This window comes from Nycticebus coucang, chromosome 2, assembly GCF_027406575.1.
Source record: "Nycticebus coucang isolate mNycCou1 chromosome 2, mNycCou1.pri, whole genome shotgun sequence".
NCBI lineage: Eukaryota > Metazoa > Chordata > Mammalia > Primates > Lorisidae > Nycticebus > Nycticebus coucang.
In genome coordinates, this window is record NC_069781.1 from 26203177 (window position 1) to 26304194 (window position 101018).

General features: G+C 43.7%; 2 protein-coding genes and 1 pseudogene across 6 annotated transcripts; 1 reads left to right on the forward strand and 2 right to left on the reverse strand.

Moving 5' to 3' along the window:
- Positions 1-9823: 9823 nt before the first annotated feature.
- PTGR1 (prostaglandin reductase 1) lies at positions 9824-40306 on the forward strand. 2 transcript variants are annotated; one of them, XM_053565910.1, is made up of 10 exons: positions 9824-9965; positions 12004-12119; positions 13398-13443; positions 15503-15559; positions 21907-22074; positions 23349-23466; positions 26350-26505; positions 30595-30703; positions 34704-34822; positions 40038-40306. In XM_053565910.1, the coding sequence occupies exons 2-10, from the start codon at positions 12014-12016 to the stop codon at positions 40146-40148; spliced, it is 990 nt and encodes a 329-aa protein (XP_053421885.1). In that variant the 5' UTR covers positions 9824-9965; positions 12004-12013; the 3' UTR covers positions 40149-40306. The 2 variants fall into 2 exon arrangements, with proteins under 2 accessions (XP_053421885.1, XP_053421888.1); XM_053565913.1 differs by lacking the exon at positions 9824-9965 and adding an exon at positions 10273-10408.
- Positions 38442-86103, reverse strand: ZNF483 (zinc finger protein 483). Of its 3 annotated transcripts, none has more exons than XM_053565909.1 (6): positions 86008-86103; positions 82442-82979; positions 78021-78109; positions 75181-75307; positions 74698-74793; positions 38442-38769 (listed from the first exon to the last, which is right to left on the reverse strand). In XM_053565909.1, the coding sequence occupies exons 2-6, from the start codon at positions 82824-82826 to the stop codon at positions 38762-38764; spliced, it is 705 nt and encodes a 234-aa protein (XP_053421884.1). In that variant the 5' UTR covers positions 82827-82979; positions 86008-86103; the 3' UTR covers positions 38442-38761. The 3 variants fall into 3 exon arrangements, with proteins under 3 accessions (XP_053421884.1, XP_053421881.1, XP_053421882.1); XM_053565906.1 differs by lacking the exon at positions 38442-38769 and adding an exon at positions 65505-67502; XM_053565907.1 differs by lacking the exons at positions 38442-38769; positions 86008-86103 and adding exons at positions 65505-67502; positions 85526-85557.
- Positions 86104-96763: 10660 nt separating this feature from the next.
- Positions 96764-97182, reverse strand: LOC128571806 (NHP2-like protein 1; annotated as a pseudogene). The gene has a single exon (XR_008375982.1). The product of XR_008375982.1 is annotated as an NHP2-like protein 1 (transcript).
- Between the last annotated feature and the right edge of the window lie 3836 nt (positions 97183-101018).

Here is a 101018-nt window from a genome sequence, read left to right on the forward strand (position 1 = left end):
CAGTTATATCACTATTATCTTAATTAGCATTGCAGTGTCAACAACCACTTCTGCTATTCAGAGACTTTAGCTTTGGAACATTTAGGCTTCGTTCTCTAAGAACTGGGATATAAATCCTGACCCTGCGTGGCTCGGTGCCTTTTGAAGGCCAGAGGGAAGCATGGGTGACTCATCTGCAGTCTTCATTCAGTAAAATCTCATGTACATTTGAAGTGGGAACCACAAGGCTGTGCTTTTAGAGACTTACAAAATACTGTGTTTTATATCTTAGGATTTCCCCCCCTAAAGTATCATGGAAGATACTATGGTTTGTGACTTTCTTGCTAACTGAAGAAGCCAAGGATTTGGGGTATGGGGCAGTACGTGAGGCAGAGTGGGGTGTACCCCACCCCAACCTATTCTTATACTGCAATTGCATTTACACCAAAACGTCCTTCAGGGTTCTTTGTGGTAAGTTTTGCAATGCATGATAAGGAGCATAGTTGCAAATTACTGTTTTCTGGTGACCTACATTGAGTTGAGCCCCCCAAACTTGAAATTGTAAACATTTGGCATTCAATAAAGGCCACCTCATCACCCCCCCCAAAAAAAAAAAACTAGCCGGGCATTGCGGCGGGCACCTGTAGTCCCAGCTACTCGGGAGGCTGAGGCAAGAGAATTGCTTAAGCCCAGGAGTTGGAGGTTGCTGTGAGCTGTATGAGGCCACGGCACTCTACCGAGGGCCATAGAGTGAGACTCTGTCTCTACAAAAAAAAAAGAAAACCTAACTCAAAAACTCAGCATGGCCCTTGAACTTCATATTTACAAATCTGCCCATCTCACTGCTAGTTCAGGGCTCTGCTAGGGAGACTCAGTCAGTTTATGACATCAGAACACCACCAATTTCATTGCCATTGCCGTCTTTAATTTTGCCAGGCTTGTATGATTATAATCTCTCTTCTGCCTTCTCAGTATATGCCTCCTTTTTTCTCTTTTTTGCGAGTTAAATATGTTTCTTCCCTATCCTGAAATCCATCCACTTGAAGAATGGCAGAGGGAGATTGGGGGATGGGGGAATGTCTACGTATACCAGCTCCATTTTTTTTTTTTTCAAAGGGACAGCCCTGTATTGTTCAACCCTCTCAGTCACGTGTCTGAAGAAACTTATTTTGCAACTCTTCCGTTCGGCATCTTCCTGTTTGGTTGGTTCCAGGACACCAGAAACCGTGCCAGTTCCCAAATTGTCCAGCAGAGGGTGCTACCCACCCCAGCACCGTCCATCGCAGATGTTTGATGGATGTGTTCCACAATTTATATACTGGTTTCAATTTTCTCTAGCTTTTTTTTTTTTTTTTTCAGAATTCGTCAATGAAGCACTTTTTAAAACCAAGCTCCTAAAAAGAGAAAATAAACCTATATGATTGGTTGCATAGACACAAAGGGAAAGCTAAAAACAGCTCCAGTGCGGTTCCCCTGAACTCATTCACCTGTCAGACTTCCTATCAGAATGGAGGTGAAAGGGATTTTTGATCCTGTAGTCCCAGCTACTCAAGAGGCTGAGGAGAAGGATGGCCTGGACCCAGGAGTGTGAGGTTGCTGTGCGCTAGGTTACCGCCATGGCACTGTAGTCTGGGTAACAGCATGAGATTTTGTGTCAAAAGAAAAGAAAAGAGATAACATAACAAAAAGAGTTGAAAGCAAGAGCTCAAAGAAATATTTACACATCCATGTTCATTGCAGAATTATTCACAATAGCCAGGTGGTAGAAGCAACTCAAATGTTCATGGACAAGTAAATAGATAAAGAAAATCTGGTATGTATCTCTAGGACATTATGCTAAGTGAAAAAAGACAGTCACAAAAGGACTAATCCTGAGTGGTTCTACTCATGTGAGGCACCTAAAATTGTCAAACTCCGGAACAGAAAGTAGAATGGTGGTTGCCTAGATCTAGCGGGAGATGGAAGTAAAGTTCAATGGGTAGAATTTCAGCCATGTTGGGCAACGCCTGTGGCTCAAGCGAGTAGGGCACCGGCCCCATATGCCAGAGATGGCGAGTTCAAACCCAGCCCTGGCCAAACTGCAAAAAAAAAAAAAAAAAAGAATTTTAGCCATGCAAGACCAAGAAGTTCTAGAGATCTGTTTCCCAACAGTGTGAATAAAGTTAAACTACTGAACTGTATCCTTAAAAATGGCTAACGTGGTCAATTTTCTATTATGTTCTTGCCACAATTTTTTAAAAATGCAAAAACCATTTTTACTTTGAAGATTGTATAAAACTAGGCTGCACTTAGCCAGTTTGCCAACTCCTGATCTAATCTACAGTCAGTCTTCAAATTTGATGTCGTTTGAAGTTATCCTCGTCCATCTCAATCTAATTCAGGTTCCTCTGGTTGTTGTGTCTCTTTAACAGTTTTTCAGTCTTCCTTTGACTTTGATAACCTTGACACCTTTTTTTTCTTTTTTGCAGTTTTTGGCCGTAGCTGCGTTTAAACCTGCCACCTCCGGCATATGGGGCCAGCACTACTCCTTTGAGCCACAGGCGCTCCCTGACCTGTTGTGCGAGGGATGGTGGAGTGACTGGCATCACAGGTGTAAACCCCTCTCCTGAAATGGTATGAAAGCAAGAAATGGCTACAAGTCCATGATGGCAAGTAGCGATATTCTTTATTTCCAGCCAGCTTAAATAGCCAGCTAGTCACGTACACACTGTTGATCTACAATCACATAATAGCTTTACAAAACATATGGTAAAATCCAATTAACCTTTTCTTGGTGTCTGATGATAAACTGATATACGTTTTTCTTTTTCTTTTTTTTTTTTTGTGTGGTTTTTGGCTGGGGCTGGGTTTGAACCCACCACCTCCAGCATATGGGACTGGCACCCTACTCCTTGAGCCACAGGCGCCGCCCTGATATACATTTTTCTAACCCCAAACAACTATCAGATGAGTTATACGTTAGCTGCTTTGCTCGTAAGCTGTTAAGTCACAAGACCACAATAAAGAAATAAAGTCAATTGTTCCTTAAAATCTCTGGAAGCTCGGGCGGCGCCTGTGGCTCAGTGAGTAGGGCGCCGGCCCCATATGCCAAGGGTGGCGGGTTCAAATCCAGCCCCGGCCAAACTGCAACAAAAAAAAAAAAAAGCCGGGCGTTGTGGCCAGCGCCTGTAGTCCCAGCTGCTCGGGAGGCTGAGGCAAGAGAATTGCATAAGCCCAAGAGTTAGAGGTTGCTGTGAGCTGTGTGACGCCACGGCACTCTACTCAAGGGCGGTACACTGAGACTCTGTCTCTACAAAAAAAAAAGAAAAGAAAATCTCTGGAAACTCAAAAAAAAGCCAAGTTTCTTTAGGGTGGTGCCTGTGGCTCAGTGAGTAGGGTGCCGGCCCCATATACCAGAGGAGGCAGATTCTCATAACGACTTGAGGGGCAGAAACTTGGTATCTTGCTTAAACATAGTCCGGAGGCCGTTCAGCTTATTGATTACAAGACTTGCATGCATCAGCCTCTGAGCTGTATCTCTGGGGATGGAGTTTTTTGCTCCAATGTCCCCAGGCTTAACAGCCACATAGTTGTGTCACCGAGGTTGGGCTTCCACCTCCAAGCCTCAGGCTTATCAACTCTGTTGCAGCCTAGGTCTGCAACGAAAACCTTGGCCAGCGAGAATTTGAAACTGCTTTTCTCAGGCCACTTGGGCACAGAGCATATAGGCTTTTAGCCTATACTGACCTTGACACTTTCGAAGATTATTAACTGATTATTTTGCAAAAGGCCTCTCAATTTGAGTATGTCTGCTCTTTCCTTAAGATTAAATCAGGGTTATATAATTCTGCCAGGGTATTACAAAATTGATGTTGGATCCTTCTGAAAATATATCAGAAAGCACAAGATAGTATCTGTTTGTCTCATCATTGGCGATATTGACTTTGACCAATTGTCTGCTAGATTTTTCCACTGTAAAAGTGACCTTTTCCCTGTTAGTAAATAATTTGTGAAGAGGTACTTTTAGACAGGTAAATACCCTATTCCTCATTAAACTTTCACCCATTTATTTTAGCTTCTGTAATTCTTGCCTGAATCAATTATTATTAGTTTCAAAATGATGGTATTCTAATTCCATCTGACTTCATTGGCTAGCATTCTACTATAAGGAAGAGCTTTTCCTTTCTTTCTTTTTTTTTTGAGACAGGATCTCACTATGTCACCCTTGGTAGAGTGCCATGGTGTCACAGCTCATAGCAACCTCCAACTCCTGGGCTTAAGTGATTCTCTTGTCTCAGCTTCCCAAGTAGCGGGGACTACAGATACCTTCCACAAAGCCCGGCTACTTTTTTTTTTTTGGTTGTAGTTGTCATTGTTGTTTGGCAGGCCAGGGGCCGGGCTCCAATCTACCAGCTCCAGTGTATGCGGCTGGTGCCCTAGCCACTGAGTTATAGGCGCCAAGCCAGGAAGATTTTTTTTTTTTTTTGAGCTGTCCCCAGGCTACCTCAAGCTGTCGCCCTGGGTAGAGTGCCATGGCATAACAGCTCACAGCAACCTCCAACTCCTGGGCTCAAGCGATTCTCCTGCCTCCACTTCCCAAGTAGCTGGGACTACAGGCGCCCACCACAATGCCCGGCTATTTTTAGGTTGCAGCCATCATTGTTTGGAGGGCCCAGGCTGGATTTGAACCCGCCAGCTCAGGTGTATGTGGCCAGCACCTTAGCTGCTGGAGCCATAGGTGCTGAGCTGAAGATCTTTTTCTTACCTTAGCATTATGAACTCATGGTAACTTATTTTATGGGGGGGGGGGGTAAAACCTGCTAATCCATTAACATATTAATTGGTATTATTAATTGTAGGTGCTAATATGTTATTTTATTATTTGTTTTGAAGTTCAGATTGTCTTAGATTTGGCCTATGAAATGTCCTTTAAATATTGTCCCCTACCCTTATCTGTTCCCATCACATTCTGCACACTTTTTTACTTACTGGTACAAAAAGATGTTTCAGAGGCCAGGCTCGGTGGTTCACGTCTGTAATCCTAGCACTCTGGGAGTCCAAGGCCAGTATATTGCCTGAGCTCAGGAGCTGGAGACCAGCCTGAGCAAGAGAGAGACCCCCATCTCTACTACCAGGTGTTGTGGTGGGCGCCTATAGTCACAGCTACTTGGGAGGCTGAGGCAAAAGAATCACTTGAGCCCAGGAGTTAGAGGTTGCTGTGACTTATGACACCAGGGTACTCTACTGAGGGTGACAAAGCAATACTCTGTCTCAAAATAATGATGATGATGATGACGCTGAAAGTATTTTACAGAAATCCCATAAGTTTAACCTTCCCTGAGTTTGTTCTTATGTATAAGAGGAATCTACCTCACCTGTATTGGGAAGTAGAATGGAACATGAAAAGCACAGGACTTTGAAGAGGACTAACTCTGATTCTAAACCCTGCCCTGCTACTAGCTGTGCAATCTTGTCTAAGTTATTTTACCTCTTGGAGGTTTGGTTTCCTGAGGCTCTGAGGAAGATAATAATACTATGCACATCCCTGGATCATCACAAAGACTAGAAATACTAGATACCATGGGCTACTCCCGGGCAAGGCCCTTGGTGCACTTCCAGCCACATCATATGGGAAGAGGCATCAGCAATCTCTCTCCAAATGTAGGGTCCTGCATGTACTATGTATTAAGGGATTCTTGTAATTATGACATAACATTAATATTCAGCTCTATAATTATTTTGTAAGCATTATTTTACCAGACCAATGAACTGGAAGTTGTAGAGGAGAAAGAAGAAAACAAGTATATCTGTCTGTTAAGTCCAGGGCCACAGGAAAATATCCATGATTAATTCCCAAAAAATATCTAATAATGGCTTCTGCTTTTTTTTTTTTTATAGGGGCAACCCTTTTCTTTATTTTTTTTATTTATTTATTTATTTATTTTTGGCCGGGGCTGGGTTTGAACCCGCCACCTCCGGCATATGGGACCGGCGCCCTACCCGCTGAGCCACAGGCACCACCCCTTTTCTTTATTTTTTTTCCAGGAATATTTCACTGAAAAAGTACAGATGACTAATTGAACATTTTGGCTATTTTTTTTTTTTGGCTTTGAAATGCAGAAACAATTTTTATTTAAGATCTGAAATAAGATTCCTAAAATGTCAACTTCTCCAAATAACCATGGCTACACAATAATGCATTGTCTCTATCATGTTTGAGCATGCATTAGACTCAAATCCAAGAACCATGAAACAAATCACCATTCCGTCAATATTTTGAGCAAAGATAGAATGCCTAAGGAACAACATAGATGGACTTGAAAAGGATGGCCTGTTTTACTTCAAGCACCATAAAAAAAAAATATTAAGAGCACAAACTCACGGGGTTTGGGGTACATACATCAAGTTGAACCTTTGGCACTAGGAATCAGGCGGTTTTTTCACATAGCATTAACACATATTATAAAACTGTGTAGTGTCAAAGGGATAGAACCACCAGCATTCAAGCAATGCTGTCAACTAGGCAATAACATGTTCTACTGAAGTTTGGTCTTTGTCTAATTACTGCACACACTGGTAGCAACTTTGAAACAAGAAAAGGAGCTTCGCTCCTTTTATTTTTGGCTTCCGCTTTTTACACTGTATGCCATCTGAATTATTTGACAAGAAGAATGCTTTATTACTTATGTGAGTTCATCGAGTTAAGTGCATTGTTCCCTCAGGTCACTAGATCAGAGGTCACTGAAACCTAAGATCAGGGGACTGAAGAGATTGAAGTTTTGCCTTGGAACAAAGTAAAGAAAAATCTTTTTCCTTGATGTTTTATTCCATATTCTAACAATTTATAGGTGATTACATAACAGCCATGACTTAGCCTAATCACTATGACTTGGCTGAATTTAGTATTCAGACCTTCTGAGTCATGATGATTGAGAAAGATCTCCTTTGACCTGGTGTGGCCAAATATCCTTACCTTCAGTTTAATGTCAAGTGAGTAAGCATTTGAGGCATTTTGTATTCCTGGCACTTTTATTTCCATGATTTTTGCTTACTTTGTGAAGACTTTTTAGTAAACCTAAAATTTTATTAGCTCTTTCAATATGCAAAAGAAATAGAATGAGACGTGTAATGCAATACCATTTGTATAAAACAAAAGTACACGCCCACAGTGCACATTATGTAAGCACACGTTTAAAAAAAACTACATGTGCATTAAACACACCACAATTGCTCCCTAGAGTGGGAGGCAAAGTAGAGAATGGGATTTTACTAAAGGCAAATAAATTAATGATAGACAGAGAGAGAGTGTGGCAGACTAGTGAGGAGGATAAGGTGCCACAAACTCTGGTGAGTATGAAGAACTCAAGTCTCTGCCCTTGAGGTTCCCAAATCAAATATTAACATGAAGAACAGTGTTTATGCATTGTGGTTTTAGAATCCACCCAAGTTGCTTTATGTGCATGATACCCAGTGCTTCTGATTGCTGTGCAGTACCCCGTAGTGTGCATCTACCACTGGCTGAGCAGACTTCATTTCCTAGATACAATATAGCATTAAGTAGTATCTTTCTTTTTTTTTTGCAGTTTTTGGCCAGGGCTGGGTTTGAACCCGCCACCTCCGGCATATGGGGCTGGCGCCCTACTCCTTTGAGCCACAGGTGCTGCGCCCTTAAGTAGTGTCTTTCTAAGATTCATGAGTTAATGTCCCAACTCCCAGACCTCAGAAAGTAACTTAATTTGGAGATAGGGCCTTTAAAAAGGTAATTAAGGTTGGGCGGCGCCTGTGGCTCAACGGGTAGGGTGCCGGTCCCATATGCCGGAGGTGGTGGGTTCAAGCCCAGCCCCGGCCAAAAATAAAAAAAAAAAAAAAAGGTAATTAAGGTCATATGAGTAGGCCCTAACCCAAGTGACAGTACAGAAGGTATAACTTCCAAAGAAGTGATTTAGTGAAATGAGGCTGTTGAGTGGAGCTCCGAGCCAGCATGTCCGGTTTCCTTATGTGAAGAGAGAGACAGCAGGAATGTACACACAGAGAAAGAGCCACATAAGGACCCAGCAACAAGATGGTCACCATCAAACCAAGGAGAGAGGCCTCAGGAGAAACCAAACTTGCTGACACCTAGATCTTAGACTTCAAGCCTCCAAAACTATGAAAAAATGAATTTCTGTCATTTAAGCTACCCAGTCTGTGGTATGTATATTTTGTCATAGAAAACGAATACTCACTCCTAGAGACAGCCAGATTTCCTTCTACTCTTTTATTGAAGATCTTTTGAAGTAAAAAAAAAAACACTCTTTACTGTGAAACTAACAATACTACTATACACCTAACATCTGATTATTACTGTGCAGTTAACAACTGATTAGTACTTAATGCTATATCGTATGTAGGAAACTAAAAAGTCTGTCCCTTGGAGTTCTTTTCTTTCTTTCTTTCTTTTTTTTTTTGTCATCCTTGGAAAAGTGCCTGGCGTCACAGCTCACTGAAAGCTTAAACTTTTGGGCTCAAGCGACTCTCTTGTCTCAGCCTCCAGAGTAGCTGGGACTACAGGCCTGGGCTACAACCCTGGCTACTTTTAGAAGCAGGGTCTTGCTCTGTGAGCTCAGGCTGGTCTCCACCCTGTGAGCTCAGGCAATCCACCCCCTTCCCCCCCCAGAGTACTAGGATTACAGGTATGAGCACCCGTGCCTGGCCTCGTCTCTTGGAGTTCTAAACTTTTCACTCAGTGCCTTGTTGATTGAACGCCTGGCAAAGGGCAAAAGGGAATCCTAAACCCAGGCATCAGCTCAGAAGACTTTGATTAACCAGAGATTGGTTTAGAGACAGGCCCATCAGTGAGAGGTGGAGGACTTTTGCTAGGAATTCTGGAGATGGATTTTTTTTTGTTTGTTTTTCTCTCCTGTAGAGTAGCAGAGCTACTGCAGCCATTCAGTCACAATGAGGAAAGCAAGCTTTAGGATTATGCTGATGCCATGGAAAGCAGTGAGTAAGCAGGAAATCTTGAAATTTCAACTCAGACTAACGTTGAAGCCAGGCTTTCTGGACTTTCCAGTTACATAAGCCAATAAATCTCCTTTATTTTAGCCATGAGTCTTCTGTTATTTGCAAGAAAAAAAATCCTAAAGATACAGGTAATCACAAGATTACAGATGTGAAAAAAGTCAGGTAACGCTAGTTAAAGAGGGAGATACTGGAGGAAATTACCAGGAAGTTTTAAAGTTCTTTAAACTTTTTTTTTGTGACAGTCTCACTATGTCTCAGTTGGTAGAGTGCCGTAGAGTCACAGCTCACAGCAACCTCAAACTGTTGGCCTCAAGTGATTCTCTTGCCTCAGCTTCCCAAGTACAGGCGCTCAACACAACACGGGGCTATTTTTAGAGATGGGAGATCTCGCTCTGGCTCTGGCTCAGGCTGGTCTTGAACTCCTGAGCTCAGGCAATCCACCCGCCTCGTCCTCCCAGAGTGCTAGGATTACAGGCCATCGCGCCATCGCGCCCGGCCTTAAACATTTTTCCGTTGCTTCCTTAATTTATATGACATGACCGACAAAGATTGGGCCAGAGGTTGGGAGTATATAATTGAATTAGACCCAGTGTGGGGTGCCCGGAACTTATTTTAGGCCAGTGGAGAAGTCAAAAGATAGTTACTGCAAACTAGCGTTTATTGAATAAATATTTACCAAGCGCTTGTACTGGTGTTAAGTACTTGATATTTATTAACTCATTATATTCTTTAAAAGATACTGACTTTTCACAATTTCTGGAGGCTAAGCACTGTTCTTACGCCCATCTTGCAGATAGGGTGAACTGAGGCGGGGAGAACGTAAGTAAACTCTCTGAACTCTACTGCAGGCGCAGGCTTGGAACTTGAGCAATCGAGAACACGTGACTTGTGTTTGCACAGCCGCAGCCTCAGACCTCAGTGCTGGGAAGCCTCAGTGCTAGCTCCTACCCGGGAGAGTCTGGGAAGGATTCACAGAGGAGTGACTCCCGCACTGGCCCAAGAAGGTGAGCGGGAGCTCCCGGGGCAGCGCGGGCACCGCGGGGAAGGCCCGCACGGGGGCGCTGCGGGGAGCCGGCGACGGGAGCCGGCGCTGCGGGCCACCCGGGGGCCTTTGGCCCCTGCGGGGCTGCGCGGCGGAGGCTGCGGCCAGTCCCCCGCTTCTGGGGCAGCTTCCCGCCTGGTTCCCAATTCTAGGACGGCAGGGCTCCGATGGCGGCTTTTATGATCGGGAAAGTGACACACGCGCACACACACTCACATGCACTCACACACGTACATGCACGTACATGCACGCATTCTTCCAACTCTGATTCCGCCCCCACCCGGTGACCCGCCCTGGGACTGCCTCCCCCTGTCCGCGAGCGGCCCCGCCCCGCCCGCTCCCCTGTAAATGCGGCTCCCGGCGCTGCGCCGGCTGTCTGGCTCTCGGCACTGGCGGACTCCTCCTGTAAGTGGTCATCCTACTTCCCTTTCCTTCTCCCGGATCGCAGACAGGTGCTGGAGGGAAGTGCAAAGCCAGGTTGCATTTCCGGGACACCCCACAGCCGCCTGCACTGGAGAAGGGGCTGGGGCGGAACCGGTGGGACTGCAGACCGGGGCGAGGGTGGCAGGAGGACCCCGACCTAAAATCCGCGAGCCTTGCCTGCACCCCGCCGGCCTCAGGGCCAGACACTTCCCAGGGGTGGTCTCCGAACTTGTGGCCAGTTCAGAATTACCAGGCCGTTTGAGGAAGAGGGACGATTTAAAACGCAACTCTGGGTGGCACCTGTGGCTCAAAAGAGTAGGGTGCCGGCCCCATATACCGGAGGTGGCAGGTTTAAACCCGGCCCCGGCCACAAACTGCAAAAAAGAAAAAGAAAGCGGAATTCGTAGACGTTGGGAGCAGAATGGTGCTCACCAGAGGCTGGGGTGGGGGGTGGGGGCTGGGGAAGGGAATGGGAGCGGTTGGTCAAAGGGCACAAACTCTCAGGCAAGAGGAATAAATTTTCAGATCTATTGCGTAACACAGTGACTACAATCAATAATGCATATTTCAAAATAGTTAAGAGTAAATTTCAAATGTCTTACCATAAAAATAATAGGCAAACGAGGCGAGGGCTACTTTCATGAGCGCGATTTAACCATTCCGCATTGCATACATTACACGGAAACATCACCTAGTACCCCACAAATGCATACAGTTATGATCTATTAAAAATAATAACTGTTAAAAAAAATTAAGCCAGGCTGCGGATCCCACCACCCCAACAGCTTCCCCTAGCCCTGGGTAAGTGTCCCCTCGGGGCTGCGAGTGCCCCCTCCCCGGTACCGGTGGTGAGACCAGGTGGAATCGCCAGCCACTGCGGCTCCACTCGCCGGGAAGGAGCGACCCCCACGTGGTGCCGAGGAGCGCAGTCCAAGCCTGACGTCCTGACCAGAGGGTCCAGGGCAGCCTTCATCTTCTATCGGTTTGGGGGATGGCAAATTTAAACACAAATCCTGGGGCCCAAGAAAGAGCACACCAGAATATGGGGCCGGGTAGCGGTGCCCCCACACCCGTGGTTTTCAGGTTTTCCTGCCAGTTTGCCTTGGAACGCGGGGTGTATTCATTTGAAGGAAGTGCATGGACTTGTCTTAGGTTCTTTGTGTTTGTTGATTTTTCTTAGGATTAGGTTCTTGTGAGGGGAGAAACTGGACATGTTTGCACACCTCATTTGTTCAGTGCTCTAGAGAAACTCGAGCCAGGTGGTAGTTGGGAAGAATTTCTGTGTCCATTTTCATTTTTACTTGCCTGGGAGGTCTCTAAATTTCAGTTTCTTCATCGGGAAATTGACAATGATAATAATGACTATTTTATAGAAAAGTTATGAGGATAAAGTGAAGAATATATATGAAGCACTTAGCACAGTGTCAGAAACAGTAAATACTAAATGAGTGTGGTTGATGTTAATGTGATAATGAGAATTACTGTGGTTGTGCACTCTGGGCTCAGTACCAATGGCTAGGGAACTGTAGGAATCCCGTCACTTCACTGTAGTTGACTATACATTTACTATGTTATAGGAGCTTCAGGATGGTTCATGCTAAAAGATGGACCCTGAAGAAGCACTTTAAAGGCAACCCTACTAAGGATGACTTTGAGTTAAAGACAGTTGAGCTCCCACCCTTAAAAGATGGAGGTAAGTCACATGTGAAAGATTTCAGAGTGGGAAGGGTCTGTGTCAGTTACCCTTTGCTGCATAACAAACTACCCCCAATTTAGTGACTTCAAACAACTATCTTTATTAGTTCATAACTTTTTGGGTTGGCAGTTTGGACTGAGGTAAGCTGGGTGGTTCTTAGGTCTAAGATAGGCTAAATGGTTAATTTGGGATGGCCTCACTTACAGGAGTGGGTAGCAGGCTTTCTGCTGGGGTGCATACCTCAATTCTCCCCTCTGCAACATTTCTAGCAGGCTAGTTTGAGCTCTGTTCTCAGAGCAATCCCAAAGATCTAGAGCTGCAGAAGTTAGCAAGCTCCTTTTTAAGCCTTTACTGTATGTTTGCTAATATCCCACTATCAAAGCAAGTCACTAGGCAAGCCCAGATTCACCAGGGTGTGTCCAATGATGACCAGGCAAGCACCGCCTGGTAACTGTGCACAGCACAGACTATAAGGGTGTTTATAAGGGTGGGTATGCTTTTGAGACAAAGGGATGTGGTCAAGTATGATGACAAAGTTATCAATCCCATTTAGTTGTAGTAGCCACAATTCAGATTCAAAGTTCCAGAGAATGTGTGCTTAAGAGTTACTCCAGCAGGGCGGCGCCTGTGGCTCAGTGAGTAGGGCGCCGGCCCCATATGCCGAGGGTGGCGGGTTCAAACCCAGCCCCGGCCAAACTGCAACAACAAAAAAAAAAAAAAAAAAAAAAAAATAGCTGGGCGTTGTGGCGGGCGCCTGTAGTCCCAGCTACTCGGGAGGCTGAGGCAAGAGAATCGCGTAAGCCCAAGAGTTAGAGGTTGCTGTGAGCCGTGTGACGCCACGGCACTCTACTCGAGTGCTGTACAGTGAGACTCTGTCTCTACAAAAAAAAAAAAAAGAGTTACTCCAGCAAAATACATCTTATTTAATATTGATAGTAAGTGGGGCGGAGCAGAGCAACATAATGGTTACAAATTCTATGTGAGCAGAGCAACATAATGGTTACAGATGTGGCCTAAACCTAAATAAAATGGAAATAATATTTGTTGAGAACATCCAGGGAAATGTAAAGCATGGAGTACTGAATAAATCACATTATTATTATTATTAACTGGGCTGGGTCAAATGTGAGAACACTTCCTGTCACTTCAGTAGAAAGCACAGGTGAAAAGACAATGCTGAAGCAGAAATATTATCTGTGACTATTTAGAAGGCCCCAAACAGCAAAGGTATTAGGCCTTGAATTTCTAATGCCTATTGGATGCTTTATTTTGTAGAGGTCCTGCTCGAAGCTTTGTTCCTTACCGTGGATCCTTACATGAGGTATTACTTTTGTCCTACAAATTCTTATGTTGTATATTGAGTGTTATTTGGAAGTAGTTCCCTTTTAAAAATATCCAAATGATTCAAAACAGTCCCATTTTCCCTGTTTCTCCCTGAGTGGTATCTGTCTTGTGATTCATTGGTGCTCTTAGACCTTTTGTTTTTTGTTTTATTTTATTTTATTGAGACAGAGTCTCACTATGTCGCCCTGGGTAGAGTGCCGTGGTGTCACAGCTCAAGCAACCTCAAACTCTTGGGCTTAAGCAGTTCCCTTGCCTTCAGCCTCCAGAGTAGCTGGGACTACAGGCACCCACCACAACACCTGGCTATTTTTTGTTGCAGTTGTCATTGCAACTTGTCCCTGCCAGGTCTGAACCCGCCAACTTTGGTGTATGTGGCTGGTGCCTTAACCACTGTGCTATGAGCGCCAAGCCTCTTAGACCATTTTATATGCAAAGGTCTAAGAAGCTTGGTGAGGGATCACCTTGGTCCTCTTATTTTACAACCATCTCCCATCCATTCTGAACAATTTGCCTTCCATTGTTCATCAGAATTGCTTCCAGAAAAATATAAAATAAAAGAGAAAAGAAGCCAAACTCGAATTTGTCCATTTTCCTGCTAGAAAGGAATTTGGATAGAGCCAAAAGCTAAGGCTAAAATCAGCTTTTCTTGCCTTCCATTTACCTGTATTCTTTTATTTAGGTAATCTGTAATTGACTAAATCTTTAAACTCTGCAAACAACTCAGGGAGAGGAGGCTCCTCATGGGCCATTAAGTCCTAGGTAAATTTTTTGCCTTGGTAAATATATATAGCCATCATCCTTTTAAATATTTTTTCATAGCTGATTGATAAAGATTTAAATCTAAAGTGAAAAATTCTTGGGTGGGGCGGTGCCTGTGGCTCAAGGAGTAGGGCGCCGGTCCCATATGCCAGAGGTGGCGGGTTCAAACCCAGCCCCAGCCAAAAAAAAAAACAAAAACACACACACACACACACACAAAAAAAATTCTTGGGTGGTGCCTGTGGCTCAGTGAGTAGGGTGCCAGCCCCATATACTGAGGGTGGTGGGTTCAAACCCAGCCCAGGCCAAACTGCAAGAAAAAAATAGCCAGGCATTGTGGCGGGCGCCTGTAGTACCAGCTACTCAGGAGGCTGAGGCAAGAGAATTGGCTAAGCCCAGGAGCTGGAGGTTGCTGTGAGCTGTGACCCCATAGCACTCTACCGAGGGTGACAAAGTGAGACTCTGTCTCTAATAAATAAATAAAGTGAAAAATTCAATTTAAAAAAATGTTAATTAGCATCCTTTTCTATGTGGCAAATGTTTTGAGTAACAAGTACCCAGTGGTGCCTGGGTTATGTTTTAAAAGTCATTGGGGCGGTGCCTGTGGCTCAAAGGAGTAGGGCACCGGCCCCATGTGCCAGGGGTGGTGTGTTCAAACCCAGCCCTGGCCAAAAACTGTAAAAATAAATAAATAAATAAAATAAAAAATAAAGCACTAACTTAAAAAAAATAAAAGTCATTGGTAGAAACTCATAGTTAATTGAATGTTTATTCATAAAAAAAGGATATATATATATATTTTTTTTTTTTTGAGACAGAGTCTTACTATGTTGCCCTCAGTAGAGTGCTGTGGTGTCACAGCTCACAGCAACCTCAACTCTTGGGCTCAAGTGATTCTCTTGCCTCAGCCTCCCAAGTAGCTGGGACTATAGACGCCTACCACAATGCCTGGCTACTTTTTTGTTGCAATTGTCATTGTTGTCTAGCAGGCCTGGGCAGGGTTTGAACCCGCCTGCCTCAGTGTATGTGGCCAGCACCCTACCCATTGAGTTACAGTTGCCAAGCCATAAAAAAAACAATCTTATCAGACTGATTCCCTGGGGTCACAGAGCAGAACTACCTCCTACCTCTTTCCTCCTCCATCTCACCCAGTTGCACTGCCCTCATGTAACTGGGTTCACTGATACACGGCCCAGCAGGTTGCCATTTGGCTTGAATCTCAAACCAGTTTTTTCCCAGATGCTATTATGTACTAAGAATGGACTTTTTTTTTCCAGACTTGCATCCAAAAAATTAAATGAGGGTGATACGATGATGGGGCAGCAAGTGGCCAGGTAATTATTTCCATTTATCCCAATGCTTGGAAAATGTCTCCTCTTTGCCTCCTGCTGAGCACTCCCTCTGTCCATTGCTCTTACAATTTCTCCAGCCTGTGTGGTTCACTCAGTGTTTGATCTTGGGAAATCTTGCCCCCTCCCTAATTGGAGAGAAGGAAAGACGAGAACTTGTTATCATTTCAGCCTCTCTTTGCCATCCTTGCTTTTAATCACTTAAAAAAATGGATTCATTTAGTTCATGGTTATTATACAAATTCAAGTAAAACAAAAATTTTTAACTTGAAAACTGAAAGTTCCCCCATCACCTGAACCTTAAAGACAACTGCTGTTAATGTATTATTTCAAATATTATTCAATACACACACTTTATTTTATTTTTTTTTTGTAGAGACAGAGTCTCACTGTACCGCCCGAGGGTAGAGTGCCGTGGCCTCACACAGCTCACAGCAACCTCTAACTCTTGGGCTTACGTGATTCTCTCGCCTCAGCCTCCCGAGCAGCTGAGACTACAGGCGCCCGCCACAACGCCCGGCTATTTTTTTGTTGCAGTTTGGCCGGGGCTGGGCTTGAACCCATCATCCTCCGTATATGGGGCCGGCGCCCTACTCACTGAGCCACAGGCGCCACCCAATACACACACTTTAAAATGTATATTTACATAGGCTTACATGGCCTTCAGTAAATTGCTTTTTTTCCCACTTAATGTGTTATGGATATCTGGTGGGGTCCAGGGACAGGGGTCTGCTAAGACCTGTGGATCTGGTGCGACCGGCTGGAGAAATACAAAGTTAGGAACGACGATAAAGAGACAGGAGACACAGAGTAGAATTTTCAAAGGTGGGAGCTCAGGGGACCACCACCTGTTTGTGGGCTCCGGTGAGTGGCCCCAGCCTTTGTTCCACTCAGCTTTTATTATTGAAACCTGCTTGCCCAGGTGGTAAGCTGAGGGAGGGAACAAAGAAGCCAGCAGTTTCTCTGAGTGAGCTATCAGCTCCTATTGTTATTATTATTAACTTTAAGGATTTGAGCAGTTTTGGAGCATCTGAAACTTGAGTCTTGGGGGAATCCTGCCTGGAGTCACACACACAGATTCCTAGGGAGGAGTTAAGCTCCGCTAGTTCACTGTGGAGTCAGACATCACTGGTGTTAATCTTGAGGAATCGGTGGGAGAGAGGCTTTTTTCGCCCTCTCATCATCACCACAGAGGATTTTCCTCTGCGATAAGGGATGCAAGCCCTTTTGCCCATATCTCAGGGCTGGAGCTGTTCCCTTGGTCTCTGCCCCAGCCAAATGCACATCTCCACAACGGGTATCTGCTTTGTCTGTTTAATGGGCAGGAAACGACTTAGAAGGTGTATCTATTCCAGGTCTTGTCATAATCTCTTTTATGACTATTTTACTTCCTCAGAGTGTTCACAGACTCAGCAGGGTATTTGTATAAGCTGTATCCCCGGTAGGCCAGAATTTCAGGAAAGGCTAGAAACTTGTTCAGATAAGAAATAAGGCAGTGGCTAGCTTAAAGGTAAACGAGCTGACTTTTCTTTATTCTGACTCCTTCAGCTTACTTTTTAATTTTCCCTTTTTGGGGGGATGCCCTGCCCTGCCAAGAATGGGATCTTTGGCCCCCATTCTTCCTGCAGATATCTTTTGTTGATACTATATAAATATGCTACCTACCTTTTAATAGTATAAATTATTTCATTGTATTCTTCCATTTAACTAATCTACTACTGAGAACAAGTGTTTCTAATTTTTTTTCTTTTTTTAGACAGAATCTCACTCTCTCACCCTGAGTAGAATACCATGGTATCGTTGTAGCTCACAGTAACCTTACTCTTGGACTTGAGCAATCCTTTTTCCTCAGTCTCCTGAATAACTGAGACTATAGGCACCTGCCATAAAACCCAGCTAGTTTTTCTATTTTTAGTAGAGATGGTATCTTGCTCCTGCTTAGGTTGATTTCAAACTCCTGAGCTCAAGCAATTCACCTGTGCTGGCCTCCTAGAATGCTAGGATTACAGGAGTGAGCCACCATGCTTGGCCTGTTTCCGATTTTTTCTACCGCAAGTAATTCTTCAAGGGACATGTATGTATCTATACATATGTGTCTCTATATTCTTTACCCACTTGGGTGAGTATTGCTTTATGTTAAATTTTCAGAAGTACAAATTTTAGGTTAAAGCAGATGCATTTAATTTGAAAAGATATTGACAAATTGATCTTCAAAAAGATTCTATGAAATAAAGAAAATTAGCTGGGCATGTTGGCATGTAACTATAATCCTCGCTACTCAATAGGCTGAGGTAGGAGGTTTGAGGCTACAGTGAGGGCTATGATTGTGCCACGGCACACTCCATGTGGGTGACAGAGCAAGACTCTGTCATTAAAAAAAAGAAAAAGATTGTGTTCAGGTGCAGTGGCTCATACCTATAATCCTAGCACTCTGGGAGGCAGAGCCTCTTAGGAGTTTGAGACCAGCCTGAGCAAGAATGAGACTCCATCTCTACTAAAAATTAGAAAAGATTAGCTAAGCCTGTTGGTGGTCACCTATAGTCCCAGCTACTTGAGAAGCTGAGGCACGAGGATTGCTTGAACTTAAGAGTTAAGGTTGCCATGAGTGATGATGATGCCTTGGCACTCAACCCCAGGGCAACAGAGTAAGATTCTATCTCAAAAAACACACAAAAAAACAGATTGTATGAGTATTCACTGCCTCCTATAGCATTAAAGAACCTGTTTTCCTTATACCTATGCCCTTTGTTTGCTGTCACTGTTGGCAATCTGAGATGACTCTATTGATACTTTATGGTTAGTTTAATTTCTGGGTTTTTTTCTTTCTTTTTTTTTTTTTTTGAGACAAAGTCTTCCTTTGTCACTCTGAGTAGAGTGCAGTGGCATCATCATAGCTTGCTACAACCTCAAACTCATGGGCTCAAGCAATCCTCCTGCCTCAGTCTTCTGAATAGCTACAGGCACACACAACCACACGTGGCTAATTTTTTCTATTTTTGGTAGAGACAGGGTCTCAGGTTTGCTGAGCCTGGTCTCAAACTACTGACTTGAAGGGATCCCCCTGCCTGGGTATTCCGGAGTGCTAGGCCTACAGACATGAGCCACGAGCACCCAGCCAAGTTGCATTTCTTTCATTCATTATTAGTGATGTTGACCTTTTTCATAAGTTTTCAATTTTATTCTGTGAATTATCTGTTTATGTCCTTTCCCCTTTTCTCTTAGCTCTTTTCATCTGTTATATTGACTTATAAAAGCTTCTTGTATTTTTAAAATATTAATGTTACAAATATTTGGGGGTTTTTTTGTTTGTTTGTTTGTTTTTCAGTTTATGGCCAGGGCCGGGTTTGAACCCGCCACCTCTGGCATATGGGGCTGGCGCCCTAGTCTTTGAGCCACCGTTGCCGCCCCAATATTTGGGTTTTTGTTTTTTTTTCTCTTTCTCCTATGGCCAATCACAGTTTAAATTTTTCCTGTGATAAAATTATAAATAGTTATAATTATAGCTTTTAGGTTTCATCTTATGCCAAGAAAGGCCTTTTCCCTTCCAAACTTACCGTATCTTGCCATATCTTTTCACATTTTCTTCAGGATTTTATAGTTTAATTTTTCATATTTAAATTTTTGAATCATTTAGTTTTTTATATTGGAATTAGAAAAGAAATGTTTATGTCTAAATAGACAGCCAGTTATTATAAAATACCATTTGTTGAAATCTTGTGTGGATTTTTATTGGAATTTCAAGGATCTTATAGATTCATTTAGAGCGGTGGTTCTCAACCTTCCTAATGCCACAGCCCTTTAATACAGTTCCTGTGGATCGCGACCCACAGGTTGAGAACCTCTAATTTAGAGTAAACTTAGGTTTTTACAGTCTTTCTATCCAAGGACAAGGTATGCCTCTCCCTGTGTCCATTTTATCTTATCTCCTATTAACAGTTTTCTTCACATAGGTCTTACATATTTCTTGCTAATGATCAGAGAAATATACATGTGAATTATCTGTGTTTTCTGGATTGGCAAGTTATTTTTAAAAATAAAACACCCAGTGGTGGAGCTGATGTAATGATACACTCAAACATTGATAGTGGAATCAGAATTTGGCACAGTCGTCTAGAAAAAAGTTGGCAATATGCAGAAGTGAAGGTACAAATGTTTTGATTTAGTAATTCCACTTACAGGAATATTATCTAGGGAAATAATACATTCATATTTATGAATATTAATAAAAACATAATTTATACTAATGGAAAAATACTGGAAATAATCTAATAAGGGGGGAATAATTATTTTCCTTACAGATTTTTTTCTTTTTGTAGAGACAGAGTCTCACTTTATAGCCCTCGGTAGAGTGCCGTGGCCTCACACAGCTCACAGCATCCTCCAACTCCTGGGCTTAAGTGATTCTCTTGCCTCAGCCTCCCAAGTAGCTGGGACTACAGGCGCCCGCCACAACGCCCAGCTATTTTTTGGTTGCAGTTTGGCCGGGGCCGGGTTTGAACCCGCTACCCTCGGTATATGGGGCCGGCGCCCTACCGACCGAGCCACAGGCGCCGCCCTTCGTTACAGTTTTTGAAGGATTCTTATTAACATGGAAAAAAAAAAGTATAAATTATAGAGACTAGTATAATGTTTAGAGAAAAATAAGGTTACAAAACATATATAATTACTTCAATTGTACAAATACATATGACATACATTTTAAAATATATCATTGATTGCCATAAAATATACCAAAATATTAGCAGTTGTCTTTGTATTGTGGGATTAAAACTGATATTTTAGGCTGCGCACAGTGGCTCACACCTGTAATCCTAGCACTTTGGGAGGCTGAAGCGGGTGGATTGTTTGTGCTCACGGGTTTGAGATGGGCCTGAGCAAGAGTGAGACTCATCTCTATTAAAAATGAAAAACTGACACAAGAAGTTCGCTTGAGCCCAAGAGGTTGAGGTTGCTGTGAGCTGTGATGCCATGGCACTCTACCAAGGGCAACAAAGTGAGACTCTTTCTCAAAAAAAAAAAAAAAAAACCCTGATATTTTGTGTGTTTTAAGTTTTCTAGAGTCAATATGTGTTATTTAACTGTATGATCTGGAGGAAGACAGGAAAGAAGGCAAGAGTGAGAGGAGATGAAGGAAAGGGAATCCGTAAGTGAGACAGAAAGGGGGCAGCCATCAGGGAGTAGTACCTGGAAACCAATGTGTGTGGGGGGAGTTTTGTGTTGAATAGAGTAGAAGGGTGAAATCAGACAATGATTAAAGAGTCATTGTCTGGGTACCTGAAGTCAATTTGTACCGAAGTAGCATGTGGAATTGCTGCAGTTCCATTTTCAATTTCATGACATTTCCCTTGGGCAAGAATGCACTAAGTCATCTCCAAGTTTGAAACCTTCAGCAAACAATGGCAAGAGCCACCAGAAACAAACACCTGATTTTCCTGATAAATATAGTGATGCCCTATTAGCTCGTGGAGCCACTTTCTGCATTGCTGTATGGACATGCAGTGACACAAATTGGAATAGAATGGAACCTGTCCCCTGTTGGCAGAGTCACCCCAAAGGAATGGAGAGATCAGTAACCATCCCAGGTTGTGTAATACTGAATTGTTTCAGAACCAACTCATAACTGATGCCAAGTAAAAGCACTGTGTAACTATTAAAATATGGCATTATGGAAGTAATAAAGTACATTTGAAACCTTAACAAGAAAAGAATCTCCACAAGATTTTGCAGTCAGGAGGTTGCTGTAACCTTAGTGGAGCAGAGGGAGTGGAAGGCAGGTTGCAGTGGTTATCAAGGGAGGTTTGACTGTAAAACAGGAAGAGAAAAGGAGGAGGGAGGGAGAGGGTGGGACTAGGAGACGGCAGAGTGAGCTTACTTCTGTGTTGAGTGGAAGGGACAGTAGAGAGGAAAATGTTGAAGATGAAGAATCCAGGAGGACTACAGACAAAAAGGCTGGTATCCAGGGTACCTTGAGCCAGGGGAGGGAGGCCTCTTGCTTAAAATGAAGAGACAGGGGGGCGGTGCCTGTGGCTCAACAGAGTAAGGCGCCAGCCCCATATGCTGAAGGTGGCAGGTTCAAACCCAGCCCCGGCCAAAAACTACAAAAAAAAAAGAGAGAGAGAGAGAAAAAAAAATGAAGCGACAGGGACAGATGCTGAGTCAGTTGGGAGAGTTCTTCCCTGACGGCCTCTATGCCAATGGCTAAGAAGTAAGATGACGAGGTGTGGCAGGAGGTCAGTCACGGAATATCAGCCTCAGTGCCCTTTTGTCAACAGTATCTCAACTCCCTTGAGAGGAAAGAGGCATCACATGCCCTAATGTGCTTTATCTTTCAGAGTTGTGGAAAGTAAAAACTCAACCTTACCAAAAGGAACTATCGTAGTGGCTTTTTTAGGCTGGACATCGCACTCCATTTCTGATGGGAAGGATCTGGAAAAGCTGCTGAAAGAATGGCCAGATACAGTACCACTGTCTTTGGGTCTGGGGACAGTTGGCATGACAGGGTGAGTTTCATGGGTATATTTCATTTATTTGAATGCCTGAAACTCTAGTGTTCCAAAATGGTTTATATCAGATCTTGATCAACAAGAAGAGATTTGAGGCATTATAGGCACAGGGGCTGATCAGAGAAGCTAGTAGGAGTAAGAAGGGAAGAACCCAAGTGGCCACCAGTAGATGGCCAGGTAAACAAAATGTGGTACTTATATTATACAACGGAGGAATATTCAGCCTTTACAAAGAAGGAAATCCTGTCATTTGCAACAACAGGGATGAACTTGGAGGACATTATGTTAAGTGAAACAAATACTATGTACATTTACTTATATGTGGAATCTGAAAAAGTTAAAGAACTAGAGAGTAGAATGATCATTGTGTGGCTGGGAGGCTGAGGTGTTGGGAAGATGTTGGTCAAAGGATACAAAATTTCGGTAGACAAGACAATAACTTCAAGAGATCTGGCTTGGCGCTTGTAGCTCAGCGGCTAGGGCTCCAGCCACATATATTGGAGCTGGCGGGTTTAAACCCAGCCCAGACCTGCCAAACAACAATAACAATTACAACAACAACAACAACAAAAAATAGCCGGGCGTTGTGGTGGGCACCTGTAGTCCCAGCTACTGGGAAGCTGAGGCAAGAGAATCGCTTAAGCCAAAGAGTTTGAGGTTGCTGTGAGCTGTGATGCCACAGCACTCAACCCAGGGTGACAGCTTGAGATTCTGTCTCTCTCTCACACACACATACAAATGCTAGGTGTGGCTGTTTTCCTGGCCTCATGCCTATAATCCTAGCACTCTGGGAGGTTGAGAAGGGAGGATCCCTTGAGCTCAGGAGTTCAAGACAGGCTTGAGCAAGAGCAAGACCCCATCTCTAAAAATAGCTGGGCATTGTGGTGGGCGCCTATAGTCCCAGTTACTGCAGAGGCTGAGGCAAGAGGAGTGCTTGAGCCCAAGAGTTTGAGGTTGCTGTGAGTTGTGATGCCACAGCCTTTACTAAGGGTGACAAAGTGAGACTCTGTCTCAAAAAAAAAAGAGCGAGATCTTGTCTCTACTAAAAAAAAAAAAATTTGAAAAATTAGCCAAGAGTTGTGGCAGGCACCTGTAGTCCCAGCTACTTGGGAGCCTGAGGTAGGAGGATCAGAGTGAGATTCTGTTTGTTTTTCTCATCTTTTACCTGGACCCAGGGCTCTGGGCTACTGAGAGGGCATTGAGGTATACATAAATGAGTTACAGGGGACAGAAACAAATCTATTCACCTATCCTTAATTTTCTTCCCTTAGCCTAACTGCCTACTTTGGCCTACTGGACATCTGTGGTGTGAAGGGTGGAGAAACAGTGGTGGTTAACGCAGCAGCAGGAGCAGTGGGTTCTGTTGTTGGGCAGATAGCGAAGCTCAAGGTAAGTATCTTCCTCCAGTAACAACCCACAGTGTGCGTTGGGAGCACAACAGGGAAACCTCCAGATTTTCTTTGGTTTTAGGGAGCATACGGTCTAGTGGATCTTGCTCAGAAGTTGGAGATCAAGAAATGGGGGAGCCAGGCGTGGTGGCTCATGCCTGTATTCCTAGCACTCTGGGAGGCCAATGTAGCGGATTACTTGAGCTCACGAGTTCAAGACCAGCCTGAGCAAAAGTGAGACCCCATCTCTACTAAAAATAGAAAAACTGAGGCAAAAGGATCTCTTGAGCCTGAGTTGGAGATTGCTGTGAGCTATGATGCCACAGCACTCTACCCAGGACAGCTTGAGACTGGTGGGTTCTTACCTGGCTCAGGCCTACTAAACAGCAATGACAACAACAACAAAAAAATAGCCAGGCGTTGTGGTGGGTGCCTGTAGTTCCAGGCTAAGGCAAGGGAATCACTTGAGCCCAAGAATTTGAGGTTGCTGTAAGCTATGATGTCATTGCACTCTACCAAGGGCAACATAGTGAGACTCTGTCTCAGAAAGAAAAAAGAATTCAAAGGACCTTATTCCTTTACTTCAGAACTTTACAAAATTGCTCCATATTTTCAGTTTCTCTCTTTTTTAACTTTATTCAAATTAACATGAGGGTACAATATTGAGGTTACATTGTTCTCATTTCCATTTGTAGAAGAGCCCCTCACCCAGGGGGCATGTTATACACCCTCATTCAGTTTCTTTTTAGTGTTGCAGATGAGATGTTCAAAGTCAATCAGATTCTCTTTCCTTTGTACATAACTAGATTTTTCTTTTAGGTGCTTGTAAATATTTATTGTTATTCTTTGAATTTGGAAATATCACCAGAAAATGTCATATGTGTCTTTGTTTGCTTAATCCTGCCTGGAACTTAATTAGCCAGTATAATCTGAAGACCAGGCCAGGCGCAGTGTCTCACACCTGTTATCCTAGCACTCTGGGAGGCCGAGACAGGTGGATTGCTTGAGCTCTGTCTCACAAAAAAAAAAAAAAAGAAATCCACTGTGGAGGCTCTTAAAATAATTCAGACAAAAGTTTTAATATAGTGACAGTGGAGATTGGAAGTCAGAGACAGCTTTTAAAGATATTTGGTTTGGCTCAGTGCCTGTGGCTCAAGTGGCTAAGGCACCGGCCACATACACCTGAGCTGGTGGGTTCGAATCCGGCCCGGGCCCGCCAAACAACAATGATGGCTGCAACCAAAAAATGGCTGGGCGTTGTGGCGGGCGCCTGTAATCCCAGCTACTTGGGAGGCAGAGGCAGGAGAATCACTTGAGCCCAGGAGTTGGAGGTTGCTGTGAGCTGTGATGCCACGGCACTCTACCCAGAGCGACAGCTTGAGGCTCTGTCTCAAGAAAAAAAAAAAAGATATTTGGTTTAAAAAAAAACAACAATAAAACATGGTGATCAGATGTGGATAGTAAGGCAAAGGAAGGCATTTCCTTTAAGCCATGTGTTTCAGGTTGAGATAATTAAATGGTATCATTCACTACAATAGAGAACAGAAAAGAAAGGAACAAGAAGGAAAAAAGTATATTCCTGGCTCGGCGCCCATAGCACAGTGGTTACAGTACCAGCCACATACACCAAGGGTGGCAGGTTCGAACCCGGCCCAAGCCAGCTAACCAACAATGACAACTGCAACAAAAAATAGCTGGGCGTTGTGGTGGGCACCTGTAGTCCCAGCTATTTGGGAGGCTGAGGCAAGAGAATCACTTAAGCCCAAGAGTTTGAGGTTGCTGTGAGCTGTGACGCCATAGCATTCTAATGAGGGTGACATAGTAAGGCTGTCTCAAAACAAAAAAAGTATATTCCCTCTTGATCACACTAATTATGAGGGACCTATGGGCTATCCAAGGGAAGACATTCTTACAGGCTTTTGGAAATACTGATTTGGAACTCAGGAGAGGGGCCTGGGCTAGAATTAATAGAAAAGGCAGTCAGTCATCTGCATGAAGGAGGCATTGAGATTGTAAGAGTAACTGAGACCATCCCATGGGAGTACACAGGTTTAGTGGTTCTCAATCTTCCCATGGGAGTACACAGGGTTAGCAGTGGTTCTCAACCTTCCTATGCTGTGGCCCTTTAATACAGTTCCTGTGGGTTGAGAACCGCTGTGTTAGAGGGAAAGGACCAAGGATGTAGCTCTTGTGAAATAGTTTTTTTCTGGAATCCTGAAGAAATATAAAAAGTATGTGACTGTCACTGTACAGAGATAAACATATGAGCCCCTTTTGGGTCTTTCCCAGTTTAAAATGCACAGTGGCTCATATCTTTACCTTCATGATACATTTACAGAACATAAAAGCTTTCTGAAGAGCTACTTTCTCTGTACCAATATAATCTCTCATCTCATCCTGCAAGTGCTTTTCAGAATGCTCTCCAGTTCCTCTGTGACTGGGCTGCATTTATTCCTATGCTTTTGACCAAATCAAAGGATAGGGGGCAGGCACCATGAGAGCTGCCCTTGATATGGGAGTCACAGAGCTGAGGCAGAATACTAGTCTCAAGAAGCACTGCACCAAGAGATAGAATCCTTGGAAGGAAGAGAAGCCAGAAATAAAGAACCAAGGAAGTCAAATGAATAAGGTGTTAAGTCAGCATGTTGAAACGAACTGCAAACCAGACAGAGAGAAGGGATCCAAGCAAGATGAGGTTGAGTTGTAGGCTGGTAGGAGACCAATTTCACCTTTGGGTTCTGATGGCCCATTATGGGATATTTCTCACCTATGTGGCTCAGCAACTTGGAGGGTGTTCTTGGGGAATTTAATCATAATAGAGTAGGAAAGTGGTGTTGATCCACATTTGTGACTTATTAATGGTTTCTATTTTCTCCCCATTTAGGGCTGCAAAGTTGTTGGAGCAGCAGGGTCTGATGAGAAGGTTGCCTACCTTAAAAAACTTGGATTTGATGTTGCCTTTAACTATAAGACAGTAGCATCTTTGGCAGAAACCTTGAAAAAAGCCTCTCCTGATGGTTATGATTGTTATTTTGATAATGTAAGTACTAACTGGACTCACTATGTGATTTATTAATGAAGTGCTATGTAAGGGAATGTACTTCTATAGTTTCTATGTAGAATATATGTACTTAGGCTTTTAAAAACACTTTATTGAGGGTGACGCCTGTGGCTCAAAGGAGTAGGGCACTGGCCCCATATGCTGGAGGTGGTGGGTTCAAACCCAGCCCTGGTCAGAAACTGCAAAAAAAAAAACCCACTTTATTGAGATACAATTCACATGCCATATAATTTACTCATTCAAGTGTAGAGTTCAATAGTTTTTAGTTTATTCACAAAATCATACAACTATCATCACAAAAGGCCAGGCATGGTGGCTCACACCTGTAATCCTAGCACTCTGCAAGGCTGAGGTGGGTGGATTGCTTGAGCTCATGAGTTCCAGACCAGACTGAGCCAGAACAAGACCCTGTCTCTACTAAAAATGGAAAAACTGAGGCAAGAGGATTGCTGGAGCCCAAGAGTTGGAGGTTGCTGTGAGCTATGATGTGACAGCTCTCTACACAGGGCAACAGCTTGAAACTCTCTCTCAAAAAAAAAAAAAAGGTTTTAGAATATTTTTGTCTCCCCCTCAAAAAGACACACTACACATTAGCAGTCACCTTCCATTTCCCCCCACAAAGTGTCTTTTGTGACTGGCTTCTTTCACTTGGCAAAATGTTTTTAAGGTTCAGCCGTGCTGTAGCATTTATCAGTACTTCCTTCCTTTTTTATAGCTGGATAAAATTCCATTGTATGGATGTGCTACGTTTTATTTATCCATTTATCAACTAGAGGGCATTTGAGTTCTTTATGCTTCGGGGGAATTGTGTATAAGGTTGCTGTGAACATTCCCACGCAAGCTTTTATGTGGACATGTTTTCATTTCTCTTGGATATATTCCTAGGAGTAGAACTGCTGGATCATGTGGTAACTTCACGTTTAACATTATAGAGTACTGCCAAACTGTTTTGCAAAGGGGCTGCAATATCTTTCATTCCAACCAGCAGTATATTAGGGTTCTCACCTACAAAGTTGCTCCAAAACTTTTGAGAGAGACTGTTGATGATCCGTTATTTCACTGTCAAGAAAAATAGTGGACGTAGTCCTTTCTGATTAACCCCTGCAAGTTTCCACTCGCTCGGTTTATCAGTGTTGCTGAGAAGGCTTCATTTGTTTCCTTCCCTGTGGATTTTACATTTCCTGAACTTTCACAGTGACCCCTCTTTGTCTTTTTGATTACAGCCATCCTAGTGGGTTTGAAGTGATGTTTCATTGTGATTTCAACTTGCATTTCCCTTTAGCTAATGATGCTAAGGATCTTTTATGTACTTATTGGCCATTGTATATTTTCCTTGGAGAAATGCCTTTTCATTGTACATTTTTCCATTGGGTTATTTGTGGGGTTGTGAGAGTTCTTTTTTATTTATTTATTTATTTATTTATTTATTTTTGTAGAGACAGAGTCTCACTTTATGGCCCTCGGTAGAGTGCCGTGGCCTCACACAGCTCACAGCAACCTCCAACTCCTGGGCTTAAGCGATTCTCTTGCCTCAGCCTCCCGACTAGCTGGAACTACAGGCGCCCGCCACAACGCCCGGCTATTTTTTGGTTGCAGTTTGGCCGGGGCCGGGTTTGAACCCGCAACCCTTGGTATATGGGGCCAGCGCCCTACTCACTGAGTCACAGGTGCCACCGGAGAGTTCTTTATATATTCTGGAAACAAAGTCCCTTATTAGATTCTGTCAATTTTCATTATTTGCAGTAGTTGTATTCTACAAAGTCACCACCAGTGCTGAACCATATATATACATATGTACATATATATACATATCTCGCATAGACTGTAATCTTAAATCTAAAAACAGCTCATCCTAATATATTCTATTTTATTTTAGAAAAGAGAAAAGGAAGTTCAGAAATGTTGCCCCTACCCAGTGTTGGAATTTCTTTCTTTCTTTCTTTTTTTTTTTTTTTTTTGGCCGGGGCTGGGTTTGAACCCGCCATCTCCGGCATATGGGACCGGCGCCCTACCCGCTGAGCCACAGGCGCTGCCCTTTTTTTTTTTTTTTTGTAGAGACAAAGTCTGACTTTATGGCCCTCGGTAGAGTGCTGTGGCCTCACACAGCTCACAGCAACCTCCAACTCCTGGGCTTAAGCCATTCTCTTGCCTCAGCCTCCCGAGTAGCTGGGACTACAGGCGCCCGCCACAACACCCGGCTATTTTTTGGTTGCAGTTTGGCCGAGGCCGGCGCCCTACCGACTGAGCCACAGGCGCCGCCCCCCAGTGTTGGAATTTCATACCCTTTGCAAATCTCCCCAGAACCAGAGCTTCTTGAATTACACGGCACTGCCCCCTACTGTCTCCATCCTCTGGTCATCTCTGTATGAGATTTGAAACAGGAAGGCCGAACATCGCCTTGTTGGGCCTCAGCGGGGAATGCTTGTGTCTTTTTCATTGGTCTGTGCATGTCTGCAAGTGACCAAGGAAAATTCTGTAATTATTGGTTTTGAGGTTACAAATAAGTTTTAGCAAGTGTAGTCCAAATCACAAATGTGAAATCCACTGAGAAACGACTATATAAGGTTTGCAAATATTCTCTCTCTCTCTCTCTTTTTTTTTTTTTTGCAGTTTTTTGGCCAGGGCAGAGCTTGAACCCACTACCCCCAGTATATAGGGCTAGTGCCCTACTCCTTGAGCCACAGGCATCGCCCCAAATATTTTCTCTTATTCTGTGAGTGTCTTTCACTTTCTTTATGGACTCCTTTGAAGCACAAAAGTTTTAGATTTTTTCTTTTGTTGCTTGAGCTTTTGTAGTCATGTCTAAGAAGGCTTCGCCTAACTCAGGACCAAGAAGATCTACTCTTGTGTTTTTTTCTAAGAGTTTTATAGTTTTAGTTCTAATATTCAGGTCTTTGATGCATTTTAAGTAAATTTTTGTATATGGTATAAGGAAGTGGTCCAATTCCATTCTTTTCCATGTGAATATCCAGTTTGTTCTATGCCATTTGTTAAAAATACTATTTTTCCCTATTGAATTGTTTTGGTACTTGTATAGAAAATGAACTGATGATAAATATAAGAGTTCATTTTTGGACTCTCAGTTAAGTTCCGTTGATCTGTATTTGTAGTGTCACACTGTTAATTTAGCGTTGTGGTAAGTTTTAAAATCAGAAAGTATGAATCCTCTAACTTTGTTCTTCATATACCTTTTGAGTATTTTTTTCTTTTTCTTTTTCTTTTTTTTTTTTTTTTTGAGACAGAGCCTTCAAGCTGTCGCCCTGGGGAGAGTGTCAGGGCGTCACAGCTCACAGCAACCTCCAATTCCTGGGCTCAAGTGAGTCTCCTGCCTCCACCTCCCAAGTAGCTGGGACTACAGGTGCCCGCTACAATGCCTGGCTATTTTCTGGTTGCAACTGTCATTGTTGTTTGGTGGCCTGGGCTGGATTCCAACCCACCAGCTCAGGTGTATGTGGCTGGCGCCTTAGCTGCTTGAGCCACAGATACCGAGCCAAGTATTTTTTTTTTTTTTTTTGAGACAGAGTCTCACTATGTCACCCTGGGTAGAGTACCGTGGCGTCACAGCTCAAAGCAACCTCAAACTCTTGGGCTTAAGCGATTTCTCTTATCTCAGCCTCCTGAGTAGATAGGACTACAGATGTCCACCACAATACCCGGCTATTTTTTGTTGTTGTTGTAGTTGTCATTGTTATTTCTGCTGTCCTGGGCTGGGTTCAAACCTGCTAGCCTCCATGTATGTGGCCGGCATCCTACCAACTGAGCTACCGGCACTACCCCTTTTGAATATTTTTCTATACTTTTAAATTATAAGACAATGAGATTATTAGGCCAATCAGAACACTCCAATATATAACAGTAAAAATATAAGGTACGCTCTTAGCATCAAATGGAAATAAATGCCTATTTCTAGTGTCTTTCTCTAAATGAAATTTTCTGTACTTTTATGCTAATTCAATCAGTTTTGTTGCTGCTAAAACAAGTATTATGAAATAATGATTGTGACTTAATGATTCTCCTGAATCTTCTCATGTTTTGATTATTTTTGTTTTTGTTTTCCTGTCTATTTAGGTAGGCGGAGAGTTTTCAAACATTGTTATCCCCCAGATGAAAAAATTTGGAAGAATTGCTATATGTGGAGCCATTTCTACATATAACAGTACTGGCCAACTTCCACCAGGTAATAAGCTCAGGCATGTGGTCACAGATGTACAAAGGCTAGATGTGGAGAAGATTCACAGATATGGTAGGCCAGTGACTACCAAAATGTTAGATTAATACTGTGTGTGGAAACTAAAAAAAAAAATTTTTTTTTCATATATTCTTGATGAAATATAACAAATTAGTATTTATTAAGATTAAAAATATATAAGGCCAGACACAGTGGATCATGCAGACACAGTGGATCATGCCTAAAATCCCAGGACTTTGGAGGCCAGTGCACGAGGATCCCTTGAGGTTAGGAGTTCAAGACAAAACTTGGGCAACATAGTGAGACCCCATCACTTCATTGCTACCAAAAAAGCTAAAAATTAGACAGACTTGGTAGCACATAGTAGTCCCAGCTACTGCAGAGGCTGAGGTGGGAAGATCACTTGAGCCCAGGAGTATGAGGCTGCAGTGGACGATCATTATGTCATTGTCCTCCAGCCTGGGTGACAGAATGAGACCTTCTGTCTACAAGTAAATAAATAGGCTTGGCGCCTGTAGCTCAGCATCTAGGGCGCCAGCCACATACACTGGAGCTGGTGGGTTTGAATCCTGCCCGGGCCTGCTAAGCAGCAATGACAACTACAATCCAGAAATAGCCGGGCGTTGTGGCGGGTGCCTGTAGTCCCAGCTACTTGGGGGGCTGAGGCAAGAGAATCGCTTAAGCCCAGGAGTTGGAGTTTGCTGTGAGCTGTGATGCCACGACACTCTACCCAGGATGACAGCTTGAGGCTCTGTCTCAAAAAAAAAAAACACTTTTCATTTTTCACCTGTTATTTTCTGCAAAGGTAAAAACACAGCCATGACTTGATTTAGCAACAGAATATCTTAGTCTGACTGGTAAACATTAAGGATCTTCAGGATATTAGGAATATTTTTAGAGGTGTGGGGACTGGTAGAGGGTGACTTGATGTGGGTAAATGGAAGGGCAGATTGCTGTGTCCTTCAAATAGCCTTGAGCAGTGTGCTTCCTAGAGCTGCAGGGCACCGTGGCCCTACCAGGCTGACAATTACCACTGACCTCTCCCACCTCCACACTGACAGAAGTCCAAAAGCAGTATCAACTGAGAACTATGTTCATTAAGTCCCAATCCTAGGCCAGGCACAGTGGCTCATGCCTGTAATCCTAGCACTCTGGGAGGCTGAGACCTGTGATTGCTTGGGTCCAGGAGTTCAAGACCAGGCTGAGCAAGAGTGATACCTGTCTCTCCTAAAAATAGAAAAACTAGCCAGGTGTAATGGCAGGTGCGTGTAGTCTTAGCTACTCAGGAGGCTGAGGCAGGAGGATTGCTCAAGCCCAAAAGTTTGAGGTTGCTGTGAGCTATGATGATATTTTAAATAAAAATGTAAGTCCCAGGCCAGGCTCGATGGCTCACACCTATAATCCTAGCACTATGGGAGGCCAAGGCGGGTAGATTGCTTGAGTTCACAAGTTCGAGACCAGCCTGAACAAAAGCAAGGCTCTGTCTCTACTAAAAATAGAATAACTGGGCGGCGCCTGTGGCTCAGTGAGTAGGGTGCCGGCCCCATATGCCGAGGGTGGCGGGTTCAAACCCGGCCCCGGCCAAACTGCAACAAAAAAATAGCCGGGCGCTGTGGCGGGCACCTGTAGTCCCAGCTACTTGGGAGGCTGAGGCAAGAGAATCGCTTAAGCCCAGGAGCTGGAGGTTGCTGTGAGCTGTGTGATGCCACGGCACTCTACCAAGGGGCATAAAGTGAGACTCTGTCTCTACAAAAAAAAAAAAAATAGAATAACTGAGGCAACAGGATCACTTGAGCCTGAGTTGGAGGTTGCTGTGAGCTACGATGCCATGGCACTCTACCCAGGGCTACAGCTTGAGATGCTTCTCAAAAAAAAAAAAAAAAAAATATATATATATATATATGTAAATAGGTAGATACATACATATGTAAATATATGTGTATACATATTTACATACATTTATATGTATACATACATATATATGTATATATATAAATCCCAATCCCGTGAAATATTTTGTACGGGCCTCTTATTTTGTGGATGGGAGAAAAGCAGCGGAGAGGGCTAGGGACTCTTTAAATCCTGGTAGTGACAGACTCAAAACACAGACCACTCTGTGAACTAATACAGAGTCCCTTTCTGTTATAAGGATCCTATATTCCTAGATTACAGATTTACCCCTGGTCCATAAAAAGGAGAAAGAATAAAAAGGAATACTCCAGACTATAATCAGGATCTAGGCAACCGTAAATCAATTGGTTATTCAATCTATGATGAGCTTGACTAATGGGAATGAAACCTCATGTCCCCACCCTAGTTAACACCACTGTGACTGCACCAATACAGGGGGGCTGCCTAGAGAGGAAGAACTACTTGTTGATTCCCTCTTGGGCTGTGAAGAATCACATAACTCTTCTCTTCACCAAAAAGGAAACTCCAGATTTCTTGGTAATCTTATTGTGAAGACCTTATTCCTCCCATATTTTTCTAATCAATTTCTCAATCATGAGAAATCATCTGCCTGCCAATTCAGCAAAGCTCCACAATGCATTTTCTTAACCACAGTCCAATTAGGCATAGCCAAGTATTTTGGATACCGTAACTTGATCTAGTCTTTTTAGCAATTAGCAATTCTTGGGAAGTTCAGCTGCTTTGATAGGTCTTTGAGATGTCAGCTACACTTGTCCATTACATTTTAATAAGATGGGATTCTGCCTTGCTGCAGGTCCACAGAAATTCTAACATCATTTAGTTCAGAGGCAAGTTATTACTTCCACCAGCTTTAATGCCACAATTGATTTTTAGCTCTGCACAAAGAAATCAACATTCCCACCAAGATAGAGAGGCCCCAGAATAGCATTTCACCTTCTTTTAAAATAAGGATATGAAGGTTCTAATCCTTAACTCAAAAAGAAATATGGTTAAGTGGGACTTGCTGGAGCACTCTTTCTGCGAGATAAAACTAGCATTTAGATGTCTCACTTGTCTTAGCATCAGTTTCTTTTGGTTCAGGACAAAGGTCCATTCTTCTGACTGCTAATGTTACTTTCTTCAAAGTAGTGAGTGGGAACTTTAGGCTAAGCGATGCCAGTTACCAAGGATGATGAAGACAGAATCTATCACTCGTCTTGGCTCTTCTGGCCTTCATATATCTCAGGCACCTTCACCTTAGTGCTAGGATTACAGGCAAGAGCCGCTGTACCCAGCCTTCTTCCTTCTTTTCTCTCTGTTTCCATCATCACTTTAAGAAAAAAAAAGTTTTTGTTTTCTTTTAGAAATAGAGTTTTTCTGTGTTACCCAAGCTAGCCTCAAACTTTTGGGCTCAAATAGTCTGCTCGCCAGGCACAGTGGCTCACACCTATAATCCCAACATGAGGGAGGCTGAGGTGGATGGATTGCCTGAGCTCACAGGTTCAAGACCAGCCTGAGCCAGAGCGAGACCTCATCTCTAAAAATAGCTGAGCATTGTGGCAGGCACCTGTAGTCCCAGCTACTTGGGAGGCTGAGGCAAGAAAATCAATTAAGCCCAGGAGTTCGAGGTTGCTGTGAAACAGCAGTCCTCTGACCTCAGCCTCACAAGTAGCTGGGATTACAGGCCCAAGACACTGGATCCATCCCACATATTTTTTTTCTAACTCTATAACCTTCCTGTGTCCTTCTTTCCCTAACAAGGACTCTTGCAGTTATGTTGCATTATGTTTATAATACAGAATAATCTCCCCATCACAAGGTTCTTAATATTTGCAAAGTCCTTTTTGGCACATAGGGTCACACAGTTCCCACTTCTGGAGTTTTGTATGTGGACATCTTCAGCATGTTATTCTGCCTTCCACGCGGTGCGTGTGGATTAGTCCCACAGACCAGAAAGCAGTGGGGGAAACAGAAAGGGCAACAGCAAGAGAACGGCGGCAGTCACCTGTGCTGCTTGTGTGTTTACCGTGGCCACCTACCTAGACCCTGTCACCCTAACCTGTTCTTTTCTTCATAGGCCCAGCCCCAGAGGTTGTTATCTACCAAGAACTCCGCATGGAGGGGTTCCTTGTCACCCGTTGGCAAAAAGATGTCCGCCAAAAAGCTCTGAAGGAGTTGCTGCAATGGGTCTTGGAGGTACGAGCTGCCCCTCCAGTTGTACAGTAGATCCCGTTCCCTTTTGCCTCTCGACACTGTCACTCCATCAATTCTTCCCTCTCTCGGCTGCATCATCAGTATCGACCTGCCTGTTGGGTCCTTACATTCAGAATATCAACATTCTTATTTTTCCTATCTTAAGAAGGAAAACAATACAAACCAACCCTCTCTAGACTTCATTTCCATGCAAATATAAGTCCATTTCATTTTTCTGATTTTTATGGCAAAATCAAAGAAGGATTATCTATACTTGCTGTCTGCAGTCTCTCTCTTTCCATTCTTCCTTGAACCTTCACATCGGGCTTTTGCACTGCTGCCATGCCACCAGACTGCTTTTGTCAAGGTTACAGATGTCCCTCACATTGTGAAATCCTGTGGTTGATTCTTAACCTTGCTTGGCTATGGGAAACATTTACAGAGTAAGCACTCTCCCTCCTTAGTACCCTTTCTTCCTCGGGCTCCCATTAGCTTTTGCTTCCCCTTACTGATGGGTCCTCCTCAGACTCTTCCTAGCTTCTTTTCTCCAAATTAATAATAGAGTGCACCTCAGCTGGGCTCAGCGGCTCACGCCTGTAATCCAAGCACTCTGGGAGGCCGAGGCAAGTGATTGCCTAAGCTCAGGAGTTCGAGACCAGCTAAAGGTAGAATGAGACCCTGTCTCTAAAAATAGCCGGTGTTGTGGCCGGTGCCTGTAGTCCCAGCTACTCAGGAGGCTGAGGCAAGAGAATCACTTGAGCCCAAGAGTCTGAAGTTACTGTGAGCTATGATGCCACAGCTCTGTACTGGGGGCAACAAAGTGAGACTCTGTCTCAAAAAAATAAAATGAAATAAAATAAATTTAAAAAAAAGGTGCCCCAGGATATGGTCACTAGGGCTGTCCTTCTCTACCCCCACTCTGTCTATTCCTTAGTAAGCGCATCGAATACCATCAATACACTAACGCTCCCAGCCTGGATATCTCCTCTGAACTCCAGGCTGGTGTAACCAGCTGCTCAACAGCTGCCTCTGGAGGCTTAATATACTGAAAAGTAAATATGTTGTAATCTTTCCTGCCACACCTACTCCATATTCAGAGTTCAACATCTCATTTAGGGCAATTTGCTCTTTTAGTTTCTCAGTCTCAAAACCCTGGAGTCATCTTTGATTTCTTTCCTTCTTTTAGACCCATGTCTAATCTGTCAAGAAATTTAAGTGGTTCAACCTTCAAAATGTATACAGAATCTGACCACTTCTCCCACCTCCTCTGTGGCCACCCTGGTCTAGGCCACTGTCCTGCCTGGCCTGGATGTTGGTAGTAGACCCTTCTGGCTCCCCACCTGCATGCCCCCACAAGTGAACTTTTAAAGCATAAATCAAACCATGTCGGCCAGGTGTGGTGGCTCACGCCTGTAATAACAGCACTCTGGGAGGCCCAGGCGGGTGGATTGCCTGAGCTCACAGGTTCAAGACCAGCCTGAGCAAGAGCGAGACCCCATCTCTAAAAATAGCTGGGTAGGCATGGTGCCTGTAGCTTAGTGGCTAAGGGTACCAACCACATACACAGGAGCTGGCGGGTTCAAATCCAGCCTGGGCCTGCCAAACAACAGTGACAACAAGAACAACAACAACAAAAATAGCCAGGCATTGTGACAGGCGCCTGTATGTAGTCCCAGCTACTCAGGAGGTTGAGGCAAGAGAATCACTTTAAGCCCAAGAGTTTGAGGTTGCTGTGAGCTGTGATGCCACGGCAGTCTACCCTGGGCAACATAGTGAGACTCTGTCTCAAATAAATAATAAAATAAAATAAATAAAAATAGCCAGGTGATGTGGTGGGCACCTGTAGTCCCAGTTACTTGGAAAGCTGAGGTAAGAGGTTGCTTGAGCCCAAGAGTCTGAGGTTGCTGTGAGCTATGATGCTACAGCACTCTACTGAGGGCAACAAAGTGAGACTGTCTCAAAATAAATAAATAAATAAAAATAAAGATAAAAAACTAAGGGCGGCGCCTGTGGCTCAGTCGGTAAGGCGCTGGCCCCATATACCGAGGGTGGCGGGTTCAAACCCGGCCCCGGCTGAACTGCAACCAAAAAATAGCCGGGCGTTGTGGCGGGTGCCTGTGGTCCCAGCTACTCAGGAGGCTGAGGCAAGAGAATCGCTTAAGCCCAGGAGTTGGAGGTTGCTGTGAGCTGTGTGATGCCATGGCACTCTACAGAGGGCTATAAAGTGAAACTCTGTCTCTACAAAAAAAGGAAAAAAAAAAAGTTAAAAGATAAAAAACTAAATCAAACCATCTCATCCTCATGCCCCAATCCCTGCAGAGCTCCCTCTTTTACTTGGAATAAATCAGCATGTCTGTGTACATCCTGGCCCCGGACACCTCTCTGACCTCATTTCTCAGTGTCACCCCCTGGTTTACACAGCCCGGTCCTCCCTCTGCCACTCTACCCCGCTGTAATTGCTCACTTCATTCTCTCACCTCCTTCAAGTCTTTGCTAAAAAAGTGCCTTCTGGACAAGGCAACTTTTAAGATGGCATTATTGGAAGTTCTAATCCCCCTTCATTCCTGACCCTTCTTACTCTACTTTTATCCATAGCAGTTGATTATATTTTAAAATAATATACACTATAATTCAGTTATTCATTTATATTTATTGCCTGTCTCCCTCCCCTGAGAACGTAACCTCCATGAGGACAGCAGTGTTCATGCGTTTTGTATTCTGGTATACCTGCAGCCCCCAGCATAGTGTCAGATAGATAAATTTGCTGAAGGAGTGAATGTTAGAGGGGCACATCAAGGTCCCAGGTCAGAAAGAGCCTTGTTAGATTCAGAGGAAGAAGCCAATCCCTTGGTCCTGTGCTGTGATCATTTTCCCATCTTACACCATGGGGAGTTATAGTTAATCAAAATCAGAATAATCAAGGGGCATTATTTTAGTTTCAGATGGGAAAAAATACTGTGCTTTCTAATTCCCAGCCAATGGTCACTTCTCAATTCAAAGAAATAGATTGCTCCTCTGGCAGCCACTAGAGCTTGGCCTTTTTCCCACTCTGATACATGGCATGCTGGACTGGCCTGTCTCCAGGGAGTTGGGAAGAGCTGCGTTATTTTTTAAGTTCCCAGCGTATAGCCTCCTTGTCCTTGTTAGTGAAATCCAATCTAGCCCTTCCACCCTTACAGCTGACAAGAAACCTTGAGCTGATATCCCTAATGCTTCGCTTTAACAAAGTGAAGCTGGGGCGGCGCCTGTGGCTCGGTGAGTAGGGCGCCGGCCCCACATGCCGAGGGTGGTGGGTTCAAACCCAGCCCCGGTCAAACTGCAACAACAACAACAACAAAAAAAAAATAGCCGGGCGTTGTGGCGGGCGACTGTAGTCCCAGCTACTAGGGAGGCTGAGGCAAGAGAATCGCGGAAGCCCAGGAGTTAGAGGTTGCTGTGAGCCGTGTGACGCCACAGCACTCTACCCGAGGGCGGTACAGTGAGACTCTGTCTCTACAAAAAAAAAAAAAAAAAGTGAAGCTGATAATAGTTTTAAGTAACTAGTGAGTTGACCTAATTTCCTTCTCATTGTTTTTTATTTTTAATCTCATTCCCTAGTTTTTTAAATACATTTTTTCTAAAATAAAAAGTGTATTAGTATTAATTTACGGGAAAAATGGGGAGATAGCACAGAGACCTCACATATATCCTGTATCCTACACCCTAGTTTCCCCTATTATTAACATTTCACATTAGTATTTGTTATCACTTTACTGGGCTGCCAAAATAAAATACAACAGCCTAGGTGGCTTCAACAATGAAATTTATTTCTCACAGTTCTAGAGGCTTGAAGTCCAGGATCACGGAGTCAGCAAGCTTTCTTTTGAGATCTCTTTTTGACTTGTAGATGGCTTCCCTCCTCTGGCATCTCCACCTGGGCTTCTCTCTGCCTGGGACTGTGTCCTAACCTTCTGTTGAGAACACCAGGGATTGAATTAGGGCCTGCCTCTATGACCTCATTTTACTTTATTTTCATATGTCTTTAACAGGCCCTGTTTCCAAATACAGTCATTCTGAGGATGTCCTGGAGATTAGAACTTAAACTTATGAATGGGGAGAGAGGCATAATTCAGTCCATAACAGTATTCATTCTCTATTTTTATTTTATTTATTTATTTTTTTTGAGACAGGGCAGTCCAACTTATGTCGCCCTCTGTACAGCGTCCTCGCGTCACAGCTCACAGCAACCTCAAACTCTTGGGCTTAAGCGATTCTCTTGCCTCAGCCTCCCAAGTAGCTGGGACTATAGGTACCTGCCACAACACCCAGCTATTTTATTTTGTTGTTGCGGTTGTCACTGTTGTTTTTTTAGCTGACCTTGGCTGGTTTCGAGCCTGCCAGCCTCAGTGCATATGGCCAGCACTGTAATCACTGTGCTACGGGCGCTGAGCCATCATTCTCTATTTTTAACCTTTAAACTGGATTCTAGCTTTCCACCCTATCCAGATTTTTTGCCTCTTCAAGAGCAAGAATGAGTTGGGGCTTCAAGCCAAGAGTTCAAATCTCAGCTCCTCTACTTTCTAATTGAGTGACTTCAAGCAAATAATCTTTTCCATAAATCCATAAAGGGTATTAAACCATCACTAGGATACATTCGGGGAAATGTGGTATCAGGTAACACAGGTCTCTACATAAGACCCCTTAAAATTTTGAAAATGTAAATTAGTCTGACTTAGTAAACTATGCCTTATAGTAGAAAGTGAAATGAGAAAACTTTTGGATAACATGAACCCTTCCCTCCCAAATGTTAAACACATATTTAAGAGCCTTGGCTTGAAGGGGAGACATTATTAGACTGTCACGGTATTCACTTGTCCTGAATAGGACCCACCTTTTCAGGGGCCAGATAGAGGTAATGAAGGTAGCTCTTTTCAGAGATCATTACATTATTAAACTTTACTACACAACTTACTTAGGAATAGATTAATCACTGCCTTGTGACATTTCTCACTGTGATCTAACACCTATCGATAAATTCTTCTTGTATGCACTTTGTGATCTGTTACATGTACTGTGTACATGGATCTTGTCCCCACATCGAGTTCAAGTTCACAGAGGACAGGGCCTCCATTGCTATTTTCAAGGTTCCCATGATGTACTGGATAAATGTATAGTTAGGGTAAGAAGACTGTATCTTTGAGAATGAACTTAACTTATTAAATCTGTTGTTTTGATACAGGGTAAAATCCAGTACCATGAATATGTCACTGAAGGATTTGAAAACATGCCGGATGCATTTATGGGAATGCTGAAAGGAGATAATTTGGGGAAAACAATAGTGAAAGCTTGAAAAATAAAAAAGACACGTGGAATCTAGAGATTATTTGGATGATTACTTGATGTGTTTTTCAACATTTAGCAAAAATGTATACTGCCTTAATTATCTAAGAAAGAGTAACTGTAATGAGTCTGACCAACCTAAATAAAATACATTTGAGTGGTATGTAATTAGTGACAGAGAATAATTTTGTAAGAACAATAACCAGTCACCTCACTGCCCACTACAGCTCCTTCTGGATTATGGTAGAAAATAATGGCTTTGGAGGCTGAAAGTTTACTGCCTCTGGGACCTTGGACTTCTGATTTCTTTTTTTTTTTTTTTTTGGCCGGGGCTGGGTTTGAACCTGCCACCTCTGGCATATGGGACCAGCGCCCTACTCCTTGAGCCACAGGCGCCGCCCGACTTCTGATTTCTTATCTTCAAAGTAAGGATAATAACATGATTCATATACGTGTTATGCCTTTATTTACAACCCAGCATAATGCCTGGAATTTTTAGGTAGTTAGTGTTAGCTAGCACCCTGCTGATACCAATGAATTTGAAGTCCTAAACTTACCACCACTTTTACACCCAAAGAAAGAAGCATTGCTGATGCCCTGGGGACTCAGGGCCAGCACACACTACTCCTTTGCAGGTAAGTCTAATAACATAACAGAGCAAAGAAGGAATCTGTTATTCACAACAGCTGCAAAAATGATGACACATGGGAAAATTTATACACCAACAAAAAATGTCAAGATTCGTGGTGGCTCACGCCTGTTATTCCAGCACTTGAGGAGGAAAGGTAGGCAGATCATCTGAGCTCATGGGTTTGAGACCAGCTTGAGCTAGAGCGAGACCCTGTCTCTAAAAATAGCCTGGTATTGTGGTGGGCACCTATAATCCCAGCTACTTGGGAGACTGAGGCAAGAGAATTGCTTGAGCCCAAGAATTTGAGGTTGGTGAACTATGACGCCACAGCACCCAACCCCAGGGTGACAAAGTGAGACTCTGTCTCAAAAAAAAAAAAAAAGGCTCAGCCCTTGTAGCTCAGAGGCTAGGGCACCAGCCAGATACACCCAGGCTGGCAAGTTTGAACCTGGCCCAGGCCAGCCAAACAAAAAATGACAACTACAATTTAAAAAAACAATAGCCAGGCGTTGTGGTGGGCACCTGTAGTGCCAGCTACTTGGGAGGCTGAGGCAAGAGAATCTCTTAAGCCCAAGAGTTTGAGGTTGCCAAGAGCTGTGATGCCACAGCACTCTAATGAGGGCAATATAGTGAGACTGTCTCAAAAAAAAAGCCAAGATTTATACATGCATGAAGAGGGCTTTAAAACATTACTGACGGCCGGGCGAGATGGCTCACACTTGTAATCCCAACACTTGGGAGGCTGAGGTGGGTGGACAGCCTGAGCTCACAGGTTTGAGACCAGCCTGAGCCAGAGCAAGACCTCATCTCTCAAAATAGCTGGGTGTTGTGGCAGGCACCTGTATTCCCAGCTACTTAGGAGGATGAGGCAAGAGAATTGCTTAAGCCCAGGAGTTTGATGTTGCTGTGAGCTGTGACGCCATGGCTTTCAATCAAGGGTGACAAAGTGAGACTTTGTCTCAAAAAAACAACCAAAAAAAAAAAAAAAACTAAAACAATATTGAGGAACACAAAAGAAGGCTTAAGGGCAGCACCTGTGGCTCACGGGAGTAGGGTGCCGGCCCCATATGCCGGAGGTGGCGGATTCAAACCCAGCCCCGGCCAAAAACTGCAAAAAAAAAAAAAGAAGGCTTAAAACATTTAGACAGGTACCAAAGTCTCAGACAGGAAGATTCAACATCAGAAAGATATCAGTTCTATTGATCAATTTTGTCATTAAAGAGAGAAATTCAATAAATTATACTACAGTGAAACAATGTGTGGGGGAACCCCTAATATGGTTTGTCTTTACAGAAGAGACGTGAGGGATGCCTGAAGGATAGAGATAAGAGGGGGCAAAGCCCTTTGTGTCCTCTTCTCTTACCAGACTGTTCAATCCTCAAGACATTAGGTGGGGTAGAGCAAGGAGGCTGCTGGGGTTAGAGTGGAGGAGCCTCGGGCCCACAGCAGGGTGTGTGTGTCCGTGTGTGTTTGTGAGGACTTGGGTAGTGTGGCATGGCCTGATGTGAGGAGTTGGAGCCCAAACAAAATGAAAACAGCTTCTGAGTCATGGTCCCCACATGGTATGTCAAGCTCAGGAAGAGTGAAGTCCAGTGTGAGTGGGGGAGGAGGAGTACCGCCTGATTAAAGGTGTCAGAGTCCCAGGAAGGGGAGGAGGGCTTTGGAATAGGGGTGCTGCTTGGTACAAGAAGTCAAGGGTCCAAGCACAGTAAGGAGGGAATGATAAATGCACAGGGGCAGCCGGCACAAAGTGGGAGAGCCAGGCAGAAAAACAGGGGTGTCCACACGAAGAGCTGGACATGAGGATGAGATCTCAAGCAGGGAGAGCAGGACCTGCCTGGGAGGGCGCTGCCTCTATCCCAACCGTGGTGAAAGGTGCTTGTGCAAGGGGTAGCCTGGCACAGAGGTCAAAGCCTGCGCAAAGCCTCTGTGTGGCAATGTAGCTTAGCACTGCTGTCTGAGTTGAGACTATAGACACCCGGCCTGGACTATATTGCACCAGGAAGCAAGGACGTATGCAAAGAATGAAGAGGTCAGGTCAAAAGAATACAGAAGCTAGCCTGAAGAGGCTCCCATCAGACAAATGGAAAATCTGAGCTCCCAGTAGGAACAGTATTAGTAAGAATAGATTGTAACCTATTAAATAAAAAAGGGAAACCATGAGTCCATACTGAGATAAAGAAATAACTGGATAATGGGCGGTGCCTGTGGCTCAGTCAGTAAGGCGCCGGCCCCATATACCGAGGGTGGCGGGTTCAAACCCGGCCCCGGCCCGGCCAAACTGCAACCAAAAAATAGCCGGGCGTTGGGGCGGGCGCCTGTAGTCCCAGCTACTCGGGAGGCTGAGGCAAGAGAATCGCTTAAGCCCAGGAGTTGGAGGTTGCTGTGAGCTGTGTGAGGCCACGGCACTCTACCGAGGGCCATAAAGTGAGACTCTGTCTCTACAAAAAAAAAAGAAAGAAATAACTGGATAAATTAAAAGCTTGATAAGGAATGGAATACAATGTACTTCACAACAGAATACTTTTTAATTACCAAGGGTACAGAAGAAGTTCGAGTGAAGAAGCTTAGAAGATATAACCTTAATCGCGTGGTCAATATTGATTTACCACGATCACTAATGAGACCTATATGGCACCTGATGGAGCACAGTGATCACTGTTTGCTGTACCTGGAGTCTTCTTGGCTAAAGTATCCTCTGGTGTGCTCAGTTTTGTCTCCCCCTGCTAAACAGAAGCCCCACAATGAGGTTTAAGGTGTGGGGAGAGGAAGCTCTCAAAGATTAGGTCTCTGGCAGCGCCTGTGGCTCAAAGGAGTAGGGCACTGGCCCCATATGCCAGAGGTGGCTGGTTCAAACCCAGCCCTGGCCAAAACGGCAAAAAAAAAAAAAAAAAGAAGAAGAAGAAGATTAGGTCTCAGTCTAAGTGGTCCCATGTCCCTGAGCTATGACCTTCACAAGGGCTTCCCAGTCCTCCCCACTCATCCCTTTATGCAGTACAGGAAGGCTACAGAAGGCTGCAATTGGGTATTTCCCTTCTCCTAGGTTGATTTGGCTCTGGGAAATAGTTTTTCTTGAGGGCAAACTTTTATTTAAAAAACAAGAATGGGGGCGGCGCCTGTGGCTCAGTGAGTAGGGCGCCAGCTCCATATGCCGAGGGTGGCAGGTTCAAACCCACCCCTGCCAAACTGCAACAACAACAAAAAAAATAGCCGGGCGTTGTGGCAGGCGCCTGTAGTCCCAGCTGCTTGGGAGGCTGAGGCAAGAGAATCGCATAAGCCCAAGAGTTAGAGGTTGCTGTGAGCCGTGTGACGCCACGGCACTCTACCAGAGGGCGGTACAGTGAGACTCTGTCTCTACAAAAAAAAAAAAATAAGAATGGAAGGCTGGGCACCTATTGGGGACCATCCCCAAACTATGCTGTGAGTTCCTTCTCAGTGGCTGGCAGAGATGAGAAGATGAGGGAAAAATGAAAAGTCGAGACACGAAGAGAAAGTTTTATAAAGAGCAGCTGGGTCGGGAGTTTGTCCACCTTTAAACGTGAGGACCGTGGAACAGCCCCTTGCTCCAGGCTAGCTCCATTTTTATTGCATACACCATTCTTTTAATCTCCAATTTAATGGGGAAGGCTAACCATTACATGATGGTTCTTGCTGGGCTTGCATTTTCTAACCAAACTATTTCTTTAACTAACTATGTTAATTAGACTGATTTACCTTTTACTATTATTGCTCTAAGTTATTTATGACCTTAACGCAAATAGAGCATGGGACAGGGAACACAGTCCAGGAGCAGGATGTCAAAGCAGACCCCAATTAGGCCATGCACCCAAATTACAGGACTGGCAACTAACAATCAAGAAGCCTTGGGCAGCACCTGTGGCTCAAGGAGTAGGGTGCCGGTCCCATATGCCAGAGGTGGCGGGTTCAAACCCAGCCCCAACCAAAAACCACACACACACACACACACACACACACACACACACACACAAAGAAGCCTTGTGTTGGCTCAGTACCTGTAGCTCAGCAGCTAGGGCACCAGCCACATACTTCAGAGCTGGTGGGTTCAAATCCAGCCTGGGCCTGCCAAACAACAATGACAACTATAATCAAAAGATAGCTGGGTGTGTGGCAGGTGCCTATAGCCCCAGAAACTTGGGAGACTGAGGCAAGAGAATCGCTTAAGCCCAAGAGTTTGAGGTTGCTGTGAGCTGTGACACCACAGCACTCTATCGAGGGTGACAAAGTGAGACTCTGTCTAAAAAAAAAAAAAAGTAGCCTTGTGCTCAGATGGACTGATGCTTCTGACCATACCCAGGTGACAGAAGAATGGAGATAATTTTCTCCTTACTGTGTCCTGAGATTCTTTGTCTCTTTAATGAGGCTTAGACTTTCTGCATTCCCTAACTCCCCAAAAGCACTCACTCCACCTGAGAGGGCAGCCCCGCAAACCTTGCCTGCTCAGTGACCTCGCAGCTGAGTTGCACTGGGGGAGGGGTGAAGTTCCAGCAAGATAGCCTCCTCCTCTGAAAGGGCCAGGCTTCCAGGCAATGCACTTTGCACCAGACTTTGGGTTTCTCTGATCCACTTCTCTCCTGTCTCTGTTCCCTTTTGTCCATCATCTACAATCATTTTGTTAATTCAATTCCTAACCTACTTACAACAAACAATTCAATACTGGTTAAATCATTATTAAATGATTAAATCATTATTTCTAGCAGTGCAAATACATCAAGCTATGACTCTTCCCTTAAGTACCCAGATGTGCATCTGCAGGCACTGTGGCTCATGCCTGCAATCCTAGAACTCTGGGAGGCCAGAGCAGGCAGACTGCCTGAGCTAAGGAGTTTGAGACTAAGCAAGTCTGATACCCCATCTATAAGGAAAAATACCAGGTATTGTGTCAGGCACCTGTAGTCTCGGCTACTCTGGAGGCTGAGGCAAGAGGATTGCTTAAGCCCAAGAGTTTGAGGTTGCTGTGAGCTATGCCATGGCACTCAACTGAGGATGACACAGTGAGACTCTCATCTCAAAAAAATAAATAAATAAAAATTTAAAAAGTAAAAAACAAGGGTGGTGCTCCTAGCTCAGTCAGCAGGATGCTGGCCACATACACCTAGGGTGGCAGGTTCGAACCCAGCCCAGGCCTGTTAAGCAACAATGACAACTGCGACCAAAAAATAGCCAGCCATTGTGGTGGTTTGCCTGTAGTCCCAGCTACTCAGGAGACTGAGGCAAGAGGATCTCTTGAGATTTGGAGTTGAGGTTGCTGTGAACTATGACGGCACAGCATGACACCCATGGCACAGAGTGAGGCTCTGTTTCAAAAACAAAAAAACAAAGAAACAAAAATGCCCTAGGAGTTTTCAAAATGTCTTCTTTTCCCATTCCTCCTGTCAAAAGCATAAAGGTATTTTTCTACAGTTTCCACCAATATTCAGGGAGGTGGCACCCGCTAAAAGTGGGCTACTCCTCATCTTCTTAACTCTCAAACTTCTTGGGTGGTGCCTGTGGCTCAGTGGGTAGTGCGCTGGCCCCATATACTGAGGGTGGCAGGTTTAAGCCCTGCCCCGGTCAAACTGCAACAACAAAAAATAGCTGGGTGTTGTGGCGGGCGCCTGTAGTCCCAGCTACTCGGGAGGCTGAGGCAAGAGAATCACCTAAGCCCAGGAGTTGGAGTTTGCTGTGAGCTGTGTGAAGCCATAGCACTCCACTGAGGGTGATCAAGTGAGACTCTGTCTCTACCAAAAAAAAAAAAAAAAAAAAACTCTCAAACTTGTCCATGCTGAACTGCCAGCAATTCTACATTTGGTTTAAGTTTTCCTCTCTGGTCCTGACTCCCATGGGTTTTTGCTGTTGGGCATCTAGTCCAGTAAGTTGTGATTCTCTGTATCCAACTGTCTCCCCAATTTTGGGGACAGTAGTTCCCTGTGACCTCAGTTCTCTGCTTGAGCTAAAAAGAGCTGTTGCTGGGCTTGGTGACTCATACCTGTAATCTCAGTGAGAGAGGATACCCAGAAAAAGTAAGGTCTAAGAGAACAGAAGTCTCCTCAAGGAGAGCCCAAGGATACACCTGTGAGGTCCTCCCCATGGTGACTCAGCTCTTAGGAATTTGTGGAAAGTTAACTTCCTGGGACCTGGAAACTAACACTTGCTTCCACTTCTGTAAAAGCCGTGGTTCTGTAAAAGCTGGAGCCCGTTTCCCCAGCTTGATTCAAACTGACCAATGATAAAGGTACCCATGGACAGGAAGTTTTTTTTTTGTTTTTGAGACAGAGTTTCACTACGTTGCCCTTGGTAGAGTGCTGTGGAGTCACAGCTCACAGCAACCTCCAACTCTTAGGCTTAAGCAATTCTCTTGCCTCAGCCTCCCAAGTAGCTGGGACTACAGGCGCCTGCCACAATGCCCAGCTATTTTTTTGTTGCAGTTGTCATTGTGGTTTTAGCTGGCCCAGGCCAGGTTTGAACCTGGGAGTCTTGGTGTATGTGGCAAACACCCTACCCACTGAGCTATGGGCACCACCAGGATGGGAACTTTTTGACTAAGGATAAAAAGGAGAAGACTGAGCCAGTCAGGGAGCACAGCTGTTTTGAATTCTTCTGTGCCATCGCTCTGCCAGCTGAAATAAAGCCCTTCCTCTTTTAAACACAGTATTTGGGTGTTCATTTTCTCCATTTGGCCTCATCTTCCTGCAACATTTCTGACAAGGAAGTGACCATTCAAGTAGACAAGGAAGTGACCGTTCAAGTAGAGAACAAGCTCAGACGCACCTGATTGTTGCTGCCAACCCTCTGGACACCCACAGGGGAGGAGAACACTGATCAGCCTGGGTGGTTTGAACCACCGAGCATGCCAGGGATGGGTTTTGCATCCCTGTGTGTTGGCCTCAACTGGGAAGACTCCTCAGCGGGTCTTCGAGGAGTCAAACACCAATAGGAACTGGCAAGCAGGAACTGACACCTACACTCCGAGATGTCTGAGGCGAGGTAGGACTGGTCCAGGCCCACTATATTTGAGTGGAAGAAGGGTCTGATCAACCCTTGAGTGCTACATCACCTGCAGGCAGGCAGAGTGGGAGACATGAAAGAGTGTTGGTGTGACTGAGACAAACACCAGGAGTGGAGTTCCATCTTCCCCTCAAAGGCCAAGGGGAGTGCTGGTTCTGAACGCAGGTTGCCACCTTGTATGGCTAAGTGGCAGTTCGAGTGGGAAACTGAGGCTGCCCAGGAGGAAATACATTAGAAAAAGGTTGGAATTGTGTACATGTGAGTGCTTGGAGACTGACTGAGACAGATAACAATAGGCAGGCTCCCGCTCCCTCCTTCACAGGGTGAAACGATTATGCGATGGCCCCATTTTTGCCCCATCTATTTGTAGTTTGTCTCAGGGAAGGAAATGGGAAACACATGGGGAAGCCCACCCTGTTGGGAACTATGCCGAAGCGTTTTAAGAAAGGGTTTACAGGAAACCATGTGGTAACTATGTCTCCAGGGAGAGTGAGAACTTTGTGTGAGCAGGAATGACTCAAATGCCTTGTTGTTGAGGAGATTGTGGTATCTTTTGGGATAAAATTAGTTTTTAACTTGTTTTTTTTGTTTTTTTTTTTTGTGGTTTTTGGCCGGGGCTAGGTTTGAACCTGCCACCTCCGGCATATGGGACCGGCACCCTAATCCTTGAACCACAGGCGCTGCCCAGTTTTTAACTTGTTATTAAAGTTCAAATGTTCAAGGATTATAAAATCACCACCTCTATAATATTTCTAAATTTTCTAGATTTGACCGTGGGCTTATGTTCTTGATTTTAAGCCTCTGAATTCTGAGGTCTAGAGAGGTAGCTACAGTGAGGCCTAAGGGCATGTTCCCTATACTTAGGTCAGCAGGTACAAGGCACAGTCTAGCCTACATGGCCTCTTCTTTCCTGCTCCAACTTTGCTCCCTGGCTATTCTGAAACTGGATGTTCTGGTTTCCTGCTTTCTGTCTTGGTAAAGGAATTAAGGACACAGGTCCTGTCCTTTGTAGCCATCTTTGATGCCACATGGCCATGTGAGACTTATAAGGACAATGAAAAGACATCAGAAATGATTCCTATGTTGTGGTTTCAGAACATTTTTTGGTAACTTGAAATCGTAAAGTCATGTTATATTCTGTGAAATGTCTCTCATTTGTAAAATGTAATAATTTGGTTGTTTAGATCATTTGGAAAACTGAGTCTTTTTCAAAGAATAAGATTCTTGCCTTTTAAACCTTCTTTTTTTTTTTTTTTGTAGAGACAGAGTCTCACTCCATGGCCCTCGGTAGAGTGCCGTGGCCTCACACAGCTCACGGCAACCTCCAACTCCTGGGCCCAAGTGATTCTCTTGCCTCAGCCTCCCGAGCAGCTGGGACTACAGGCGCCCGCCACAACGCCCGGCTATTTTTTGGTTGCAGTTTGGCCAGGGCCGGGTTTGAACCCGCCACCCTCGGTATATGGGGCCGGCGCCTTACCGACTGAGCCACAGGCGCCGCCTGCCTTTTAAACCTTCTAATTATCAGCGGCGCCTGTGGCTCAGTGAGTAGGGTGCCAGCCCCATATGCTGAGGGTGGTGGGTTCAAACCCAGCCCTGGACAAACTGCAACAAAAAAATAGCTGGGTGTTGTGGCGGGCGCCTGTGGTCCCAGCTGCTTGGGAGGCTGAGGCAGGAGAATCGCGTAAGCCCAAGAGTTGGAGGTTGCTGTGAGCCATGTGATGCCACGGCACTCTACCCGAGGGCGGTACAGTGAGACTCTGTCTCTACCAAAAAAAAAAAAAAAAACCTTCTAATTATCAGTTTAGCCAAGTGAATAATTAACTTCATAGTAAACTGTGATCCTGTGAAAAGTGGTTTTTTGAGAGTAAGAAAAATTAGACAGGAAAATGGCATTGTGTAAGAAAGGATCTTGTGTGGTAAATTTTGTCCTGAAACTGAATGGTTATTTAATAAAATGAAAGGCAGGACAAACCAGAAGGCTTAAAATATCTGTAAATTGTGCAGGTTGAATAAGCTCAGAAAAGGAAATTTGTGAAGGAATTTGCATGTGATCCAGTTGACTATGTGTTGCCTTTAGAATCTTTTGGCTTGTAATCCTGTTTGAACAAATGTTTTAAGTCTTTGCTATTTGACAAACCTTCCAAAATCAAAACTCTAAATTTGGTCTTTTTGAAATATTAAGATGACTGAAAGTCTAAGAAAGACATATTAGGATTATTTGGTATGTTAAAAATGTATAGTAAATATTGTCAAAATGAAATGGGGGTTAATTTTCTGAGGATTATTATTATTATTATTATTTTAGTCAGAGTCTCACTTTGTTGCCCTTGGTAAGAGTGCCATGGTGTCATAGCTCACAGCAACCTCAAACTCTTGGGTTCAAGTGCTTCTCTTGCCTCAGCCTCCCAGGTAGCTATTTTTAGAGATGGGCTGGTCTTGAACCTGTGAGCTCAGGCAACCCAGCCATATCAGTCTCCCAGAGTACTGGGATTACAGGCATGAGCAATCATGCCAGGCTGGATTATGTTTATATACATAATGTTCCAGTATTATAAAATATCAGTCTGTCTTAGTGTATGTTGTCAGAAATAATTTTAATTCATCTCAGAAAGTGTTTTTGTAACTGGCTAAGTCCAAAGTTTGTCCTTCAAGGAAGTAGTAGAAAAGGCTGGCAAGTTCATGCAAATTCAAATTGCTGATGATTTTGGAGATTAAATACCATGGGGCCAAAAGCAAACTTCCAGGACTTTAATTAGAAAGCTAACATATCAGGCCAGACATGGTGGTTCACGCCTGTAACCCCAGTAGTTGGGAGGCTGAGATGAGTGGAATGCCTGAGCTCATGAGTTTGAGACCAGCCTGAGCAAGAGCGAGACCGAGACCCCATCTCTAAATATAGCCATGAGTTGTGGCAGGCACCTGTAGTCCCAGCTACTTGGGAGTCTGAGGCAAGAGAATGGCTTGAGCCCAAGAGTTTGAGGTTGCTGTGAGCTATGACACCATGGCACTCTACCGAGGATGACATAGTGAGACTGTCTCAAAAAAACCCCAAAACAAAAAATGCTGGTTCCTGGCCAGATGAGGTGGCTCATCCCTGTAATCCTAGCACTCTGGGAGGCCAAGGCAGGTGGATTGCTTGAGCTCATGAGCAAAAAGTAAAAACCCATTTCTACTAAAAAAAAAATAGAAAAACTGAGGCAAGACAATCACTTGAGCCCAAGAGTTGGAGGTTGCTGTGAGCTGTGACACCACAGCACTCTACCCAGGGCAATGGCTTAAGACTCTGTCTCAAAAAAAAAAAAAAAAAATGCTAACCTAACTTCAAATAGAACAGGTATCTGTTACATAGAACTAAGCTGATTAGTTATGGCTTTTTGATCAAAACATTGGCGATTCTTTCTGTGTTCTGTTTCCCAGAAGTCAAGAAAAACATGTTCTGTCTTTTGATCTATTTGTAGCTTTCTGCAATGTATGTACTTATGAACAAAATTTAAAACATTGTTTTCTCTCTCCTTGATTTCTCTAGAATTTGAAAACCATTTCTTAATTTCTGACAATACAGTTATTTGCATAAGTTCAGTAAGAATCTGTTTTGTTCTATAGAACATGATGAAAGACACTGCTTATTTTACCAAGACTTTGACTGGAACAGCATTTTCAGAGGTGGCCAGATTGCATTAAGGAATTAAGGTTTACTTTATAAGGCCAAGAAAAAAAGCCCATTGGAAAGACTGGCTAGATACCTCATCAATAACATTTTCAGATCTGCGCTGAATAAAGAATGTCACTTTCTGATGGGTCTGGGAATTACAATTTGCTTTGGGACCTTAAGAGAAGAGGAATTTACCCAATTCATATAGAGGAAACCTGAGCTTGTGGAAGGTTTTCAAATCTAACCTGAGGTTCCTTATACAGGGTTCCAACAAAGCCAATTTTAAAAGGAAGAAAAGCCTAGATGGCTAATAATTGTTCTTGCTGCACTTTATGCAAATAATCAGACCCAATATACTTTAAGTACAGTTTATTTTCGCAATTAAATTAGTTCTGCTATAATTTCTTTTTATTGACAAGAGAACTTAAGAGACAGAAAAAATGGTCCAAAAGGGAAAAAAACTATAGCCCACCTGTATTAGATTACAGGCTGGTCTGCAATGCCAGCTCATAAAATGAGACATAGCTATTTAACTAAACTGATCTGTTAAACAGGACTAAGAAACTGGCCAGAGAACATAGAATTACATACAGTAGTTATATTTGCTTTAAAGCCTTAATGCTCAACAACGGTCACCTGTTGGTTACACTGTAAAAATTTGTGCAGTATTAAACACTATCTGCCATGTCTATATAGATACCTCAGGAGAAATTTGAACCTGAATATTCACTTGAATTGCCCAGAACTTTGGATCAGTTCTGGACTCGTAAAACTACGTATTATCTTAAGAACTGTACTAAGACTGTAAAATGTTCTCCTTGTGTGAACCTTAGCCTTGAAATCCAGAATTTGTAGATATTTGTCAGTGACTGCTAAATGGTTTCGTTCTCTTACCACGGACCCAAACTTGACTTTGTCCCTGCAAGGTAACTTTCGGGGTGGTCAACATGCTGTGCTCCAGCCACATACTGGGAACTGGCTGATCAATGCTGAAGCCTGAGGAAAATTCCTCACAGGACTTGTCTTAATTGGACTTTGGGAAACGGGGAAGAAGAATGTGATCTGTGCACCCACACCACTAAGATAGGATAAAAGGTGACTCTTTCATAGCTTTTATGAATGAGAAGGCACCCACAAGGGAATCTGCATTTATAATCTGATACAAAACTCAATATGTGACACAGAGAAAGATCAAAACCCATATGTATATTACAACCCCAGGGAGCCTCCAAAACAGTAGAATGAAGGCCTTGGTAGAGGAACTCAGGAGAAATCTGAACGCTGGTCCAGACCAGGGAAATAGAAAAGCCCAGTCGGGTGACTCTGAAGTTTAATGCCTGCGGTGCCATTCGAAGGTGCTGCAGTGGAAGGAGCTGGGAAAGAAACTACAGGACTGGCTCAGCGCCTGTGGCTCAAGGGGCTAAAGCACCAGGCACATACACCTGAGCTGGCAGGTTCGAATCCAGCCCAGGCCTGCCAAACAACGATGGCTGCAACCCCAAAATAGCCGGGTGTTGTGGCAGGCGCCTGTAGTCCCAGCTACTTGGGAGGTGGAGGCAGGAGAATCACTTGAGCCCAGGAGTTGGAGGTTGCTGTAGGCCGTGATGCCACAGCACTCTACCCAAGGTGACAGCTTGAGGCTCTGTCTTAGAAAAAAAATAAATAAAATAAACTATAGGACAGATCAGAAATACCTCTGCGTCTTAGGTTTTGTAGAAAAGTGACGTGAAGTGGAATGTGAACAGTGAAAATGTATGATAGAAGGCACCTGAGACAGTGAGGACTGCAGCAAAATAAATAGTACGCTCAAAAAAGAGTAATGGAGATAGATTGCTCCATAGGGTTAGTGTAACCCCTGGAGCTAATCTTGCAAATTAATACGGGCTCCTGCAGGAGCAAGCTGACAGTGAGACCCAAATTAAAATATATATGGAGTCTCTAAAGGGGAGAATGAGAGGATACTGGTAAAAAGTAAGGTCTAAGAGAACACAGGTCTTCTCAAGGAGACCCCAAGGATACACCTGTGACGTCCTCCCCGTGGTGACTCAGCTCTTTGGAATTTGTAAAATTCCTGGGACCTAGAGGCTGATACTTGGTTCCCCTTCTGTGACAGCCTATAGTTCTGTAAAAGGTGGAGCCTGCTTCTCCAGTTTGATTCAAACTGACCAATGAGAAAAGTACCTGTGGGCCAGCCATAACTTTTTGATTAGGGATAAAAAGGATTAGACTGAGCCAGGAGGGGAGCACGGCCATTTTCGATTCTTCTGGGCCATTGCTCCGTCAGCTGAAACAAACATTTCCTTTTTTAAACACCGTGTTTGGGTGCTCTTTCTCTCCACTGGGCCTCGTCTTCTTACAACACTGTAACTTCGCTATTGTGGGCCTGGAGGAGGGTAGAAATGAGATATGAGACTAAAAACTGGAGATGAAGTTGGAAGTCTGAATAAAAGGGGATGAACTCCATTCCCTGTCCCTACATGTAGCTGCCTTCTGCCTACTCCTGAAATCAAGGGGTTAATTTCATCAGGTCTTCCTGCCCTGCTTGCTCTGGGTCACTTGCTTTTTTTTTCTCCTTTTTTTCCATGAAGTTGAAGGCGAACTAAGTGCTGAAACTTAACTTTCACTGGCTACTTTATAGGCAATATTCATAAATCACCATGGTGATGGTCACTTTAGCTGTTTCTCAGGAACTCGGGCCAACTCATGTCCAGTTCAAACTAGTTCAGATCCACCCTTCACGTAGGCCAGCTCAAACGTCCGAGAGATGGCCTTTTATCTCAGCAGAGGGCCTAAAACACCACCCTCAGACCATGCTAATGCCATTTTCCGTACATATTCTACGAAAGGCCAAGAACCCCTACTATACTCGTGCATAATAAACCTGTTACTTCCTTTTTCTCCCACTGCCAATTGCCTTTCTCTCATGCTTTAGACCACCCAACTTCCCTAACCTATAAATATCCCTAAGCCTTATCTTTGGGGAAGCAGATTTGAGAACTATTCTCCTTCCCCAATAGCCTTCAGATTAAATCTTTTCTCTTTTGAAAAACTCGTCACAGTGACTGGTTCACTGCATCAGGCAGAATGGACTTGGACCTGGCCAGCAACACTCTTTGAATAATGGGAAGCATGCTTACATCCCCCCTGCCAATTAGGAGATCCTTCTCTGGAGAAACTGTAGATCCTTCTGAAGAAATCACACTACTCTAACAAAGATTAACAGGCACTGACATTTAGGGTCCCAAAGACAAAATCTAGGTGACACTCTAAGCTTCCAACTCAAAGACCCTGGATTATAGTCAGAAACATCGACCAGATTAGCTGTCTCCCTTAGTGAGAGAAAGTACAGCAGACCCCTAGTATCTGTGGTTTCAAATTACCAGCAGTCAACTTTGCTTAAAAAACAGTAATGGAAAATTCCTGAAATGCATAAATTTTATATTGTGCATTGTCCCAATTAGTGTGAAGAAATCCCGTGGTCCCCATTCTGTCTCACCCACAACTTGGATCATCCCTTCATCCACCATTTATGCTATCCACCTATTTGTCACTTCGAAGCCATCTCCATTATCAGATGGAGAAAACATAGTGCATATAGGACTTGGTACCATCTGAAGTGGCACGCATCCCCTGGGGGTCTTGGAACATATCCCTGCAGGTAAGAAGGGAGTCTGTATGCTTCACGTGTGAGAATGAAAGGGTGTGGTGATCAAAAGGACAGACTATAGTAGAAACAATCTATTTGCTCACCACCATGAGAGAGAAGAGTGATTTCTTTTTTTTTTTTTTTTTGGCCGGAGCTGGGCTTGAACCTGCCACCTCCGGCATATGGGACCGGCGCCCTACCGGTTGAGCCACAGGCGCCGCCCAAGAAGAGTGATTTCTAAGAGCTTCTCAAAACTGTTCCTGGTTAGTATCCTCAACACCACCACAATCATTTTCCACAGTGCCCCTAGGCCAAAAGAAATACCTACCAGTTCCATTTACTAAAGGATCAATTCCAAACAAAATAATAGTTTGTGCTGTGTCCAATAGTTACAGCTGTATTACCTTTAAAACTTTAAAATATCCTGGGACCCGCCTGTGAGTTCTCTACATTGCCCTGTAATAACTTGGCACCCAGTTTGGATCCACAGCTCTAATGCTGCTTCCAAGGTAGTGCTTAAACATTGTACAATGCTCCACACTCCTGCCTTTGGGATATTGTTGTCATATGCTACAAATGGCATGGCTTCAAAGTGGTGGAAAGCTGCTCAGGAAATAACCCCCGAGTTACGCAATTCTCATTTGTTGGGTTCTGTGGCTACAGCATTGCCTGTTAGCTCTGTGCTGCCTGCTACGGCAGCGATTTGAGGGCACTGAGAAACGGACATGCACATTTCAGTCTTAAAAACTGAAGCAGAGGGCGGTGCCTGTGGCTCAGTCAGTAGGGCGCCGGCCCCATATGCCGAGGGTGGTGGGTTCGAGCCCGGCCCTGGCCAAACTGCAACAAAAAAATAGCTGGGCGTTGTAGCGGGCGCCTGTAGTCCCAGCTACTCGGGAGGCTGAGGCAAGAGAATCGCTTAAGCCCAGGAGTTGGAGGTTGCTGTGAGCTGTGTGAGGCAACGGCACTCTACCAAGGGCCATAAAGTGAGACTCTGTCTCTACAAAAAAATAACAAACAAAAACTGAAGCAGAATCAAGTGTTTTTCCAGTAGATACAACTTTATTTTTTAACTTTGTTTTGATAGAACTACAAATCACTTTAACCACTGCATTACATAGAATATTACTGTATTGTTAACACTTGTAAAGGAACGTGCATTATTTCTACTGTTATACATAAACACATTGCTAATCCAGTCAGAATCAAGACTGAGTTCAGATGAAGTTTTTCTATGCAGATGTATCACTGTGCATTTACTTGGTTTATGCAGACAGCACAAGTGAGAGTTACCTATGCAGACAGCAGTTACAGTGATACCCAGATAAGTCAGATTCATAAGTTGAGATACTATTTTAATAATCATTTTCTACATTAAAAAATAGGACAAAATACTTAAATTTTAAGCAAAGGCATAGTACTAAGGCAGAATTCAAGCAATTACAGAAGCTACTACTACAGCCGGTACTGTGAAGAAACTGGCAAGAGTGCAGCGCATTTTCCATGATGAAAGGCAATACCAACAGACTGCAGCAGAGCAACTGAAAAACCTGTTTGCTATATTCAAAGCTGTTAGATATACAGTAGGCAATATGTGAGTCTTTTGGAACTCTTCAGCAATAGCTTAGTTTAAATCAAAAAAGAATCCACAAAATGCCTCATGACATGAGAATTAAATTTCCAAAGAAAACAATCTAAGCAACTTTTAACGGAGTCTGAGTTTGTAAACTTGGCCAGGTATAAAACAGATTGAATCTTGCACATGCACCCACAAAAAAGAATCTTAGATGGAGAGAAAATAAAAAGAAATTATCATTTTAGTTATTGTCAGTTAGAAGTTTAAGGAGCAATGACTTAAAAGACATCCACAAAAATTCAGATTTTCAATTAAAAACCATTAAATAATTTTGCACATAGAATATACATGAACACAATACATTTTGCTTATAGAACATAGGTATTACTAATAATATCAAAGATCAAGTGATTCAAAATTTGAAAAATTTCAAGTATTAGGCTGGGTGTGGTGGCTCCTGCCTATAATCCTAGCCCTTTGAGAGGCTGAGGCGGGAGGACTGGTTGAGGCCAGAACTAATCAAGACCAGCCTGAGCAAGTGTGAGACCCCCATCTCAGAAATAGAAAAAGGAGCTGGGTGTGGTGGCATGTGCCTGTAGTCCCAGCTACTTCAGAGGCTGAGACAGGAGGATCACCTGAGCCCAGGAGTTTGAAGCTGCAGTGAGCTATGATGACACCACTGTACTCGAGCCTGGATGACACAGCGAGACCCTGTCTCCAAAAGAAAAACTGAAAACAGTAAGAAATGAAACTGCAAGTATTTTTCTTTAGTTTTAGATGAATTGAATGCTATGACATACCCAAGGAAAATTCTGGGTATATTCTTTCTCAAAGAACATCCAAATTTGCAAAGTAATGTCAATTCATGGCCTGAAAAGTCAAATACATGACAGATATTTTTGACAATTTTCCATCTGTCAAAGATTTTTCAGGGGCGGCGCCTGTGGCTCAGTCGGTAAGGTGCCAGCCCCATATACCGAGGGTGGCGGGTTCAAACACGGCCCCAGCTGAACTACAACCAGACAAAAAAAAATAAAAAAAAATACGTTTAAAAAAAAAAAAAAGAAAGATTTTTCAGCCACAACCAGAAAAATTAGTTTCTATCACAAGGATTGGAACTATAGCTATGTTAAATCAAAACCCAGATGTATTGGAATTTTAAAGCAAGAGAATAACTTTTTCCTCATTGCTTTATTCCATTGTGTGATACATATTGAAAATATTTATATTTTCTGAAGCAGGCTTCAAGAGTCATGGATACAGATGGTAAAATTCTTCAATACATATGTACAAATGCTATAGAATAGTCCTTGTCAGTTTATGGAATAAAGAAAAGGTAATATGTCTAATGATGTTGTGTTCTTTAGCAATGTTACTTGCACAACTTACAAAAGAGTTTTATAAAGATTTACTGTATTAGAAAATACAATTTAAGATTTCTTTGAACCAAAAGGAAAGCTGGCCAAGTATTCAATAATCAAAGACAAAAAGTGGTACTGTGATTCCTGTGTTTTCCCTAATAGCACAGTGCATATGAACAAGCTAAATTTGAAGCTCCTAAAATGAGAAAAATTTGTGACCTAGCTAAGCAGGTGAAAGAATTTATTTACAGTTGAAAAATTTCTTAGTACAAACAAACCAAAATGACTTTACACATTTTTCAAGTGAGCCAATATGCAAAAGAATTAAAATGTAATCATTAACAACTGCATAAACAGGCTGCAAAAAAAAAAGAAAATCCAAAGAATGGTTTGTGAATAGTGACAGTTAGTTTTGTTTCCATTTATACAACCAATACGTCATCAAATTTAATGGTAATAAAACTGAACTGACAAAAGAGTTACTGAATTTACTTAGATGTAGTTTTGAAACTGATACATGTTTGCTTCAAGATGTAATCAATTCTTCTATTAAAAAAAGGAGATGAACAGCACTGTCAATGCGAATGTAAATATCCAAAGAAACTTTTGAGGTTTGTTTCAGTTATTGGAAAACTAAGTATAATTGGAAGAACACAGTATGTTTGAAAGAGCTATATGAATCTCCTTGTCAACTCTAAGTTTTTATATGAATCAAGTACTACAAATGAAAATTTAGGGTACAGATCAAGATATGCTACAACTATAGATCACAAACTGGGGTTTGGAGATCACACAAAAAATATCAAATGTCTCATCAATAATTATTTACAATGATTATATGGTTAAAGACTACGGGTATACCAGGTAAAACAAAATAATTTAACCGAGTTTTGTGGCTAACAGAAAACCTTAAGTTACATATATGGTTACATTATATTCCTATTGGATGGTGCTGGCAGAACTAAAACACCTTCTAACCAGCTTTTTATAGCCCTATTTTTTTTTTTTTTTATTGAGACAAGAGTCTCAAGCTGCTGCCCTGGGTAGAGTGCTGTGGCGTTACAGCTCACAGCAACCTGACACTCTTGGGCTTAAGCGATTCTCTTGCCTCAGCCTCCCAAGTAGCTGGGACCACAGGCGCCCACCACGACGCCCAGCTTTTTTGGTAGTAGTTGTCATTGTTATCTGGCGGGTCCAGGCTGGATTTGAACCCGCCAGCTCTGGTGTATGTTGCTGGTGCTCTAGCCACTTGACCTACAGGCGCTGAGCCTATAGCCCTGCTCTTAAATATGAATAAGTAGTCAAAAGATCACCAAAGGAAATCCTCCAATGGAAAGAGAGAGAAAACAGGTAAAAACAATTCAAAGGAAGAAGAGATAATGCAGGGAACAGAATAACACTGAAAGATACTATTATGATTAGCATCCTCAGAAAAAAAGTATTTCTCCACAAAACAAAAAAAGATTACAAAAGGGCAGTGCCTGTGGCTCAGCTGGTAGGGTGCCAGCCCCATATACCGAGGGTGGTGGGTTCAAACCCGGCCCCGGCTGAACTGCAACCAAAAAATATCTGGGCGTTGTGGCGGGCACCTGTAGTCCCACCTACTCGGGAGGCTGAGGCAAGAGAATCGCTTAAGCCCAGGAGTTGGAGGCTGCTGTGAGCTGGGTGAGGCCACGGCACTCTACCAAGGGCCATAAAGTGAGACTCTGTCTCTACAAGAAAAAAAAAAGATTACAAAGAAAGAATAATCAGAGAATCAGAAAATGTATTTGGAAAAAAAGAAAACATTCAAACCATTTGATAATAAAGACAGAAAACAAAGTTGAAGGAATCTTACAGAAAGTAGGATAAGATTCAAAGACATGGTGAAGAATTCCACTTTTCCATCTAGAAAACAATTATATTGGCAGCAAGTGTCCAAACTGACTTTTTTGGGATGTATCAGTTACTTGAACACCTGGAGCTTCCAGGGGAAATCTTGACTGGTAAACTGCAGTTAATATTGGCAGATTTCAGCCTCTGCAAAGGAGCAACCATCTCCCACCCAGCAGCTCCATGGCAAGAAGCTGTGGGGATAGAATTCCTATTTCCGGTTCAGCTTGCTGGAGCCCAGGTGCACAATAAAGACCATTTCCACCTAATATCAGGGCTCTGGATTCTGATTTCAGGTTATCATTCTGATCATGGAGGATAAGCAGACAAGCAAACTGCCATTTTCCAAAGCCCTACAGGTTAAACTGGCTTCTACTAAGGATTTAAAGGGATAATATGTATTTTCTTGGACATTCAGAACTGTATACAGAGAACTTAGAAAGCCACTGACCCTGGCCAGGGAAAGACATGGACTCCAGAAAGAGCTGAGAAGCCTTTAACACAGGATGATCCTCAGCACAGAGACAGCTACAACAATAAAAAATAAATACATAAAAAGAAAAAATAAATGCATAAGGGCGGGGCCTGTGGCTCAGTGAGTAATGTGCTGGCCCCATATACTGAGGGTGGTAGGTTCAATCCTGGCCCCAGCCGAACTGCAACAAAAACATAGCGGGCTTTGTGGCAGGACCCTGTAGTCCCAGCTATTCAGGAGGCTGAGGTAAGGGAATTGCCTAAGCCCAGGAACTAGAGGTTGCAGTGAGCTGTGTGACACCAGGGCACTCTACCTAGGGCAATAACGTGAGACTCTGTCTCTACCAAAAAAATTAAAAAAAAAAAAAAAAAAAAAAGCATAAACATAAAATAAAAATGGAAAATTTGATTTCCAGAACTGCCATGTTAGAAGACTCAAATGTTCAGTTTTCAACAAAAGCAATCACAATACATACAAAGAAACAGGAAAGCATGGACCACTCAAAGGAACAAAATAAATCAATAAAAAATGTATGTGAGGAAGTTCAGACATCAGACTTGCTAGACAGACTTTAAAACTGCCTTAAAGGTGCTCAAAGAACTAAAGAGAGGTTATTTACAGAACAAAAAGAAAAATGAAGAAGATTCTTCAAAGCAGAAAAAACAAGGGAACATATATATTATTTGCACTTGATTTAGAAAGCAATGCTCTGCATGGTCTCACATTACAAAAGGGCTATAAAAGTTTAGAAGATCAAACTGTAAGTTTAGAAGAGATAGGTTTAGAAAAGTTTTCAGGTTAACAGAACCACTCTACGAAGAGAGAAATCTGAAAACTCCAACCTTCACAAAAGAAAAAACTCAAAAATGTGCTACACTTTATGGAAAGAAACCTGTGTTTTAAGACTCTTAAAATATTTCTCTCCTTTGATCAAGCAGTTCTATACTAGAGGAAATATTCTGAGGGGAAAACAAAGTAACAGAAATAGTTAAGATTGTTCCTATACTCACACACACAAAGGACTTCCAAAGGCTCTTCACTGCACTGATAATAAAGCACAGACCACTCAATAGAGCTGGAAAAGTATGCAGAGGTCTTTATGACAGGGGTTCTGATCTCTGGCCCTAAGTACTGCAAATGACTCCTAGTCAGAATCCTTTCCCTATGCTTTGTTTATACCTTCTTTTTAGCACTCATCACAGTTCATTCTTCTTGGTGGAGTTAGCTGCAATCAAGACTGTATGACGTGGGCGGCGCCTGTGGATCAGTGAGCAGGGCGCCGGCCCCATATACCGAGGGTGGCGGGTTCAAACCCAGCCCTGGCCAAACTGGAACAAAAAAATAGCTGAGCGTTGTGGCGGGCGCCTGTAGTCCCAGCTACTTGGGAGGCTGAGGCAGGAGAATCGCCTAAGCCCAGGAGTTGGAGGTTGCTGTGAGCTGTGTGACGCCACGGCACTCTACCGAGGGTCATAAAGTGAGACTCTGTCTCTACAAAAAAAAAAAAAAAAAAGATTGTATGACGTCAAATCTCCCCCCCCTACAAAACACACCTGTTTTGCACACACCTGGGTTTGTATAGGGTAGACAACATGGATTACTCATTTCTTCATCTCTTAAAGTGCCCTAAGTGTTAATAAATGTCTGTAATATTGAATCTAGAAAAATGTGAAATAGCTCTTGAAAACTATGAACATAGAACATTAAATGAAAATGCCTAGTTATGCACTGCAGGAAAGAGTACCAACTTAAATATTACAAAGATTAAATGAAAGAGATACAAGTTCATACCTCACTAATAATGAGTTCAATAAATGCCAGTGTATTTATTTATTTATTGAGACAGTCTCACTACGTCGCCCTCAATAGAGTGCTATGGCATCACAGCTCACAGCAATCTCAAACTCTTGGGTTTAAGCGATTCTCTTGTCTCAGCCTCCCAAGTAGCTGGGATTACAGGCACCCATAAGAACTCCCAGCTATCTTTTGTCGCAGTTGTATGTGGCTGGCACTTTAACCATTGTGCTATGGGTGCTGAGCCAAGGCCTTCATTTCTAAGTAAATAAGTCATAGGGTCGATTTTAACGCCCATCAACAGTGGACAACTAGCAAAATGCTCAATATAACTTAATAAGTGCAATTCTATAAGGAGTCTAAATAAGTTAAAACCTTTTGATGTGGCTTAATCCAAAAATGAATTTAAGAATTTGGGTGAGGAGGTCACACCTGAACACCCCTCGTGCAATTCTACACACTCATTTATTAAAATCAAGCTTTTGAAAAATATTGTGCAACAGGGTCTGCAGTACCTATACCTACCTAGTACATGGAATTTAGTTCATAATGGATAAAGGACTTATATCCAGAATATAAAGGCCTGTAATTCAATAACCACTAAAATTCTAAACAGCCAAAATTTGAATAAACATTTCACTAACGAAGATATATGAATGGCAAAAGAATAAAGCTTCAATATAATTAGTCACCAAGGAAATGCAAATTAAAACCACACAGAAATAAACATTTCGATCATTAGGATAGCTGTAATTTATTATTATTATTTTTTTGGAGACAGAGTCTCACTATCTTGCCCTTGGTAGAGTGCTGTGCCGTCACAGCTCACAGCAACCTCAAACTCTTGGGCTGAAGCGATTCTCTTGCCTCAGCCTCCCAAGTAGCTGGGACTACAGGCGCCCACCACAACGCCCAGCTATTTTTTGTTGTTGTTTTTGTAGCTGTCATTGTTGCTTGGCAAGGCCTGGGCCGGGTTTGAACCCGCCAATCCCACTGAGCTACAGGTGTGGAGCCAGGGTAGCTATAATTTTAAAAAATCAAACAGTAACAATAGTTAGCAAGGTTTCGGAGAAACAAGAATGCTCACACACTGCCAGTTAGAATGTAAAATGATGTAGTCACTTTGGAAAACAATTTGGCAGTGTCCTAAAAAAGCCAAGTAAAAATTTACCAAATGATCCAGCAATTCCACTCACAGGCCAACTACCCAAGAGAAATGAAAACACCTGCATACACAAAAGACTTGCACACTGAAGGTGAGAACATACAAATGTTTGCATACAAATATTCAAAGAAGTATTAACTCTAACAGCCAACAAATGGAAAAAATCCAAACTTTCTTCTACTGAATGGACAAAGTATCCATACAATGGAATAGACTATTTAAAATAAAAAATAAAGTATGGTGACACATCTTGTACCCTCAATGAATCCCCGACAATAAAAAAAAAATAAAGTATGAATACTTTGCAATATAGATGAACTTGAAATATGTCAAAGAAAAAAGACGAGACGAGACACCAAAGAACATATATGATTCCATAAAACATCCAGAGGTGGTAACTCTATTGAGATAAAAAGCAGATTAATTAGTGATTACCCGGGATTAGTGGTAGGAAGGAGGATTAACTGTAAATGGGCATGAGGGCTCATGCGGGGTGATATTCTTAAAAACGGATTATGGTGGTAGATGTGCAAATTCAGTGAATTTTAGTAAATTCACTGAATTGTACACTTGATGGTTTATATGTATAATACATGTATAATACACCTACATAAAGTTGTTTTAAAAAAAAAAAACTTTATACTCCAGATTCCCAACTGATTGTGGGATAAACACCCTTTGATAAATGTTGGGGTACCTAACTAGTAACCATTTTAGAATGAGCCCCTTCTCAAGAGAAGAGTTTTACATATTTCTTTCTAATAACCAATCTTTTAGGAAAAAACTGTAAACCAGCATAAACGAGTCTCATGCACCACACTTCTAGACTGTGTGTGGTCGGTCCACTTAGCAGTAACTATGCAGACCAAATTATCACACTGCTGTGTACAAACTGCAGGATTCGGGGTAGGGAGGCACTGTGAAGAAACCTGAAACCTTACCCAGAGGTAGCATTTCAAACCCAGACACCAAGTCCTGAGTCTCAGAGCAGCATTAAGGATCTCTTCACTCCATAAGCCAAGAGTCTTCTGGTTCAGTTCTCTTTTTGTAGGAGTTGCCTCAAATTTCAACTTTAGGAACTTACTTCTGTAGAGTCAGTCGGATTCCCCCAAAACCTTATGAGCTGAAACCCAAACCTAACTCATTCAGGGACTTTAGTTCCTTCTTTAGTTAGAAATTATTATTTGGACTCCAACAATGAAGCTTATGAGGAATAATCCATCAATACCCGTATATTCCATTCCTCTGAGGTCTAATTTCACAACAGAAAACTTACTGTATATAACAGTTTTATAATCTCTTCCTGAATTTTACTTGCTGTCCATGGGGTCTCTTTAGATTTTAGTGTTTGTATTCTCCAAATGGTGGGTGATCACATCAAATTTCACAGGGGGAATGCCAGGTTATATACACAAGAGAAATTAGCAAATTAGGACAGTAGATTCCCCATTGAAAGGTGGAAGATGCTACCCAGGACCAGCAGAGTGCTCCACAGAAGCATAGGCTCAGTGTTGTTAGCCCTTATAATTTTTTAAGACAAGTCTTTTTTTTTTTAATACGAAATTCTGATATTTAAATAGTGGAAACAGAGTTATATATATGTGTATACACACACTTATTCCATCATGCACACTAACTAAAATATCTGTAAGGACTCATTCTTAACCCAGCAGCTTGTAACCTTTGCCATACAAACATAGGAAAATGTACTTACTACAGACAAAACCTTAAAACTTTTTAAAAATAGAACTCTTATTTGGCAAAAGAAATTCATCCAGAATGGCTGTTTTTCACACATTATCCTTTTCCCTACCCCCAATCTATTTTCCTAGGACTGTTACTCTCATAGCTGAAATGGCTCAGGTGCTAACTTTTTGAATTACCAATCTCCTTAGCCAATGCCCTAAGAAAAAAAGAAAAAAGGCAGGGGTGTCTTCCCAATTAAAACATTCCTGAAGGCAAATTGGTTTGAGCTTCACCACCCTGTCCCTATTTACAGCATTTGAGGGATTCTTGCATCAAGTATTTCAAAAGTACAATGCATTCTCAATAAACCAGATGTCCAGCATCTGAATGAGATTATATTTTCTACTACAGAAACTTCAAAGTCCCAATGATTCAAAACTAACTTGTTTTCACAGCTTCAGAGACAGCAAAAAAAAAAAAAAACTTAAGAGACCATTAGTCCCACTCCTTCATTCTACTAGTAAAGAAACCAAAATTCAAAAGATGAAATGCTTTGTCCATGGTTATAGAATGTGCTGGTTGGCAAACTGGGACAGAACCCAAGTTAACTAACTGCAGTCAAGTTCTTTCCACCACACTACATGGTAGAGGAAGGTGAAGGTTGGAGAGACATCCCTCGAAGACAAGCTATTCAAATTCAAGTTTGGCTGTCCAGAATCACTTCACGACTCATACTATTTTCTTCACTTTCCACATGACTTTACCAAACCTAATTACTATTTGCCAACAGCAGACATCGTTGATGAGGGGCGAATATGAAAAATATTTTCTCTAGCTGCCACCTCACTCAGTTACAGCTACTGATCAAGGTTGTGAGTGGTTTACATCCCAGGTTTTCACTGACAGTTGGAACTATCCCCCTACCCCCTTACTACATTCCCAGAATTACTATGCAGAGTGAGATTCCTGGTGTTTGATGAGGTTTGCGTTACTTGTGTATGTCTTCCAACACTGTTTACACTGATAGTATCTCCTTCCAGTGTGAATTTTCTTGTGTTCTACAAGGATTGAGCTTCGACTAAAGGTGGCACCACAAAACCTACATTCATAGGGCTTCTCTCCAGTATGAATTCGGTGATGTTCGTTAAGAGATGAACTCTGACTAAAGGATTTCCCACATTCTTTGCATTTGTAAGGTTTTACACCAGTATGAATCCTCAGATGGCGACTAAGAAGGGAATGGGTAGGGAAGGCTTTCTCACACTGGTTGCATTTGTAGGGTTTTTCTCCTGAATGAAGTCGCTGGTGATAAATGACAGATGTGAAATGGCTGAAAGTCATTCCACAATCATTACACAAATATGGTTTTTCCCCAGTGTGAATTCTCTGATGCCGGGTAAGGCACGAGGTCTGTCTAAAGGCTTTTCCACATTCACCACATTTATATGGTTTCTCTCCAGTATGGATTCTCTGATGTTTGGACAGGGATGAGCTATGACTGAAGGATTTTCCACAATCCACACATGTATAGGGTTTTTCCCCAGTATGAATTCGCTGATGTTGAATCAGAGATGAACTGTCACTGAAGGCTTTCTCACAGTCATTACATTTAAAGGGTTTTTCTCCGGTATGAATTCTCTGATGTTTAATGAGGTGGGCACTCAGGGCGAAACTTTTTCCACAGTCATCACATTGGAAGGGTTTCTCTTCCATAGAAGGTGTGTATGTTGTGAGTGATGAACTAGCCCTAGAAGTTTGTCCACATTCATTACACAGGGGGGGTTTCTCTCCACTGTCAATTCCCTGATATTTGCGGAGTGAGGAATTGTAGCCAAAGACTTTTCCACATTTACTACACTTTTGGGTTTTGTCTCCAGTCACAGTTCCCTTTTTTTTCTTTGAGGCTGCAATTTGACAGCATTTTTCACACATAGGGGTTTTTCTCTTAGCAATAGATGACCTTGGAACAAAGACTGTACCACACTTAACACACTTCTTGGACTTATCCCCCAAAAAAATCTTCTGACGTTTCTGATGTTCAGCAAGAGATGAAGAATGACTTAAGATTTTCCCACTTTCATTACATTTCCGTGACTTTTCCCCAGTGGTTTTCTCTTTGCGGTTCAGAATAAGGTCTGAATGGAAACTGAAAGGTTTCTGTTTCTTGTTTTCATGGTAACTCCGGGATTTTTTCCTTAAGTAGGTTCTCAGATGTTTCATTATCTCTGAAGTTTCTTTAAAATTACTTCCAAAGGGGCTCCTTTCTGGTTTGGATCCCTCACCCTTGTTGCCTCTTCCATGAGTTTTCCTGTGTGGGACTGTTCCTTTTGAAAATCTCTGATTGCCACGCACCTCCAACGACTTGCCATGACGTTTCCAGAAGTCTTCCATCAAGCCATTAGAATCATCCCTGAGACACTTTTCTATTATTTCATCTAAAGCTGATTTTCCCACATCATCATCCTGATTTCCACCAGATGCCATCAATTCACCTCTAGGCTCAGACTCTAAAAGAAATGAGTAGAGTGTTTCCTGTTTGTGATAAAAGCCACTGCTGTATTTGGTACTGAAATCAAAATACAGATAGTAATGACTATACAAATTACAAATTGGATGGTTCTCAAATAGAGCTTTAAAAAAATAGGCTAAGGAAGCCTAAGCAACCATAGCGAGACGCCATCTATATACAAATAAAAGAAAATTAGCCAGGCATGGTAGCAAGTGCTTGAAGTCCGAGCTAACCTACTCAGGAAGCTGAGGCAGAAAGGTGAATTGAGTCCAGGAGGACAAAGTTGCAGTGAGCTACAACCATGCCCTTATACCTCAACCAGAGTGACAGGGTGACACCCAATCTCTAAGGACAGAAAAATATGAAGAAACAAGATAAACATAGCACAGGGATTAGGGAAAACTTTGGGGAAGACGAGAAGCTTATGTCTTAAAGTAGAGATATAAGTCTCCATCCTCATTTTGAATTTCTGTTAACAGGTTCAAAACTTTTCTTTAGGGGTGGTGCCTGTGGCTCAAAGAGTAGGGCACCAGCCCCATATACTGGAGGTGGTGGATTCAAACCCAGGCCCGGCCAAAAACTGCAACAACAACAATTAAAAAAAAAAAAGAAAAGGGCGGCGCCTGTGGCTCAAGGAGTAGGGCGCCGGTCCCATATGCCGGAGGTGGCGGGTTCAAACCCAGCCCCGGCCAAAAAACCAAAAAAAAAAAGAAAAAAAAAAAAGAAAAGATTAAAAAAAAAAACTTTTCTTTACATCCAAATTTTTCTCTTTCCAAACAATGATAGTACAAACATTCATTGAATGCTTACTAAATGCCAAGTGTTTTTTTTTTTAAATCTTTACTTTTTTTTTCTTTTTTGAGACAGAGCCTCAAGCTGTCACCCTGGGTAGAGTGCTGTGGTGTCACAGCTCACAGCAACCTCCAACTCCTGGGATTAAGCGATTCTCTTGCCTCAGCCTCCCAAGTAGCTGGGACTACAGGCGCCCACCACAACACTTGGCTATTTTTTGGTTGTAGTTGTCATTGTTGTTTAGCAGGTCTGGGCTGGATTCGAACCCACCAGCTCTGGTGTATGTTGGCCTGTGCCTTAGCCGCTTTAGCTACAGGTACTAAGCCTAATCTTTATGTTTTAGACAGTCTCCCTCTTTCACCCTGGGTAGAGTGCCGTGGCATCATAGCTTACAGCAACCTTAATCATTTGGACTCAAAAGTGATCCTTTTGCCTCGGCCTCCCTAGTGGCTGAGACTATGGATGTGTACCACTACGTCTGCCTATTTTTTTTCTCTTTTTTTTTAATTTTTTTTAGTAGAGAAAGGATCTTACTCTTGCTCAGACTGGTCTCAAACTCCCGAGCTCAGGGGATTTACCTACCTTCACCTCCCAGAGTGCTAAGATTATAGGCATGAGCCATCATGCCCAGCCTCAAATGCCAGATCTTACACCAAATACTATACTTGCATTATTCTACTTAATCTTCATGACAACCCTACAAAGTAGGTCTTCTTATCCCCATTTTATGGCTGTAACCACTAGACATAAGAATTTATAAGGTCAGGTATATTAAGTGACAGAGCCAGATTGGTAACCTAGTTAAACATCAAAGCCCATGCTTTTGATCCTTATCCTATAACTGTCTCTTCAGACAAACAGCACCCATGTTATTGAAAATATCAACCACATTACAGGAATACAGTACCATCTATGCCAGACTTTCAAAAGTTGCCACAATCTGGCTCTATCAATCTTTTTTTTGAGACGGAGTTCCACTCTGTTGCTCTGAGTAGAGTGCAAGGGCATCATCACAGCTTACAGCAACCTCAATCTTTTTTTTTGAGACAGTCTCATTTTGTTGCCCTCAACAGAGTGCCTCCGGCGCCACAGCTCACAGCAACCTCAAACTCTTGGGCTTAAGTGATTCTCTTGCCTCAGCCTCCCGAGTAGCTGAGATTACAGGCTCCTACCACTACACCCCGCTATTTTTTTGTTGCAATTGTCATTGTTGTTTAATAGGCCTGGACCGGGTTCAAACCTGCCAGCCCCAGTGTATGCGGCTGGTGCCCTAAGCACTGAACTACGGGCACCAAACTAGCCTCAATCTCTTACTAGACTCAAGAGATCCTCTTGCCTCAGCTTCTCAAGAAGTTGAGACTACAGGTGCCCCCCACAATGCCTGGCTAGTTTTTCTATTTTTAGTAGAGACAGGGTCTCACTCTTGCTCAGGCAGGTCTCAAACTCCTGAGCTCAGGCGATCCATCTGCCTCAGCCTCCCACAGTGTTAGGATTACAAGTGTGAGTCACTGCACCCAATCCCTATCAATCTTAAGGATACGCTACTCTGGCATTCCTTTGCTGTCCCTCCTACACTGCAGCATTTCATATTCTTTTTTTTTTTTTTTTTTTGGTTTTTGGCCAAGGCTGGGTTTGAACCCACCACCTCCGGCATATGGGACCGGCACCCTACTCCTTGAGCCACAGGGGCCGCCCAGCATTTCATATTCTTTTGGTCTTAAAACTTTCTACTAGCTAAGAATGCATTTCCACCGCACCTTTACCATCACAAACAATCGTATTTGACAGGGCCTCGGTCTGAAGTCTCATAATCTCTGAAGAGCATTCTCCAGTACCATATATTCACTGCGTTTTTCTCAGAACTTCAATTTCATTAATCACTTTATTCATCCTGACTTTTAACCAAGAGATTACACTGTCACTTTTATAAACTACTTTTTTAAGCATAAAATACAAAATCATTCAAAATCCTTTTACTCAGAAGTTAACCAATGTTAAAAATTCTGTGTATTTTCTTTCAAAAGTTTTTCTGTATATTTTAGAATACAAAAGCTGTATTTATAATGTGCACTGTCATTTTTTGTTTATAATTATCTCATCTCGAGCCAGGAAGGACGCGTTCAGGTTGGCATACCCATCAAGAACAGTGACTACCATGGCTTCCAGTGCTTTGGCCAAACCTCAGATGCGCGGCCTCTTGGCCAGGCGCCTGCAGATTCACATTTTTGGAGCATTTATGTATCCCTGGAGGTTGCAGCTTTCTATAAGTATGCTGTGGCTGAACCAAGAAAGAAGGCATATGCAGATTTCTACAGAAATTATGATTCTGTGAAATATTTTGAGGAGATGAGGAAGGCTGGTGTCTTTCAGAGCGTAAAGTAATTTTGGAATATAAAGAATTTCTTTGGGCTGATTAACATAGACGTTTGTCACTGACCCGTGTTCCTGAGCTATGAATATGAGTGATAAATAAACTATTAATAAATAAAAAAAAATAAAAAAGAAATTATCTCATCTCATTGCCAATTCTTCATAAAGATGAATTCAACCTGATAATCCATCATACAGATATATTATAGTTTAGTCATTCCCTTATTGAATGCTTATCAAATAATAAATACTTCCTCAGAAAGGAGTCACAGAAGAATTACTACAACAAAGAGCAGAAAGGGTATATCCCCTTGCACAATACATGACAAATGGGCAGCGCCTGTGGCTCAAAGGAGTAAGGGGCCGGCCCCTTATGCCAGAGGTGGTAGGTTCAAACCCAGCCCGGGCCAAAAACTGAAAAAAAAAAAAAAAAAAATTGTCCACAATACATGACAAACAGTATGCTTCTCTGACAAAATGACTATTCTTCGGGCGGCGCCTGTGGCTCAAGGAGTAGGGCGCCAGCCCCATATACTGGAGGTGGTGGGTTCAAACCCAGCCCCGGCCAAAAAAAAAAAAAAAAAAAAAGACTATTCTTCATTCTTGTTTTTTTTTTTTTTTGTAGAGACAGAGTCTCACTTTATGGCCCTCAGTAGAGTGCCGTGGCCTCACACAGCTCACAGCAACCTCCAATTCCTGGGCTTAAGCGATTCTCTTGCCTCAGCCTCCCGAGTAGCTGGGACTACAGGCGCCCGCCACAACGCCCGGCTATTTTTTGGTTGCAGTTTGGCCGGGGCCGGGTTTGAACCCGCCACCCTCGGTATATGGGGCTGGCGCCTTACCGACTGAGCCACAGGCGCCGCCCTTCGTTCTTGTTTTTTGAGACAGAGTCTCAAGCTGTCACCCTGGGTAGTGTGCCGTGGTGTCACAGCTCACAGCAACCTCAAACTCTTGGTCATAAGTGATTCTCTTGCCTCAGCCTCCCAAGTACCTGGGACTACAGGCACCCACCACAATGCCCGGCTATGGTTTGTTGTTGTTGCAGTTATTATTGTGGTTTTGGACCAGGTTCGAACCAACCAGCCTTGGTGTATGTGGCCAGCGCCCTACGCACTGAGTTACGGGTGCTGCCCCAAATGACTGTTGTTTAATTCTTTGTAAATTTGACTCGGGAAAAAATAGTACTGTTGGCTTGGCAATCAGCACAGTGGTTACAGTGTCAGGCACATATAGAGACTAGGGGGTTTGAACCGAGCTAAACAATGACAACTGCAACAAAAAATAGTTGGGCGTTGTGGCAGGCACCTACAGTCCCAGCTACTTAGGAGGCTGAGGCAAGTGACGCCACGGTCTACTGAGGGCGACAGAGTATTTATTTTTTTTGCCTCCAAAAAAAAAGGTAAAAAAATAAAATAAAATAAAATAATATATAAAAAAATAGTACTGCTATTTTAAATGTGTATTTCATTGTCGACCAGTGAGTTTAAACATTTGTTTCATGTTCATAAGCTATTCAAATTACAAACTTTGTCAGTTATTGCCTCAGGTTCTTTGGCCATTTTTTCCAACACATTTAGTGTTCTTTATTTGCATGAATTTTTTTTTTTTTTTTTTTTTTGAGACAGTCTCACTTTCTTGCCCTGGTAGAGTGCGGTGGCAACCTCAAACTCTTGGGCTCAAGTGATCCCCTTGCCTCAGTCTTCCAAGTAGCTGGGACTACAGGCGCCCACCACAACGCCCGGGTATGCCTGAGCTTTTTATAGGCTATGACCACTGACACTGCTTTGTCTATCAAAAACGTTTTTTCCAGGCCAGGTGCAGTGCCTCATAACTATAATCCTAGCACTACGGAAGGCTGAGGCAAGTAGACTGCTTGAGCTCAGAAGTTCCAGCCCAGCCTGAACAACAGCAAGACCCTGTCTCTACTGAAAATAGATAAACTGAGGGAAGATCTCTTGAGCCCAGGAGTTTGAGGTTTCTGTGAGCTATGATGCCATGGCAGTCTACTCAGGGTGCTAGAGTGAGAGTGTCTCAAAAAACAAACAAACAGAAAACAAAAAAAAAACCTTTTTCTCCAGTATGTTGTAAATGACTTTTAAATACATCTACATGATGCTTTATTTACAGAGCTTCTTTGGAGAGGTATACATTTTTACTAATCCTGCTAGAATTACTGAAAACACTTTTAGAATTCATTTTTGGAATTACTTTCCAAAATCCTACATAAACATAATAAAACTGTTGTCTCTTATTTAAATAATTATAGTTGATCCTTGAGCACTATAGCTTTGAACTGCAAGAATTCACTTATACGTGGATTTTTTTCAATAAATTTATTGGAAAATTTTTGGAGATTTGTGACAATATGAAAAAGCTTGCAAACTATGTAGCTTAGAAATACCAAAAAAATTAAGAAAAATGTAATATGAATGCATAAAACATATGTAGATATTAATCTATTTTTGTCACTTACTACCATAAAGTAGATGCATCTATCATACAACATTAAAATTTGGGCAATGCCTGTGGCTCAGGGAGTAGGGCACCGGCCCCATATACCAAGGGTGGCGGGTTCAAACCCAGCCCCAGCCAAACTGCAACAAAAAAAAAAAAGAGCCGGGCGTTGTGGTGGGTGCCTGTAGTCCCAGCTACTTGGGAGGCTGAGGCAAGAGAGTCGGCTAAGCACAAGAGCTGGAGGTTGCTGTGAGCTGTGACGCCATGGCACTCTACCCAGGGTGACAAAGTGAGACTCCGTCTCTAAAAAAAAAGTTAAAATTTACCAAAACTTACACAAACAGCCTGGCCTGGTGGCTCACGCCTGTAATCCCAGCACTTGGGAGGCCCAGGCAGGTGGACTGCCTGAGTTCATAGGTTTGAGACCAACCTGAGCCAGAGTGAGACCTCATCTCTAAAAATAGCCAGGCACTGGGCATTGTGGCAGGCGCCTGTAGTCCCAGCTACTTGGGAGGTTGAAGCAAGAGAATCACTTAAGCCCAGGAGTTTGAGGTTGCTGTGAACTGTGAGGTGACAGCACTCTACCAAGGGTAACAAAGTGAGACTCTGTATCAAAAAACAAATAGAAAAAGATTCAACTCAAATGCTAATTAAATCTTTGCTCCTGTATTTCCATTGCTCCTTAGACACGCCATTATATTATGCATCACATCATTACCACTTTTTGTAGTTTTGGTATCTGTCCCCGCAGAGTTCATAAATATGTGCCTCTCACATCTGTGCATGGGGTGATTACCTGACACCTACAGGCTGCTCCTAGTTAATGATGAAGTATAGGGATACTTAGGCAGACCTCTTTCTGTAAGACGCAGGACTCTTCTGACAGGTGACTATGACTGAGGGATTCCTTTTGGTCTAAACTTTGTTAGAACTGCACTTTAGTCTAAGACTCTTCCTAGCGGATCTGCCTTCCTTCCCTCTCATTTACAGGGGTTAGACCGGCAACATGCTCCGACAGGTCTCCTAGCTTTATCCAGCTACCTCCCTGTTTTCCTTCACTGGAAGTTTTCCCAGTAAATCCCATGTATGGCTAAATATGTCAGATCCAAACCAATGTTGTCTAAAATGAACATTCCGGGATGGGTGCAGGGGCTCACGCCTGTAATTTTAGCACTCAGGGAGGGCAAGGCAGGGGGGAATCACTTGAGCTCAAGAACTTGAGATCAGCCTGAGCAAGAGTAAAACCCCATCTATACTAAAAACAGAAAAATTAGCCAGGCCTTCTGGCAGGCACCTGTAGTTCCAGATACTCAGGAGGGTGAGGTGTGAGGATCACTTGGTGCCAAGAGTTTGCAGTTGCTGTGAGCCAGGCTGATGCCATGGCACTCTAGCCTGGGCAACTGAGTCAGACTATCTCAAAAACAAAACAAAACAACACAACATCCCAAGGCAAGGACTCAATCCTAATCATCTTTAAATTTTAACACCTAGCCCACTCAACGTTTCAAAGATTCTTCCCAACAGAGTTGGTAAAAAATGGTTTTCATTTCCTTATCTACTTTGCACCAGCTTCTTACCTGGTCTGGAGCCTTTTGAGATTTCTTTTGCCAGCAGCCATGGCAGTTCACTCCACTTTAGCTGGGAAAGCAAATCTAGTTTGGAAACTGGAAAGCCTGCTCATGGAGAAAACAATGAAAACTGGCTATTTATGCATAGAACAAAGACTTCTCAACATCCATACATAGCCTCCGGTTCTCCAGGGAAGCTAAAAGATGGTTTCAAATACACAGACATCAATACTAGAATTTGAGGAGAAAACAGGGGAAGGTATAGCACTGATGACAGCAAAATGATGTTCCACATTTCCAATTCAACAAAGACCTTTTTTTTTTAAGGAAATGATACAGAAAAGCATATTTTTAGGACCCATTTTAGAATCAGTCATATTAGTGCCTACATGTCCAGCCACAACAGTACTTTAGATGTAGCACTTATCTTTCTTAAAAAGAGGACAAAAAAATACCCAGCTTAAATGCTAGATAATTAAGAGATAGTTTTACCCAGAAATTCTAGGTTTTCGAAGTTTTCCAGTAGCACTTCCTGATATAGCTCCTTCTGAGAAGGCTCCAGCTTCTTCCACTCTCCTCTGGAAAAGCTCATAATCACATCCTTTAATGTCATGGGTTCCTAGAACACCAAACAGCATGGTTTGCTGTTGGATTATTTCCAAATAGACCCAAGGATTCAGAGAAGCAGGTAGGATTTAAAAGAAAGGGTTTGATCGATAGCCTTCAATTTTTTAAGAATTCCTAAGTAAGCTATAACATAGCTGTTGTATGACTGTTACATGTAACCCATAGGAAGAGCTTTACACAATCCCTGCCTTTCCCATTCAGTCTCTGGTGTAAAATACTGTATGAGAATCCTCTGCGGTGTCTAACATTGATCAAGTCCCTCTTAATGCACTGATTTCTAAGATTAATATTAGCAAAAATATTAAAGGAAGGTACAAGTTACATTCCCAAATCCCAAGTTTGCAGATCTAACATAAGCTAACTACAGCGTAATAATTAAATATGTAAGAATATCAGCAACTCTATTTGACATGTTACCTTCCAATTACATGCAGCAATTATTTCCTATCACAATCAAAGAGAATCTGTGTTCAATAACATACTCAAACTTGCAATTACTCCATAGTTACAACCAAGCATACTGACCCATTAAAATACACTTTCTTTTTTCTTTTGTTTTTTGCAGTTTTTGGCCAGGGCTGGGTTTGAACTCACCGCCTCCGGCATATGGGGCTGACACCCTACTCCTTTGAGTCACAGGTGCCACCCCTAAAATACACTTTCTATAAAATCCTCTCTATGGCTTTCTGAGAAGCAGTCATGTAGAATGGTTACTGCCACTTGTATTAGCTTCCTGTGGGTGCCTTTACAAATTATAATAACCATGGTGGCTTAAAACAACAGAGGTTTAAGCCCTCATAGTTCCAGAGGCCAGAAGTCTGAGAGCAATGTGTTGGCAATGGTGCACTACCTTCAGGTGCTCAGGGGGAAATCTATTCCTTGCTTCTTTCAGCTGCTGGTAGCTGCCAGCATCCCTCTTTGGCCTTATCACTCCAAACACTGCCTAACTTTACTTCTTCCTCTTTGTGTGTTCAATCTACCCCTGCCTTTAGTGCTCACTTCTGATCCAGGATAAATCCCTCATCTTAAAATCCTTAACTTTAATCAAAAAACCCTTCAACTTTACCTCCAAATGTTACTTCTTTCAAATGAAGTAACATTCAGAGGTTCCAGGCATTAGGAAGTAAGTATATTTTTTGCAGCCACTGTTGGCCTAGCATAGCATAATTCACTATAGTATGAATTAAGACTTTTTTTCCTATCTGGTAATTATTGATTGGTAAATTGCCTTTCCCAACTACCACGTGAATTTCAGTAATGTTGTTTCTGTAAGGTTTTCCACATAGACAATATCTGCAAAACACATATATATATATCGTAGAACCTCTGTAAGTTGACGACCCAAAGGACTGTAACAAACTGGTCAACATAAGGAACTAGGCCTGCTGTACTGATATGTACATGTGGTGCATGTTTAGTCTATGAAATCAGGTCAACTTAAAGAGGTGGTCAACTATGGAGGTTCTTTTGTACTTCCCTCATTCATACAATACTTACATTGCATTTTTTCTTATTTTACTGCATTGGCTAGAATAGTCAGAATACTGATGAATTGCAGTAAGGCTAGACATTTTCATTTTCTTACTAACATTGTGAGGACTGCCTTTTATCCATTATCCAGCTGGAGATGTTCTTTTTTTTTTTTTTTGAGACAGAGTTTCACTCTGTTGCCCTCGGTAGAGTGCCATGGTGTCACAGATCACAGCAACCTCTAACTCTTGGGCTTAAGCAATTCTCTTGCCTCAGCCTCCCAAGTAGCTAGGAACATAGGCGCCCGCCACAATGCCCAGCTATTTTTTTATTATTGTTGTCATTGTTGTTTAGCTAGCCCAGGCCAGGCTTGAAACTGCCAGCTTCAGTGTATGTGGCTGAAGCCCTACTCACTGAACTATGGGCATTGAGCATGGAGATGTTCTTTATCATGTTAAGAAAATATATAATTCCAGGTGCCCACGCACAGTGGTTATAACGTTGGCCACTTCATGCACCAAGTGCAGCAGGTTCGAACCTGGCCCGAACCTGATAAACAACAATGACAACTGCAACAAAAAAAATAGCCGGGCATTGTGGTGGGCGCCTGTATTCCCAGCTCCTATTACTTGGGAGGCTGAAGCAAGAGAATCGCTTAAGCCCAAGAATTGGAGGTTGCTGTGAGCTGTGATGCCACAGCACTCTACCAAGGGTGACATAGTGAGACTGTGTCTCAAAAAAAGAAAAAAGAAGGAAAATACAATTCCATTTCCATTTGACTAATTTTATTAAAGGTAATTATTGAATTTTAGTAAAAAAAGGTTGTTTTTTTTTTTAGATGGAGTCTATGTCGCCCTCAGTAGGATGCCGTGGCATCATAGCTCACAGCAACCTCCAACTCCTGGGCTTAAGTGATTCTCTTGCCTTGGCCTCCTAGTAGCTGGGACTACAGGCGCCTACCACAATGCCTGGCTATTTTTCTGTTTCAGTTGTCACTGTTGTCCAGCTGGCCTGGGCTGGGTTCAAACTGTGCTATGGGCACCGAGCCATTAGTAAATGTTTTTAAAGTCAGACTTGTGATATAGTCTGCAAACTGAAAAAAATTGCACGTGCAAAATGAGGTGTAAATTCCTTGAAATGGAGACTGTCTTAAGTCTTTTTCTATCTGTATACCACTCAGTAGGCACTCAGTTAAGTATTCACTTATGAATGACAACCAGTGGAAGGAAACTTACACAGGACTCAGTATCTGGAGGAACAGCAACCATTCTACCTTCTTCTGGGTTCTCTTTCTCGGAGAGGGCAGAATCTTGAGAGACCGGATCTAGAAAGAAGGGGTGGAAAACAGTCCCATCTTTCAAATGAATTCCCCAAGCTAAAAATCTTTATATATATGTATTTTGAGATACATAGGGGAAATGTATACACTTAACACAATGAATGCTTCTATGATCCCAGATGTGTCACCCCATAGCAAGCAAATAGTTCTGAGCAGATCTCCAGCAGACAGTAGCTAGGTGTCTTCTCCTTCAATTCATTTCTGATACTATCGACTGGGAGACAACCATCAGATACCACAGGGGAAGGGCTCAGTCCCTCGAATATTGCCCCTTACTTCAGATGCCAGTCTCAAATCTAGACCTCCCAAACTTCTCCCCAACTAACTACAAATAATGGTTCCCACGACTCCCTCTAAAGTTCTAATAATTTGCTAGTGTGGCTCACAAAACTCAGAAACACTTTACTTACATTTACTGGTTTATCATAAAGGATATTGCAGGGTGGCCCTGTGGCTCAAAGGAGTAAGGCGCCAGCCCCATTTGCCAGAGGTGGTGGGTTCAAACGCAGCCCCGGCCAAAAAATAAAAATAAATAAATAAATAAATAAATAAATAAAGGATATTGCAAAGGATACAGATGAATGGCCAAATGGAGAGATGTGTAAAAATAAAATAAAATTTCAGGTGGCGCTTGTGGCTCAGTGAGTAGGCTGCCAGCCCCATATACTAAGGGTGGTGGGTTCAAACCCAGCCCTGGCCAAACTGCAACAAAAAATAGCCGGGCATTGTGGTGGGCGCCTGTAGTCCCAGCTACTGGGAGGCTGAGACAAGAGAATAGTCTAAGCCCAAGAGCTGAAGGTTGCTGTGAACTATGATGCCACAGCACTCTATGGAGGGGAAGGGAGTGAAACTCTGTCTCTAAAAAATAAATAAATAAAATAAAATTTCAGGATCTTCCAAATTTATTATGCCAAGGAGAAAAGTTAAGCCCTGGAAACTGACCCACATACCAGGGTATCTTTCTTGTACATGCTGCTTCCTGACTTTTGTGTTGAGATGCTATACATTAACTAGATTCTCTGTTCTTCATTCAAATCTAGACTAATTAAAGTTGGAGACAAGAGACCCTTGTGATTGTTACTTCTTTACAATAAAATGTTAAGCAACCTACTTAGAATGTAATCAATAGTAACCAATTGTATCTTATACCTGCATTTTAGCTTCTGTATGAAAAATGTAATTCTGGCCAGCTGGGTAATCCTGGCACTCTGGGAGTGCCGAGGCAGGTGGATAGCTTGAGTTTAAGAGTTCAAGACCGGGCAGCGCCTGTGGCTCAGTGAGTAGGGCGGTGGCCCCATATGCCGAGGGTGGCGGGTTCAAATCCAGCCCCGGCCAAACTGCAACAAAAAATAGCTGGGCGTTGTGGCGGGCGCCTGTAGTCCCAGCTGCTTGGGAGGCTGAGGCAAGAGAATCGCATAAGCCCAAGAGTTAGAGGTTGCTGTGAGCCGTGTGACGCCACGGCACTCTACCCGAGGGCAGTATAGTGAGACTCTGTCTCTACCAAAAAAAAAAAAAAAAAAAGAGTTCAAGACCAGCCTGAGCAAAAAAAGCGAGAACCCCCAGGCAGTGCCCGTAGCTCAGTGGGTAGGGCACTGGCCACATACACCAAGGCTGGCAGGTTTGAACCTGGCCCAGGCCAGCTAACACAATGACAACAACAACAAATGAGGCAGGCATTCTGGTGGGTGCCTGTAGTCCCAGCTACTTGGCAGGCCGAGGCAAGAGAACAGATTGAGCCCAAAAGTTTGAGGTTGCTGTGGCTGTGACGCCACAGCACTCTACCCAGGGCGACAGCTTGAGACTGTCTCCAAAAAAAAGAAAATGTAATTCTGTTCAGCCCTTTTGCCTATATAGACCATCTTTGCTTTCCCCCACATTGGGAGCACTCAAATCACAATTCTCTGGTGTGGGTATGTCCCTGGTTGAATGATTTCTTCTCACTAGATCCCAAGCCTTTTGATTATTTTAGGTTGACAGACTCATACATAGGGCAAGGCATCTGGAAAGAGGCAAGGGGGCTGGCTTTCTTATGCCTGTTCTAGGCATATCAACCCCTGGAACCTCCACCTGTTCAGGTATCCCGACACTCTCACCAACACTGCCCTTTGGGGTTTTTATCGAAGCTTCATACACAGGTAAGATTGATTAGATCACTGACTACTTTTGATCAATTCAACCTTCAGTCCCTCTCTCCTAGGCGGACGGTGGGAGGTGGGGCTGAGTTCCAACCCTCAAAACACCAGTTTGGTTTCCCTGGCAACCAGTCCCCGCATCCAACCATTATCTAGGGATTGTCCAAAAACTCACCTCATTAACATAAATTCCAAGTCTGGGTTAAAAGGCACTTGTTCTAAATAACAAAAAGACTGCCTTTCCCCCTTACAGCTCTTGCAGCTATTTGGTAGCTGTTTCAGGAACCAAGGACAAAAGGCCAAATATTTTAACAAAAGATACTCTTACAGCTCCAGTCACCTGGGAAATTACATGGGTTAAAAGAACAGTGAGCCCATCTGGATAAAAAGGTCAAAAGAAACAAAGTTTCTCCACTCTTTGAAACAGAATAGCTGGTTTCTTAAGAAAACCCAGGCTTTTTACCCTATTGCAAATAAAAATCTTCTCAATTCCTAAGTTCACGAAAACTGATTTTTTTTCATTCCATATACCTTCAGTTTTAAACTAATTTGCACGGTGAGCTTTGAAATATTTCTAACTTAAAAGATGTATTAAAGTGAAACAGCATATTCCTTTTATCTGTTAATTTGTTTTTTTCATTCTTCCTAGCCTCAAGTCACTCAAAAGTTAGGTACTGAATTAAAGCACAAAGCTAGTCTCAAGAACAGACTCTACCTCTGGGATCACCAACAAATTCCTAAAGACAAAAAGCAGTACCTGAACTCACATGCACTAAAAGTATTAAATACCCTCAGATGTCACCACCAGCTTCTTTTTCAAATAAGGGAAAACTATTTTTCAAATCACATGTTATCTTATAGTAACAAAAATTTTAGACAGCTTTATTAAGACAGGCAAATAAAAATTAAGAATTAGAATTATGTAATCAAAGAGAAAAAAGAGATTAAGGAAACTCTACCTTACAGAATGCTAGACAGCAATTCTTTATTAAAAAGGCCTCCGCTTGGGCAGCGCCTGTGGCTAAAGGTGTAGGGCGCTGGCCCCACATACCAACGGTGGCAAGTTCAAACCTGGCCCCAGCCAAACTGCAACAAAAAATAGCCGGGCGTTGTGGCGAGCACTTAGGAAGCTGAGGCAAGAAAATCGCCTAAGCCCAAGAGCTGGAGGTTGCTGTGACCTGTAACACTCTACCAAGGGTGAGAGTGTAAGACTCTGTCTCAAAAAAAAAAAAAAGTAAAATAAAACACCATAATTTGGCCGGGTGCACTGGCTAGTGCCTGTAATCCCAGCACTTGGGAGGCCGAAGCAGGTGGACTGCCTGAGCTCACAAGTTTGAGATCAGCCTGAGCCAGAGTGAGACCTTGTCTCTAAAAAAGCCAGGCATTGTGGTGGGCGCCTGTAGTCCTAGCTACTCAGGGGCTGAAGCAGGAGAATCGCTTAAGCCCAAGAGTTTGAAGTTGCTGTGAGAGCTGTGATGTCACAGCACTCTACTGAGGGCGACACAGTAAAACTTTGTCTCAAAAAAAAAAAATACAGGGTGGCTATAAAGATCATGTGCAATTAAAAATTAAAAAAAAAACACAAAAACAAAAACAGATGAACTTTATGGCCACCTTGTATAACTCAGTTGTTCTTCCCCTAAGACTGCGGAGTTGCACTATAAAAACAGGGTAGATGTTAACCAGTTCCTTATTTGCACTAGCCATCTTTCATGTGCTTAATTTGAATTGGAAAACAGTGCAAAATACATTTCCATCAATGCACACACAGGATGGCCCTGTTCTAGCAATTTGCTGGTACGTACACTGGAGCTAGACGCTGAGGCCTAGACTTATTGAGATGCTTATGACTCCAAACACTTTCACAAATAACTTCTTTCTCTCCTGTGTTCTTCAAGGGGAAGGAAAAGAAATTAATATTTCTTGAGCATCCACCACATATTATACCTTATTTAACCTTTATAAGAAAACTATAGAAAAGATGGTATTTCCTTTCCACAGATGGAAATATTTAAATTCTGAGAAGCTACCTAACTTGCCCCAAATCACACAGTAAATAGCAAGGTCAATTCAAACCCAGTCCCAATTCCAAAACTTAGACTTAGCAGTAAATTGCTTTCTTTTCAATTTACTTTCAAACTCTGAGGTGATTTCTCCCACCTCCTCCCTCCATCCTAAATCTCACCTTTTTCTTCAACCATCCGGGTCAAATTCTCTACTAAGGTCACCACTTCCTCACTACTCTCAGGATGTTGTGACTTTACCCAAATTCTGATCTCCCCAGGCAAACTGGTGAGGAACTGCTCAAACACCAAAAGCTCTAACATCTGTTCTTTCGTGTGAATGTCTGGTCTCAGCCACTGAATGCAGAGCTCCCAGAGTTGATTCAGGGCTTTCCTGGGCCCAGCTACTTCTGAGTAACGAAACCATCTGAACCTCTGTCTGAAAGACTCGGGGTCAACAGTGTTTCCTCTTGAAACAGCTTCTTGGTTCTCAGAAGTGTCCATTCTTAGGACTTCGTTTTGTTCACCCCAGGCCAGAGTTTCAGGGTCTGACGAGATGGCTGTCATCTTGTTCAAGGGCACTACAGCCTGCACTGTGTATCACGAACAGGAAGGCAGACCCCTTTAGAGTCTAGCTGAGTATCAGTACAGTCCACCAGCAGGCACTATACACAGCAAAATATCAAAGTTCCAGGAATTCACTTGATAGTCTTCCGGAAACTGTCAAAAAGAAATAATAAAGTGTTAAATAAGTGACACCAATTGTTGTTAACCCTATTGGTTTGGTTCAGATATATAGATTCATACATATATCCTCAGAAGCCTAGGAGGACCCTACTTAACTACATTAAAAGAACAATTTTTTCTTTCATTATTATTTTTTTTTTATTGTTGGGGATTCTTTGAGGGTACAATAAATCAGGTTACACTGATTGCATTTGTTAGGCAAAGTCCCTCTTGCAATCCTGTCTTGCCCCCAGAAGGTGTGGCAGGCACCAAGGCCCAACCCCCTCCCTCCTTCCCTCTCTCTGCTCTTCCTTTCTCCACTACTCCCTCCTTCTTTCTCTCTCTGCTCTCCCCTTCTCCCACCCCCACTGTGACCTTAATTGTCATTAATTGTCCTCATATCAAAATTGAGTACATGGGATTCATGCTTCTCCATTCTTGTGATGCTTTACTAAGAATAATGTCTTCCACTTCCATCCAAGTTAATACAAAGGATGTAGTCTCCATTTTTTATGGCTGAATAATATTCCAAACAATTTTTTTCTTTCTTTTTTTTTTTTTTTGAGACAGAGTCTCCTTTGTTGCCCTCAGTAGAGTGCCGTACAGTCATAGCTCACAGCAACCTCAAACTCTTGGGCTCAAGCGATTCTCTTGCCTCAGCCTCCCAAGTAGCTGGGATGCCACAACACCTGGCTATTTTTAGAGATGAGGTCTGGCTGTGGCTCAGGCTGGCATCAAACTGGTGAGCTCAGGCAATCCACCCACCTCGGCCTCCCAGAGTGCTAGCTAGGATTACAGTGCCTGGCCCTAAGACCAATTTTCTTTATAAATCAAAAGCTGAGGGATTAATGAAAGGTTAAAAAGATATCCTGCAAGGGAACAGTTGCTTCAAACTCAATACTACTACTCATAAGCAAAAATTATCAGAAAAGGCCCACGGAGGCCCGTAGCTCACGTCTGTAGTCCCAGCTACTCCGGAGGCTGAGGCAAGAGAATCACTTGAGCCCCAGAGTTAGAGGCTGCTGTGAACTGTGATGCCAGTGCACTCCACCAGGGGCGACACACATACACACAAAATAACATAACAGACCCACTGTTACAAGGGGACTCCCCATTACAAACCTGTTTAACATCACCTTGTCTGCCTACTTTCAATGACACACATTTCTCACCAGTATCTCAACTCAAAAGGCTGATTTCATTTTTTTTTTTTTGAGACAGAGCCTCAAGCTGTTGCCATGGCATCACAGCTCACAGCAACCTCCAACTCCTGGGCTGAAGCGATTCTCCTGCCTCCGCCTCCCAAGGAGCTGGGACCACAGGCGCCCGCCACAGCGCTTGGCTATTTTTTGGTTGCAGCTGTCACTGTTGTTTGGCAGGCCCAGGCTGGATTTGAACTCGCCAGCTCTGGTGTATGTGGCTGGCGCCTTAGCTGCTTGAGCCACAGGCGCCCAGCCGGCTGATCTCATATTTGACTCTCACATTTCTCCTCCTCCTTTCTTCCACTTAATAACCAAATTCTGGTGCCTTTATTTCCTAAAAACCTCTCAACCTTAGTACAGGCTTCTTCAATGCAGTCTTCTCACACTGCAGCCAAAAATACTCCTTTTAATCTACAAAATATGATCCTATCGCTCTTGCCTATATCCCCTCACTGGCCAACTGTCTTTAGATAAAAGTTCAAACGCAGAGACCTTGCGTAATGATCTTCAAGAACAGTGCGCGGATGACCTCACAAGCTCTGGCAACCCCGCTGATCCCCCAATGGACAATGCCTCCATAAAGAAATAGCTCTCCGGGCGCCTGTGGCTCAGTCGGTAAGGCGCCGGCCCCATACACCGAGGGTGACGGGTTCAAACCCGGCCCCGGCCAAACTGCAACCAAAAAATAGCCGGGTGTTGTGGCGGGCGCCTGTAGTCCCAGCTACTCGGGAGGCTGAGGCAAGAGAATCGCTGAAGCCCAGGAGTTGGAGGTTGCTGTGAGCTGTGTGAGGCCACGGCTGTGAGACTCTGTCTCTACAAAAAAAAAAAAGAAATAGCTCTCCATTCCCAGACACTCTGTATCCTCCCACACTTTGCACCAGGGCTATCCCCTCTCCTCAAAACGCTGCCTTCTTAATCTCTCTTTCCAAACTTTTATTCACTCTTTAAAGCTTGACTCCTTTCAACTGTCACCTCTTGTGTGACGCTTTTTTTGATCCCAAAGCACTCCACTGCACACAGACTGCCCTGTGTTGCATTCAGCCTACAAATGACTGAGCAACTACAATGGTGCAGGGAACGCGGCACCGAGGGGCCAGCGGTGGACAGCGCTGAAAGGGTCCAGGAAACAACAATGCCGCTGGGGATGGTACTACAATGCGGCCAGGGAGAAGATGCGCTCCTCCTGCTGCCATAATCACACCAGTAACTACCCGTGTCTGCGCAGAAAGCCTGGCACACAGCAAACACGGCAGCATTTAATCCTCTGCAAATATGAGGCGTCACAGCACACAGGACATCATTTATTCCTCTCCCAAACATCAGGCGCCCACCATGTACCTGGAGCCGCGCTGGGTACCTGTGGCTCCGCAGTGACTGAGAGGGTCGGTGAAAATGTGACGCAGTCGGAGGATCTCGACGGCAGGGAGAAAAAAAGGAGATTTTGCCCCTGCACACCCCCATGGGGTCATCTGGCAATGTCTGGAGACATTTTTGGTTATCACGACTGGGGAAAAGAGGTGCCACTGGTATCTGATACCAGGAATGTAGCTGGAAAAGCCCCCCCCCCCGAAACACACACACACACAACCACCAATTATCTGCACAAAATGCCGACGGCACCGAAGGGGCTAAGCCCCGTGCAGGGAGGACGGAGGGAAGCGCTCGTCTCCCTCACGCAGCTGGGCTCCCGCCTCCCACAGAAGCAGCAGCAACCGCAGCACACAGTAGGTCGGTCGGCTGCCCTCGGCACCCACCCCGCCCCCGGCGAGCCCTCCGAGCCGGCCGAAGCCCCAAAACCAGGGGCCCGAGACAACCGATACCTGCACCAGCATCCGCAGCCAGCACCAGCACCACCGCAGTGAGCTTCCAGAAGCTTGTCCCGCAGCGAGTGCGCGCGCAAGCCCGCGGCGACCACTGCGCCTGCGCAGGGCGCCGAACTGCAAAGGCCCGAACGCGCTCGGCGGTCTCTCCGAAAGTCCTCTGCTTTCCATAGGCTCCCACCTGCCTGTTGCGCATGGTAACTGGGAAGCGGCTGGTGGGCTCGGCTGCAGAATTTTTGCTGCGCCAGAGGCCTAGGAGGCCTAGAACCTTCTCAGGTTTTCATATGCGTTGACTCTTTGTCTCCTTGGTAACTCAGACCTTCCCTACCCCCTTCCATAACTGTCATTCTCTGAAACCCAAGGTGCAAAAAATCCACGCAGAAGCTTATCAGCCATGCATTTAATGCAAGCTGTAATGGAGGCCACAACTTAGGTTAAACAGATATTCATCCTATGACTTCCACACCTGCCAGCGTGGTCCAGACCACTCTCGTGCCTGGCCTGCATTATTACAATAGCTTCTTGATTTCGCCACTCTTGATTTCTGCGCTGCTTGTCTCTACAACACAATGGAGATGAGCACAGATGTTTTTAAAAGTATCAAATTATGTCTCTCCTCTGCTTAAACCTTTGCAATGGTTTCCCATTTTACTCAGAGAAAATGCTTTAGTCTTTACAGTGGCCTACAAAGCATGACGGAATCTGGCCACCCATAACCTCCCTGACCCCTTACCCACTGCCTGCTCCAGTCGGGATGGTCCTGTGCCCATTCCCCCAACCTGCCTAGCACTGGTGGCTGACCTGCTCTTCCCCCTGACCCTCAGAGAGCAGCCTAATGCCAAGTCCTCCCAGTCTTCTCAAGGAAGCTCTTCTGCCACTCCACTTAAGTTGGAACCCTGCCCCCCTCTTGTTATGTCTTCTAATATATTAGTTTCTTATTTGTTTACTGCTTATTACCGTCTTGTCTTCTCTTCTAGAATACGAATTCCACAAGGATAAGAATTTTTTTTTTTTTTTGTAGAGACAGAGTCTCACTTTATGGCCCTCGGTAGAGTGCCATGGCATCACACAGCTCACAGCAACCTCCAACTCCTGGGCTTAAGCGATTCTCTTGCCTCAGCCTCCCAAGTAGCTGGGACTACAGGCGCCTGCCACAACGCCCAGCTATTTTTTTTTGGTTGCAGTTCAGCCGGGGCCGGGTTTGAACCCGCCACCCTCGGTATATGGGGCCGACGCCTTACCGACTGAGCCACAGGTGCCGCCCCAAAGTCTTAAGACTTGAATAGGACAGAGCAAGCTCAACTAGATGAACTACCAGACCTTTATGATAGGCTGTAAGGCACACTGAGGAAACAGGGCTGACTGGCAGACAAGAAGTTACCTCAGAGCAGCACTTATGGCTCAAACGGGTAGGGTGCCGGCCCCATATGCTGGAGGTGGCAGGTTCAAACCCAGCCCCAGCCAAAAACTGCCAAAAAAAAAAAAAAAAAAAGAAGTTACCTCAGTCCCAAGTCCCAGGGCATATTCTTCTCCTCTACTCACCTTTCCTTGGCTGGCTGAAGACAAAGGGAACATCAGAGAGAAGCTAAAGGCAAAGGAGCATAAAATGTGCACTCATATGCTTATCACAATACAATTCACAATTGCAAAAATATGGAATCAACCTAACTGCCCCTCAGCTGATGAGTGGGTAAAGAAAATGTGCTCTCTATATATACCACGGAGTGCTACTGGGCAATAAGAAAAAATGAAACAGGGCGGCGCCTGTGGCTCAGTCGGTAAGGCGCCGGCCCCATATACCGAGGGTGACGGGTTCAAACCCGGCCCCGGCCAAACTGTAACCAAAAAATAGCCGGGTGTTGTGGCGGGCACCTGTGGTCCCAGCTGCTTGGGAGGCTGAGGCAAGAGAATCGCTTAAGCCCAGGAGTTGGAGGTTGCTGTGAGCTGTGTGAGGCCACGGCACTCTACCGAGGGCCATAAAGTGAGACTCTGTCTCTACAAAAAAAAAAAGAAAAAAATGAAACAGTCTTTTGCAGCAACTCAGATGGAGTTGTTTACTGCTTATTTGGTCTTACTGCTAATTTGGTCTTACTTCACTTCCTAAGTGAAGAAACTCAGGAACAGAAAAATAAATGCCACATATTTTCAATTATAGGTGGGACCTAACCTATGGCTGCACAAGGGCACATCAAGTGGTATAATGGACGCTGGAGACTCGCAATGAGAGAGGGTGGCAAGGAATGAGGGATGAAAAGTTACCTATAGAGTACAACGTACAGTACTTGGGTGAGGGATACACCAAAAGCCCAGACTCCATCACTATACCTGTGTCTGTGTGTGTGTGTGTGTTACTAATGAAATTCATCTTGTACCCCCCTAGATAAAAAAGAAAAAATGAGGGCTAGGCTCTGTGGCTCCTGCCTGTAATTCTAGCACTCTGAGAGGTCAAGGCAGGTGGATTGCTTGACCTCAGAAGGAGTCCATCCTGAACAAGACTGAGACCCTGTCTCTACTAAAAAATAGAAAAATTAGCTGGGCATTGTGGTGCACACCTGTAGTCCCAGCTACTGAGGAAGCTGAGGCAAGAGGATTGCTTGAACCCGGGAATTTAAAGTTGCTCTACCCAAGGCAATAGAGTGAGAGACTGTCTTAAAATAAATAAATAAAATGAAGAGAAAAAGAAAAATAAATGAGTAAAGTGAAATAAACCTCATGTTTTATCCAGGATTATGCTGAGTATCCAGTGCGGGGGGGGGGGGGGGGAACCAAAAACAATAATAAATGTCTACTGGCTAGCTGTTCTAACTGAGCAAGTCAGGGACACTTTAATTACTGATTCTCAAGCTTTCGTGTACCTTAGAATCACATGGTGTTCTTTTTCAGAATACAAGGTTTTTTTTGTTTTTTGTAGAGACAGAGTCTCACTGTACCGCCCTCGGTAGAGTGCCGTGGCGTCACACAGCTCACAGCAACCTCCAACTCTCGGGCTTACGCGATTCTCTTGCCTCAGCCTCTCGAGTAGCTGGGACTACAGGCGCCCACCACAACGCCCGGCTATTTTTTTTTTGTTGTTGTTGCAGTTTGGCCGGGGCTGGATTTGAACCCGCCACCCTCGGCATATGGGGCCGGCGCCCTACTCACTGAGCCACAGGCGCCGCCCCAGAATACAAGTTTTACAACCCTCCAGTTCTTCCCACCCATCAACTTACTCCCAGTGATCCTTGGACTACACTTTGAGAAATATGGTACAAGTTGAAATGCTCTGTAAATAAATAACATCCTATATATGAATAAATTACCAGGAAAGAATAACATCTTCTTGGAACTGGTAGCCAAACTATAACGGAGAACAAACTGCAACAGTGGCACGGCGCCTGTGGCTCAAGGAGTAGGGCGCCGGTCCCATATGCCGGAGATGGCAGGTTCAAACCTAGCCCCGGCAAAAAAAAGAAAAAAGAAAAAAAAAAAAAAAACTGCAACAGTGGCAGCCTGTGATTGGCTGAGACTTAGCTGTTAGGAGTATGTACTAGTTGGGCCAAAAGATGCTTTAGCAGTAGAAGAGTTAGGGGTGACAGCTAAGTGTACGGTGTGCCCATGAGAGTTGTTCACCACAATAGAGTGAAGATGAAGGGGAATGGAGAAGAAACTTTACAGGGCAGCACCTGTGGCTCAAAGGAGTAGGGCGCTGGCCCCATATGCCAGAGGTGGCGGGTTCAAACCCAGCCTTGGCCAAAAACTGCAAAAGAAAAAGAAAAAAAAAGAGAGAGAAGAAACTTTAAAGGATATGAGAGGACAATGTGTGGGATGGCTCCATCCACGGATATTGACAATCCAAGATGCTCTGGAGAACTTGGAAAAAGTCTTAGCATAAGTAGAACTCAGATGTGTGACCAGCAGGTGGAGCAAGGATGCTGAGTCTACCACTTGTCCCAGTGGCATGCCAGGTGTGAGAGATTCAGCAGTTAATATTGGACAGGGCTGCACAGGGAAAAACGTTATCAGATAAGTTAGGAAGTAAAAATAGTGTTATAAAAGAGTTAATCTGAGTAAAGAAGGATGCCTGAGTCAGAAAGCCATGAAGACCAGAAGAATTTTGGTGAATTCTGCAAAGTGAGCAGGCGATATTTATAGTCAGGAAATGGAAGCCAGGTGCAGAAACAGTTTGGTTACAGGTCTGCCTTTGTGTTTTTTGGACAGGGTCTGATTGGTTGACAGCCTGTGATTGGCTGAGACTTAGCTGTTAGGAGCATGTACTAGTTAGGCTTTGTTTACCTACCAAACTAGGTGCAGTTCCATCTATGGAAACTCAAAGTATGGAGGTAACCTCAGGCCAAATTTAGTTTAACAGTAGGTTTTGTAAAGCTGTTGAAGACATGGGAGTTTGTAAGTACTAAACAGGTTACAGAGACTCAGTGGAGGGATTGAAGGTAGTTGTGAGAGATTGACTCAGCGTGGGAGAAATGCACAGAAGCATGGGGTTTATAGCACAGGAATAGAAATATCACACCTGGAGTGGGTACTGAGGATTATTATAACAGAGACAAAGCATTGTCTAGCCCCGGGTAAATTCTGGCTGGGTTCTAGCAGTTATTTTCCCTCTGATAGTACCAACATAGTATTGTTTGAGTGCAGATCTTCCTTGCCTCATAGATATAGGCCTCATTCACTTCCATGGCTAAGCTGTGCAGAGGCACAGTGTGTCTCTCTAGTGAGCCTTGGAATTGAGCAATTCTCTGATACCCTGGATTCTCCGTGAATTGTGCTGGGTACTCATGACGTCCTGACTCGTGTTCCCTGAGTCTCCAGCTCTTCCACGTGACCAAAGAGTCAGTTCTCATTCTGAACATTGGATGCCAGGCCTCCCTGAAAGACTTCATTGGCCATGCCCTGAGCCACTAGGAACAACAGACAAGGAAGGGCAGGGTGCAGCTAGTCAACTGATTTTCTAAGTGTGTAGACCTTACCTAGAAACAGCCGATGTCCTTAATGGCTTAGAAATGATCACCTTTGCCATTATAACCAGTTGCATCATAACTTGGCTTTTGTCTTTGCAGATAATCTTTGTTCTTCCATATCACTCTTTTTATTATAAAGCACTGCTACTACTTTTTAAAAGCAAGTGTGTGTGGGGGCGGCACCTGTGGCTCAGTGAGTAGGGCGCTGGCCCCATATGCTGAGGGTGGCGGGTTCAAACCCAGCCCCGGCCAAACTGCAACAACAAAAAAAAAGCAAGTGTGTGGAACAGGAACGATAATAATTAATGTTTGTTTAGACAACTTAAGGTATTCAAAACCCAATTTAGCCATTCCCTAGTCCCAAACCTATTCCTCTACTTTGGTTAGTGGCATTATCTACTCTGTTTGCTAAACTGGAAATCACGGGGCCGAGCACGGTGGCTGACACCTTTAATCCCAGCACTCTGGAAGGCTGGTGCCAGTGGATTGCCTGAGCTCACAGGTTTCAGACCAGCCTGAGCCAGAGCGAGACCCCTCCTATAAAAAAAGACATGCGTTGTGGAGGGTGCCTTTAGTCTCAGCTACTCAGGAGGTTGAGGCAAGAGGATCACTTGATCCCAAGAGTTAGAGGTTGCTGTGAGCTATGATGCCAGGGTACTCCACTGAGGGTGACAAAGTGAGACTCTGTCTCAAAAAAAAAAAATAAATAAATAAATAAAATAAAATAAACTGGAAACCATGGGAACGGTCTTCCTGTCCCCAAATCCCTATATTTATATGTCTATAAGTTGTCTCTTGAATTTGAAATCCAAATTCTCCATCCCTATTAGTTTTCTTCTTTTCTTTTCTTTATTTACTACTACCGGGGTAGAGTGCCGTGGAAGCATCATAGAGTGCCATGGCGTAACAACTCATAGCAACCTCCAACTCTTGGGCTCAAGTGATTCTCTTGCCTCAGCCTCCCAAGTAGCTGGGACTACAGGCCCCTGCCACAATGCCTAGCTATTTTTAGAGATGAGGTCTCACCCTGGCTCAAGCTGGTCTCGAACCTGTGAGCTCAGGCAGTCCACCCACCTCAGCCTCCCAGAGTGCTGAGATTACAGGTGTGAGCTACCATGCCCAGCCTGCAACCTCAAACTCTTGGGCTCAAGAGACCCTTTGGCCTCAGCCTCCGAAGAAGCTGGGATTATAGACACCTGCCACATGCCTGGCTAGTTTTTCTATTTTTAGTAGAGATGGGGGTCTCACTCTTGCTTGGGGTGGTCTCAATCTCCTGAGCTCAAGCAATCCCTCCACTTTAGCCTCCCAGAGTGCTAAAGTGCTATCTAGGATTACAGGCATGAGCCACCACACCAAGCACCAAGCTCTTTTTTCCTTTTTGTTTTTGAAAAAGGATCTCCTGCTGCTGGCCAGGCTGTAATGTAGTGGACAGAATCATAGCTCATGGCAGCCTTGAACTCCTGGACTCAGACTATCCTTCTGGGCTCAGCAGATCCTCTTTTCTTAGCCTGCTAAGTAGGAAGAACTATAGGAGTGCACCAGTACACCTGGTTAACTATTTTTTTACAACTCCCCCCCGCCCCCCAACCTGGTTAACTTTTTTATTTTTTGAAGAGATGGAGTCTTGCTACAAAAATTGAAAAAAATTAGTTTGGTGTGTTGGAAGCTGCCTGTAGTCTAAGCTACTCAGGAGGCTGAAGTTGCTGTGAGCCAGCTGATGCCATGGCACTCTAGCCTACGCAACAAAGTGAAACTCTGTCTCAAAAAAAAAAAAAAAAAAAAGAGGGCGGCGCCTGTGGCTCAGCAGGTAGGGCGCCGGTCCCATATGCCGGAGGTGGCGGATTCAAGCCCAGCCCCGGCCAAAAAAAAAAAAGGAAACAGAAAAAGAAAATAGTATCTGCATATCTTTCTGGCTTCACTAAGGGGTTACATATGAATCAGTGTAATCCCTGAACCAAAGGAACACAGAAAAAGGACAGAATATGTCATTTGGGGACTACAAAAGGACCAAACAAACTTGGAGACATGTATGGGCATAAGTATACATACACTAGCTCTACCTCTGGGTATAGGCAGTTCTATTCACGATACTCAGAAAGTCAGCTTGGCTTGGCACCTGTAGCTCAGCGGTTAGGGTGCCAGCCACATACACCAGGGCTAGTGGGTTCAAATCTGGCCTGGGCCTGCCAAATAACAATGACAACAACAAATAGCCGGGTGTTGTGGTGGGCACCTGTAGTCCCAGCTACCTGGGAGGCTGAGGCAGGAGAATCACTTAAGCCCAAGAGTTTGAGGTTGCTATGAGCTGTGACACCAGAGTGCTCTACTGAGTGTGACATAGTGAGACTCTGTCTCAAAAAAAAGAAAGTTGGTTCACCATTAACTAAGATAGACTCTCATTGGATTAAAGATTTAAACTTAAGGGCGGCGCCTGTGGCTCAGCGGGTAGGGCGCCGGCCCCACATGCCGAGGGTGGTGGGTTCAAACCTGGCCCCGGCCAAACTGCAACAAAAAAATAGCCGGGCGTTGTGGCGGGCGCCTGTAATCCCAGCAACTTGGGAGGCTGAGGCAAGAGAATCGCCTAAGCCTAGGAGTTGGAGGTTGCTGTGAGCTGTGTGACGCCACGGCACTCTACCAAGGGTGATAAAGTGAGACTCTGTCTCTACAAAAAAAAAAAAAAAAAGATTTAAACTTAAGACATGAAACTATAAAAATACTAGAGGAGAATGCAGGGAAAACCCTTGAAGAAATTGGTCTGGGTGAGTATTTCATGAGGAGAACCCCCCGGGCAATTGAAGCAGCTTCAAAAATACACTACTGGGACTTGATCAAACTAAAAAGCTTCTGCACAGCTAAGAACACAGTAAGCAGAGAAGCAGACAGCCCTCAGAATGGGAGAAGATATTTGCAGGGTATAACTCTGACAAAGGTTGAATAACCAGAATCCACAGAGAACTCAAATGCATCAGCAAGAAAAAAACAAGGGATCCCATCGCAGGCTGGGCAAGGGATTTGAAGAGAAACTTCTCTGAAGAAGACAGGCACACGGCCTTCAGACATATGAAAAAATGCTCATCATCTTTAATCATCAGAGAAATGCAAATCAAAACTACTTTGAGATATCATCTAACTCCAATGAGACTAGCCTATATCACAAAATCTCAAGACCAGAAATGTTGGCGTGGATGCGGAGAAAAGGGAACACTTCTGCACTGCTGGTGGGAATGCAAATTAATACATTCCTTTTGGAAAGAGATATGGAGAACACTCAGAGATCTAAAAATAGATCTGTCATTCAATCCTGTAATTCCTCTGCTGGGCATATACCCAGAAGACCAAAAATCACAACATAACAAAGATATTTGTACCAGAATGTTTATTGCAGCCCAATTCATAATAGCTAAGTCATGGAAAAAGCCCAAGTGCCCATCGATCCACTAATGGATTAATAAATTGTGGTATATGTATACCATGGAATACTATGCAGCCTTAAAGAAAGATGGAGACTTTACCTCTTTCATGTTTACATGGATGGAGCTGGAACATATTCTTCTTAGTAAAGTATCCCAAGAATGGAAGAAAAAATACCCAATGTACACAGCCCTACTATGAAACTAATTTGGGACTCTCACATGAAAGCTATAACCCAGCTACAACTTAACAATAGGGGGAAGTGGGAAAGGGGACAGGTGGGTAGAGGGAGGGGAATCGGTGGGATCACACCTGTGGTGCATATTACAGGGGTATTTGTGAAACTTGGTAAATGTAGAATGTAAATGTTTTGGCACAGTAACTGAGATAACGCCAGAAAGGCTATGTTAACCACTGTGATAAAAATGTGTCAAATGGTTTATGAAGTGAGTGTATGATGCCCCATAATCATATCATTGTATACAGTTATGATTTAATAAAAAAAAATAATAAATAAATAAATAAATAAATAAAAAAAGAAAGTTGGGCGGCGCCTGTGGCTCAGTGAGTAGGGCACCGGCCCCATATGCCGAGGGTGGCGGGTTCAAACCCAGCCCTGGCCAAACTGCAACAAAAAAATAGCCGGAACAGCCTAAATGCCCACCAACCCAGGAATGGATTAACAAGCTGTGGTATATGTATACCATGGAATACTATTCAGCCATTAAAAAAAATGGAGACTTGGGCGGTGCCTGTGGCTCAGTGAGTAGGGCACCGGCCTCATATGCCAAGGGTGGCGGGTTCAAGCCCAGCCCCGGCCAAACTACAACAACAACAAAAAAATAGCCAGGCGTTGTGGTGGGCGCCTGTAGTCCCAGCTGCTCGGGAGGCTGAGGCAAGAGAATCGCGTAAGCCCAGGAGTTAGAGGTTGCTGTGAGCCGTGTTGACACCACGGCACTCTACCAAGGGTGGTACAGTGAGACTCTGTCTCTACAAAAAAAAAACAACAACAACAAAAAACAGACTTTACATCCTTCGTATTAACCTGGATGGAAGTGGAAGACATTATTCTTAGTAAAGCATCACAAGAATGGAGAAGCATGAATCCTATGTACTCAATTTTGATATGAGGACAATTAATGACAATTATGGTTATGGTGGGGGGAAAGCAGAAAGAGGGACGGAGGGAGGGGGGTGGGGCCTTGGTGTGTGTCACACTTCATGGGGGCAAGACATGATTGCAAGAGGGACTTTACCTAACAATTGCAATCAGTGTAACCTGGCTTATTGTACCCTCAATGAATCCCCAACAATAAAAAAAAAAGAAATAGCTGGGTGTTGTGGCGGGCGCCTGTAGTCCCAGCTGCTCAGGAGGCTGAGGCAAGAGAATCACATAAGCCCAAGAGTTAGAGGTTGCTGTGAGCCGTGTGACCGCCACGGCACGCTACCCGAGGGCGGTACAGTGAGACTCTGTCTCTACAAAAAAAAAAAAAAAGAAAGTCAGCTTTGGAAAGAACAGTGGGATAAATAAGGCGTGAGCGCCTGTAATCCTAGCACTCTGGGAGGCTGAGGTGGGTAGATTGCTTGAGCTCAGAAGTTTGAATCCAGCCTGAGCAAGAGGGAGACATCGTCTCTACTAAAAATAGAAAAATTATCCGGGTATTGTGAGGTTGTTGTGAGCTATGACTCCAGGCTACTCTACCCAGGGCTACAGAATGAGACTGTCTGGAAAAAAAAAAAAAGGTCTGTTAGTCTAAACAGACCCATGTGATTTGTTACGTATATTGAGAGCTGGAAGGTAGGTCTTGTATACCTTAGGCTTATTAATGAATCACAAAGGACATCTGAACTAAGGGAGGGGTGATGATAGGCGTGTCCAATCTCCTTTCCCGTGGCTAGCAACTCAGATTTAGGGATCCTGTTAGCCAAGAGGGGGTCTAGTCACTCTGTTGCTGAGGGGGAGAGCCTTACGTTAGTTCACAAGCATTTGCTACATGCATTGTATGTATCAGCACATTATTCCTTACTCTAGAGCTCTGAGGGAGATGTGGTAATTATTTTTTTTTTTTTTTTTTTTTTTGTGTTTTTTGGCCGGGGCTGGGTTTGAACCCGCCACCTCCGGCATATGGGACCGGCGACCTACTCCTTGAGCCACAGGCGCCGCCCGATGTGGTAATTATTATCTCTGTTTTATGTAGGAGGAAACTGAAGCACAGAGAGGTTAAATGTCTCACCCAAGATGGTTCAGCTAGTAAGCATTGGACTGCTGAAGAAACAGAATTGGGACTTTTTTTTTTTAGTACAGTATTTTATAACAATAGAAAGTAGCTGAAAATACTACATGCTAACACAGACAATGATACACAAGCTCAGGGGGAGGGGTCAGCAGGGCGAGTGTGGCAGAGGTCACACCAGTTTAGACTAAGAGCCTTTCGATAGACTGCTGAATGGACTGGATTTGCTGCTTCAGCTGTGAGCCTTCTTTGATAGTGACAGAACATGCAATGACAGGCCTGGAGACCCCACAGGCCCGCCCTAAGGCCTGCTTGGAGCGCACATAGAGCACATTCTTGTCTTCACACAGCAGCAGGAGAGGTGCAGAACGATCTCCAGTGGTTCAGCATCTGCAGCCATCACAATGAACTCAGAGATTCCTCTGTTGAGGGTTTTGATGGCCTCACTGGCTCCTTTCTGAAGCTGCTTGTAGTTACATGACTGCTGAATGAGGTCCAATAGTTTCTTGGTGAGGTGGGCATCAGGAAGGGGATAGGCCTTTGGATTGACATCAGCCTCAGTCATGACTGCGGTTCTGCGGGCTCGCCACTCCTCAAGAAGTACAGCCAAACTCAGAGAGAGAATGCTCACCTCCTACTAAGCACTTCACAGGAGAAGGAGCGCAAATGTTGACCCCCAGAATTGGGACTTCTGAAGAAACAGAATTGGGACTCCAAACCAGGCAGCACAGCTCCTGAACCTGTATTCCATTATCAATGGTTTGTTTATTTATTTATTTATCTATTATTATTATTATTATTTTTTTTTTTTTGTGGGTTTTGGCTGGGGCTGGGTTTGAGCCTGCCACCTTCGGCATATGGGACTGGTGCCCTACCACTTTGAGCCACAGGCGCCGCCCTATTATTATTATTATTTTTTGTATTTTTTTTTTGTAGAGACAGAGTCTCACTTTATCGCCCTCGGTAGAGTGCCGTGGTGTCACACAGCTCACAGCAACCTCCAACTCCTGGGCTTAAGCGATTCTCTTGCCTCAGCCTCCCGAGTAGCTGGGACTACAAGCACCCGCCACAACGCCCAGCTATTTTTTGGTTGCAGTTTGGCCGGGGTTGGGTTTGAACCCACCACCCTCAGGTATATGGGGCCGGCACCCTACTGACTGAGCCGCAGGTGCCACCCGAGACAGAGTCTCACTTTACTGCCCTCGGTAGAGTGCCGTGGCGTCACACGGCTCACAGCAACCTCCAGCTCTTGGGCTTATGTGATTCTCTTGCCTCAGCCTCCCGAGCAGCTGTGACTACAGGCGCCCGGCTATTTTTTTGTTGTTGCAGTTTGGCCAGGGCTGGGTTTGAACCCACCACCCTCGGCATATGGGGCCGGCGCCCTACTCATTGAGACACAGGCGCCGCCCTGTTTATTTTTTATTTTTTTGACTTTATTTTATTTTATTTTTTTGAGACAGAGTCTCACTCTGTCGCCCTCAGTAGAGTGCTGTGGCATCACAGTTCACAGCAACCTCCAGCTCTTGGGCTTAAGTGATTCTCTTGCCTCAGCCTCCCAAGTAGCTGGGACTACAGGCACCCACCACAACACCTGGCTATTTTTTTTTTTGGCCGGGGCTGGGTATGAACCTGCCACCTCTGGCATATGGGGCCGGCACCCTACCCACTTGACCACAGGTGCCGCCCCACTTGGCTATTTTTTGTTGCAGTTTGGCCGGGGCCGGGTTTGAACCTGCCACCCTTGGTATATGGGGCTGGCACCCTACTCACTGAGCCACAGGTGCCACCCTTTTTTTTTTCTTTTTTGAGAGAAGAGTCTCATTCTGTCGCCCTCGGTAGAGTGCATGGTGTCACAGCTCACAGCAACCTCCAACTCCCTGGTTTAGGCGATTCTCTTGCCTCAGCTCCCCAGAAGCTGGGAGTACAGGTTCCTGCTACAAGGCCTGGCTATTTTTAGAGACGGGGTCTTGCTCTGGATCAGGCTGGTCTCAAATTTGTGAGCTCAGGCAATCTACCTGCCTTGGCCTCCCAGTGTGCTAGGATTACAGGTGTGAGCCACCTTGCTTGACTGTATTTATGCAGTTGGGAAGTTGGAGCAGCCCACATAACAGAAAGCAAGAGCACAGGTCCTTTGAACCACACATCAAGGCATTCTGTCAGAGTCATAAATAACCAGGATGCTTGTGAGGAGTCCTTTGTAGAAGTCTCACAACATGGGGGCGGCGCCTGTGGCTTAGTCAGTAAGGCGCTGGCCCCATATACCGAGGGTGGCGGGTTCAAACCCGGCCCCTGCCAAACTGCAACCAAAAAATAGCCAGGCATTGTGGTGGGCGCCTGTAGTCCCAGCTACTCGGGAGGCTGAGGCAAGAGAATCGCTTAAGCCCAGGAGTTGGAGGTTGCTGTGAGCTGTGTGAGGCCACGGCACTCTACCGAGGGCCATAAAGTGAGACTCTGTCTCTACAAAAAAAAAAAAAAAGTCTCACAACATACAATAGATTAAGTTTAACTTAATATTTAGGCACTTGGTGCCAGAAGTGAGGACACAAAGGAACGGAAATTAAGACACAAAAGAACATAGATTCCACTTCCTTACACACAAAGAAGATAAATAAGGTCAGAAAACATGTGATCTCCTTAATTTTCTTTCGCAACAACTCTTGTTCCCCTCTGTGCACACTATACCTGAGGCTTTACTGCTCTCCTCTTTCCCTCTCTTTCAGTAATTTCCACACTTGCCCTTAAATTTGGTTTTAACAAACTGTTGCTCCACTTGTACTTGAATTCCTGGACTCATGAGACAAAAACCTGGTTCAACAATTCTGATAACAGCATCAGCCTACCTCACAGCAACTTCAAACTTCTGAGCTCAAGTGATCCTCATGCCTCAGCCTCCAGATTAGCTGGGGCCACGGGCACAGACCATGTGCCAAGCTAACTTTTCTTTTTTTTTTTTTGGTTTTTGGCCAGGGCTAGGTTTGAACCCGCCACCTCCGGCATATGGGACCGGCGCCCTACTCCTTGCAGCCACAGGTGCCACCCTAACTTTTCCATTTTTGGTAGACAAGGAGGTCTCTTGCTCAGGCTGGTCTTGATCTCCTAGCTCAAGAAATTCTCCTGCCTCAGCCTCCTAAAGTGCTAAGATTTCAGGAGAGAGCCACCATGCCCTGCTGGTTACCATGTTTTTTTTTTTTTTTTAAGTTTTCATTGACTATTTGGGAACCCTATTTCTCCTAGTCCTTAGTGCTGTAGTCTCTTCTAAGATACTTTGCTTCTCAGACCTCCTAATTGGGCAAATAGTCACAAGGTTCTTGAAATCAAGATAATCCTTTTTCCTGGGAGGGCAACTTAGTCTGTATCTTCTCAAGAGGAAGGCTTAAGGTCCTTCAAAGTGGAGCACCCAAACAAACTTGCTTTTGTCTTGCTAATAGCAAGCTTGGTGCATTATATTGCTAATCAATGACCTCTTTCCACCCAGCAGAGGACAGGAAGTACAGAATAAGCTAAAAGGGAGTGAAGCTCCCGAAGTGCGTAATCTCCACCCTGGAGGTTATGCCACCAGAGTGGGTCACTGGTTCTCAACCTTCATAATGACGCAACTCTTTAATACAGTTCCTGTGGGTCGTTGAGAACCGCTGCTGTAGGTCAAGTTCAACTTTGTTTCTGATTTTTACCTAGAAGGACAGCATCAATCCTTCTGTTCATATCAATAGGAGGTTTACATTTTTGGGGTTCCTCAGAGTAGAGCATCTACCAAACAGCCTTTTATCTTGATAACTTTGATGGATTGTTACGCTACCGAAGTCTGCTTATCCATTTGGCTTGCCAAAGACTTCTACTCTCCATAATTAGGATAAAAGAAAGAAGGGAGTAAAATGCCATACGTATATATTTCCCTATAAGTTTGTCTTATGGTGACTTAATAACGTCCAGGACCTTAGTAGCAGCCAAAAATAAGCCATGAGGCAATTTATAGTGGTCCCTTGACCAAATCAATATTTAAAGAGGAAAACAAATGTAACCTAATGATTCATTTGTTTCATGATAATTCCTTCGGAGTGTAATCTCATAATTGCAAGTGCTGAATGTGGTTGTAAGCAAGCTTTTTATTTTACTTTTGAAATAGGATATTCAGGCTTGGTGCCCATAGCACAGTGGTTATGGTGCTGGCCACATGCACCGAGGCTGGTGGGTTCGAACCCGTCCTGAGCCTGCTAAACAACAATGACAACTGCAACAAAAAAATAGCCAGGCGTTGTGTCAGGTGGCTGTAGTCCCAGCTACTCAGGAGGCTGAGGCAAGATAATTGCTTAAGTCCAAGAGTTTGAGGTTGCTGTGAGCTATGATGCCATGGCACTCTATCAAGGGCGACATAGTGAAACTCTGTCTCAAATCAAAAGAAAAAAAAGGATAT

Excerpts from the sequence above, each read along its gene's own strand:
- PTGR1 (XM_053565910.1), top strand. The coding sequence starts at position 12,014 with ATGGTTCATGCTAAAAGATGGACCCTGAAGAAGCACTTTAAAGGCAAC. Across the intron at positions 26,506-30,594 it reads ATGATTGTTATTTTGATAAT|GTAGGCGGAGAGTTTTCAAA; the intron begins GTAAGTACTAAC and ends CTGTCTATTTAG. Across the intron at positions 34,823-40,037 it reads TGCTGCAATGGGTCTTGGAG|GGTAAAATCCAGTACCATGA; the intron begins GTACGAGCTGCC and ends GTTTTGATACAG.
- ZNF483 (XM_053565906.1), bottom strand. The coding sequence starts at position 82,826 with ATGACAGCCATCTCGTCAGACCCTGAAACTCTGGCCTGGGGTGAACAA. Across the intron at positions 75,308-78,020 it reads CTCCAGATACTGAGTCCTGT|GAACCCATGACATTAAAGGA; the intron begins GTAAGTTTCCTT and ends TTGGTGTTCTAG. Across the intron at positions 67,503-74,697 it reads CTCAAAAGGCTCCAGACCAG|AGTCTGAGCCTAGAGGTGAA; the intron begins GTAAGAAGCTGG and ends CATTTCTTTTAG.